Raw genomic sequence first — 111,778 nt, forward strand, 5'->3', positions numbered from 1 at the left:
GCCCAACCCTTTTCCATAAGACTTTCTTTCTTACATAGCAAACTCTTACTGCTAGAATCTAGACCTTTCAGCTGATAGCATTTGTTTAATGTGGGGTGGGGATGACTGCATACTGATAAAAGGCCTGGTGCCGTTAAAATATGTAGAATATGAATAGTTGGTGTGTTTTCCTGCCCAAAATTTGACCCAGAGATTTTTATAGAACTAAATAGACGAAAGAGGCTGAAGACAGCTCCTCTGCCTCAGAGGTGATCCAAATAACTGGAGGACAACAGGCGGTGGGAGAGGGAAGCTGACCGTCAAGCTCCCATAGCCTTAATTAAGCAAAGTCATCCAATTGAAAACAACTTTACATCAGTAGCTCTTACATCAGTTGTGATGAAATGCCTTAAGAAATGTGTGGTTTCTGTGTTGAAAGTAAACGGTTTCAGTTTTGAAACAGACACGTTAGAACTGCCATCATGCACTTCGTTTTAAAACATCTTAAGGATATAAGAGCTTGCTCTTTAACCATATCTTTTAACTCAGAAACTTTAAGAACTGGATGTCAACTGTTCACTCATCAAGTGGTATCACTTATTTTTAACAAACAAAACTCAGCAGGTTAAAGTCAACAACAGTCTGTCTCGGCTCAAACTATCAGTACTGGAGCTCCACATGGCTGTATTAGCTCTCTATGTTTTCAAATACTCAAGTCTTTAGAGGCATGATAACACTACATATATACTTACATATATACTCTTATATTAATTTATTGATATAATAACGTCATGCTTAATTGATCTTCTTGCTGGTTGCACTAAAGTTATATACTGATTGTGATCCATGTACTAATTGTCATGTTTTACAACTTCTGTTATAGGCTACATTCATATTTCTCAGTATTGCTCTTCATTACTCATTACATTCATTACTTATTTTATGTTTTATATTTTTTCCATTTTATTCTCTGCATTGTCATGTTATACTTTGAATAGTACATTTTCTTCAACTCTTGCAGAGGGAAGTGTATTTTGTTCAGCGACTCCTGCTGCAAGAGGATGTTTTAAAAGAAGATATTGTTCACCAGTCACCTTGTTATCATGGGGATTTGTGCAGACTATACTTACTGGGTGAAAATTCATCATGCTTGTATTTGTTTTATCTGTCATTGCTTAGAAATATTTGAAGTTAGCTCAGTCTTCGTTTGTTTTTTTTCTGAGACTGATTTAAACTATGCTTATTGTATACAGGCCACAGTCGACATACTCTTTCCTGCAGGCCCCCAGCACCAGCAACACTGGGGTTAGTTGGTTACCTTATGTGTGCATGAGTTCATTTATTCCCCACTTTCATCATCCAATAAAAACATTCACTCTTTGTTCTTTTCATTTCTGTGCACATTCAAATGCTTCTCCCTGGTTTCAGAATCAAACTGATTCAGAAGAAATGTTATTTTCCAACATGCTCTCATGGGATTGGGTAAAAAATAGCATGTTGCTTTTAAAGACATTTCACGTGTCATGTCGACGCGTTTGAAATTTTTCACGTAACGTTTAACATCATTTATTCCCCATAGACTCCCGCTGTGAAGAGTTGGTGTACGACCAAAATTTTACCGACAACACAGCCGGTTGAAATGAATCATTAAGGTGCAGGTTTGCTGAGTATGATGATGACTGGGTTAGGGCTTGGGTAGTGATAGGGGATTAAATGGCATGAAATGACAAATGAAAAGCAAAAAATGTGCAGTGATAAAATGTGCAGTTATTCATGGTATGGCGGTGGACTTTAGGAGACCTCAGGTCAGCAGGATACACGCCGTTAAAACCCAGTAAGTACTGTGATGAAATGAAGACAGAGGCTCTACTTCCTCCAACAGCTACACAGAAATTTAAGCTCTCGCCCTGTATCAACGCCTAGTACGTCCCCAACAATGGACTGTTGAAACTGCTGAGGTCAATACCTCAATACAGTACATATCAAATTATTTGATTTATTAGTCTTTTAGCCATTTTCTTGTTCAGGTCCAGTATTGTATACCAATTTCTTTGTGTAAATTTTTTTTGTGGCAAAGTTGGAAATGCTCATCAAAGCCCTACTGGTATAAATAGTTGGGTGAGCTTGGACCCTTTTATTCTTGCATGCGAGTCTAATTACACTTATTGGGGCATTTTAAATCAAATAAATGAATAATACAAAGTAATTAAATGTATGCTTAAACATAGCCCTGCTACATTGTCTGCAGACCACATACACACACACACACACTCTCTCTCACCCACACACACACTCTCTCACACACACACAAACACACACACACACAACACACACACACACACACACACACACAAAAATAGAGGTATATTTCACATAGCAGTGACAACAAAACAGCATTGGTTTCATAATTTTTTTCTTTTTTCATTTTTAATGTGAGAGCAGAAACAAATTGTATTGTAATTTATTTATTATCCGATATTGGCAGCTTTCCAAGATTGCACTAATTTTAAGACTGTCCAGTGAGTTTAGGTTTAATCTCTTTAGAAATAGTACAAGAAAGTGTTTGTTTCTTCTCTTCATCAGGTAGAAAACATGTCATTGAAACAGGATTACAGTAAATTGGAGAAAATGAGAGAGGGGTAACCCCGGTCTGTGACATTAGGTAGAAAATGTCAGGGAAGTTAGCCTGTGCTAGCCTCTTAGCTCATATTCATTGTGAACCTCAGAGGTGAGAGCTGTTCATCAACAGAGATGCAAATGCTCTGCTTCTTTGAAAATCTCCTTCCCTAACTGACAGTAAAAGTTTCTCATAGGGTCATTATGTTTGTCCCTTACAGGAAACCATACAGGAAGCAAACAAACACAGTGTGTTCGCCGCGAGATGTTAGAAAAAAACTGCTACTACTTTTGGGTTTTGCCATTACTGGCTAAATTATAGTGAAGTGAAAAATGGTGGTGAACATTTATTCATCGTCGTCATCATCATCATCGTCGTCATCGTCATCATCATCGTCGTCGTCATCATCATCATCATCATCGTCATCATCATCGTCATCATCATCATCATCGTCGTCGTCGTCGTCGTCATCGTCATCATCATCGTCATCATCATCGTTATCCTCATCATCATCATCATCATCTGGGTCAATCTTTCCAGACAGAACGTCGTCAATCCACTGCTCCAGCTCATCAGATGTGGGCATGTCATCCTGGTCATCCATTTCCATCCAGACGCTGTCGGCCTGCCAACGTCAGACACAGAAATATACCAGAAATACATTAGCATTCATTTGATGTCATGTTTGTCACCCAATGAAAGCAAGTTCAAAATTCGCTCTTTTTTAGCTCTGTTTTTGGTCTCTACCAACTCCTGAGGGAAATATCCAGCTCATTAGCTGCTAGATGCTCCACTATGTTTACCGGCTAAAAAAAACAGCTGCCAGTAAGTAAACCAAAACAGTGACTTCACAGACACAGACAGACAGCTGACCATTGAGTTGGAACTCATTGTAAATCTTTCCAAAGCTGAGGGGAGCTGCAGATTTAAGTGATAGTTCTCTATTCGCAACCCCTTTCTTACACATTCGTATATACATTGTCATCATTAAATATTATAGCCACTTTAGCTTCAGAGTGTTTTGCAGTGGCACAGTCGTGGAAAGCCCATAGTAGTGAGGGAACACCTGAAGTATCCAGATAACATCACTTGATTCAAGGAAACTTTAACAACTTAACCTAAAACTGAATATTTTTTTCCCCTTGTTCTAATGGCAACATGTTAAACACTCCAAACAACTTGAATCAAGTTTTCATTTGAGGTTTTTTGGAGAGGATGAGAAAGGTTGCTTACATCCTCAACATCAACCACACCGATCTGAGGAGAAGAGAGGTCGATGCGGAAGGTCTTCTCCCAGTATGGAACCAGCTGACAGAGAGATAGAGACAGAGGGAAGGACATGGTTTAAGGTTTATATATTCTGATATAATCATGAGTCGAACTTACATGTTCATATTGATAATTTTGGACATTGTAAATAGATTGTGAATAAAATGATCGTTAAGGAGCAGTCACAAGAAACACAAAACAACAATAATTTTGCTGGTATGTGATAAACAGTTTATGTGGGTTTATATTTATATAATTATACCAAGGGGAAGTCGTCAGGGTCGATCCAGATGATGCTGAGGTTGGGGTTATCAGTGTTCTCGCGTGCCACCTCCTTCAGGATTTCCAGGAATTCAAAACCATCTGGGGAAAAGCTCAAAGTATTAGCTTGAAAGTTGACTTTCCAGCTGATTAACACTATAATATCAGTGCTGTAACTGTAAACAAACATTCACCTGGGTCATCTTCCTCAGCAAAGGCAACAATGTGCTCTCCATCAATGTCATCCTCCTGTAAACACAAAAAGAGGGATAAAGGGAGCATGCGAGTGTATTTCTAGTCTGACTCATAAGAAATGCAACTTTTATCAGGGAAAATATGAATACTGTTTAATTGATTACTTTTTTTTAAGTACTGAGAAATCTCTTACCCAGATCTCATACATGCTGTGAGGCTCAAGCTTCCTCAGAGTGGGCCTGAAACATTAAAACATCCCAAATCAATCAGCCATATTCCAATAACTTATAGAAAAACTAATGTTATTTCAGTATCACACGGGGTCTCACCTGTCGTGCTGTTCGATGTATTCAACCAGCTCAGACTCAATGTAGGGCTTTCCTGGAATGGTGACAGATTCCTCCATGAATGGCTCGTAGAAATCAACCTCATTCATCTTCAGCTTCAGCTTCTTGGCAATCTAAAATAATCAGACAAAAAGTACAGATATTTTTTATACTGAAAATGTTTTTAGGTACAGTTACGTTTATATTTCAGGAACTGATTGTATTTTGGCAAACACGGAGTAAATGCAGGCTATAAAGTTTATATTCAGTTTACTTGCCAAGCTAACTAATATAATCTTTTTTTTTTCTATTAATGCCCATGTTGGTACTTTGCTCTACTCTGTTATTCAGCTTTTCTAAACTCAACTCAAACAATTCAAACCTTGGGGTCAAATGTGGCAAAGAATTTGACGAATGGGTGGAACTCCTCAGCAGCATCATCGTACTCAATGAAGTCTGGACAGAAAAAATAAGGGAAAACTTATGATTAAAGAGACAAAACGTTGATGTTCAGAGTGACTGCATACGGTCTGTTTGAAGCTAAGACTTCAGATCAAAATCATCAACCTACGAGGAGATCTCTCGCTCTTGAAATAGCCGACCAGCTTGATGACCTCATCGTTGTTGTGGAAGCCCTTCAGCTCACGCTCGTTGTCGATGATCTCCACTGGTTCTTCGATCACCTGTGTAAATACAATAAATTTATTTGTGTATGCAACAGGTGTGTTCAATATAATTCATATCTCATGTACAGTTAGAAAGTCTGAATTCAACTTGACAACACTGACCACAAAGTACTTACATCATAGAGGAACTCAACCAGGGTATCGGCGGCCAGCTCTCCATCATACTCAATTATCTCATTTTCAGCAAAGATGTAGATGCTCTCGACCTCATCAAGACCTGGCGAGAGAAGAATGTTTTATTGGGGAAGTCCTTAATGTTTACATCGTTTTCTTTTTTAACAGCCACACAGTCTCCCCTATAGCTCCACCCAGGAGCTGATTACTTCATGAGATGCACTTGGCCTGGGAAGGAAGCTTTTAAAAACGCTAGTCCCAGCATCTGAAGAGCAGAGGCTTTCGGCATGCTTTCTGCTGCCTCTCAGCCTTGGATGTTAATTTAGTGTCGTGATCCTTTTGCGCATTTATGTTCATTAACCATTTCAACCACATCATTTTAGAGGTGTCTTATGAGTTTATTGGGTCACTAGTAGAGTGTTGCGCGCCCCTTAGGGCTACTTAAGTGTGGGGCGTAATATCATTATATATACATATGTATATTGTATATATGGTATTATTATGTCAGTGCAGAACATTATGTCCTGTGCATTTTACACCTAACATAGAATTTGTATTGCCAGGAAGTGCTGACATGCTTGTGCACATCTGAACACTGTCTCGTAGCCCACTCTCCCTGTAACACTCGATACAAAGAAGCTGTGGTATCTTTGGTGAACACTTGAGGGCAGAGTAGTTTCAGATATTGTTCATACTAGGCCTCACACACCAACCTTATGTCTGTTTCAATCCCATATTTGGAATGATATTTCACTTTTACATATGTTATTAACTAATATATCTTATAGTAATTGTTGAATTTTTAGTCTGCCCATCTTTTCTTTTCTCAAATATACATTCATCCATTCATTAGTGACCACAGAGTAACATTGAGCATATTGTATCATAACATCCCCATGAATCTTGTTCTCCATGCTGACTATGTGACTGGGGAGAGTTTTTTTTTTATGTTCATAACTGGAAGAAAGCAGCATTTGTAAAATTTGTAAAAGATAATTAACAAGTTGTGAGATGTGTATAATTTAATCAGCATCATTCAGTGAAAAACCCAGGAGAAATTTGATGGAAATAGAGGATTTACACTGAGCCAAAGATTTTTTTTTTCTGCTTCTATCATTGACAAATAGGCTGTGTTTTCACCAGCAAGGTCAGTGGCTGGCAGGCTTACCCAACTTCTTGGCAACAGCAGTGTCCTTCTTTTCATCCACCAGGCCGAATCCAATGTCCTCGTCATCAAGATCGTCCAGGACTTGGGCTGCAAGCTGGACAGAGAAGCATGAAGAGAGAGGGGTAGGGGGAGTTGGGACGAGAGGGGGAGTGAAGGAGATAAAGAGTAAGTTGTATTTAGTATCACATGAGTGCTGATTCTGTGTGACTGATCTTAGCAACTCACTCATCTGTCCATGATAGACATTTCCTAATCTCAGAACTCCATTAAAAACATACTTTCAGTTTCATTTACACAAGTAAACCCTTGGCATTTCATCTCGATTTCAAGGCCTTAAAAGCAAAAGCTTTGAATTGCTGCCTTGCACTTTCTAAATCGGAGTGAAACCGAAGCCAACAATTGACAGCCCCTGTAGCCGGCATGAGAGGAGCATGGACAGCAGGGTCTCCAGAAGAACAAGAGGGGCAGAACTTGAACCAACTATGTTTGGGGGAAGAGACGCTGCAACAGGTGCGGTGGAAAAGAGAGGAGCTCACACTTTGTGAACGTAAAGCCGCTGCATACATGCGCATATATAATTCCACATACTGTAAATATACAGACTTCAGCATACATCGGTGTTATTACCTCCCTTTCTCTCTACACACATTGATAAATTGTATTTCTCAGAGATTCTATACTGCCATTTTCCAGTTTGTGTTCTAACCTCTTCTCCATTTCATTACTTTGTCACTCACTCGCAGAGTATGAAAGGGTGATTCAAATGAATCAAAAGCCTTATGAAGCATCTTGCAAAGCAGCATTGCAAAGTGGACAACATTCATAAGCGGCCAAATGCCCCAAAGCGGCAGCACAAATAGCTTGTATAGTATGTGTAGTATGGTATACTATGTGCTATGTTGCTCTTCACAGGCAGTCTTTAATGCCATCCATTCTTTTGGTCCAGGCTACAGAGTCCATACACATTACCTCATCATCAGACCCAGGGCCAATTTTTCTCTAATCTGGTTAGGAACATTGGCCTGTTTGCATTGAAACGCTACAGGTAGATAATCACCATGTACTAGCTAATGGGAAAGGTTCCATTCAGAGTAACGCTCTTTTATTTTAAAGGGTAAGTTCTCCCAGATCGGAAAAAAATTCTTTAACTTTTTGCTGCAAGGTTTTGTCGAGCCGTGCAGATAGTTTCAGTTTTACCTACTGAGGTTTTAGTTAGCTGAGAGGATCAATGTCATTCTCCAGTTCATATGTTGAATATGATGTTATGCTGTAGCTGGTTAGCTTAGCTCCTGAAGTCCTGCTGTCAGCTTGAAGTTAGCAAGGGGTCATTTTACAATTTGGTCATCTATGGATTAAACAAACGAGATGTAATGTGTTAATTAGTGAGCGTTTTACTAGTCTCATTGCAGTCTTTACGCTAACCGTAGCTAACTGTAAAGTGAACTGGTTGCTGCCTGTAGCTTCACAATGAAAGAGCAAATACAAAAGTAGTATCAATCTTCTCATCCATTTCTTTGCAGGCGGTGCATTTCCCAAAATGTCAAACTCTTCCTACGAAATAATAGTTTCTGTTCCACACCAAATATGGGTAATAATGGAGGTGAATTTCATTTGTGCTGCTGGAAGCATTCTTTTTTTTTCTCATTGGGAGAATATTTATTCATTGGGACTATTTATCAAGTGGAACTTAATTCCAATAAAATTGTAAAGAGTTGGTTTTGAGTTTTTCAGGTGTAATCTTCCAATGCCTTTCAAACTGTGTCACCAAACCAAGAACCACTAGTAATTAAGAACATATGATTTTCTACAATTTGGGTGAAGTGACCTTTTATGATTATTGATGGTTGTATAAATGAATGGATGAATGGGTGGGAGGATGGATGGATGGGCATGTTAAAGTTTGTTTAATAGATTAGATGGAAGCTTTTCACCCTTACTTTTCTTTTTCACAAATATGAAGTCAAACTTCAGCCCAAGCTGCTGCTGCTGCTGCTGGACTTTGAAAGCAGTTCAGTCTTCACTGGTCCGTGATATCTGGTTGTTGGTTCATGTAATTTTGTCTTGTTTTAAACTAAACTGCAGTCCAGGAGTGGAAGGGAACAATCAGCAGCGTCAGATGAATCTGTGGTTCGCAGCCCAGCTTTACAGACACAAAAGGCAGACCTTAACATACCTGAAAGGTATTTGCTGCTGGACTTGTCATCAACTGCAAGAAGAGGTAACGCTTTAGGGTAAAGCACAATAGTCACAGCCTCCAGGTTTACAGCATATCGGAGTGGCCTTCATAGGAGACAAAATAGGTCCGAACTACTCACACAGGACTATTATTACCTGAGGACCTTGTGTCTATAATACAATAAATAAAAATCCCATCAAAAATAAATCCATATTTTAACAAGCACAAATGTCATCAGACAAAACTTAAGATGACCTCACACCTTAACAATTTGGGTCTTTTTCATTACTTTTCTACATCAATTTCCATCCTCCCAGCTCCATCACATCCAAAGATGTGTAGTCAATTTCAATTAAACAGACTTTTGTTTTTGCCTTAGTATCAGAGGTCAGTTCATACATCACATGAGGTCCTGAGGTAATGCTAGCTTAGTGTGAATAGGGCTTAACACAAGAAATCAAACAATTGTTGAGTAATCTGAGTGTAGTGTGATTGAAGATTACAGGACCTTATTGTCCCACATAGTGGGATATCTGCACACCGATGGAGCGGTGGTTGAAAAATTTGAAGCAGAAGAGTGCCAGGTTATAGACAAACAACCATTTTAAAACCATATTCTTTAAATATGCAACCAGCGAACTGAGCCATGAAGTTTGCTGAAGCGCAGAGCTTGTTAACACTCCAACTAAATCTGGACATAACTTTGCACTATTTGTGTATGTTCTTCTGTGGTTAATTAAATGAACCACATTTAAAGTCAATGTTTTTCTTACAAATATATAAAAATCCCGCTGGACAACTGCAGAAGTGGTTGAAGTGCATCAGCAAGAGTCAACAACACACAACACCAATAATATTGTGACAGAATTGACTTGCCAGATTTAATTTTCAAGTGTTGAACTCAAAAGCTATTTCCCAAAACTCTATACTATACTAACCCTCCCCCCATAGCACAGGGTATGGCCATATTAGTAACAGTGGGGTATTTATAAGAGAGGTGAAGTTGTAAGTGCTTGCAGTCAGGTGGAAGGCAAAGCAGGGAGTCCTGCAGCTATATAAGGACGTGTAAGAAAGTATGTTGAGGAGCAGAAAAGAAGGCTGAGATCCGTTACATATAGAAATGGGTGTGGAAAGAGGAGTGGACAGACAGGGCTGATGAATGGGAGACACCTGACACGCAAGTTCACACTTACTGACATCCATCATTTCCTTCAATCGCCCTCATCAGTTTTCGTCCTCACTCAAACACACTCGCCTCCTTCCTCTCCATTTCTCTCTATCTATCCGGATTATTTTGTCATAACTTCAGCCTCCCGACACACCGTTCACCCTTCCTCATCTGTCCCCTCTGCTTTCACCCGACCCCGCTCCAGAAGTCTGACAGCGCGGAGCCAAGTGAGAGGTCAGCAGGGCAATCGCTTGGCTCCGTCTCGCAATGCCCAGTCACTGTCAGCTTGTCAGGTGACACAAGATGAGGGCAGAGTGCCATGGTGAGTTGTCAAAAACGTGCTCTGGGTCCCCGCTGCACTTGGCTGTGGCACCAAATGATGAGCTAGGAGAGGCTGGTGGGGTTCGCAGTGCAGCAGAGAGGTCAAATTTCTTGTAATGTTAGCCGCCCAAATGCTCAGTCTACACTGCTCTGTGCAGGCTAGCCCATGTATCGGTTGCTTTGATTTAACGGAACTTGACTGACAGGTTATGTTGCTACTGAGTGGGACACTTTTGTTTAAAATGTTTTAAAACCACCAGTCTTGTCTCTGATCTGATTTGTTCTCACCTTCCTCATCTATTTCTGGAGTATCAAACACTCAACCCCTGTTGGCTTGAGCGGTAATTCATGCTCCTGGACATTAACTGTAGTCAGCTTGAATTGTCACAAAAAAATACTTAACATTTACATTCATTCGTTTGCCAGATGCTTTAGTCTTAATTGTCGTACAAATGAGGTACAATCCAAGCCAGAGTTTATCAAGGAGAAGCCTTTGGAAAGTGACGAATTCCATCTGACACAAGTGCAAAATGTTTCAAAGGACTCCATCCGTGACTCATTTTCATGACAACAAACGTTTGCATAAACTTTTGTTTCACTGCTGAAATATAATCCACCTCTCCTCTGTCCATTTTTAACCTCAGAATCCCACAATTTTGCAAAAATTATAGTATAGCTACATGATATTGCACAAGATGACAGTATTGTATTTGATTGAGTTGTTGAACAATGATTCCCTCCACCAGGGGCCATGATTTCAGTACTTTAGAAGTCACTCTCATGACCTGTCACATGGAATTATTTCAAGACATTTCCATTCTCCTCACATATAATTGCCTCTTTCTGCCGCGCAGTTCAGATATGAAAAAACCTCTTCAAGCAAAGACACAAATGATAAAGCCGGACTGTAATCACAGTCATTTGCATGCCAGCCATCCATTACATGCATCGCCGCTACCCAGCCGGCTACAATCCATCCTCTATATGTCATTATACCTGCTCATTTCTCTTCATTATCAGCTACAGACGAAGCTTAGTGTGCTTGGAAAACAGAGTACACTACATATTGAGCATTGAGACTACCTCTTCATTTCATGACTTGACGTTGGATTTCTACACTCATTAGTAAGCTCACGGTAAACTCTACACACACACACACACACACACACACACACACACAACTAATGAGAGGAAATAGCTTCCATCACTGCTGTTCGGCCGATTGCTGACAGAGATGGATGCAAATCCAAGTTATTGTTTCTCCTTTAAACAAAGACCAACCATGGATTTAAGTCTGATTCGGACCAAATAGGCTGAGCTGATTTCGGAAGAGCAAACACAGCTTGAGAAGATTTCTTGGCAATCGAGGAAAACATGCTCAGAAACCTACATTAAATACATTTACACCTTGGTATACACAGAAAACTAGTGCAAATCTGATAGAATTTGGGGTTTTCCTCTAAACCATATTCCACATGGGATACACCCGATCTTTATTTATTTCTCTATCCACCCAACACTGTCCAGAGCCACTCTGAGGGATCTGAACTGGGCTGAATACACCGTTAATCTAAAAGAACCTGCCATGCTGTTCCCTTCTCTGTCATTGTGTGATTGTGTAGGCCTTGTGTATTTCTCTAGTAAAAGGCTGAGCCACTGATGAGTCACACATTTGTACATGTCCACCACCTTATGATGTGAGTCACTCAGTGAGAACACGTAGGACACAAACACACACTGTGGTAGCTCATGTGCCACACCAGCTGCAGAGAAGCAGCTTGTTGAACAGTCTGCTTTGTTTTCATTACTTACTTTTGTATGCACAGTGCGCATATGTGTCCACTAGCTGTGGCAACAGTTGAGAGCTTTTACTTAATGTATGTCTTAAATGCAGGTAAACCGATTACCATGCATTTTGTAAGTGTTAACCCACTGGTTGCATGTAATGTACTGTACTTGTTCATCATATTCATCATAATCATATTGCTTGACCCGCCAGGCCCCAAAATGGTTGCATGTGAAAGACATTGTCCAATAGTAATCCAAAAATCTAAAATGTGACAATGCAACAAAATTAAATTGTTTTTGTAAAAACAAACAAACAAGCAATCAGCTTTCACATAAGAAAAGCAGAAAAAGTCAAAACCCTGCAGTATGCAGCAACAGTAAAGGTGTGTGTGATTTGTAGCAAATGGGCTGCAAAATGCAATACACATACTAGTGAGTAATACCCAACAAAAAACGCTGCAAAAATCACACTCTCTTCTTTCTCAGCTTTTTTCCTAACATTTGAAAAATTGCTGAATGTGTAAAATGAGGGAACATTAAAAGGTTTTCAAAGCATTTTCCATCTTCCTGTGTAAGCGAGAGTCCTGGGATCTGTGCAAAATTAGATGTTCAGCCAGCTTTTCCCCTTTAGCCAGATAGTAAATTAGTAATGGCTGCTGTAACACATCAGGACTCTCTACACCAGGCTGTTACATAACACTGCGCCGGGGTGGTCATGAAAGATTCATAATCAACAGCATCTAAAACAGACTCTGACTTGCCACCAGCTAGTGTAACTACTGTTCTGAAGGAGATGATCCAGGATTTCGCACAGAAGACTTTCTAAGCTAATTCAAATGCCCCTTTTAGAAATTAAAAATCTAAGAGATCTCATCCTCTGTTTCTTTTAACTTGAGAGTTTACAAGAGTTTACTATTTTCTTTTTCTTAGCAAAAACATGGTCTCATGGGAGATGTGATGAAATTCATGGCAAGCTTTTAGAAATCTCACAGGCACACAAGCTGATTCACTACAACAACTTGTGAGGGCAGAAGTGTCTGGGACCATCTGTGAATGACTCACTGTGACAGCAATAAGCCATATTAGAAACATGTCACATAACACTCTCAGCTAATAAACTCAGAGTCCCTCCTGCATTTGTCGAGCTTGTTTTGGTGAGTTTTATTAAAGCCTGCAGGTCCTCAAAGCAACAAACGTTTTAAAGGACAAGCAGATGATGTTATGTAGATTTGATGGGAGCTTTACAAGCATCTGATCTCACAGAATAATTTGTATTTTCAGTGTGATTCTGCAGGTATTAATCAAAAAATTATACTTACGTCTTTAAGATTAACAGTATTTCCTTCCATTTACATGTAAAGTATGATTACTAACATTAACAACGACATTTAAGCGTCCCAATAAACCCCATCAGTTAGCAAGCATGCACAATCGCACTGAAACACATACATTTCACAAGCAACATTTTCGACATGTCTCGCTGAGAAAAGCATATTTGTAAATGATAAATTCAACAATGACGAAACAATTTACAGCTGTTTGAGTTTCGGGGTCCTCGTATTGTAGGCGACATGCTTGCTCACTGTCTCACTATCATGACTTATGGGGACACTTGATTAGAACAAAGCTTCTTGGTAACACTGGCGCTTTTCCCACTATGACGAATGTGCTGTGTGAAAAAAGAGCTATAGAAAGGAGCAATCATTAATTAATCATCAAGTATACTTGTGCTTATGTAAGACATTATAATGCAATACGTGTGTGGAAATGGACTGTCATTGTCAATATTTCCTGAAGTGATTTTACATGTATAAAAAATTCAGCTAGCTGTACTGTTTCTTACTCCTTGTTTTAGCCATGCTAGCAGCAAAGCTCTAGGGCTGCTAGGACTCCAGATGTTGATTAGACTTGGTTATGAGAGGATTAAAGTACAGTTCACCAACAGCACATCTACATATTTACAAGTTGAAAACCGATAAATTCAAAAAATTACTATGGCTCTGAGATGAAATGAACACGGTATTCTTGCACTTGCATGGCGACTACCGTGCATTACTATAAATAACAATGTGAATGGGGAAATAAAAAGTAGCAGATACAGTATGTTCAGTTACACACAGTGATGTAAAGCACTTATGCCCTGTACTCTCAGTGCTATCTTTATTCAGGTCCATCACTTTGTGGAATGGAGATGTAAGTCAGGGTTTCAACGTCACAAAATCGTTTAAATTTTTCATGGTGTACCTTGGTCCCCTGCATTTCCTTGACATTTTTCTCTCATGAATAAGTCATATAAAGACATTCCCTGATACAGATAACGAATGGGGGGAGGGGGGGGGGGGGCAGTATGTTATGTTGAGGGAGAAAGTGTACAAAGCAGGGTCACTTATAAATTATTATATGAAAGCACAGAATACACAAGCTAAAAACACTCCGTATCACCTAATGCGAACCTGCTGATTGAATATCTTATTCACAATAACTTCCAGTAATAATCCCCCCCCCCCACACACACACACACATTTACAGCCATCTAATAAAATTTTTACACTTGCTAAATTTACATCAGAAAGTCGAGATCAGTGCGTTCTCAAACCATTTCCAGCACAGCTGTTTCATTCACTCAGAAGGGAAGTACATTCATTTAAGCACAGTAAAAAATAAAAACTCAATTCTAGACTAAAGTACTGAGGACAGGATGGATTGATGAGACATGAACATAGTTTTCACAGTTTTTCAGACATATTCAACTAAAACTTTCATTTGCTCTTTTAACAAAAATACACCAACTCCTAACTCCTATTGCTGAAGACGGTCATTCAGCATTGGGGTGGGAAATGTGGAGGTAAGGGGAAGGGGTGGTGGGGCTGTTGGGGGTAAATTTAGCATGACAGAAACAGCATGCAGTCTCTCCGCCATGCACCACGGGAGCTATTTTGGCTGGTTGTTGGGAGATGCTGACAGGACCCTCACTGAGCTGCAAAGTCTATGGACATACAAGACCCCGCCCTCAGCTGATATTGAGGAAATGTGGCCAATCTGTAATAGCAGAGACTCTCTTTGCGGAAATTTTAATTTAAGTTACATATTGCGTTTACTGTTATGTTATCATTTATTTTCCTATGTCATGTGAGTACACATTCTTTATTCACGTACTTAAAGGGGCACGCAAAATTAAAAGTGTTATGATGTCATCTGGGTCATGTCATCTTCAACAACAGAAAACCTGCTTTATAAACTGGATGTGCAGTTTAGAATACATACGCATTTACTTAATTGTAGTGTCCAGTAGCTTGTAGCTTGTAGCATTGTGTCTAAGCCCTTATTGCTTCAACTTTGAAGCACTCTTTTGAGTCCTCCAACTAAATTGAAGTGCAATACCAAATCACTAAAATGACACTTTAATACTATGTATTATTTTATTTTTACTCGACTTTTCTTTCCCTCTTACTTTCATGTTAAATTTAGTTCGTAATTTGGTTTGGTTGTTTTGATTTCAATTAATTTAGTCTAATTTAGGTTCTATTTTTCATGGCTATATTGTTTTGTACTTAACACTTTTATCTTATATTATGTGTCAGCCCTGTGATGGACTGGTGACCTGTCCAAGGTTTACCCCGCCTGGGACTGGCTCCAACCCACCACAATCCTAACAGATAAGAATACTTAATGGATGGATAGATATATGCTTTACGTATATTACTATATCTCTTTTCTGGGGTTTTACCTGGTTTCATCTAGGTTTTTATATGAATTTGCTTTTGAGTTGATTTTCAGACTTAGGATTGCATTTTGGCAGTAACAGCATTAGGTTACATTTAAACCACAGATGTACATAGACCACTGTAGAGCAGAATTTCATTCTGGAAAACAGAGTTAGTTGATTTGAGCCACTCCCCTCTATTGCAGCCACATTTCAGATCTAATGCCGTCAACAGCTGCTTGATGGAGCACTAGCAATGATGAAGCCATTAGTTGTTTTGCCAAACTAGATTGCAGTTGTGTAAATGCACTCTGTGGAGGCTGATTATGAAAATTCAAAACCCTATTCATCTGCAGAGAGGGACTTGCTTCCTTTGTGATTATACTATTTTACTATAATAAAATACATTTTTACAAAATCAAACAAAATATCTCAATTCATGTGCTCCAGAAAGTATGAGATTATTCCATCGCTGGCAGAGTTTTGGTACAATAAATCTACCTGAGAGCAGCAGTTCATCATAGTCACTCTGTACAAAACACCTCTCCTGAATTGGCAAAAACACACAATATCCAAGTATCATATTATACTGTATATCCTCAGGTCATATACATTACTCAACACACAAATGCACAGTCATACCTGTGATTAATGAGATAGATTTCTTGCTTTGAAAGGCAGAGAAAGGATGTAGAAAATTTAGTTTGGGATAATTTAGCACTATCAAATTAAGCATTTAACACCGGTGATCCATATTGTGACAGCGCATCAGGCAGCAAAATATATGGTTTCAACAACAGCTGAGACCCTTGAAACCAATAGGCAAAAGCTTCTATTATTAATCTTCTACAAACAACAGGTGAGGAAATCTGTCCGGCAAACAAACATCGTTACCCATCAACACCAATGAAATGTCATCACAGAATGACACCAAGGACACTTGATCTAAACATAACTCGTGTCACATTTAATGACATCATGTCTGACAAATGACGTCTTAATTTAGTGCCACTCTCACAACATTAATTGGGAGATCGAGGAAGAAAGGTAAGAGGAGATCTATCAAGCCATCATGTGGCTCCCACACAACTTGACAGCAGTGTCACTCAATGGAGGGAAATGTTAATTATCGACAGCTGTGCTATTTAATTGAGGAAAAGTGAAACTGGTCTTCTGAAAAATAATTAAAATTTCTCTTTTTTTCATATAATTTCTTTGTAAATTTGTGCGCAAAGATTTGCCCTCATTTAGCTTGCTAAAAATGCTATTTAAGACCATTATCATTAGATTAACTATCTAACATGATGCTCAGGAGGAAGAGGAGCTCTTCACAGTACTAGACAAACTCACAGTATATCCCATAAGGAAACGAAGTGGCTGGAAGCTGAAGTACCTAATCCGCAGTTGATGAGGTAAAGGGGCCGTGGGGACTCGGCCTTTTGGCCCTGCCTGATCCAAGATAACTTGAGGTAATGAGATCTGATCCTACTTATACATTCTGGATGAGGGGTGTCAATGTCTGTTGCTTAAAATCAGAGTCAGTTATAGTTCTCTGGCTGCCCGTCAGATTCACAGGTCATTGTATAGGATGGACAAAATGCTGTCAGCAGCTGACGTTTCAGTGTTTCCAGCTGACTCATTTATAAATGGTCATCTTATAAAAAACAGTCTTAAGTAGGCCTACACACTTTATGGCTGTGTGTGTGCGTGCATGTGTGTGTGTGCGTGTGTGTGTGTGTGTGTGTGTGTGTGTGTGTGTATATATAAATATATATATATATAATATATATATATATATATATATATATATATATATATATATATACTGTATATCCCATATTTACATTTATGAATGTGATTGCTTTTGTGAAGAAAAATATGATAGGACTACAGGATTTTGCAAATCACAATATATGCTGTAGAGACAGTTTAGAAGAAAGTTTAATTATAAAAAAATTTTAAACAAAATCCAACAAAATCAAAATTTGTGAGCATAAGTTGCTATGATGCATAAATAGGCTGTAAGACTTTTTATTTATCTATACCTAAAGTTTAAAAAAAAAAAGTTTATATACATTTATATCTATAAATTCAATGTTTTGGTTTTATTTTTAGCAGAGGAAGATCAAGACAAAGCAGTGAGAAATTGAGTTGCTTCAGCAGCCTTGGCTATTTTAGGCTATAACCCGAAATAGCTCGTATAATATTACCTCCGTCTTTCTCTCCCTCTTCATCAATACCATTCACAGCCATTAAAAATGTAAGCATGAAAATTTATTGCGCCGGTGACAGGAGGAGGTCTCCAACAGTCCGTTTGGATAATGGTTACCACGGCGACAATCTGACCTTTCCCCAGATCTCTCAGTAGATGGATGGAGATTAGACATGACAACAAGAAGCTTCACTGCACATCGTGAGACGGTTTGTTGACTCGCCTTGTCTGCACCAATGTCACCTTTCTCACTTATTAACATCATTTTATGTGACCTGTGACTGTTCCAGTCACTGTGCTCTTCTGTAAGTCTCTGCTAAATATATATATTAAAAGAATGAGTTGCATTTTAATAAGACCAAGTGTTAACAGCCACACTAGCACCTCTGTGAGGCCATGCAAATGCACAGCACCGCTTTGGGCTAAATGCTAATGCCAGCATGCAGACATTCTCACACCAATGACGCTAACATGCTGATGTGGAGCAGAACATTTTTGCCATGGTAGTTATCCCTGTAACCTTCTGTAACACTTGCTGATTAGCAGTAAACGCAAAGTAAAGCTGAGGCCAACGCAAATCGTCATTAGTTTAACCAAAGTATTTGTCCAATTATGATATGAAGGTAAAATTTGGATTTGTTGGGGGCTTTAGAAGTTAATTTACCAAGGTGATTACTATTCATCCTGCATGAGGGATACGTGATAACTAAGATATGTCAAGATATTTCAGTGAAAAACAATAATGTCACCCTCATGGTCGCTGTAGAGGAAAAGTCAGGAGGACCTCTGGTGACCATGACTGTCTATACAAAGTCTCAACTCAAAAACTCAAAACTTTATTGATCCGTTAGAAACTTCATTTGTGTGAAAGCATCAGTGCATACACCCTGCAGTGTTGATAAATGGGTTTTGCTATTTAAAGCCTGTCAGAAGTAATCTTGAAAATTACAGCATGTGATGATTATGCCTTTGCCATGTTATGTCACCTGTGGTGCTTTAGATTTTTTCTTGCTGCATTTCTTGCATGTATATCATGCCTATCTTTGCTTTTTATTTTATTTTTATCTTACTTTTCTTTAACTTTATAATCAATGTGTTTGGGGACTACATTTTAAGACAAACCATTTGGTACATTTACATCACAATAACACCATAAGAAATAAGGTAAAATAACAGTAAGAGCTGTAACTCTTTCCTCTCTGGGCGTCGCAGATAGATATTAAAGAAGGGGCGAATAACGTGTGATTACTGCTATCTGTTTATCCGGTTTACTTGATGGTAAACAGGGCGCCATAGCAACAATGTGTGTGTGTGTGTGTGTGTGTGTGTGTGTGTGTGTGTGTGCATAAGGGGGGCAGAAAGGCAGTGTGTTGATAAAGAGTGCGGTGAGTATAAGAACACTGCAATCTGAGCTGTGCAGTGATTGATGAGTGGGTCTAAGAGCATTTACAGTATGCCAAAGGTCAGAGTTCAAACAGTAAGAGAGAAAAGGGGGGGTGGGGTGCAGACAAGCAAGAAACAGGTTAATCAGCACCATCAGTCTCAAAATTTTCATATTTCAAATGTAATAATTGTAATGTGTTTATCCATTCATTTAGGTACAGCCTTGGGGACATGGGTGTTCATTTTGCATCTTGCCTGTTTGTCTTTTATCATGTCTTTGGAGGACTTCTGCTCCATCATGCTTCGTCTGAGTCATAACGATGACAGATATTTCTGGCTAAACTGCTGCAGGTGAGTTAGGCTGCATTTATTTAATCTTATGAACAACTCATCAGGACTGTCAAATCTATCTCCGGTGCTCCCCCCCCCCTGGATTTGCTTCCAGTTCATTAAACAGATTGCTGTTGTCACACTGCACGGACTGAACATTAGACACCTGTGATTACACTCTCAGATATTAAATGGAACAGAATAATTGTTGCACGGTGAGGGCAATGTTGAAGACTGTTGCTAAGCCAAGCGTGGAAACCTTCATGAAATTATCCCTTTGTCCCCTTCACAAAAACGTCATGCTTTCTATTCTGCAACCTCGAACAAGCTGGCCTCTTGTAACCAGCGTACAGACTAGTGTCATGGTCCCTACCCTGGTCCGGTCAACGCTGCCCAGTCTGCCCCTCTATCTTTGCAAACTACAGTATCACTCTCTCAGGCCCCTGCATTTATATGGAAGTCTTCTCAACTGGTATTCCTCAGCTGTCCACCAGATGTCCTCAGGCTTTCGCTCCTGTCCCAGTCACCTGACCTTCCCCGCCCCCTCACACACCTGGTCCCAGCTTCCCACTAATTCACCTGCTTCCTGTCTGATCATATTATGCCATGTTGTCCTTCATGGTACATGTCCCTGTTCCTGCCTGCCTGCCTGCATTTGGATCTGTTGTGACAGGTTAGAGTTTTATATATGTGAAACTTTCTTGACAGAGTTACTCTGTATGTACGAATTATCCAGTTGAATTAAAATAAACTTAATTTGATGAAGCAAATGAAAAAACAAAACAGGTTTAGCTGTGATGACACTATGTGACTTTGCTAAGTTGTTAATAAAGAAAACAATAATTATGGCAACAACCTCTCTTTTATATGAATTAGTCGGCCTTTTTTCACATGCAATTCAGTCAATTGAAGCATCGTCTTAATTCAGGCAGAGCTCGTTAGCTGATCAGCATCAGCTGTTTCATTCATGCTTCACGATCACTGGCTCATTCATCAGCTGACAAGTAACGTCCACTCATATTCCTTCAGGTGTAAAGAGCAGCCATTATAACCTGACACTTTCTTTACAACCCTGTTTGCAGCTCCCTCAATCACCCTGACCTCCTGCGAACGTGCTACGTGTTCGCTCGTGTAGATTTAATTAAGATTTAAAATTCATGCATATGTTTATTAATGGAGGATTCGTTCTGCCAGCAGAACCTTTGCTGCTGCTTGGAGCCTTTTCTTACAAATGTTACTGTATATACATCTGCTGTTTACGATCATTTCCGTCACATAAATGTCTGTCACTGTTTTCATCTTATACTTGTTAAACCGCACCTATACAAAATCTATACTATTGCAGGTCTACATTTAAACCGACTCTACTGTATTTTAGCCTACATGCAAAGCAGTGCCACGCCTCATTTACATTAAAAACTAGAGGGTTTTGTAACAGTATCTTCTTTCACTGAGTTTTACAAAATAAACCAGCTTATCAACATATAGCTCAAATATACAGCAACACCAGGGGAGTCAACTTGTCACTGACAAGAGGATACACTGGATTATTTTTCACAGACTAAGATGGATCCAGCTGGGGTCAAAGGTGACATGTCGCACTTATTTTAGGAGTGACAGGGCAACTCTTTTCACTGCGCTCTCTTTTTCTCTTCGACTGGAAAATGCTGAGTTTACATGGGACGTGTGTCATAGTGTGGATAATGTGCACATGTTTGTATATCTAACCGGGGTTTGTTTTCAGGGAATGTACACCAGGCGTCTGAGGCCTTTACGCCAAAGCAAGCTCAACGTGCACGGGATATCTTTTCGTCATGCGGCCTCACTGCGCCTAACATTGGCCGTCGTGGACAACTTGTATGACGAAGCTGGTTATCGACTGGATCAGGGTGAAAGAGGCGCAGTTGTTAATTGCAAGCAACATGGTCAGAACATGCTTCATCCCTCCACCGAGTTAAGTTTAAATCGGTTCAGTACTTTTTGCCAAATCCTGCTGACAAATGAACAGACATGGGTGAAATCATTTAACAGGTATTAAGCATTTATATGAGCTTTGCGACGGCTACATGCAGCGCACACTGAAGGCACTGCCAGAATTCACACAGTGCTGGCATTAACCAACATGTTAGTGCAGTAATCTTCATGGTTTCAACATCTCAGGAACTTGACAGCAACTCAATTTTGAATGTGTGTAATGGTCTTAAGGAGTTTCATCAGCATTTGCTAAATATAACTCACTCTTTTTCTCTTCATATGCCTGGTGTCAAAGAGGAAGCTGTGGTTTGAAAAATGAGGAAAGATCGTTTATTTCCTTGTGTGTGTGTCAATAATACAGGAGACGGAGAATATTGTGAATCTGTCAGCTGTAGCATGTCATATAAGATATATATATATATACTCAAACTGAAAGAAAGCATTAATTCTGCTCAAATGAATGAATGTTTTCATGAATAACATAAACAGAAAGTGTGTTGTCGCAAAGTAGAGGCATGTAAATGACACATCCTATCCTGTATCTGTCGCCTAAGCTTCCAACAAAGGTAGTTAAGATTTGATTCCCTGAGCTCTGCACTTAATAATTTATACATCCTCATAGGTGGTAATGACCAGCTATTTTGAGCATCCGCTCTGAGCACCTTGAGAGCTCTCCGCTGAACCAGTGGCTGCACGGTCACGAGTCGGTAACAAAGTACCAGTCCAGCAGGGAGCTGCTCCAGTAAGCATCTCTTTCTCAAGCCAAGAACCGCAACTTGGCAGCACTGATAGGAAATTGATCAGATCCAATGACTTGTGTGTGTAAATGATGGTTTAGGACTTCAGCCTGCAGCCATAGGGGGATGTAGTAATACAAAACAGAACAGTGTGTGTTGCCTGAGAGAGCTGAGGGGGCAGTAGTTGAGGTGAGATATGGCCCTAAACTCTCTGTCTGACCCAGGAGGGCTTTGAGCCTCTTGCTAAGCATGCAGTACTGTCCTGGGCTATTTACAGAGGTGACTTATGCAGGCTAGTGTAAGGTACACTCTGCCTCTGAAAGAAGACACTGCTGCTCTGACAGGGGGAGGATTGGTGTGGTGAATACACAGGCTGACAGTGGGGCCCAGGTGCAACGACTGTGGGCAGAGTCCTTTAGACTTTTCTTATCCAATAAGAGTTTCCAGAAGATGCGTAGTGTATTTTCTACTGTTGACGGATAAAGCAGCACCACTGATCAAAGAGTAAGTGCCTGGCTCAAAGGCGTCTCAGCAATAGCTGTTGACAGAGGAAAGATTCATTCACTTGTCCCCAGTGTACTTCGCAGACCCAGTGGCCTCTTCTTTATTTACTAGAGCCTCTGGTTAACTGCCAATTAAACTGAGCTGTAAAAATGATGCATCGCATGTGCTGACAAAATCAACACTGCAGCACTTGTGTGTCATGATAGTACATTAACAAACCATTTAAAATGCTCTGTTAAGTCTGTATCGTCAACTACAGCTACAGTATGTTTTATGTGCCATGTTGTTATTTTGCTCATTTTAGTGTTGTAAAAAGATATGATGCATAACGTGTGACAACTGTAGGGTTATAGCTACAGTATGGGCCGTTGTGTTTATTGAGTATGTGTGTGACATAAGCCTTGATTCAATTATATCAATAACGTCATCTCTGTGAAGCTGCATATAAATATGAAATCATATAACTAATGTAAATTAAGTAGGTAACAGAAATGCTGGTTAGCAACAATCACCAAATGTATTGTGTAAAATGTATTATTGTTTTGATTTGACTGCTGTGGGGTGAGGGACTTATATATTAGAAACACTTAAGTAATATAGTCCTAAACGAGTTAGCATGTTCGGTGTAGCTGTATGCAGACACATCATCATTTGACTTGGGTTTGACTTTTTGATCCAGTAATTTCCTGGGAAACCACAAAGATGGCCAATAGTGGACATTAATGATGTGGGAGGCTCTTAACACTACAGTAGCTATATGAACTGGGCTAACTGAAGTAGCTTGGTGGGGTGAAAGGCCTGGGAATACTTGCCATCCTAAAGATGGGCGGGAGGTGATTTCGTACAGACTCTCCTCACAACCCTGTCTCCTAAAAGAAATGTAATTACTGCCTCGATTATCGCCCAGAGAATCAAATGCTATATTTATCTACTGCACTGGAATCACTTAGAGGTGTTTAGGTTTGAACGGTGGTCGTACAAAACATACGATTTTGACACCAAAGCCCAGAGTAATTTCTAGGAGTCGGGGTTGCTCCTCAGAGGCGTGCATAGTGATGCGTGTGTTTGCACACACGGATCTTGTGGAAGTAGTTGTGTGATTGTGGGATTGTCTGTTCCAGAAACAGCTAGACACTTAAACACCCTAATAATTTAACCAACCGTGGTCCAGTTGTTATTAACAATGCTACATTTTTCATTTCTTTTTCCGGATGCTCAACAGGTTTTGTTGTTTGGGTTCAAAGGGTCAAGACGAAATGGCCCAATCACATCTCTTAACTGACAATCAGACAGCAGGTGTTCACCCATCATTTTGACATATACTTCCCTCCATCTTGTTCTTCCTGATTCGCCATTCTCCAACCTCCCTCCTTCAGGTCCGCATCTATCCATTCACACTCGGCAGGATGCCGTACCTGAAGGGTCCACAGATGCCTGAACTTGACCTCGCCGAACACACCGCACCTGTTCACCTGTTTGCCTCCCTCCTCCTCATCTGTCAACAGCTGTAATCCTTCTCATCTGAAAACCTAAGCGCAAAAGCCACAACTGCATCCGGGAATCCCCAACCGGAGCCAAATTCTCCATGTGAAACCCTTCCCTTCCTTCCCCTCTTCCCACCGTGACCCTTCCCCCACATGGGCAACAGATCCATCCAGTGTCATGCTTTGGCAGAGACCCACCTCCAAAGCCAGCTCCTCTATCTGAAACTGCTTCATGGCACTGCGGTTCCCGTCCACATTTTTGTGGTAGTAGATCACCATCACATCATACTTCTTCATGATGGACTTGTAGTTCTTGGCGCTGAGGGCATGGACGCGGTCTCTTCCGTCATACTCGGGGATCTCCAAGCCCTTCTCCCCCCAGGACAGGGTCCCCAAAGAGAGGAAGACCGCCAAAAACACCCAGCCCCACTTCATGGCTATCGTCACCTGGTGGCTGCAAGAACGCCTCTTCTCAGAGCCTAAACTGTTGACGTGGGTCGGAAGGGGAAAAAAAAATACACTTCAGAGGTTTAACGTTGTCCCTAACGCAAGTTGGTGTCAAACAGGGAGAGTTAGGAACAAAGTCTGCTTCCTGTCCCCACCGGCTAGAGAAGAGCAAGTCCCACAGTGACACCCTCCCTTTAAAAAAGACCTACACGTGGTTTTTGCTGACGCCACTGCCCGCAGAAAGGGGCGGGGACCTTTTCGGGGACACCAATTGGTATGTGAGTAGGCAAGACACTGATCCCACTCGTCCAGAGCAGCGCAAGAGGGGCTGCCAAAAAAGCAGGACAGACACTGAGAGTGATGGGGGTTGGGGGGGGGGGGGGGGGCTCCAGAGCGGTGGTCAGAAAAATAGCAGATGGGTGGTAACATGGGAGGAGCCACGCTGAGGTCATACGGCCACCTGTTTGAAGCCGTGGCTATGAAAAGGGACAGTGGTTGTGCTGGGTTGTTTTGGAGAGCTGCAGATGGCAGCTCAGTGTCTTGGAGGAGCGAAGGTATGGATGGATGTACGATGAGAGCTTGAGGAAAGGAGAGCTCCAAGATGCCATTCCCATATTAAGTTTTGCAGAGGAGCCGGACTCTCGCTAAAAATAAGGCCCCTCAGCGAGACAACGCTGTGGACAAGATGGCGTCCACGGAGTCCACGCCGAGGGTCAGAGGGTAGATGTGCTCCGTAAGCGCAGATGGACGGAGAGAGAAATGGAGACACAAAGTCAAGCTCGCATCTGTCTGTCTTTATGACTCGCACCCAGAATAAATCCCAGCATGACGTGAAATAAAAACGACTTTTTCCACTTGTTGGCTGGGTTTCCATACCACAACAGAAATCTATACAAAGTTCAAATTCGAAATCAATCACAATGGAATCACATTTATTTTTTCTTTGTACAGGATTCCTTCACAACTGAAACATATTGCATTTTATTGAAGGCTAGCTGGACTATTATTGTGTATCTAGCCACAATTAATAGTCTTGTGTATTGTGTTTTTGATTGAACTGCACCTTGAGGAATGATAATGACAATTGTTTGTGTTATTATATACAGTGCATTCACATTGCATTTATTCTTTTAAAGTGGTAACCTTATGCTATATCAGTAAGTCTAAATAAGATTTCCAAAACAGTAAAACCACTGTTGAGCTTGAAGGTGTATTATTTGGTAAAATGATGGTTTGACAAAAAAGATAAAAAAAAAAAAAATAATGATAACAATAACTCAAGATACACTTACTGTATTCTGCCAGATGTTCCTGCCACATCTAATGACTTTCATCTCTGGATAAAGTTTGCTCAGTTGTCATGGAGATGGTTCGCTTGTCATCACATGGTCCAAGTATGGAAAATAAATAAAACAAATAAAACTAAAAACATAAAACTTGTTTTGGAGTAAAAGTCCCATGCCTCTTCTCAAATGCGCATCTTTTGTTGTACACTTTTCAATTTTTTATTTATTTTTTTTACTTTATTTGTTTCACACTTTAGAAATAAATCCATTAAATTACAAAAAGGAGATCATCCCAAATTGTGCTACTCGAACATGAAAAAAAGCTACAGATCAAAAGGAAATATTTGAAGATAATTTTTAAGATAACATAATAGAAGCACAGATTTACACTAGCACTTTTAGGAATATTGACTTGTCATGTATGTTGTATTTTAGCACCCCCGTCAGGCATGCATGCATGTGGAGTATATTTTGGAAGACCTGATGTGAGTGGAGAAAAGAGATGGGGACATGTTTTGAGAGAGAGAGAGAGAGAGAGAGAGAGAGAGAGAGAGAGAGATGCAAGCAGAGGAGTTGCACAGAGAGACTGAGGAGACAGTGTGAGATCATGTCAGCTATTAGTTTACAATGGGAAAGGGGGGAGCGTGGCTATTAATAACAGTGTGTAACATGATCGGCCTTCTCCCCCCTGCCAGCACGGTGGGTCAAACAGTGTGTGCATGTTTAGATGCCAGTGAGGGGTGTGTGGGCGCTGGGCACTGCTGAGGGTCTCTGCTGCACAGGACGGCCGTCGTGTTAGCGTGAGCTTTCAGATGGAAACATATTTGCGTCCTGGTATGTGGTGTGTAAAATATTAGACTGACTGTAGGAAGTTGATGAATTGAGCACCGGCGTGTTGGTATTTATGAACCTTAGCTGAGATGAGTTGCTGAGAAGCAGCGTAATAATGTGACTGTATTTGTTCTGCAAAACAATTCAAGTCATAGTTAATGGTATTAAAGGGGCATTCCAGCAATTTATTATTGCACTCCCATAAAAACCATAAAGCCGGCGGATTAAAAAATGAACTGTTCTGTGACTTTAAGCATATTTTTGGAAGACTCTCACTAATGCTGAATATGCATTTATGTCAAACTCCATACCCCAGTTTTTAAAAAAAGGATTTGACATTCTTCTACTACTTCTACATATCTTCTACTAAACCTGAACAAAGGATCTCCAGACTAGAGTCACAAAATACGGCTCTGACAGGCAGACCTATGTATGGAATGAGTGGAATATTCTTTTACACAAAGGAATTGAGTACACATATTCACATTGTAACAGGATATAGATATATATAGATATAGATATTGCTTTATGCTTGTGTAGTGTTATTTTTAATTGTTTTTGAAGTTAATTTTAATGTTATTCTTCATTCCAACCATAAACAATTACAGCTAGGATTAAACATAACTTGTGATCCCAGGCGAAAAAAAAAGAACAATACAAGCATGAACACATCAAGACAACAGCAAAATATAAAATGGATTATTACAGATCTGAGTTTGAATCCAAGTAATGTGCACGTGTCAGATTAAAAAGATAAAAGCGGTACTTATACTACTTATAAGTACTTATACTATAACGACTGTTTACAAAAGACTCATGGTAACAATCACTGTCAAACCTCCTGTTGCACCTATGTGGTAAACAGCTCCCTCCTCTGGCAGTTGCACTAATAAACCTCGTTGCTGTTGCATTATTATAAGTCCGTCCTCTCCCTCTCATCCCTCCTTCACCCTCTTCTCAAATCGACTCAAGCAAGATGAGTAACAACAAGCATCTGTGCCAGTGTTTTTTTTTTTTGTGCTGAGTTTGTTGCTACGGAAACTGCAAGGTTAACTCAAACAGCTCGCTTTGTCAGATGAGAAAGCACAACACACACACACACACACACACACACATACACACACGACGGAAAATATGTCTCATGTAGAGGATGTCACGAGGTGAAACTGAAGCAAATTAAAGTCCATCCATCAGTCCCAGTTCATGCACGTTACATGTTTGTGGTGATGTGTCTTTGTTTAGTGAAAAGGTTTTTTGAAATTTGTCATGCAGACATGAAATATTTTAATTTTATCTCAAGGTACATGCCTGTTTCTACTCTTTCAGACTAGTCTTTATTATAAATAAAATGCTTTACACACCTCGGTTCAGACGGCAGAGTCTTTAATGATTCGTCCCTTCATAGTGAGGATTGCATTGGTTCTGGTTGGAGATGGGCAACCTGCAGCACATCTCCGCAGGGCGATGAAAGCCCTCCATGTTGTACGTCACCTCCTCCGCCGTGGCAGAGGGTGAGAATGTGACACGTCTGAGTTAGGGTGCTAATGAGGAAGAGAAAGAGGCTCTATCACGGGGGGAAGGGGTTGGGGAGAGGAGGAAAGGGGGGGGGGGCTGCAAGGTGTTATGTGAAAAGAGAAAATTAGAGCCAAAGAAATGAAGGAACAACGACACGTGAGGAAGATGGAGAGAGAAGTTAAATAAGGGAGGTGAAAACAGGAAAATGTGTGACCAATAACTAGGCAGTAGTTGATGTGTATAATCAGAGCAGGGTGATTACACCTGGTGGAGAGGAGGCGGGCAAGCGCTAACACTCACCAGAATAATGTAAAATGAGCACACATGCATCGGACACACGTGAAATTCTTTGCAAATGTTTAAAAACAAAGGGCATATGTGTGATTTAAAAATATGTGTGATTTAAAAAATAAAAGTGTTTAGTCGTGGCACATAATATTTCATGGGAAATGGCGAGATAAAAAGCCCCTTAACTCTGCAGGTGATTCGAGATGCACAAGCGTGAGCGCTGCAGCTGAACGTGCAGCTGATGTCGATCAAACAAACAGAAAAACGTATGAACCATGTGGAGAGAGCTCGACAAAACTTGTGGATTAAAAGCAAGGACCAAGTTGGTGGTGTATAGAGTAAACATGTATTGGGAATTGACGTATTATTTTTGGCCATTGTTTTTATGGGCATTATGAGACTATGAAGATCATGTAAACCCAGGTATATGCATCAGAGGCACTTTGCTCTGTTGCAGTTTTTCAAATAACCTCTCACTTGAACTTCTTAAATCCCTTTGACCTGCAGTGTCAGTCATTACAAACTCACTGTGTGCAGCCGAACCCTTTATTAAAGTAAAGATCTTTATTATAAATTCAAGAACGGATCCCAAAGTTTACAAAAATACCATTTACGAGTCTCTTCGATATTCAGCCAAGTGGTCGCTGTTTGGTTCAGAAGTATCCCACAAGCAGAAACTCATGCCATCAACCTGTTGCACCAACATATAGCAGCAGAGCAGATTTAAGATTTGTCAGACTAGCACTGTGTCAGATCTGAGTAATCTGCTAAATCAGAACCAAGTCACAACCCCACACACACACACACACACACACACACACACACACACAGCCACCTCCCACCAAGACCAGCCTGGCCCTGGTGCACGCTCCCTCCCTGTCCCCCACCCACGGTCCGTATGCACTCTCTCCCGCACAGACATCGATGTGGCTGAGAGAAAAAAAACAAAAAAAAACAATCACAGAATAGAAACAGACTGTACTAATGGTTCAGTAAACAAATGAATGGACGACATAAATATTCAGATGCACAGATAAATGTTATATCATTCAAACACACACAAACACACACACACACACACACACACACACACACACACACACACACACACACACACACACACACACACACACACACACACACACACACACACACACACACACACACACACACACACACGCATGCATATCGCTCTCGATAAAGCAGTGGGTTGGTACTCTGTGTGAAACACAGGCCAGCCTCTCAGTACTGGTGTCCAAGCAACCAGAAAGGGCAGCAAGGAGTGTTTTCTCTCTCTCACACACAAACGGCAGACAGGTATACAATATCCTTGACGCCCAATTTTGTATTATTAAGGGCTTAACATTTCCACAAGAATGTGCAGCGGCTGGGATCGGTCTTCCAGGTAAGACACTTTGAATGGCTGTCAGACTTCACCTGTCTTCCAGGATGGCACTCAGCTGTGAATAAAAGGCCAGTGCTGTTTTACTTTACTTTACTGTGGTGTGGAATAAAGCTCAAGGCTTGAATTTGCCTCAGTATAAAACAGTTCACAGGGATGATAAATCACTTTATATCTCTTCATTTTTTACAAATCATTTTAAATTTAAATTTTATTTTGAAATGGATATTATTATTTTGTTTTTGCAATTTATTTATCTGTTTTTTTTTTATTTCTATTTATTTATTTACTTATTTATTTTGAACTTATCTTACCTACATCTTTTAATTAAGACAATTAAGTTCTTATATTACTACCTCAAGTTTTGGATAATAATAAGCCAGGCAAAACATGACCCGAACTATCAGTTACAACTCTTACTGTGGGCCACATCTCTCTCTCTCTCTCTCTCTCTCTCTCTCTCTCTCTTATAATCAAACTACTACTTTAGCCACTTCCTGGTCTCTAGCTAGCGACTTTATTGCATTGCTGCTAGCGACTTTATTGCATAGCTAGCTTGCCTTAGCTTCCCAGCTAACACACTTGTTGATAAACCGTCACTAATATGAAGCAGCTAGCTTAGTCGCTTAGTGGCAAAAAACATTACAAACTTCAATCTGTGCTTATGTGGAATTCAGTTAATTATTTACACTTAACTAGGTCCTGGCAAATAATTTTGCATTACTTTTTTTTCCATTTTGTATTGTTTTGCTTGATTAATGGTTCATTATATGTGTATATATATAAAAAAAACTAAAATTAAATCAAAACAAAGAATAGAAATAAGAAAAGAAAGTAAATGACTTTTTTGCTGAGCTATGGGTTTGCATCATGTTTACTGTGTTTTTTGTCGACGCAGTGATTTAAGTGCAGTGCTGGCTGTGTGCTGCCAATGTTTCCAACTGCTTCAGGCTGCGCACTTGGTTTTCTACCACTTTATTTTTCCCACCCACGTTGGCCCACAGGGGACGACATTTGTATTCACCATGAATATTTGGCGAGTCAGAAAGTAGAAATGTGAACAAAGTGCAATTTGAAGACGTGCACACCTGATCAGGGACGCTTTACTGCTCATTTCATGATCATTTTAAGGGCATCTGTGCCTGGAGTAGAAGTCAGTTTCTGACTCTAGTGTGTATGCTCATGCCAGCACTGGGAGACCATTTAGTCTCTGTCAAGAAATGTCAATATGAAGAGAGTCTTTGACAGTTGGCTGATGACTGGAGGATGAGATGTTGCTTAGCAACTGAAAAACCTGACAGACTGACTGATCAAGCTTCAGACCGAACAGTTGGTGTGTGTAGGATGGGTATACGTGCTATAGTAAGTGTGTGTGTGTGTGTGTTGTGTCTGTGTATGTGTGTAAGCCGTGAAGCAAGGATGTGGAAAGAGACAGTGAGGGAAAATGTATGTGTTTGAGGCAGGGTTAAAGGGCTTAACCCGTTTACAGTCAGGATGCCTGTAATCAGCAGACTGAAGCAGATGGTCATTGAATCACAAGGCCGAAGTTCATCTTTCACCTCCTTTTAGACTGGATGTGTTTGAGTCAACGGTGACATCAAAACATGAGACGACGCAAGTGATGGCATGAGAATAACAGGGAAAAATCCTGTAGCCATGAGTTGATGCAAAAGTAGAAAACTGACTGCAACACAGGATGATCAACATTCAGTCTGAAATGTCTGGGGAAAAAAAGTTATTTTACTGTTTACCTCATGATTCTTGTTTATTAATATAAAACTACAGCTTTCTTGAGTCCTGTCTGAGAATCCTCATATGCACCCATACGCAAATGTAATCTGTCTGGGCCTCAGTATTATACTATATATATCTATATCTATATATATATATAGATATATATATTACATTTCTGTATGGGTAGTATTATGTTTAATATACTGTATGTGGTAAAGTATTCCAGTATATGTGTGTACTGTGTAAAATAACTGAGGAAATTAACTTTTACTTTACCACTTTCTTGTGTTTATGGGCTTCACTGTCCTCAAGACCCTGATCAGGAATCAGTATCTGGACACGTTTAAGGATGTTTCTACAGAGCACATGTACTTTGAATATGAGTGTATTTACTTACAGTACTTTGGTAAGATTGTAAGTTTTGCAAGATTGTTTAGTTTCACTCAGTTTTCCTGGATCATTTTTTGATTATTGGTTCCCTAGCAGAACCTGGATTTGCTTAGAGCTCGATAGATTTACAATAATATTTCTCACGATCTCTCAAATGACACTTTTCCTTCTCTCAATCCCCTGAAACACCTGCGCAGACCAGCCAACCCCCCTGAAACAGTCACGTGATTCATCTTAAGAGCATCATCTTTCCAACTGTAAAATTTTAACCCTTGTCTAACACAGCAGCCATTTTAGTGTTGTGCTTAATGAGCTGTAATCAATACCTCTGCAGGTTTCTGAGCAACACCTAATGTGACAACCCTTTTAGGCCGTAATTGGAAATTGTAATTGTGCCCCGGCTAACAGGCCTTGTGGGGACGGTATAATTAAGAAACTGCTGGTAATGGAGACCAGTTATCATTGTATGGATGTCTAACCCAGACCTCGCCTAATGCAGCTGTGTCTGACAGCAGGGTCAACGGTGGAGGCAGAGACATAAAAATATATATATATATGAAAAACAAAAATGTCTCGGGGAGAAGAAAAAGTGTCGGGACAAGTGATGTCAATCTGCACAGCGGGAGAATTCATCAACTCCGACTTCCATTGTCTCTCTCTGTCTAAAACCGTTTGCCTTTGTATATTTTTTTGGGATGAATTTGACTTAATATCAAACAGCTGGATGCATCTCGAAAATAAAAGAACACAAAGACTGTAAGATGTAAGAGAAACCCCAAAACGATCCTTAATTTCATGTTAATAATATGTGTCATGCAGCGTAATGTCACGCATGATGAGCACATTTTGTGACACGGTGCAATAATAAACAAAAAAATCACATCATTACTCATCACAGCAGCAGACAATGTCACCGGGAGGCAATTAGGGAACTCCACAGAGGAGTCGCTGTCTGAAACACACACACACACACACACACACACACACACACACACACACACACACACACACACACACTCTTGTTGTTTCATGTTCCCAACCTTTTCCCACTCACGGCCAAGTAATACCTTCTCAGAGCAGTATTTATCGTAATGATAATGATTGATTGAAGCTCAGTTTGTGGAGGAGAGATCACGTCGATTCGCCATCTGTCTCTTGACTCTCTTTCCTTTCATCTCTTCCTGTTGCTAACCAGCTTTCCATTTTGACGCTCCTGTTTGTGCCATGGACGTGATCTTTGTCCAGCCGACGACGACATCAAAGTTCCTATTGGCTTATCACAGTGATAGGCCGTAAAATGAAACAATGAAAGTTGTTTTTAAACATTTTTTCATTTTTATTTTCATTGATTTTTTTTGTAGTTACATATTTTCACCACAATTGTGCTGTTTTTGCAACCTGACCCACAGGTTGGGAACCACTGATGTACGGTATTCTTCTACTACAGTATCTGTAATAGTGTAAATTAAATCAATTTATGTGTTTGTTTACTATATCCACCTTGAACGCTTTTCATTTAATTAAATGTCAAAAGTTATTGGTTTATGTAGGACTGTCTGATTGCTCGTGTTTCTGGTGCCATCAGTTCTTGTTTTTAGCGACGTCGCTGTGTTCCCAGATCGCAGTCGTTTATTTGGTGAGTACAGTGAGTACAGTTTTATTGCCAGGACTGAAAACTTAAAAATAAAAAAGATGACAACAACAACAACAACAACAACAAAAAGAGCCAAGGTGCATTAAACACGATTATGTGGAGCACAACTCAATTTACATGTAAAACCCTGAGCTGAAAACAACATCAAATCCACACCTGTTGCCTGGTGGCAATTGCAACAATTTAAAAAGGGCATAATGATTAGTATTATTTTTTATAGTGTCCGTAGTAATAATAGTAGTGCTTTTAGTAGTTTCATTTAATCACAGAAGGCAACGTAGCAGAGAGCGTTAAATGGTGTCATGGTTTAACAAGGGAGGGCACGGTTGTCTGTCTGTTATCCTCTGGCTGCTTTGTGCGGTTTGTCATTACCACTCTGAGCCGACTCTGCCTGTGTTTATAATGGGGTCTGATGCCCTGAGCCGCTGGCCTGCACTTAGTGCTGTTGGTGATTAGAGCTCAGCCTTTAATTTCTGCTGCAGAGCCAGTGTCATTATGTGGAAGGACGAGGAGAGAGGAAGTGAACCGAGCTGGCGAGGGGGGGGGGACGACAGGAAAGATGGTGAACAGAGATTACAATGAAAACACAGGTGACCGTCCAAATTTGTAAAGTGTCAAGTGTATAAAGGAAGGTTTAATAAATTAAATAAATAAGAGAGAGGCAGTGAGTGATGACTGCAGGCAGGAGAGATGGCAGAATGATGTATGACTACAGACGCCAGCTGGAAGAAGACGAAGTTAAAAAGAAGTGAGCTTACTTGACCTCTGTAGCCCACGTGTCATCTCTGCTCCAGGCTAGAAGCTCAAGGCTATCTATCTATCTATCTATCTATCTATCTATCTATCTATCTATCTATCTATCTATCTATCTATCTATCTATATTAATGCATTACTCTTTTAAGCGTAGCGTTTGGTTTTGTGTGTTATGTAAAGCAGTTGAAAGCTCCAGTATGACAATGGTTGCATCGAATATACTTATAATACAGAGTTAATGAGTTGTGAGTTCAGCTTTTATAGATGAGGTCTATTTTTATCTTCCGTTTTTAGTGAAATAACCATTTTATTATGTAACAAAAAGGGGGTGCGCCCTGGTAGCCTAATTGTTGAAGCATATACCTCCTAACTGCAACTTCAGTGGCTCAGCTAATGGCCGGGGGACCCTCACTGCTTGTCACATCCCCCATAATATCCCCATGTGAGGACCAGCAATGGGTTTAATATCAGTTTCCAAACTCGTTCTGGAACATATATGTTGTCAAATCATATGGAGCATATGATTTGAAATGCTGGAGCTCTGGGTGAAATCCTGGCAAAACAGTGTCCACGACTACTTTCCACCAAAATAAAAAAGTTTCACATGGTTACATGTTACTAAGAAGCTTAACATCAGCGCTCTCAGTTCCTAGGGGACGTGACCCCATTGTCTTCAATAATAGATACAGCCATAGTTTGCATCATCATCATCATCATCATCATCATCATCATTTAGACATTCACATACAGGATGCATGTATATTCCTTAAGGTAGGTCATTTTTCATTCATTATATCCACCTAAGCCAGGACAGAAATAAGGAAAAATAGGACTCTGTGCACAACTTTTATTTTTATATTAATTGACATCAGGACCCGGTAAAAATGCGACGACGAAAATCCAAATTGGGAAACATTCAGCTGCCCAGTGAATGAAGCCATTAACCAACAGAACAGAACAGGACAGGGGTAGAGAAAGTAAGTGCAGCAGAACAAGGGATTTGTATGAAAGGGGTGCAGTGACTCTGCATTTTCATTGTTTCTCTTTCCACTGACTCATCCCTCTCAATAAGCACATTCACACAGAGTGAGACAACAGTCCCTCTCTTGCTTTTTTCCGTTGATCTCCTTTCTGTCATCCCTTCATCCTTCCAGTTTTCTATTTCTCCCTCGCTCTGTCTCCATTTGTGGTTTCTTCTTTTCATCTTTCTCTCTCTTTCTCTCCCCTCTCTCTCTCTTTCTCTTCCGTCCCTCCTTCCTTCCTCTCTCTCTCTCTCTCTCTCTCTGCAGCTGAATCCTCAGGGTTGTTTTGTTTAGGAGAACTTCCTCTCTTCTCCCCTCCGATGAACGAGCCGGTCTTGTGATGGGAAACAAGAACTTCCCTATTTCAGACTGCTCTGGGGAAAACACACATACACACACACACACGCACACACACACACACACACACACACACACACACACACCACACACACACACACACACACACACACACACACACACACACACACACACACACACAGAGTCTCTACAGACATAAACACACATCTTGAGTACATGTGCTCTTGTAATTAAGCATGTTTTAACCTAACATCACATTTACAGATTTGTGTGTGTGTGTGTGTGTGTGTGAGACACAGAGAGAGAGAGAGAGAGAGAGAGCTTAGCTTTGTATTTGTTCTGGATCCTGTTTTTCATTTAACAAAGACACTTCCACATCCCCAGGATGCAAAAACAACCTCAGACACACGAACACACACACTTGTCCGGGTGGATAAATTTTAATGTTTTCAGAATATCTGAGATATATTTCACTTTACATGCACTGTATCAGAGTTCCCAAGTTTCCCTTCAGTATGGAGGCCCAAAAGAGACAAAAAGCAGTAAAAAGTCATCAGACAATTAAAATAAATAAAGACCAATGACATCTATAAATAATACTGTTTATTCATTTATGTAAATCAGTATAAAAGAATATAATCCATAAAAAAGATTTACACTTCTCCTCTAACCTCCTGCAAAAAAACTGACTGACTGATTGGTGAAAACAAAAACATTTGTATTTGATTGTTAAAGAACAAGGATAAAGCTTTATATGTGTTTATATTTATTCATGTGTTCAGCTACTGTATATTGCGACTTGTCTCATAAGTTATTGTCAGCATTTTGTCAGTTTTAGGCCCCAATATATGGCAAGCATATACTCAGTGAAATATCAAAACTCAAGACGTCATGATTTAATGTCTGTCTTTAATGTCAATCAAATGACAATATTCATTGTATACACGTTTCCCTAAAATCCAACATGGGAAAATGTGTTATCTTTGGAAATTTGTGGATTTTGAAGTTTGAGTTTAAAAGAATTCTCCATGGGTTTGAAGAAAGACGAACAGCACAGCATGAGTTTTTGCTGACTAACCCACCATCACTGCAGGTTTAAGGGGTTTCAGCGCACAAATGGGCAGTAAGAGATTTTTATCCGGTCCTTTGGGAACGGAGCCGGTCCTGAAATTCTCATAGACTGGGTAATGGATTAATGCTCCGTGCCGTGGCAGTGTTTTCTCTTCCGCAGTGGCACTTTAAGGGGCCCTTTTCCCACTTTGTGAAAGCTTTTAGTATAGCAAGCCTGAACAAATGCACTGATGTTAGCAGTGATATATACCTGTACATACATTACAATAACTCACTAACTCTGCAACCTGTTGCAGAATCAGAACGACGGAAAATATTTTCATAACTTTCAGAGACATTCATAATTTAACACACTAACTGTGTTCATGTATTGTTCTCAGTGACCAAGACCAAGTTGGTGGCGCTGTCGTCTGTCTGTCATGTTGAGAGCATTTCCATAAATCCCAGCACGTTAATCAACTTTTGGCAAAGATCATCAACTGACTCATGCATCTCCCACTGAGGGCTATTTGAATATCCGTCATGTGAAGTGTGAGTAAAACAGCTTGTTGTTTACCTCCTTTTGTTTCTTTTGGCAGCTACTGATGTGTTTGGTTTTAGTTTATTCCAACTCTCGGCACAAACACATTTATTTCTTATCAATCGATTGCTGACCCTAAACACTCTGAGGTGGAAGACATCGATCACACTAAAGCCGTGAAGAAGGAAAAAGAATGTTTTGCATCCAGTTTTGTAAGCAAATGTGGACGGTTGTGTATCTGTGTCACTGTAAATCCACAGAGCATTTTCTGTTGCTCCAATGCAAATGACTGCGCTTATTTGCATACATATACAACAATATGCCAATTGTTTTAGTGAAACCATCTGGTGAGAGGACTCCATTTCATTCAGCTGCTCACAGGTAGAGGGAATTCAGACCGTATGGAGACCTTGTTTTAACGGCTGCAGTGAACTTTGTATCCACTGTGTTCAGCAACAATCGCAATAATGGCTGCCGTTGCTAAAATTCTAGCTTCTATTCAATATCTGAATGTGTGTTACAAAAACCTCAAAAAACTTAAGCACAGACTCTAACATTGGTTTTAAAGTGCAGTTATTTAAGTTAAAATTTTACATGGACCTGCTCAGACATACCGATAAAACCCTACAACACTTAGTTGGTCATTGTCCTGAAAAATTACAAATGATTTTAATCTATTAATTATGTCGTTAAAGTACAAAATGTGTGTTTAAACTGTGGTTAGAGTAAACATGAGATGTTATATCACTTATATAACAAAATATCATATAAAAGATTTACTGCTTTCACTCCGTCCATTGGACTGGTCGGGATCTGAATGTATAGATAGATATATTGCTCTGCTTTATTCTAGCTGCTCTTATTAGATTTTCTAATGATACAATCATCTTAAAATGCATCCTATTGATTATGTACACAGAATATGCAACTCAGGGGGCTTTGAACATACATCTTTACCTACTGCCCCTCGTTTATTCATCAATAATTTTGTTAAAACTATACAAAATATAAATGCAATGTGTTTAAAAGCATCACTTTATTCACTGATATATAAGTAAAATAAAAAAATCTAAGACTAATTATTGTCATTTCTGCTATTAGATGGTTTCTCATGTTCAAAATCTCAATCCATTGGATTGGACAGAAAAAATAATAAAGTATTTCAATCAATTTTTTGATTGCTAATGATTTATAAGTGGATTTAGATTACAAATCCGCAATTACAAATTTTTTTGGAACATAATTCGGCCCTGAACAGGTTAAGAAAAACAGTTGGAGACTTTCTTAAGAGAGTGTGTACAGGCCTACAGTAGGGGGTGTGTGCCCTTGTGCACACATGTGTTCCTGCCTGTGTATTTGTGTTGAAAAGAGGACCTCATCTTCGCCTCAGGGTCAAAGACCTTACAACAAAAGTCCAATTCAAGTCCAGAGATGTGAAGATCCGCCTCATCATGAGTTATAGGAAAGTCACAACTGTGTTTCTGATGAGGGAAGAAGCGTGGTTATAAAGACGGAAGGTCATGAGATGCGCAGGCAAGAATTTGGGACATTTACAGACCACAAAACAGGGCTGAGAGTGAGTCATTTTAAAAACATGCAGTACTGCAAAATGAAAAAGGGAAGTTATCAGGGTTAAACTTCCACTGAGTCATCTTCTACTAAAAGATTACATTCATTTATCTGTTCAGATCTTCTAGCCTTAGTGACAGAGTTGTTCAGTCTAGGGGAAAACACACACATCTACACACACACACACACCTGAGGTATGTGAAACCATTAGAAGTCATCAGCCTATGGTGCAAGCAGAACTGTTTCTTTCACCGGCTTCCTGTGTGGTTGTGGCGCCTTCAACCCTCAACACCTGAGAATGTCCATGAAAGGTTTAAGTTACACTTCACAAGAGCTACAGCAGCTGTGCAGCTCGCACCCACACGTGAGCGTTTCTCAAGAATTCTGCATCAAAAGTGAAAGAAGAAATAGGTCTTTCAAAGCGAAGAGAATGTACCCGAAACGTCTTACACGGCCTACTGTTCTTGGTGATGTTCGTGATTTGGTGCGATGTCATTTCCGGCAAACGAAAACAGTATCACAGTCCTCAGTTGTGTCCTTGTAGGTCATATGTCTCAGTCTTTATGTCTGACCTAGCTTGAAACAGATCTCCACGCTCAACTCAAACATAAATGTTGCATTACAGGTAGAACTCCACCACATACTGGACTGACAGTATAGCCTCAGTTAACCAGAATGCAATGCAGCCGCAAGACTTGTTGAGTTGTCATCAATCTCGCAACCGTCACGTTTCTTTTTCTGCTGCTACTGCTATAACTCTCTGAACACCTTAAGGAATCTTCTCTGGACATTGTGAGGAGGCATTCTGGGAGTTGTAGTAGGAAATCCTTACTCAAAAAATTATCCACATTCATTCATCACATTTAATTATTGTGGTTTACTGGTGCGGTGGTCAGGAGGCAGATGGGTGTGCACTTTGCAACATAATCATAACTGAAAGTAAAAATATTTCTCAAATGAGGTTTCCTAGACAAAATCTCATGAAGTTGGAATCAATATTTTGGGTGTTTTTGGGTGTTTTGGTCATATAACGTGCACACTGCTCTTATTCTCACATTTTGATCATCTTTGAGGCAATTTTTTGACTGCAGGCTGCATGTGTTCTACTGTACCGCTTAGAAATCACCAACAGTCGTACGAAAGGTCTCGAACTGTGGTTGTGAATGAGTATTTTCTCCCACTTGCATCCATTTTAAAATGTACTACAGGGCAACTTTTCTTCCAGGAGGCCAGAGCAGAGAAAGTGATGGATGATTTAACTTCATTTGAGGGATCAACACCCAGCGGCCCAGCTCCTGTTGGCTCACTGTCACTTTTAAAAGAATGGAGTTGGGGTTGGAGGGTGGAGGGGGTGTAGGGGGTGGGGGTGTTTTGGATCGTGTTGTGATGGAGAAAAAGAAACAGGAGGAGGGATTTGCAGACCGGATAGCATGGTGACATCAGCTTTGAAAAATGTGTATGTGCAAGTGTGTGAGAGTGTGTGCTCCAGTGTCTGAGAACCAGCAGAATCAGAGGTGGAGAACAGACGGAGGTCTCACTCTGCTCTTTTTTTTTTTTCTGACAACCAAATTTCAATCAACATAGAACAAACCAAAGGAAAAGAAAAATGTCAGCAACCCTAGAAACAATGTGTTAGGTCAACATTTCTGACATTTCTCCAAACACATGCATCTCATGTGGACTGTGCATGAATGCAAATGGGTTTCCCCCACTGAGATGCACTGGGAACCTGTTCTTCCAATGCATGCTGGGATAGGTTCTAACATACTCAGCCCTGACTGTAGTGTATAAAAGCAAAGACAAAGCAAAGAAATTAGGAAAGATAAAACATAGGTTTACGTCAGTTAAACTCTTTTTATAGCTGCTAAAAGCATCATGGGTAAAAACATTTTGTTGTTGCCAAATGACAGATAAAAATGTTCATTAATTTAAAAGTTTCGCTCCATGCAGAATATATAGAGCTTATGGCACTGTGCACCTCTGCCTACAAGAGTCAAAATTTCATACTGTCTTTCAGCAGGTTTTGAATATGCGTTGCGGTCACACTGGAACGTTACTAAATGAAGATACTTGAGAAAGTTGTGCATATTATAAATTGCTTGATTTTTTTAGTGTAATGTTGATTAAAAGCTGAAATAATTTCAATAAAAAACAGTTAGCTGTTGGTGATGTTTGACTGTCTGTGGCACACCAACCTTGCACATGCAGTTTATATGTAGTGTGGAACTGGGGCGCAGTGGATAGTGTCTTTTTTGATGCTATATTCTATTGTGTTCATTTTCCTGTGTGAATTAAAGATCCAGTAAATGAAAAAAAGGCATTTTTTTTCCCCCCTTGACATTCATTCTCCTGTTCATTCATTTGTGGAATGTTTTATTGAGAGAGTGAGCCGTTGTTTTCAATAGAAGATCTCTGGACGAATCAGACAGCGTGCTTAACCGTGACCGAGAGAGAGAGAGAGAGAGAGAGAGAGAGAGAGAGAGAGAGAGAGAGAGAGAGAGAGAGAGCGAGAGAGGGAGGGAGGAAAAGGCGTTTCCACGTTTCAGCAGCCGGTTACAGAGCAGCAGCAGCAGCAGCAGCAGCAGCAGCGGCGGCGGCAGCAGAGGACAGCGAGGCAGACACACACACACACACACACAGAGAGAGAGAGAGAGGAATCACGACATTTCTGTTTCATTATCCCCCAGCACTCACTGACACTTCATCCTCTCACCTGTGTTCCCTTCACGGTCCCTGCGCGTCTCATGAAACAGACTCAGATCCACCAGTAAACGACTTGAAACCGCAAAAGTGAACCGAACCTCACCGAGACTGACGCGGAGTGGACTTTTCTTTCTTTTTTTTTTTTTCTTCCTGCAGCGCGTCTGTCCTCTCTCAGGCCGAAATAAAACTCCAACACAAGAGCTGCTTTTTTTGTTTCCCCCCCACTGCGAGATCCAGAGGAGATTATCGTCCCGCAGACTCCCGCATCTCTCTTCCCTGTCTGTAGCTGACTCATTTTGCTGCGCCCGGGGTGAGTAACCTACATCTCCTAACTATCTTTTCTCACATGCTGCTGGGGGGGGTGGGGGGGCATTTCTTTAACACAGCCCCCCCTCCCCCGGGGTGTAGCTCATTAACTGGTCCGTGTATCCATTCATGGATATGGATCATTTCAGCCCTCGCATACCGTCACCGTCACGGCTGTGTGAGACTTTCGCCTACTTCACAGCGCGCCTGTAAAATTTAGTTTTCCGGCTTGTTTTGGCATCAAATAGGTCAATTTCACACAGAGGGAAAAAGTTGAAGAAATGGGGTGTTCAATTTCCTTACGGGGGACACAATTTCACACAGCTTTTAAGAGCGTAAAACATATTATCTGGATGAAATTAATCTTTTTCACATTTGGGACATGCGGAGAAAAATGTCTTCCTCCATATAGCTTCAAATTTCAATCAATCTAGCCACCTTCCGTTGTTATTTTTGTTTCTGTAAAACGTGCTGTCAAGTAACAAGCCATGTGAAATGTGCAGTGCTTCCTTGACTTGACACAACTCAGTCGTGAACTTGAGAGTGAAGTGGCAAGTTGGTGAATTTCCCATTCTCAAGAGGGCATTTAACACACCATTGATTATACTAATTGGATTGGGTTTAGTGTTGCCCTGGGCATTCTTGTATCCAATGTCCTTCTCATTACTTCCCAGCCAATGATTCCCATAATACTGCTGTAGAGACTTGATTTAGTGGTTGCGTTGTATGCACTCCTACTGTGTTGTATGATATAAGCCTGCAGGAGATTGTTTCCTGGGTTTTATGATATTTTTTATTAGGTCATGGTTGTATTCTTAAAGATCACTGAGGTTCTTTTGGACCAGATTACCTGGAACGTTCTGCCTTTAAACTCTCACAAAATTCAGTCAGGGGATAAAGGCAGTAATAAAGCACTGGTGACCACCTGTGACTGCCCCGGATGGCTCGTCCGGCCGTCCCGGATGGCTGTGTGTGTGTGTGTGTGTGTGTGTGTGTGTGTGTGTGTGTGTGTGTGAGAGCGCGAGTGTGTGTATGAGTGTGCATGAACGGATGGGGAAAGGGTGGGTCTTTTATGAATGGATGTGTCTGGCTGGCCAGCACTTTGTCTGTGTATGAGGGGTGGTGGTGAGAGAGGAACTCCTCTCTTACACTGACGTCCCACTTTTATCTAATTTTAGATCCTTTGAAAGTGTCACAAAATTATTCCTTTTTATATTGTTATTGTCTATCTTTTAGGCCTACAATGTTTTTGCTCAAACTCCATTGTAGAATTTGTTCAAGGTAAGGCAAGGTATGTTTTTTATATAGCACAATAGCACAGCTCATAATGCTGCACATAAAACACAAAGTATAAAAGACACAATGACCCAAGAAAGTCTGTTTGTAAAGGGAAGACCTTCTGTTTAATAGCTTTAAAAAAGTAAGTGTAAATCCTTAGGAATCCATATCCTCACAATGAATTAAATAAACAGCAGTGGTAAATATAATGTGTGAAAGCCATTGAGAGTGGGATTATTTTTACATGCTTTATATAGCAGTGCAGAACTTTGTTAAATCTGTCTCTTAGTCTTACTTTAAATTGGACTGTGATTTTCATTACCAGTTGATTTGCTGGTCAGAAAATATTAAAATATATATATATATTTCCAGTGTTACATGATCCTACTTATTTTCCTCACAAGACAAAAGAAGCAGCGAGAATGTTTCAGGATTTCTGCTTAGAAAATGAACAATTGAACATTTATCATGGAAGATGCTGATTAATCCTCTGTTGATCCATTTCCAGCTCTAACTGGAGGCTTTTAGTCAGTGTCGTTCTCTTGCATCGTGACCCTGTGTTACACAAATTTATCCACATACTGGACACACACGCTTGAGTGTGTGCAGCATGACGGCTGTCAGTCCACTTCCTTTGAGGTTGCATTCCAGTCATGTCTTCCCTCTGCACTGTGCAGTTTTCCTTTTTTTTTTTTTTTTACAAGCTGTTAAACAATCCCAGCATAGCAGAGCAGGGAAGAGCTTTATCTTATTGAATCAGTAATGGAAGACCTTGTACAATTCTGGTCAAGTTTAGAGTCTTTGATAAAGTGCTATCAAGAGTAAAGCGTCTCCGTAAACCATGCACTGAACCCGTGTGTGTTCATGTGCGTGTACTTTGGGAGGACATTTTTGGAAAGTGAGGAACGTTTTGACATTAAAATATCTGTTTCAGGGTCAAGATTTGAGGATAAGGATAAATCAGGGCAAAAGAGTCATATAGGTGTGAATGTTGAGGGATAGGGTCCTCACAAGTTTAGAAGTGCAAACGTTAGTGTGTGTGTGTGTGTGTGTGTGTGTGTGTGTGCGTGTGTGAGAGTATGTGTGTGTGTGCCTTGACTCAGCTTTTTGGGAGCCGGTCTCCTCTCCTCTGTGATACATATTGATCTGTCTTCTTGGACAGAGAGAAAACACAACAGGGCTACGCAGCAGAAATGTGCTTCCTCTGTCGGGTTCACTTCCTCCTGTGTGTATCGATGGTGTCGGTTGTCTCCCCCCCCCCCACATACATATACACACACACACACACGCACACACACCACCCGTCGTCGCCAGGGGAATGTTTGTGGTTGACTGTTTGCAGGCGCTGAGTCAAACACAGCTTCCGGGAGGATCAGTGTTAAACTGGTGGTACTTGAAATCATCAAAACAGAAGAGAAATGCCAGTTTATTTTAATGGACTTGACACTTCAGAGTCAACTTTCACGACTCCCTCCTCAGCAGGCTGCTTCCTGCCACACATGCCAGACAACAGACAATAGAAGAGAATAGAATATAACAGACTTAATCATCTCACCATAACCATAACAAGCTAATTGTAGCTACAGCCTTCTGCCTAACAACCAAAATGTTATTTTTAGTGCCATCTCTTTACCGCAAACTGAGGCTTATAAATTCATTCCAGTTTACCCGAAATGAAAATCCGGTGCATGGTAACTTGGTAACTTCTTCAACCGCAGGAAATGAGGAACTGAAACCTTGTTCAGACGAAAGTAGACTCACTCAACATCTGATCCATTTCCCTTTTGGTGTCACTTGGTTTGAAACAGCACAGATTTGGATTGACGAATAACAGAATGTAGTGCTTAGCTGTCCGACTTCATCTTGCTAAAAGTAAGTGGCCAGTAAACGGCTACAAGCTTAGGGATGATTCACGATTTTAAATGTTTATCCCATAATGAGGCAAGAGTGGAACGTAATGAACCTCTGACTTCCATGGCAGTTGTCAAGGTATTTCATTGAAAGCAAACAATGTTGACCTCCTGTTGGTGCTTGACGAAGAATCAGGGGTTTACCAAAGTTGGTGGGATTCGGACTCTTGGGACCATCAATGTCTCTATGAAGTTTCATAACAACGCAGCCAAGAGTTGTTGAGATATTTCCGTCTGGACTAAAGTGGTGAACCAACTGAAGAATCGACAGTGCCATCACTAGAGCGTTATCTAAAAACGTACAAATTATTTTGCGACGGCTACATTTGAATTAATCCACATTAATATAATAAGTTGCTCAGCCCTATATAAATTAACATTTGGCTGTTTTTTGAGGCTGACAGTGTATGTCATTTTCTTTTAAAGCACTTCATGCTCAGCCTTTATGAACTTTTGAGTTAAATGCCAATATTATGTTAAAAAAAACAAAGAAATCTAAAGCATGGAAAACAATTTTGAGTTTTTACCATTAGCTTGTTGAAAAAATTGTGTATATGTCAAAACCACTCTGAATGCCTAAATGCATTTGGCATTGGCCTTCGAAATTATGAAGCTTCAAACAACTGTCAGTGAGGTGGACTGAAAGCTTTTCAAACCTTTTGTATCTTTTGTGTGAATGGAGCCTTGGATTTTAATTACCCAGTCCAGTTGGAACCAAATAACCAGATGTAGCTCTCCCTATGCAGTTTTTGTTTTTGAAGTGCTAAAATGTTCTGTCAGTCCAGAAAAGTGGAAAAGCCTTTTATATGATCACTAAAACCCAGGCTAACCTTCAGTTGTGGACTACACAGGTCAACACTGACTGGTCGACACCGGGTAATTTTGATCATGTCACGCTGAAAACCAACACAAACATGTGTGGTCTTCACGTATGGACTCGGATATCATGAAAAACAAACCAAAGTAATTCAGCAGAGCAGCCTCGCCATCACTTCCTGCAGCGGTGGATCCTCTGACCTGCCTCCTGGTGCACAGAGGAAGCAGATATGTCACTGTCAGACGATCCCTGCCTTTTGTTTCCCCATCTCTTCCCCCACGCTGCGCATTTGTTTACTTTCACCATGTGTGCGCCGGGCTCTCCAGAAGCTATGAGTTACAGAGGGGTCAGTGTCGTTACGCCGTGTTACATCACCGCCTGTAATCTGTTGTACGGCTGCTTGCGCACATTGTCCGCCGCTGCCGCCCACTTTTCTGAGGTCTGTTCAAGGTATCCATTTACAGATTAAAGTGCTGGGGCAGATGCCAGATTCTAACTCAACAAGGAAGTGTTTCTTACAGTAAATAAACACAAGTTCCAGACATGCAGCGAGCCAAAGAACGTGAGGTTATGTTGAGCCTAGGAAGGGTAAAATCCACTATGGTGTAATAATAAAGAGAAATTATCTTTAAGAAAGCACATATTGCGTCATTGCAGGTAATTAAAATGTTGCAGTTGTATCAAGAAATTCCTTCTTCATAGCATCTTTCAGGCCATTGTTTTTGCTTTTCTGGCTCGCAGCTTTACTGTTTTAGTCAAATCTCACAACTTTCATCTGTTTCCAGACATAGCAGGGAGCTGCTTTTTTTTTCCAGCAAAAAAAGCTCTAAAAACCCACGAAACCACTTCTTTCCCAGCATAAAACGGCAGACAGCCAAAGTCAGGGACTAGCTGATGAACATAGTGGAGCGTTCAGCAGCTGAAGAGCCTGATATTTCCCTCAAGAGTTGGTGAAGCCTGAAACAGAGCTGAAAAGAGAACAATTATTGGACTCCATGTTCATCATGTGGCCAGAAACGGGACTCTAAATGCTAATGTTGCTACATGCATGCTGGATGTGTTAATAATTTGCTAATGAGTTTAAAATATTAACTTTGGAAGGGGATAATGCTAGTGTTGTACAGCTTTTTCTACGAGCTCCAAGTGTCCAAAAATGAGTTGGTGTAGGTTTAAAGAAGGGGAAAAGGGAAGACATCTGAAGGTGTGCAGATATCTAGTCAGATAAATGCAGCTAGAGGGTAAAATTACATGCTTTCTGTCATAATACTTAGTTGTAGTTGTGAATACTTCTGGTCAAGGTGTGTTTTTCAGGCGTTGATCTTTGCCCTTTTATTCCACTGGAGGGAAATCTTAACGCTACGATGATATTTTTGGGTTATTTGCTGTGTCATTGTGCACAAAGCAATGCAGCATAAGAGGATGGTAGCCTTTACAAACTGGGTGTTAGTGTCAAAATGACCAAACTCCTGTGTGACGCAGTGCAGAGGGCTTGGAAAACTTCTCTGATTCAGGTTCAGTCCTAACACTCACAACAGTGTATCAGGTGGAACGGCACAGGAAACCTTAGTTTCTATCTCAGTCACCGGGGTCACAGGAAGCGGCTGGGCCTGAGTAGGCCTGGGCCTTAGAGAGAAACCAGCACCCAGAGCCAAGTTTTCCACCTCCACTGTGTTTAAAAATGTCCATAACAAAACACTGGATGTTCTGCTCTTGGGCAAAATGGAGTTGTGACACCTTAAAGGGGAAGTCCTCATTTCCAGTTACATCACTGCTTATAATCAGATTTCCTCCACCCAGATTTCTTATCTTCTAGATACATAACAGATTATTCTGTTAGGTGTGTTTTGTTCTGCATATCCACCCACTATCCTGCAGTATACGAATATGTGCTATTTCATTTGCAGGTTAATGTATTTGGCAATGTGATTATGTTGATGTTTACTTGGAAAATCAGCATAAAAAACATGTATAGGGTGGTTGCAAGAGGAAATGAGGAGCTAGTCACAGTTTATCAGGCTTTTGACCTGAAGGAGAGATTTACCTTGATACAGTGTTTGTATATCTGAGGCATGTGCATTGATTTTATTCTAAATTCCCCAATGCCACAGAGGTTAAGCCTTTCCCTCTCAGGCTGCAGCCACATGGACACACACACACACACATACACACACACACACACACACACACACACACACACACACACACACACACAAAAAAAAAAAGCAAATTTAAAAATTTAATCCCTGCAGCAACTGCTTGGTTGCGTGGCTGTTCGGTTGCTGTGCTACAAGTGACGCCTACACCAGCAAAAAGCTACTTTTTAATGCCTTGACACCGCTTGTCTGTATCATCTGCACTGCTTTTTGTGGTGTAATTGCATCCATGCAAATACAGCACGCTGCAGAGTTTTCAAATTTTCTCTTTCTGGGGTGGAGCAGCGAACGTATCGGCGAGGATGTGAAAAACCTGGAGTGATTTTTTTTTTTTTTTTGTGGATTTTTTTATGGGTAGAGGGAGAAGCACAGGGTGTTGCCTGCCTTAACACAGCTGTGGAAGTGTTTCATAAGCCCAGTCTGTCTGTGTTTCACAGTGGCCAGAATAATGGATGAAATGATTTACACACACACACACACACACACACACACACAAACACGCGTGCAGCCCACCTAAGCCTACACAGACGGGCAGAGCCACACAAACGGCAACAGTGCAGATGGGCTGAAGCACACACATACACAGACACATGTATGTGCGTACAGTTTGACACGCACATACACACACGTATACACACTTTGATTCAAGCCATTCCCCTTTGTCCATGTGCATAATCTACTCTGCTGCTCAACTCCAAATGAAACGCCTCAGTTGGTCTGATTAGATTTGATAAGAGTTGATTCGATTTGAAGCAGGAGGGGAGAGAGGTGAATACAGTCCTGTAGTGTGTGTGTGTGTGTGTGTGTGTCTTTCAGGTGTTACAGGATATTCTGTCAAAGGTCACCTCAAAGTGTTGACTCTCATTCTATCTGCCTGTCTCTCTCTCTCTCTCTCTCTCTCTCTCACACATCAGTTTTAATCATCAAATTGACTGTGAAAAAAGTCCCAGCATCCAGCTGTTTTTCACCCGCGTCTGTCAGTGTGTACATTAGTGGAAATTTGTGTTTGTGTGAATTCAGTTTCTCTGGCTGTGAAAATTGCTGTTTAGCAACCAACACTGATGCATCAGATTTAGCATTTTTCTACAAGCACTTAAAGGCATAGCTCGCTTTCTCACTGAGAGTCAGCTGATAACATCGATACTACTCTCAAATCTGTCTGTTTTAAATATGACGCTATAAAGGCAGAAGACAGTTAGCTTAGCTTAGCATAAAAAGTGGTGGCAGATGTAAATAGTTAGCCTGGCTCTGAGTTGTTTTGTAAAGCATCAAATACTGATCTTTAGATGTGTCGATAGCTACATGAAAGGATTGATACCGCTCATGTCTGTCGGTAAATGTGAAGCTACAGCCAGAAGTCTGTTAGCTTAGCTTAAATAGTCTGGCACATAAACCCACCCATTAACACCACAACTTGTCATTTTTACACTTCAATTTTTCAGTTCAATTCAATTTATTAATATTTATTGATATTTTGTACAGATTTAACAATAACATTTTGCTTAATTAGCTTTCAAGCTGAATTTTAGTCATTTTGGACAAAGGAATGCAAGCTTTTTTTGGCTAAGCTAGGCTAACCACGTCCTGGCTGTAGCTTCATATTTACAGTACAGACATGTGGGTGTAATCAATATTCTCAAGTCGCTCTTGGCAAGGAATTGAATAAAAGTATTTCCCAAAAATGTCAGTATTAAAAACACTATTATTAAAAAAAAACTATTATAAAAATTCAGAGCTGTCCTTGTCCTTCACAGCCTCACAAGCTGCTTACCAGATTTCCTGAACTGTTGTCATTTCATCATTAGAGATACCACAACATCAAGATCTCCAAACTCAAAACAATAAAATAAAATAATTGCAAAAATCCTAAGTGTGTGTGTGTGTGTGTGTGTGTGTGTGTGTGTGTGTGTGTGTGTGTGTGTGTGTGTGTGTGTAACTTTTTGGCCACTTTTTGTTCTTGTCATGCGACAGACGAGGAGTCAGCCTGTGGCGCAGTGGAGAAGCTGGCAGTGCCCGTTGGGGGGTCTGGTGTGTTTGCGTTTCTTGGATGATGATGGATCTTTGTGTGTGTGTGTGTGTGTGTGTGATGAAGAAGCTTGTGGCGTGGGTGGAAAGTACGGGTCTATAACAGTTGCTCTGATGAGCCATGAGTGCCTTGATGAGCCACTCTGTTGTTGAGGTGATTCGGACACTTTTCTTTTTTTTTTAAGCCAAATGTCAGTAAGACCAAATTGTGTCTTTATGTATTTCATGAAAAATCATTTGAACAAGAATCACAAGCTGCTGAAATACCTTTTGCAGCCGTGAATTTACTTTTAAACCCTGTTTTTCTGGCACTTCCTTGTTTTTGCTTGTTCGTTTTTCCTCCATACAGATGTCTCTTAACCATCCATCCATGACATCTGTCTCCAAAAGGAAGCTTCCTTCCTGAACCCATCAGTTAAAGCCCAGGATGTGTCTTTGCCTGCCTCCATGTTGTTACCTCCGTCCTCTTCTCCAGTGTTTGTGTGTGTTCAGGATCGTGTGCATGTTCATGTTCTGCATGTGTGGTTGAAAAAGCCTCGGGAATCAGGTTAACCTCTTTGCCACCGAGATGAAAAAAATCACAAAATACACACACACACACACACACACACACACACACACAGACACACATGTACCTCTACTCCGACTCAAACTGATAAAATGCGATGCTGGCGTCAAACTTGCTCTGTGTATGTTGTTTATGTAACCCTCTGGGGACCTGTGTACCCACCTAGTGCTCGAGGTATTGCAGCTTGCACTAATGCATTGTACCATCACACAAAGGCTCAGATAGAAGCTTTTATGTAATATCTTTTCACAGAGTTTTTGTAGAAGGTGGGCAACGCGCAGCCCATAAGCCGCATCTGCCCTTGTTGTTTGATTTCAGTCTGGTCCCACATATGTTTCTTTCTTTGCAGTTAAATTACATTTTGCACAATCAATGTTGAACTTGTCTTAAAATCTGCTTTAGCCTGCCTGCCTCTTTCTTTTGGAGTTGGCTGCCATGCACTGCGCGAGAGTCCATGCTGCTTTGTTTGCAAACAAAGAGATGGTCGAAAGTTCTGCACACAACGAAGAGGGGGAGGTTTTGGTAAATAAAAACAGTGCGACTTCCATTTTAAGGACATGGTTTGGGTTTAAAAAGTCAGACAATGAGCATCAAACAATCTGCAAATTGAATTAGGCCATTATATAAATTTTGGTGTCAGCACCTGGACAAATTAGATGTATGTACTATTTTCATTAGTTCACCTAAACCTTAAGGGATGACACTTGTCTCGTGCCGTCTTGAAAGTCGACTGGAAATGTTTTAATGTGTAGGTTTCTATTGCAATAGGCTTATCAAGACCAGAAGAGGAAAAATATCAGTAAAGGATTATTATTAATAGTAACAGTTAGTTGTTTATTTTATCAGTAAAAGTCTGATTATATATAAATTATATTGATTTTAACATCACGGGTACTACCTTTGTCTTACCCAATAGATAAAGAAAAATGTCTTTGCAACTTTAGCATCCGTCAGAACATTTTGATGTCGCATATTTGTAGAGAAATCTGCGTCTTGCTTGATTGTAGCACTAGGGGGTGGTAAAGTCTGGAACTTAAATCTATCAAGAAAGTTAACTTGAAGTGACTACACATCAACAAGCTAGCAGATTCCATGATGACATTTTGTCTGGCTGAAATAACACGTAAGCTTTTTAGCTGACTCACTTAGGTGATATTAGCTTGCTAAGTCGGCTTTACGTAAAATAGATTTTAAAATGTCAGAAAGTCTTTGTCCAGACAGAAACGGCTCTGAAATTGACATTGCCTCTGTGTTGTTCACAGCTGTAGTGACCTTACAGTCGACCTCCAGCGCTGCCTCCGGACGATGTGTTGCTGTGTGTTGTGAAAGGCTCCTGCAGTCTGCATCATGCAGTTCAATATTTGAGTAGACCGACTGACTCATACTCCACTGTATGTGCACTCCGTTCTTTCAAAAACCCTCTTAGTCATCACAGCGCTGCACTGTTGTTCTCTTGGCGCCGCTTTAGGCAGAGTTGGGAACTATGGAGCAGGAAAGTCAATTTTACTTAAGCATTAAGAGGAAAGGCAAAGCACAGACAGAAAGTTGTTGTGGGGACGATGTGAATGAAAGCATCAGCAAAATGAGAAAACTAGAGGGAAACAATAAATTACCCTGCCATCTTCTTTTTTAAAAACCTCACACAGCGTATAGTCTCACATTAGGAGCACAACAAGGATGTGTAATAGAGCAAATGGGTCTTTAATGGTTGTATTACATAAGCAGTAATTGAATCCAAGAAATTCTAGTGATGAAAGTGACATTTCAGCCATAGTGATAATTACCATAAGAAGACAGAGCTGTAAGCTTTATTGGTTGCTAAGGCAAGTGGTTCGGTAACCAAGGAGCTAATTGGCGATCTTTCATGATTATATACCACTGCTACTACCTTTCATAATCAGTTCACATGTCTTGGTAATGATATGGTGAAAAAGCAATATCCCTGAGTTTGTTCCTGGAGCCTTGTAATTGGTCCTTGTGTAACATTACTAAACACCACATATGTGAAAAAGGAAATGTTCTCAAGAATTGAAGAAATAATAATCTGAATATGTTTTATTTCACAAGAAGAATCAAAGAAATTAACTAAGTTATGTGGTATTTAGCCATGTTAGGATCAATGCAGTATCTCAGTGAACGCTGTATAGAACGCTGCCATTACAGTCAACAAACACATTCGTGGTCCTCAGAGGATGAATGTCGTGACTTTCGAGAGTCCCTGGCTTTTCATCTAGCGCCACCAGCACGCCAGAGTTTCTCCTATCCAGTGTAATATCTCAACATCAACTAGATTGGTTTGCATAAAACTTTGCATAGATAGTCATGGTTTCCTGAGGATGAATCCTCATGACATCTGTGATCACATGACTTTTCCTTTAGTGCCTCTTGTTGCTCACCATATTGCGCCGTCATCTAACCCAAATGCAAACTTTTCCAGTTCTTTGGTTTATGACTGAGCAAAACTAATGATCAGCCTAAAACTGTTCTGAGATGGTGGAAATGGTAAACATTATACCTGCAAAACATTAGTATGTTAGCATGGTGATGTTAGCATTTAGCTCATTGTTGTCCCTTTGTAGACCTCTTAGTCTTGTTGAGCAACAGGAGGTGCAATCTTAGGCATTGCATTCTCGTCAGTCAACAGGTTGCAAACGTAACATGTCCATAAATATCCCCAAAGTCCTGCTTTGCCAGCGGGAGCTCTCATTTAACCGTGAGTTATTACCTCAATAATGTGGAGGCAAAATAATGGGAGTTGCACATGGAGTCCTGCAGTGAATTCATCCACTGTTGTGGTAATTTAGAAATCCATAATGGAGCCATAATGTGAAGAGGTGATGAAGGCTCGCAGGTACAGCACGCCAGTTAGATGTCTCATGTCGCCCAGATGCAGGGTGATGGACTGAGTTTCATTTTCTCTGAATTGCACCCATCTTCCTCCTTGGTACCGACGTGCTTAATCCACTAATGGAACAATATAGAAGGCTGAGCAATGAGAGAGAGATGGAGAGAGTAACAGGAAGGAGAGAGAGAGAGAGAGAGAGAGAGGCAGGGACGAGGCAAAGTAATCTGAAATTTTGAGTCATGCCTGGAGTCTGAAACAGAGACTGAACAACTTGTTTAATCCGTAATGGACTGTTTGAGGACTAAGGCCCATTTATGTGTGTGTGTGTGTGTGTGTGTGTGTGTGTACATCTCTTTCTATGGTTGTGTGGACACGAGGTCATTTCAGCAGGTCGACACAACATCAAACATCAAAGTGCTGTTTGATGGTTAAACACTTGGTTTCTTTTAAGGTTCAGGTATCTTAAGATTGAGGTAAGTGGGTAGGGAATGCATTGTGTGTGTGTGTGTGTGTGTGTGTGTGTGTGTGTGTTTCAGAGGGGTCAATGGCTCCAATATAGATGGCCATTCCCCACAGTCCCTGACCATTTGACTCCATGTCCCCGTTAGTGAAAGAGAAAGGGGAAGCTGCCATTAAAGATTGCCTCTCCTCTTTGTGTGTGTGTGTGTGTGTGTGTGTGTGTGTGTGTGTGTGTGTGTGTGTGTGTGTGTGTGTGTGTGTGTGTCTTGTCTCATCTCCCCCTCTGGCTCAGATGATGGCTGTAACTGATGATGACTCAGACTCTATACCCCACCCCTCCTTCCCCTCATCCTTCTGTCCTTACTCCTCTCCCTCCTCCCCTCTCTCTCCTCTCCTTCCTCTTTTTTTCCCCAACCTTTCCTCCCTCTCTCTCTCTCTCTCTCTCTCTCTCTCTCTCTCTCTCTCCTCTCTCTCTCTCTCTCTCTCTCTCTCTCTCTCTCTCTCTCTCTCTCTCTCTCTTTCTCTCTCTCCCCCCTTTTCCTTTCCCTCAGACTCAGGGCGGCAGCAGCTCCTGTGTTTCTACTGGCAGCTACTGTAGATTAAGGATCAGGGTATAGATGTACTCTCCACTCACTCCCTTTTTATATTTTCTAAAATGATGACAGTTCAAGATCTTGAGTAATCTTTAATTCCTTAAAAACATTTTTAGGCTTAACTCCTTTTCATATCGGTCATCCAGCAAATTATATGTGACCAACACTTTCACCTCCAAATTGCAAAGATTACAGAATATTGTGATTACAGATATATCAGGAAAATGAAAGGCATTGGTCCCCGATCAGAGGCCTGTGAAACCTGCACTGAGGTTTTGATTTATGCTCTTAATTGTGCTGCCGGGCTTTTGAAATCAAACCAGAGGCGCTATAACGGTGAACTTTAAGGTATTTCATAATTCTATGTCTTTGTGTGCCTCCAAAAGCTTTTTTTCCATAAACGTTTCCAGCTCAACAAAAACACAGTTCACATGAATCATTCAATCAGCTCGCTTCATTTCAGACCTGTAGGAGGATAAACCACAAAGAAGGCAAGACAGACATGATAAAATATTCCATGTAAAACACAAAAGATTCAAGTTATTTACATTTTAAGATTCAGAACATCAGCACATACTGTTTGATATTGGTATTTGATACCGGTAAGACCTTTACTCCTACAGTGTGTTGTCTGCAGTAGTGTAATATCCTGTTAGATAAGAAGGTTGTTGCAGTAGATTACAGCAGATAAAAGAGAGAATGCAGGTAACATCAGCCTGTAATTCTGGACTCCTGCAGAAAATGAGACAAACAAAGAGGCACAGAATTGTTACCGCGAAACCCAAGATCTCTCGTGTCTGCGTGTGCAGCAGCGCCTTTTCACTGAAGACGCTCAAATACAAAAACAAGAAAAGTTAATCACAGCAACGGATTACACATTTTTTAAATTTCTTTAATTGAAACATTTCCCAGCAGCCTTTTGAGGAACGGTTCCTGTGAAAATGTTGATTTGATTTTTATTGTTTAATTGATTTCGAGACAAAACGTTAAAATCAGTTCATCTCAAAATCACAATTCATTAGTTCATATTCATTTTCTGCTGCGGTTTATTGGCACTTTTACCTCTTCCTTTTTCCCAGATGTTTACTGGCTAAAATCAACCGTGTGTGTGTGTGTGTGTGTGTGTGTGTGTGTTGCATATTTTGTCCCATTACTCTCTTGAGGAGAAAGAAACCCAGTAAACTAAACCCAGACAACGTTGCCAAACTGTAGACAGGAAATGGATGTGACACAGACTTGGACCCACACATATTTTACCATGCAACTACTGTGTGATCGCAATACGATCTGTCTCATCATAAAAATCAGACGACTGGGTCTTGATTTTTGATCCAAAGCATTTCTAAGTATCAAGATAAGATCTAACTGGGCTATCTACTTTTCATACTTTTACTTGGCCAACTTATAAGCAAAAAACCCCCCAAAAAGCTGAATAATTAATCCTAATTAAATGTACAAACAAGCCGGAAAGTAATGAATCATTCTCTGGTTTCTAAGATTTTTAACAAGATGACAACCACGTGCTGCGTCTGGCCTCAGGGAGGATTGCAGGGCGACTGTTTTCCCTAACTCTGCTGAATATTCATCCAGATGCTGCGCACATGCAGAGCTATTTGTCCAGGTCACCCAGGACAGCAACGGTTTGTTGTCCAACAACAGTGCTCCTCATGTGTGTCCTCTCTTTTTTTTTTTTTTTTTCAAGATGCATCGGAAACTCGTCGCAGTTTTTAAACAAAGTAAACTGATCTCAAGAATCAGAGCTGTGGCTGCAACCGCATTTTAGCCTGCAATGAGAAGAAGCTCCTTTTGAAAATACTCTTGCGGTGAAACAGCTGGATGAAGAAAAAATGACTAATTGCAGATTTAAAAAAACATAATGTGTGTGTGTGTGTGTGTGTTGGTGGGACCTACTGTGTTTCTGAGGGAGTGAAGAAGCTCTGGTACAGAACTGTACAATGAGGCTTCCTCATCTAAAGAGGTCAGAGCGGGGTGGAATAACATTATTACTTTTCAGCGACAAATCCTCTCACACATCTCGGTTCCTCTGCGTCTCTTGTCGCACACAGACTGAAAATGCAACAAAAGGTGGCTTCTCCTCCTCCCACTCCTCTGCCGCTTCCAACACCGCCGCCACCTTTACTTTCTGCTCTTGTCAGACAGCGGAGCGGCGTGATTACAGCCGACACTCTTTACGAAGTGTGCTTTTTGTAAGGGTGTGTGTGTAAAAGTGTGTTGTCGGTGTGTGCTCAGGCCAGTTTTGTTGTGTTTTCATGGTGAATGTGGCGGCCGCCGTGCATGAAGACTGTACGCACATGTTTGCAAGTGTGTTTCTGAGCATGCTCACGTCTGTTTCAATGTAAACGTGTACAGTAGATACTGTATGTCATGCGTGTCTGCTTTTCTGGAGATGGAAGCATTCATGTGGGTTGATGCAGTCGTGGGTGCTCTGGCCTGTGTGTGTGTGAGTGTGAGTGTGTGTGTGTGTGTGTGTGTGTCTGTCTGCAGCTGTGGCTCTTGTCCACTGTGTGTGGCGAGGTTATGGCATCCTGTTCCTTTTCCTCGCTGCCTCTCCATGTGGAGCAGAGCCAGCCTCAGTGAACTGTGCATTACAGTGGGATACAGACCCATTATCACTGTGGAGAATGCCGGCATCCGGACCAGGGCCTGCTGTGTAACTGTGTGTGTGCGCGTGTGTGTGTGTATCGTCGTGTTTGTGCACGACTTTGTAGCTATTTTAAATGACTTTTGAACTGAACTTGACATTTTCCGACTTAAAGAAATTCTGTTTTATTAAAAGAACCAAAACAGTGATGTATGTGCATGTTTATGTATATTAATGTGAACACGTGTGTGGATTTGTGTTTATGTTCTTGTATCTCTATATATGTGAGGACTGAATAAGAATCCTCCAAAGTGAGGACGTTTTTGGTTTTTGGTGGCAGAATTAGGATTGAGTGTTACAGTGATGCTCCGCCCAGAATGTACATTTTAAATATCAAACACTAAGTAGTCTGCAGATGTTTTTTATTTTGGTCATTAACATAAGAGAGGCTCGAGAGGAGCCAAGGAGGAAGTTCACAAAGGAAGGAGGTTGCGGTGGATGGATGGGTCAACAAATCATCGCAAACAATGTTCCTTTCCTCTTTTACTTCCTAAAGTCAGCATGGGCTTGACCGTACCCAAGTTTTTATTAATGTAACAGTGTTGATGAAGGTCCTCTAACTTTAACTAAGTAGCTATTTTTATTAAATTCAAGAGACTTTATTTGTGACCAGGGGCTAATTGAAAGGGCACGTTAAAGTAGACAATCAACAACGGTGCAAAATAAAACCTGTAATATTATGAGAATGACCATAACATGAAAGAATGGCATTACTAGTAAAAAATACATAAGTAAACACATGAATAATTGACACATTTTGATTAAAAAAGTAGCTGTATGATAATCTTAGAGCAATAAAAAAATACCATGTTACCTATAGTATAGGTGCATAGTTGGCATATCCAAATGTTGTGCCTTCACCTAACCAAACAGTCATTTGCAATGTTTTTGGAAAGCACCGAAAAACAACGTCGCCATGTTGATAGCGGTGTCAGATGATGAGAGAACACTTATTTGAGCGCATGGGCAAATGACGTACTTTAGATTTTGGAGGACTTGTTCAAAGCCTACTCACACCTCTTTCTGCAGAGTTAGACAATCGCCCTTCATAGAAGCATTATATTAATACTTGTTTTGGTGAAATGATGACTGTTTGCAACACTCCAAACATGTTGATGCACAGTAAAGAGGAGGTTGGAATATTTTATAATGGACTGAGCGGCTGAAGCTCCTCTCCACTTATGAGGAAACTACACATTTTACACCCACATTTCAAGCCTACAGATGGTAGTGTGATTGACGCATTAGCTTAAACTGATACTCCCCCAGAATCTATTGTTTAAGGTGCTGGGCTCCTTTTAAGTATAGTAAACATGTGCATGTGTTTGGGTCCGTACCTTCATCCCCTCTGTGCAGCTTTTTTTCCAACCTGACAGGCGTGACAGGCGAAACAACAGCTGCCACAAAGGCAGTGATAGGCAGGTTGAACAAACCCGGAGTCACAGGCTAACACTCGTGCATATGCCTCGCACTCGTAAATACCGCTGGCCAACAATGCTGTGAGTGCCGTCAAAGTCACAATGTTCACACGCTGATAACAGCCTGGAAAAGGTGCGAATGTGGGTTTTGTGCAGGTGTCTGTCAAATACAGACACAGCTTTGAAAACATACAAATACACCTACACAGCTTGACAATATGCAGGGGATGAAGTGACGGATGGTAGCTGGAGAAAACTGAGTTGCAGAGAAAATTTTCAGCAATGCATCAGCTGATTGACACAATATATAAACATATGAGCTCGACTCTCTCTCTCTTCCTCTCTCTCTTTCTCTCTCTCTCTCTCTCTCTTTCCAGCCTTGCCCAAATGCTCCAGCAGCATTTTTCCATTTTAGCCATTGATCCATCTGGGATCAGGCAGGAGCCAAACACGAACTGATTTTTTTTTTTTTCTTTTCTTTTCTTTTTCAGTCAGCTACTTGAAGTTTTTTTATTTATGCAAAGGTGCTGTGTGCAAAGTGAGTGGGAAACGAACCCTGCACCATCAAAGCCGGAGCGGGCCTTTTATCGGCATTGCTTTGCATGTCTGCGTAAGTGTGTCTCTGTGCTCGTCTCACTGCCTTTTGTTTGCATATCGCTGAGAGACGGACAACGAGGAGGAGAGAGAGGCGAGTGCATGCTGGACGTGCGGTGGAGGCGTCGGTGTTGTTTTCAAGGTAGAAAAGCCACGTCATGGCCCAGGCAGCACTCCTCTTCATGTGCTACAGTCAAAATGTCCACTGCTGATTTCTTTTTTTTATTATTATTATTATTATTATTATTTTCTCAGCAAATTTAACTTTAAACTTTAAAATTACCTGCCACATCATTTACAAAGTGAAGAGTTTAAAGGCGACGTTACTGCTCCTGGCTAACAAACAGTTCACTTTACCTCCTGTTTAACGACATTTCATTTTTATACTTTGGTTTTGTACATACCAAGCACAAAATGTTATTCTTTTTTACCTTTGGACCGATCCAGAAGATCTGCTTCTGCTGTTTTTCACTCTTTCTGCTATAATATAAACTGCCACTGCCTGCCTGATATCTACTGCACAGCCATGAGTGGTATTGATCTTCTATTCAAACTCTCAGCAAGACAGTGAAAAAGCATATTTCCAAATGTTGAAGTGTTCCTTTACAATTTAAGAAAATTCACACTTTTGTGCCATTTAAATGTTTTTTTAACCTGAAGCATAAGACACAAAAGCTTTGACTCTGACAGTGGGAAACGTCTCAGTTTCATTCACATTTAGACAAAAATAACAGTAGCACTCTTACACACAGGGTTTGTAATGGCTTCATTTATATTATTTTGATTCTCAGGATCTAACGTCGTCCGTCAGATGGATTCAAGTATCGGTATCAACACACTAGAACATGTTGAAAATGTTGGAAGAGTCTCAGTAAGAGAAACGGGGAGAAAAAGGAAAAAAAAGGATGTGTGAGATTACGTGAGCAGTGCGATGGGAAGAAGAGAAATGTGACGAAGGGAGTGAATGAGAGGGGAGGATGGAGGTGGTGGAGATGTTCTGGGGGGGGTGAATGGAGGAGGTGAAGGAACAAGATGAGGAGGGGGAGGGAGGGGGGAGTTGCTTAGAGAAGAAAAGGTGTTGGAGGACGTGAGAAGAGAAAATGAGAGGTGTGTTTGTGTGATTTTCAGGGTTTTTTTTGTTGGTTTTTTTCTGTCTGGACTGACGTCACCTGAAGTGTTACATGTGGTTTTCTCCTCAGATTGAAGTTAATAGATGATTGGAAGAATATCACGGCAGAAAAACACATTTTAATTGTATTATATCCGTTTATTTGAGGAAAAGTTCCACAATTTGGAAACTTATTTGCTTTATTTATTATATTGTTACTGCATAAATGTGATAACAGAGAATCCATCAGCAAACTGAGGCGACAACTTTGTGATGGGATGTGAACAAACCGTCTCCATGTAGTTTCACATCTCCTCTCTCAGATCTAGCAACAACAGGTCCATGACTGTTTTTCTGAGTGACCCAATAAAAATATAGCAGATTTCAGTCAGAAAAACCAAATCCTGCGAGGCTGGACGGTGGGTCCAGGTGGGCTGAGGTTGGGGCATGGCTGAGAGTGGTGACTGTCTTGTTGTGACATCACAAAGTTACAGGAAGTCCTGACGGCTGGTTTTAAGGCTCAGTTCCTGAATACAGGCTGTGTGCATTTCTCTGTAGACAGAGCGCTTTGATACTTTCACAGTATTAATATAGAACCTAGAGCTGATCTATAATCAAAGAACACATGGAAATCTCACTGTATGGGAACTTTAATATGTGATGTTTGATGTATTTAAATCATAGACTTGGTGGTGGAGTACCTGCTGTAGTTTCCTTCACCTTGTCTGCTCCTGCTTCTTTGTCTGCTGTGGTTAAATTTAGGCTTTAAGGAGGTTTTAAAAACCTCATCATCAGTTTTTTGAGGTGAAAATTAATGTTCCTGCTCTGCTTCCTGTCCACATATTAGCTCTTCTTCACCTCTGTCTTCTTCAAATGATGAATTCATTCTGTGCACTTTAAACCCTCCAGGAAATGAGGTGCCATTAGAGTGACTGCTTTGCCATCTGGCTCTCATCTTCTCATCAGGAGACGCGTCTTAAACACAAGTCGGCGCTCACCGGAGGCTGCGTGACTTTAACATCTCGACACCGCCTCATCCGTCTTTTCACCCCGTCCTCTTCCTCCTCCGCCTCAGGCTTTTTTTTCCTCTGCTTGTCTTTTTTAATTCTGTGCTCATGCCCGTGTACACACACACACACACACACACACACACACAAACACACGCACAGCCAGACACGTCATCAGCTGATCACAAGAAGGCAGCCAGATTTTCTTGATTATTGGACAACCAATCAGAACCTCTGACAGCGTGTCCCTGCAGGCTGACCGTGTCTGAATGTTTTTGGCTCATTTTCCCGCCTGACTACCTGGCCACCTGTCTGTCTGGCTTTCTCACTTAGTTTAGAAGCAGAGCTGCACATTTAAGAGCAAAATTCATGTTCCAGATTATGTAGCTGAATAGTTGGATCAGGATTTGAAGAGATTTAGTCCCTTAGACCGGAGGTTCTTGGGGGGCCTGCATCGAAAAAGGGGAATAATTTAAGTTCCACAATGAAAGACTTTTTTGGTCATGGGTTTCAAACACAAACTCTGGTGCAGCTTTTAGCTCTTTAGCTACAAGTAAGTTGAGCCACACAATTTCAAATCACCAGTGTCCATTGAAAACGATGTTTGTTTGTTTTTAATTTGGTGATTTTAAATTTTGAGACAAACTAAAATGTCAAGTTTTCCTTTACAGGATAATGCCTCTACTATTTAAACTAAATAAAGGATTCAAAAATGTAAATGCATTATCTGAAAATAAAAAATACAGTGATTTGGTGAGACAGGTTTTATAAGATGGTAGCACAGTATTTAACATGATTGCTGACCATTCTTCAAACCTCTTCTTCTTTTAGTTTTTGTATTGATTTCCTTCCAAGCAGGCAGCTGTTGATTCCCAGTGTGCTATGAAGCTTTCTGCTGTTATAAAGAATCATCCTCATAGTGTTTCTTCTGGGGTTGATATCCAATAACAGTCTGTGCATACATTGCTTCTCTGCAGCATTTGTGTTGGTGGCATGGTGCTCGTCGTGTGATTGGTTATTGGAACGGCTCGATCCAGTTGAACTAAGTGTGACTTTGTGCTTCTCTTTACGTTTTGCCTTTTTATTTATTATGAACTCGTCACATAATTAAGTTGAGGTAACACACGCTTTAATGGAATAAAACTTCAAGCCCAAAACAAGTAATAATCACCAAATGGCGTGATTATCATTCATAGATCGATGCATGTACAGACATATACTGTACGTCTTTTGTTTTTCTCCCTGAGCTGTGTCTCCTGTCCCTCCTGTCTGTCTGTGTGTTCGATGAATCAGCTGTTTAAACCTGTTACTGTACTGTAACTTTCCCACATGGCAAAACAAATAGATCTGTAATTGTTGCAACTGTCAGCAGGTCAGAAATGTGTGTCAGTCATTCAGTATGTAAAATGTTCTTCAGTGATGTTTCAGCTACAAAAGTTGCTTCAGTTGCTTTTTCTGTTGTTGTTGCGGTCACCAGCAAGAGTTGACTGGTTTTCATGCCTTGCTGCATACATGCTTACAAAAGCCCGCAGTGTGGTTTTGATGAAGGAGCAGCGAGGTAGAGCGTCGGAGTGAAGGAGGCAGAGATGAGAAGGAGAGATATTTTTGACTTGACTTCACAGCAGGATGTCTGGAGAGGCTGACGTCAGCTCATGATTTGCACCTTTTGTCACTTTTTTTTTTTTTTCTTTTGTTGCCTGGAAGTTTTACTCAAAACCCGACGAAGCCCTCGCAGTCTCGCTCGTGCACAAACGGACCAGAAACACACACACAGCAAAAAAAAAAAAAAAAAATTCTCTTGCATCCTCATTTCATCTCCACACACATTCATGCACACACACACCCAGCCCCTCCCCTCCTCATCCGCTCTCCTCCCAGAGGCGCAAAGATATTTTTATCTTCCATAAAGCCCAAACGCTAATGAAGCATTGACGACACAAATACATTTCCATGATTTTTCATATCTGGCTCCTACCACCACTGCTGTGACACACTACAGCATTTCTGTCTGCTGTTGGGAACATAAACTGTCACAGTGCATGAAAGTCAAGAATACTCAGCGTCGTGTCTAATGCATTTCAGTGATAATTGTACATTTAAAAAAAAAAAATAGCCGTTTAATCATGTATTCGGTCTTAAAATCTCATTAGGTGAAGGGAGGCAGTGAGGTGAGATGATTCCACTTATTTCCAGTCCATTTACTTGTTTCAAAACACTTTCATGAAACGGTTGACGGTGTCATAAAATAATAACCCGCGGCTCTTCCAACACAACGGAACACTTTTGTTCAAGACAGATCTTTAAAGGAATTTATTTGTGTTGGAAATGAGAGAAAGTAGCCAAAACAAATGCCACATTTTCTCCTGTTTTAGGGAAAACTGGATATAAAATCACATGATTTGGAGGAAATGGCTGCAAACTCGAGCTTTGGAGTCAATGCACAGCACAAGGAGTTGCACTCATTTCATGTATCTGATAGTATTTTGTACGTTATTATGAGTGTGACATAAAGGTTTTATACAGGGAAAACAAAGAGATTCAAAATCAGTGTTTTCAGAAAATCGCACAGACTCAAACGTCTGTATCATGTTGTTGCTATCGAGGGATGCGCGCTCGGTCTGCATGATGCAACAGACTGACATCCAGCCTGACGTTTGGAGGCAGTTGAACTCATCGGCCAGTGGCCCGAACAACGTGGCGGCCATGCAAGGCTGCAGACCACATGATATGATTCACTGCAACACATGTGATATACCTGTTCTTTGATTATTTATCATTGGGATTTATAATCCTCTACAAACACACAGGTTGAGGCCCAAGGTTGAGTATTTAATTTGCTTGTTTCAATATCAAACAAATATATTCAGTTTACTGTCATATGATGAAGAAAAGCAGCAAATCTTGCAGCAAACAGGAGAAATTTATTGTTAATAAAAATTGTTCATATGATCAATGATCAACTAATGGATTCATTGACCAATAAATGAATGATTTTAGCTTCATCGTGGCGTCATTAGTCATGGCTGGACCACAGACTCGTAATTCAACACATTATGAGTGATGTGACTTCTGCAACACTTCACTGGCACAAAATATTGAAAACCATCTAATACCCTCTGTCATTCAATGTCTGTTCAGATTAATAATCCTGTTTACTTTGTTTGTTTGTTTTTGTACTTTATTTAGGCAAAGTTCTTATAAGGCTGCTTGTGACAAGATTTATCATTTCATGTTTTAAAGGTTTCTTTTGTTAAATAATAAAAAGAAACTTTTGTATCTCAAAAAAAGTACAATTTTGATGTCAGTGCAGAAACTTGGGCATCCAGTATTGAATAAAAAAACAAATGATATTCAGCCCTAATTAGCACAGTTATGGTATCAAACATGGAAAATATGAAAGCTAATTATGCAACACTATTGTAACATCATTAAAGGAGCCATTTCTCACACACTGAATCCTTTACATCAATAAATTTAGTTCTTCTCTACCTTTTAGTAAAACTGCTGGACTTACTTTTAAAGAAACCTCATTCCATTGTTTAATTAATACTTTAATCACAGCAAAAACTTCATCATCAAAATGCCTATTCATCATCCTCACAGAACCGACCACAAACAGTATAAGAACCATTAACGATTTTCAAATTAAAAGGTCTGTCGAGTCCACCGGTCAATGAAAGTTTGTATAAAATAACCAAATGATGTGGTTTGTTATTGCTGGTGATCAATATCACTGATTCACTGACTCGTTTTCTGGCCACCAGCTGCAACAAAATGGACCGAAATGATGGTTTATTTGTATTGTGGTGAATAAGATCATTATTCATTTCTGTACTCTTATTAAATGAAGTTTTATTAAAATCCAAAAGCCAACAGCTACTACCTACCTACTACCTTAGCTTGGAAGGACTGGCATATGGATGGAGCCCGCTCAGCTGTTATGGAGAGAGAAAACTCCATGAAATCCCCATTAAAAGTGAGAAAAATCCATCTGCTGCGGAAGATGACGTGTTGATGTGGTTGAAAGCTCCAGAAAAAGCTGCTCTATGGAGTTTTTGTAATTGTAGACCTGTTTGTTCTCTGGTCGCTGATTGATGCTGGAAAGCTTTTTGTAGTTTGTGAGCTCATGAGTTAGAAATTGATATTTTAGTGTTGTTTAGAAAAGGTTTGCCCACAGAACTGGCTTCTCGTCGGGAGCACAGGACCCACGCTGGGAAAAAATGTCTCTAAAAGCTCCAGTGAGCAACGCCTGCATCATCAAAACAAAAGGAAATGACATTACTAATAGCGACACCAGCAGCTTAAAACTACTTTGAAGCATAAACAGCTTGTAATGACTGTGCTGACTTACCAGGTGCTGGAGGTTACTGACTTGCTTACTGTAGCTTAGCAGCACGGAGGCAGGATTTTAATGGATTAGTTAGAATAAGACCTGACGGCGGTTCAGCGTCGTGGCGCTGCTGTCGTCTCGTTTGGTCGTGACCGCCATCACTGTGGGGTCACCCAGTTCTGAGGTTTTGTCCTGGAATAAACAGGGCTTGGGTTTGTATAGAGGAAGTGCAAGTGTGTGTGTGTGTGTGTGTGTGTGTGTGTGTGTGTGTGTGTGTGTGTGTTTGTGTTTGCGTGTGTTTATACATGCAGGGGCTCAATAACTCACTGCTGGTATTTCTGCACATGCTCTAACCCATTTACCTTCATCTCCGCCTTGTCAATCTTCTTTATTTCTCTTCCCTTCATGCAGGACACTCTCTTCCTGCATCTCTACACACCACATCTGGTCTTTCTCCCTCTCTCTCTCTCTCTCTCTCTCTCTTTCTCTCTCTCTCTCTATCTCTATCTCTATCTCTCACTCTCACTCTCTGGTTTTAGTCATGACCATCTGGTCTTTTCCTGTAGCCACGATGAACCGTTTGCCATTTAGAATTTAGATTAAGCAGAAGGCAGCTCCAGTGACAGGGGATGGAGTAACTCTCTCTCTCTCTCTTTCCTCCCTCCTTTCTGTGTCTCTCGCTCACACCAGAGCACTCATCCTCGTGTGTGGCACATGCAGCTGTTCATATTCATACAGCTATTCATGCATAGAGTTAAAGACATTATCAGCCCTTGTGCAGACGTGCAGACCGTGAGGTATTCACAGTATCAGCTGCAATACAGAAGGGTATAAATTCCACTGTAGCCCACATATGTGTTTGCGATTATGTTTGAAGCAAGAAGTCCCACAACCTGAAGCCTACTAGACGCTTATGAACGTTTTCTAACCGATGTCATTCAGGTTAGGTTCCTGCAACGAAAAGGATGACACCTTTTCAACACCTGCAAGGTTGGACGGTGGGTCCAGGTGGGCTGGGCTGGGGGTGTGGCTGAGTGCGGCGACTGCTTTGTTGTGACATCACAAAGTTACAGGAAGTCCTGACGGCTCGTTTTAAGGCTCAGCTTCTATGCATTTCTCCGTGGACTGAGCACTTTTATACTTTCACAGCATTAATAAAGAACCTTGAGCTGCTTTGTAATTAAACAACACATGCACATCTCATATTATACAATATGGGACCTTTAAATTCAAAACTACAAATCCAAGTGTATGCTAATGCCGCTCTGCATTTGCTTAATGTCATGTGTAAATACGCAATTGTGAAAGTGATAACATGTCAGTATTTATTCAGTGAGACCTGAAATATAAGACTATAACACAAGCTGTGTCATCAAAACGCCCTGTCCCGTTCAGTCAGACTAATAATGCTAATATGTTGTCAACAAAGGCGCTATTCAAAGTCTAAACGTATTCCTGTCCATGAGTTTGAGGTGTTTTCCGTGTACGTGTTTTTGACAAATGAGAGCCGCCGTCTGCAAAATGTCTCTCCATGAAGCCGAGCCCTGAGGGGGAGAGTTAGAGAGAGAGAAGAGGAAGAGGGTAGTGTTGAACAAAGCAGAAGGGATTAGCTCCAGTTTTAATTCCGATGGCGAGTCCAGCTGCTGCTTCCCCCCCCCCCCCCTTCTTTTCCTCCCCTTATCCCTTCTGCTCTCGCTTTCTCACCCATCCCTGTCTCTGCTCTCTCCCTCTCTCTCCTTTTCTTTCTGTCTCTCTCCCTTGGCGGCTGCTGTTTTTTCCGCTGCCCTATACCCGGGGCCAGGAAGTGTGTCCATGGTGACAGCAGGAAGTAAAGCCTCCGCTGGTCAGTCACAGCCAGGTCTCCACGGCACGCAACGCGCTGCCTGCAGCTCCTTGAAATATCTTGTTTTCCTCATCCATCTAAGCCCTTGGCAGAACTCAGTGTTTCATTTCGTACAGATCTAATGTGTTGTCGTATTCATTTTGGATCAAAGGCAGCAATTTAATCTTATTTGATTAGATTTTTTTTTTTCACCTGTTTTGTTATGAATCACAGAGGAAAGGCAGGTGAAGTTGAACTTTCAAGCTATCTTGCAGACGTGCAGGTGTGACAGCATCTGGCTTCACTAATGAATCGGTCCCCGTCTGTACAGAGCAGCACGTTTTGCTCAGTCTGCTCCGCTATGACCGAGCAACAGATCCAGGACTCTTTTTTATTCTTGAACACACACTCGATTTAGTCGATAAAAGTCTCCCGTTGTGTCTTTCTCCCTCGCTCTCCTTCGGTGACCTTACCTCTGGCTTTTATGCAAGCTTGTGCCAAAAAAAAAAAACAAAATCAGGGGCATCTGTATGCAGGACACATCCACACAGTGCCCACAGTGTGTGTGTGAGGATGTTGTGTGTTTCTGTGTTTGTGTGTCACTGGGGAGGATTGATTGTTGCCTCTGCCTACACAGACTCCTCACTGATGCTGTTCTTCTATATGTTGGAGAAAACTGACGAGGAGGAAAATGCCAACGTACAGATTAAATACACACAGTTGGTTGTAATGACATATTTGAATATATAAGGTATTAAGATTGGTAGGCACATGAATAAAAACAATACAAGTTCAGGTGTAGATACATAAGGATTATGTGAACTTCATATTAAAATTCGATGGTCTCTTAATTTGATAGTCACTTTACCACAACTCCAACCCAGATTAAAAAGTAAATCCTCGCTACTGTAAGAGAATCTAAATCCAAGAGGCTCCTCATTGAAACGGTGTAAAATAAGTCTTGTTGCATTTTTTTTTTAATTTTTCAAACAGGTTAAAAAACAAACCAGCAGGTTTCACCATTAGCCCTCTTCAAGATCACACAAGGCTTTAATCAGCTCTGCTTTCAGCGTCTGATCATGTTTCATTCATGGGAGTGTTTGAAGGTTTGATTGACCAAGTCGATTGAATGAAGTAATTTATTCTGTGAAGAATGTTTAGAATTACACTTATTTCCCTTTTTGTCTATAATATGCATGTTAGCTTGATTGATCATAGACTGCATATAAAGATGGAGGTGTCCTCTGTGATGTCATCCATAGGTTTCTTTAGAAAGCAGGCGCTCACCCACCAGCGCGCTCTCAATTATGTAGAATTATGTTTCTGCTGTAAAGTTGGACGTTTTAACATGGGAGTCTATGGGGATTCACCAGCTTCTAGTGGCCATTTAAGGAACTGCAGTTTTTTTTTTGGCACTTTCCAATTTTGGCTTCATTTTTCAGCCCCGCTTGTGATTGACTTGAGAGTAGAGGCCAGTCAGTAACAATAACTCCTGACGTTTGGCATTATTCTATATTTACACCACATTGTCCGCTCAGTAGTTGTTTGGAGCTTCCATTCGTATCACAGGATCTTTAAGGGGTCTTGTCCAAATTGCATGGAAAGACCAAAATCTACAACGTGTTTGTCCATCAGTTAAGAGCCCATTCACTGCTACTGAAGATTTAAACAGCTGGGTTTTCAGCAAATGTTACTGAAGCAGGAGCAAGTTGTGCATTTGTTGGGGACTATGTTTTTTTTTCTTTATGTGATTTTTGACAACAATAAAGCCAGAGATGAAAAAGCTTTATTACACTTTGGCTATGAATAAAAGACTTGAGAGCAGCATTAGTTGATTCATGTTTTCATGGGAACTTTTGACAATAAATAAACTGTAGAATATCAATAGCTGCATGGATGTAGGGATCTGTTGATTGGGCCACTTTGGTCCAGACTGACACTTGCTGTGATATTCTACAGGTATTTTTTTTTTTTTTTACTTTGATAGTTTGCCTCCTTTTTCTGAACTGATTTGGTTTTTGAGGTTGAGCAACCATTCCCGCTTTTTCTGGACATAAGAAGATGAATGAAATCAGAGAGAAAAGAGTGTTTAACAACAATTAAACACAAACTGATGGGTTGTTAAAAGAAGAAAAAAAGGATGAAGATATTTGAATCAACTGTACTATTTTTACACACAGCAAATCTTCTTTTCTCCTCAATGAAAAATGGGCCAGTGGCCTATATTCTCCGGCGCTTCACTGCTTCTCCCCAGATTAGCGCTTCCTCCTCTCCTCCGTTTCTCTCCCTCCCTCTCTCTCTCTCCCTCTCTCTCTCGCTCTGGGCTTTTGAACTGATAAGTGTTGGCAGCACTCACTGGCTCATTGGATACAAGGCCGTCTGTAAGGAAACGGACCGAGCCTCCTCCTCTCTCTCAGTCCCTTTCCTCTCCTGTCACCTACCCCCCGCCCCCCCTTCTCATCCCTCTTTTTCCCCCTCCTCTCATCCCATAATCCTGTGCACAATATCACTCCCTCTTTTCTTCCTCTTCACTTCAACATCCCTCTTTTCACTGTCCAGGCCTGTGGTGTGATGGAACTTGCCTGACCGGACGAGGGTTAATCCTGTGGTAATGGGACGGGAATCTCTTCCAAGGCGTGCAAAAACAAAACAGGACATCTGAGACAGAAACAGCAGGACTTGCAGAAAGAGGTTGAGGAAGAGAGAACAAACGAGCAAAGCATCTGAAGGAGGGAAAGGACAGGAGAGATGGGTGTTACACAAGGTGTTTTATTTGGCGAGTGTACAGAGGCGATGTTCTCTGGAAGAGAGAGAGAGAGAGAGACATCAAAGTAAGATTAATGGTCACAAATCAATTCTAATGTTTCCCGGCAGCGAGATGCTCCTGTGATGATGACGACTCCAAAGCCTGAGGACTTATGAAGAATGAAGGTGAAACAGTGACGGTAGCGCGGTGATGAAGGAGCGGGAAACCGAGACAAAGGGGCAGAGAGAAGCAGCGCTAGTTGAGAATGATGTGGATGCAGAGACGGGGGCGGATGGCACAACCTTGGAGCATTGTGTTTGACCTTTCAATGCCAACATCGTCTTATCATTTGAGTTGTGTGTGTGTGTGTGCGCGTCAGAATGCACACACCAGATGGCGTTACGCATAGCTGTGAAAAACGACATGCTGTACAAGCAACATAAATCATCAGTCAGCTCACATTTTGTATGAATGAAACATCTGTTTGGAGCAAAAAGTCTTACTGAGTGCTTCGCCATTAGCTGACTAATTTAACTGTTAGCTCATCACCGGTATGAATAAATCATAATATGGCCATTACTGAATCCATTTCATATTTTGAGGTGTGCTGATTAGAAATCGTGTCAGCTAAATTATAGTATTTGCTGGCCTTTGTAAGGTGCATTAACAGAGCTGCAGACTAAGTATATTAACTCAAGTTACTCAAGCTATTGTTACTTTATTTTACGGATTAAGATAGAAAACCAAAATATACACTATGAAATATAACGCCATATGAAACAGTTAGAAGTAGCTCCATCTCAAACAACTTCAAAGCTCGAAAAAGATTCAAGTTTCCTAAAGCATCTCAGCTACCTGCTGCTTTTTGATTAATCAGACCTGCAGCTGTATAAAAAATGCCTTTGCCCCAGACTTTCCAGAACATAATAAGCAGCGCGCTGCACGGCCAAATGGAGCACAGCCACTAAGACCTGAGTTTCCTCTAAGGGAGCACCAAGGTCAAGCATACATCAGGCAGTCTGATTTAAGTCAGCAGGTTGTGGGTGAAAGCTGACTCTCTCTGCACTGTGGCCTCACAAGCAAATCATTCTGTGCAGCTGTGATTGTCAAGAAATTATTTAGACAGCAGATGCAATTTTCAGGAATCCAGCGCCCAATCCATCTTAATGCTATTAAAGTTTCAACTAAATTTCACCCCTATGTCCGTGTAGTCGAGATTTGTGCTTTTACTTGCAGCGCTTGCTACGTTTCTCCAGCACTGGTGGGACGATCCAGAGACAGAGGTTTTGCAACAGCTGCCAGAGACCGAGCGGGAACCAAAATAAGCGCAGACAGAGAATAAAAACTCCAACTGCCCCCAACCACCTCAGTAAAAGTGAATAGAGAGGCACAGCTGCACGCCAGCAGCGTGGTGTCATTCAGTTGCCCAGCGGGACGCGGCGGTGCAGCAGCGGTGGATAAAGCGGCTTCATATCGATGTGCAGGGAGGGCTAGTTGATGCCTGCGGTGACTGGACAGTATTTCCTCCTGCTCGGTCGCCGTCTGCAGGGGGCGTGTGTTTGTTGTTTGCTGGCGGACAAGAAACCTGCAGGGAGGCAGGTTAGATTGATTTAGCGGCCCGCGGCATTGAGCTCTGATCAACGTCTACTGTTGGGTTTGAGAGCCACTCAGGTTCCGCAGTGGTTTACACACACACACTGTCGGCATACAGCGTGCGATTTGTTTGATGCTACATTCTGTGTGTTCACTGCCTAAATCAAGAGTGTAAGCAGGGAGAGGTTCAGGGACTCCCTTCATGGTTGTCGCAGGAACTGCACCTTGACTTTTGGATGAGAAGCTCTTCAGCAGAAAGGTCATCAAGTTTATATTCATTTATCAGCGCTAGGAGTTAATAGTCACAGTGAAGACAGAGCAGTCCCTCCTGCTAAATCACACTTTTTCAATGTGACAACTAATGAAACTCATCACCTTTAAAAGTAGCTTCCCCACAAGAGGGATGATTGCTACGAACAAACAGCATAGTGTAAATTCAGGCATGTTTACACATCTGCATATTCCCATTGGGATTAATAAAGTTTTATCTATCTACCACATATCATTTCATAATGACGGAAAAGCAGCTCCTCATTTCAGAAACCGATCTAACTGTTGCACCAACCTCAACCAAAGTAGTTTGGAGGGTTCAGGTTGTGACACTGGCTGCAGTAACAGGGCAAATCAAGTATTATGATGACAGAAATGTTTCATCAATTTGCTTTAATTGTAGCTGACAGCCACATCCGGTCCAACACTGCTGTTCAAACAGAATAGCTTCTGTACAAAGTGATTTAAGTGTTAGACGTTGTAGAAATAAGCTCATGGTTTATAGAATCACTGCACCCATGGACCTGATCAAATCAATGGCAAAGATACCAGCACTCAGGTATAATAGCATTAATGTGTAATGAATGCTGCACATGCATTTAAATGCATGGGAGATACCAGCACTCACAGTCTTGATAGATGTAACAAATGCATTAGAAGTGGCTGTAAACTGTAACGTATTATCTGTAAATCTGTGTTATCTCCTTATATTATAATATATGTGTTAGCCATTACTTATTGTCACTAATGCATGTAGTCACCTCAGTAAATAAAATTATGCTGCATTAGGCAGCAAGCCAACATCAACCGAAGGAAGAGGAACAAATACGTATATAAATTTAAACAAAACTTAACACCAGAAGCAGCCACTGAGTCTTTTTAAAGATTATTTCGGAATCATTTTAGCCACACACACACACACACACACACCTCGTAGTTATGTTTTTACAGCAGGTCTCACGATGAGCGAGCACGAATATGTGAGAAAAAAACAAACGAAAATAAAAGCAGCGAATGTGGGTTGGAGTGAAATGCTCGAAAAGAAAAAGGCAATTAGTTTCACGCTCAGAGATGCAAAATTATATCTGCGCTTGGGTAGGAGAGACTTCTGACCTGAGAGGTAGATTTAGGGAGGCGGACATTTGCTACGGCCTGCGACTTTTGAGCTCTTCTGCCTCCCACTCTCCGAGCCCACACCTACTGCAGCTCCTGCAAGACTGAAGATATATTCTGAGAGAGAGAGATAGAGAAGGTTTACCGCTCTGAGAATGACAGTACAGGAAAAAGGATAGAATATGAGAGAAAGAGATTGTCCATGACTCAAACTGTGGTAAAATAACATTGCTTGAATTGGATAAAGATTACATCAGGTTATTATATAATTTTAAATTCAACTTTTTTTTTCATTTTTTGGAATGGAGAGAAACGTTGTTCTTGCCATACATGGTGATCCAAACAGATTTTTATTTATTTTTTGGTGAAGTCGAGGTGAGTTTCATGGGAGATTTAAAGATGGGAGAGTGGGCGGGACTCCTACTCTCTGCCTCTCAGTCCATCTGAGTGAAATAGAAAAATATACCGAGAGAGGGGGAGAAAGAGAGGAGGGTAGGTTTTGAAAGGTCAGGGTACATTTAATGAGAGATTTAATGAAGGAGACAGAGACTAACTGCTTGTGCGCTCTGGCTCCCAGAATAAAATATGAAGGAACAGGACAGAGGAGAACAAGAGGAGAATGAGAGGAAAGAATTAGGGGTAAAAGGAGACTGCAGTCTTTATCACATTTATTTTGACACTTTAGTGCATTACAGCCTATGCTGGCCTCCATACATTTACAGTTTGGTGCCACTTTGTCAGGTTTATAACAGATGGTTTTAAAGAATGAGACACAAAGGAGGACCTTTTCTTTTAAGACTTTCATTTTCTCCTCATCAACTTCAGCCACAAACCTGAACAAGGCACCTTAAACATTTGATGAATAAATCATGGTGTGCTTGAAAAGAGTTGTGCAACAATTTCACACATTTTTCCACTTAAATTTCAAGTATTTACACTGATTCTTTTAATAGAGCCTGAGAAAGACATATGAAGACCAGCAGCAATAAAGACAAAAGAAAAATATGTGAGGGGAAAGAGGGATGAAGAAGAGCAAGTGAAAGAGGATGAAAAGGAAACAGAGGGCTTGCGAAGGAAAATCAGACACACAAAGTCTGGATACGTTGTATAGAAAACAGTGCAACAGAGTCTATTCCTCTTTCCAGATCTCTGTCAGAGAGATTTTTTTGAGCTGCTACCCCTGTGGTTTTGTTGCCATGGTAAAATCTAAAGGCTTTTCTCCATGCTGAAGTCCAGCACAGTTGGCCAGCGTTGTGTTTCTTTATTTCTGTGTGTTTAAAGGAGAGAGAGAGAGAGGGAGAGTGTGTGTTTCTGTTTGTGTGTCGTTGATAAAAAGAGAGATGGAGGAGGAGTTGCGGAGTGCGCGAGCACGTCTATTGATCATATGACTGTCACAATGTTGCAGTGAAGAGATCAGTAACTTCACATTGTCTCTGTGCGCACAAGTGTCTGTGTTTGTGTGTGTGTGTGTGTGTGTGTGTGTACATGTGTAATTTTTGTAATCTTTGTGTGTCGTATCACCATGTTGTTTTTCAGTGTTGCTCTAAATACACTAAAAATCCTAGATAATCAAGTGTAGCAAACAAAATCTCAACATATGACTTCACTCAAAACATTTCAGTGGGTTTGTGTTTTTGTGTGTGTCAATCATCCTAGTGGGGGATTTTACTCTGAAAGGGGTGGGGAGGGTTGCGGGGTGAGGTGAGGAGGGGAGGGAAAGGAAAAGGGGGGGTGGTTTCTGCCCTGTCGCTAGGTAACCGTCTCCCGGCCTAAAGGCAAAGCCAGGCCTGGTTTCCATGGCAATGTCATTGGTGTGGAGGGTGAATGGAGTTTTGGTGGTTGTTGTATACGTTTATGTATGTATATGCGCGTGCGTGTGTGTGTTTGTGTGTGTGAGAGAGAGAGTGATCTGAACAAAGAGAAGCACTCAGTAGGTTGAGTATCTCTGCAATTCAAAATTGAAAGAGAATAGTGAGACGTGATGCATATAACTGAAGATATAATAATAATAATAATAAGAGTTGATCTTTGTGCACAAGGCCTCAGCAGACATCGTCACAGCTTGCAGACCAAGATCCTCCACGTGAACCTGACATTTTGTTTACTGGTACACACTCTGCCTCAGGGCTGCATTCAGGTGCTTGATAGAAAATATGGATTGACTGCTGCTGTGTCGACTCTTACTTTCAAATCATGCGGATGTATGGTTTTGCCTTCATTCTTTGCTTGCTTGTTATTGTACATGCAATCAGATATGGAGACAAATAGAAAAAGAGGAAAAATGAAAAAATTGAAAGGACAAAAAGGAGAGAGAAGGGAGAACAGGGGGTCTTGTCTGGATGGATAATGGCCTGATTGCACAATGTAAAGCAGACTGTGGTGGAGGTGGTGGTGGTGGGGGGGGGTTAACAGTTTAGTCACGGAGTGGAAAAGGAGCTCTTCACACCGCTTGGCTTCCATTTACAACATGAAATCTACGGAAGTTCATTAAAGACAAAGCTACTGAGAGTGCAAGAATAACTGAAACTCATGGACATAAGAGATACAGTATTTAGAGGTAACAAATGGTGCCTGCAGACGTTCATACATTAAAACATTTTTCTTCCACAGTGTTGTGACTATAGCTAACACCACCCATGCTGAACAAAAAACTGAGTACAATTCTTTGCCATTTAAGTTAAATCATGTGATCTGTATCAGGTCACATCTAAATAATGACATACCTCTGTATTTACACCGACTCACGTTGTTTTGTTTCAACCAGCATTATAATTGCAAGTTAATCTACTAATTCCTTAGTCAGAGCCGGTTGACTTGCCAACAAACATGGTACATCCCAGGTTAAGCACACTAATGCCATGGATCAGTGTCATTCTTTGGTTTTGTGTGGCAAGACTTAGCTACTGCTATCAGTTGTCGCTTTTGCTGCATAGCTTAAAAATGCTATATTTAAGTTCTTGCTATTGCCACATAGCCAACATTAGCATCAGCTGTTTAATTATGTAGAAGAGTCTAGAATAAACAATCAATTTAATGTCAATTAAAGCTCTTGCTTTTCTTCTTTTTCTTTCACATCTTTTCTTCTACTGAAGTTAGCGTGCTAACCAGCTAGCCGCGGCCGGTCTCGTAATACTGCTTTGCGATAGTGAGTCACTGTAGCGTCCAGGTTGCCCTCAGTCCAACGTGAGCGGGTGAAAATGTAGTGCTCATGTGTGTATTCTAACCTCGTCTTGTAAACGCTCCGCCAACACCACCATTCGCTCCCAGCAAGAAACCAGGTTGGGCAGCAGAGAAAATGTACATATAGCACCTATAACCTCCTATGACCCGAACTCTTGCATGGCGTGCATTTCTAATTTCTCTTTGCTATTTAGGCTGATTGGGACCTGAGAAAAATGATGTCCAAATATGAGGACATTAGTTTTAAATTTCGATTACTGAGTGGCAGTATAATATCCTCATATGTGGTCACCAGGCCCTTGTTGAGAAAAAGTTAGTATTGTGGTCTAGAGAACCCAAAATGTGAGGTCCACATATGTGGACGCCAGGTCCTAGGAGGTTAAGCTAGCAGGAAGAGGTGGGGTTCAGTGACCCTTCGACTTGTGGGATAAATTTTTGTCGTAAGAATGGTCACAGCCAGACTGGCTGTTTGCACTTTGTTTACAGTCTTTATACTAAGCTAAGCTAAGCTAGCCAGCTGCTGGCTGTAGCTTCATATTAAACAGACTTGGACTGTGAAAGTTCATTATAGTGCTGCTGAAGCCTGTGTGCAAAATGTTGTGACTAAGCTCCGCCAAGTGCTTTAAAACCAGCCAGAACTGCAAGAGAAAACTGTGAGAGAAGAGATTTCAAACTGAGCGTGAGCACCTGCTTTTGCAAGTGCAAATCTTTCCCTTGCAGACTGATCACAATGACGTGATTAATTTACTGCTTATCAAAATGTTTTGGCGCTAATTAACTACCATATTTACCCCAGCACATATACAGCGTTAATGGATATACCATTAATGCTTTTTATGGAGTCAACAGTCTTTATTTATACAAATAACATTTGGATAATTGCAAACAACGCCCATGCAGAATCCTGTGTGTGTGTGTGTGTGTGTGTGTGTGTGTGTGTGTGTGTGTGTGTGTGTGTGTGTGTGTGTGTGTGTGTGTGTGTGTGTGTGTGTGCGTGTGCGCGCACGTGTTTTTGTTTTTCCTTGTTCATTTTTGCTTTCCTCTTGTCCCAGAAACCTGTTTTTTTTTTCTTTGTTCTAAGCTTTTATTGTTCAGATGTCAATTTAATATATAGCTGAATAATACTTTGTAATTAGAATTTCTGTGACAACTCTTTCTCTCTGTCTGTCTCACATTTTAAGACAACCACACACACACACACACACACACACACACACACAGGCAGCAGAGACAGAGGAACGGGCAGACAAAAGCATGTTTGTGTTCATGAGAATGTGAAGCACAGTGGGTCTCTATGTATGGAAGCAGTGTCAGGCTCGTCCCTGAGAGACCAGGGAGGGAGGGGGTGGGGGGGGCAGCAGTTAGAGGGGATTTCACAGACTCTTTTACTTAGAGCATGACTACAGTATTGCAGATAAACCAAAATATGCACACGTCTCTCAGTTTTCACCTTGAACTTCTTATGAAACACAGATGCATGGGAGTCGGCCTTCATGGATCCGGTTGGGTATTTGTTAGAGGAAGCAAACTGACTTTCTGTGTCTGCTGAATCTCTTTGATCACTGAAGCATTTTGTCATTATAGCTGATAGCTTATAGCTGCAATCCATGTGGTTTTATTATTGTCATATTTTTCTCTCTGTTGTCAGGCAACAGCATAAGCACAGATATGTTCATTTGACTGAGGGTTTAATACAACTCCTGCTAGATTCGGTTAAGATGCAGCATTTATGATGCATAGACACTTCTTTTACTGCTCACTTAAGTTGTCTGCTTTAAGCAGAGCAACATTGTCATCGAGGTCACCTGTATTATGTGAATATATATATGATGAACAAAAAAGTGGTAATCAAAGCAATATTTCACCATTTCCATTTACTTCTTTACATTCAGCAGAAGGAAGTGAGAGTATGAACACCTGTAATGAATGTGGAAGGCCATTTCTGAAAAAAAATAAATCATAAAACATAAATCAAAGTTTTTTGTAATTATATTACAGTATCTTAAAAAAAAATGTCAGTAATAAGAATAAGTTTAAATAAGTGTCAGGAATTAGTGTCCGTAGAACAATGAAACAGAACAATTTTAGAATAGAACAAATAAGAAGAAAAATAAAAGGATAAGATTATAACAAAATTTAAAAGTACAAAACTGATTAAATGGTAATAATGAAATAGCATTTATTTTTTCAGAATGGTCCATGTTGCATATTTTGATAGAAACGTCGTTCATGGTTGAGAAAGAGTTAAAGGCAGCGGTGTGAGGGAAGTGGTGGGAGAGAAACACTAAATGTAGCCACTCTGTCCATTGTTGTTTTTTTTCCCCCTTCTCCTCTAAAAGTACACAAAAGCAGCGCCAGTCCATTGTGGTGCAAAACAGAGAGCAGGCAGGGCGACCTGGGTCGAGAGAGGAGGCTCAGGGACCAACACACACGCACACACACACACACGCACGCACACACACACACACGCACATTCATTCTTTCAATCAGCTTCCCCCCGTCGCAGAAACAATTCACGAGCTCATGAGTCGAAGCGTACAAACACACATTCACACAAATACGTGCACACACACACACACACACACAATTCCCAATCTTGCAGTTGGAGACACACACAAAAACAAACACACATACTTACACATGCGCACACACACAGTATTCAGACCCTTGTCGTATTCACTGGAGTTAAGGTGCATATCCCTGCTCTCTCCCACGCAGCGCTTTGTGTTGATTGAGCAAGTTGCTCTGGTTTGAGAGGAGATGAATGTGACATTTAAGACTGAACTAACACACACACACATACACACACTCTCTCACTCTCTCTCTGTCTCTCTCTCTCTCTCACACACACACACATATACACAGTAAAAAGCGCTCTGTCATCATTGTGCTCTTGCCCTGAGGCTGAGATCGTGGATCAGACAAACCAAACCAAATGCCACCATTAGCCATTAGAGAAGAGGCAAACAAATCTGACCTTAAATCAGCCTCTGGGACAATTACATTAGCAATCATATCTGCCCTGGTACTCTGCATTGTCCCATCCATAACGTGCTGATTTGAAGACTTTGTCTCTGTTTGTCAGTCTCGCATAAAGATCCATTCATCTAGTCACCAAATCATCGGCTTTTCCATTCCTGGTATTTTTTATTTTTTTTAAACTCATTTAACTGTGCTTTTGAATGAATGAATGGTCACAAAATTGTTTTTTTCCATCACTGTTGTCTTTCATCTTTTCAGGGAGATAATATGACAAGCTCAAGGTCTGCTGCTCAGTTACAGAGCATCATCTCCTATCCATATGTCCCTGAGAGCAAGCTAAAGACGATTAAGTAAAGATAATATTGCAGCACAGTGAGGCGGATGCTCATGCTTTAATAAGCAAAGCTGCCGTTTCAGTATCTAATGGTCCGCAGTGAATGGGGGCCCTCTGGTGGTCACTGCAGGTAACAGCGCCTCTGTTATATAGGTCACACCACTCGTCATGGAGCTCTTCTGGGCTTTCTGTATGGCGTGTTTATCTGTGCTGAGACTGTTGGGATCAGAGGCAGACAGAGCTTCGTGCCAGTGCCCATGATGCACTGCACTGAGCGGCAGCGCTCTCGCCAGCTGCATGGATGCCAGGGACTTGGGGAAGGGGGGGTGGGGTTGTGTCTGCTGTGTGTGACACAGAAAAAAAAGATAAAAAAGAACAGTATCTGTTTAGATTCACGTTCATGTTGTAGGAAGCTCGTGTTTCATGGTAGAAGGGAGGCAGTCCTGCTGGAACTTGTATCACTCCTCGAAGTTGCTGAAGCCTCCCTGAGCAAGACCCTGGATCCTACTCAGCTCAAAGGCAGCTGTTTTTGAGTAACCTTAATCACGTCCACATTGCTGAACTGCTGCCCCATTAAACTCACTAAGGGCTGGGGAAAATCACACCAAAAAAAGTCGGGATAAACAGGTCTTTGGAAATCCTGAGGCGGCCGTTTAATTGGCTGTGGGGTTGAAAATGTTGGAAACGGCACCTCTAGTTGGTTTTGTTCTGTGGCATAATGTCATTGGCAGCCCACCGTGTCTCAGCGACATCTCTAGGCAACTTTTATCCCTAAATTCCTTGAGACCTCCGTCTTCAGACTTAACAAGGCCAAGAGAAATGTATGTATCACATCATTTCGTATAATCCAGGATAGCAAAAAACAACTTCTGGCCCAACATATGCCTGGTTCCTCGGCCCAAGTCTGGCCCATATACTTCCACATCTGGGCAGATCATGGCTGTTCTCCTTCGGTATCATCTGACAGTCACATGATTTTCTTCGTGTGTGCCGGAATTAGTCCAGATGTGGGAAGTAGCGTCTGACTATAATGCTGTATAAGGGCCACATTCGGCCCGAGGAACTGGGCATATATTGGGCCACAAGAAAACTAGCTGGATTTATTTTGCTACCTAAATATCTAAATATTTAATATAAAATAGGCTGATATTAGGAACCAGATGGAAATGTAGAGAAAGTAGAGAAATCCAGACATGACTGCTTAAAACTGACTTTGCCAATTAATCAGTTAACATAATTCTTGCCAATTAATATTCTGTCCATCCATATAATACATTTTTTGATGAATCGGATATTCCAAAAATATTCCAGTAGCTTCCATCCACGGTGATGTTCGCATGGACATTAACAATCATCTGGAGAAGGAGCTGCATGTGAATAGCTCGACCCAAATATGTTAATAACCGAGACGTGAGCAGCAATCTGAAACACTGTGTCCCCGGACTGTAAAAGCCTGCCTTTGCCTCTTGATGTACTTTCTTTGCTTCTTCCAAAGTGACGCAGCTGAACAGAGCAGACGGCCTCACAACATGTCTGAATCACTCTGTCTGTTTCTCTCTCTCTCTCTCTCTCTCTCTCGCTCTCTCGCTCTCTCTCTCGCTCTTTCACTGTGGTTTTTTTGTCTTTTTCTCGCCGGCTGCCTGCTTCTGAACAACAACTCGCATGCCAGCACACACACTCCTACACACTCTCTCACACACACACACACACACACTTGACAAACAGCCCATCTTTCTGAGGATAACCTAAACCCGGCTTTCTTAACAACACTCATTCCTTAACACTAGCCTGGGCCGCAACCGCTGCATGCCTATAGACTGAATCCTTCAACCGCTGGTCCCAAAACCTGAAAACCAAACCCTGAGCTACCTCCTTTCAGAAGTTCAAATCAGTATCCTTGGATATAAACAGAATAACAGGCAACAGAATTAACTGCAAACTGAATATACGTGTATGTATAATATATGAATGTATATTAATAATGATAATGAATAATTAACACTGTATATACAGATGGTTATCTTTAAGGTGAAAAAGAAGAAGTGAACTCGCACGATGTTTCACTCTTTAATATCTTAGCACAGAGAGCTGTTTTGATTTCTGTCCAGGTATAAGAGGGGGTGAACCAATCGAACGTTTTTCTCCTGATAATAGAGTCCAATATTTCAACTCAGTATATTTGCAGTTACAGAATATCAATCCAATATGAGTGCTGCCTTTTTCCCGAATTTAAAAGCTGTATACTTCCACGCTTGAAATCATTTTTTATGCAAGGTAGTGCCGACAGAATAGATGTAACTGTAATTGATCATGCCTCGGCTAATACCCGCCCCCCTTAATAAGCACTTCCATTGTCAGTACCGATCTGGTCAGATTGGTCGATCTCGTCTCATGACACCTCATTTAGTCTACTTTTCAAGTGTGAGTGGATTTGTGGACTTGCCTCTCCTCTTACACCGATACAGTAAGCCAAGTCTGACAAGGACCAGCAAAGAAATGTTCTTCTTCAATCCGTCCACTAGAGGGAGACGGAGAGCTGCAGAAGCTTCCACTAGAGCTTGAGTTGAGTTGATGCTGTAGGTAAAAGCCCAAAAGGCCACAGAGTGTAAAAGATAAGGCTGATTTTCTTTCCTTTTTTTTTTTTTATCTTATTTTCCTAAATCCCATGAAAAGAGAAAAGCCAATAATGCCGGAGTCCTTTAAGGACTTTCTTAATTCCCTACTCTGTCTGAGCCTCTCAAACCCAAGCCCACTGGTTTCTACTGCAGATGTCAAAACAGCTCACACATATCTAGTCTAATTTAAAAAAAAAAAAAAAAAAAAAAGCTTAATAATTTCCCAAAACGTTTAGTCATTGTATTTTTTTTACCAAATGTTACTCAAACAGAAGTAAACTGTGCATTTGTTGGGGACTATTTTCAGCTGTGGATTAATACAGATATGGTCGTGTAGTGAGTATTTATAGCAGTAGGATGGTGTTTATGTTAATTGTAATGAAGAAAACATGTCCCCCAGAGCAATGGTGTTATTTGTGTAGTTTTGTTTGTTTGTTTGTCTGATTCTTTAAGTGAATCTCAATCCTCTCCTTCGGTTGTCCACTAAACACAAAGTCTGCCAGCAATCGTCATACAAACAGAGAGAAGTGACCTGTCTGAACTATTCTGTTCTCAGTGTTTTTGTGCTTTTTCATCCCACTCTGACGGTGTGCTATTGTCGTTAGCTAAGATTTCCTTACTGTTTTCCATTGTAGAGTCTGGGAAGTAGGTGGGCTGTTTTACTCGCCAAAGAAACAACATTAGGAAATTTTCAACCGCAGTTTTTTTTTTTGTTTCTTTCTCCTCTTTAGTTTCTGTTGCCTCCTTTTCATTTTATTCTATATATCTAACGGTTTCTCCTTCTCTCCTCTCTCTGCCTCTGACCAGACCATGGCGGAGTACAGCTCTCTGCTCAGCGACCTGTCTGAAAACATCACCAACGAGGACTTGGAGCAGCTCAAGTCGGCCTGCAAGGAGGACATCCCCGAGGACCAGAGCAACAACATCACCTCCTCCAAAGAGTGGTTCAGCTACCTGGAGAAGAATGACAAGTTGGCCCAGGGTGAGACACAAATTAAATCAAATAGCTCATATTTTATATTTTCTAGCTGCGTGTTCCCTCTTATTTCCACATCCGCTACGATGTGTCTGAAGCATCGTTGCATCAGGTGTGATATTAGCTTGAGGCCTTTTCAGTGACCAGACCCTCTAACAACACCTCCCATGCAGATAACCTGTCATACATCGAGCACATCTTTGAGATTTCACGGCGACCGGACCTGTTGACGAGGGTGATCGAGTACCGCACCACCGTGCTCAAGATCTCTGAGGATGACGAAATCGACACCAAGCTCACACGCATCCCCTCGGCCAAGAAATACAAAGGTAACACACCCTCTGTGCTTAATCTCTAGACCGTGCAGATGTGGGGTTAGATCAGATCTTAAAATAACAACCTCATACACATATGGCATTAAGAATAATCTACAGGATAACTGTGTAAATATTTAGAAAACATATAAACATACATATATTGTCTAGATTAATGTTGTAAAAATTGGTTGAATAAGGATTTAAATGGGGTAATAAAAGCTGAAAAGTCCAGGCTTTAACTGCCAATATGAAAACCGATCAGTGCCAGATTCTGGGGCCAATACCAATGTTGACATTCGAGATAAAAAAATAAGATAAAAAAGAAAATAAAGACTCTTATAATGATATACTTGCTCATTTTATCCCTCTTTATTTCCCTTTTTCCTCCTTTCGCCGTTTCCCTCTTTGATAAATATTGATTTTTAAAGCATCAATCTTGCCTTTACTTTATCTTGCATGTATTCTGGTATTAATAATCAATTTGAGGAAATTATTCAGATCATCGTGTCCTTTTGAGTTTAAATAAAGAATGAAAAGATCGAGATTTAATGCTGCACCCAGTGAAAGTGGTTTTCCACAGGAGGAGTTGCATGGGGTTTGATATAATGACACCCTGAATGACTGATTTTTAAGGAGACAGAGAGCTACAGATGCTAAACTGGGTTTAATGGCTACAACTCTCTATGTTTAAAGTACAGGTTTCTAATGATTTCTGTTTTTCTCTTTCTCCCTCTACCCTCTTTTTCAACCCCCATCCCCAAAAAAAAAGACATCATCCGCCAGCCCTCTGAAGATGAGATCATCAAGTTGGCCCCGCCCCCTAAAAAAGTGTGAGGTCGCGACCCTCAGCCCTGATCTTTGCACCTTGATTTCTTCACTCCTGGCACTCTAATCAACCGACCAACCATTTCTGACCAACCCCATCCCTCCCCCGCTTCACCAACCCCTCTCACACCCCGCACACACAGACATACTTACATGCATACATACACACACACACATACAGATAACACATACACACACACACCCAGCCCTGCCCCCTCCTCCCTGCACTAACACTTGCCACGGCACTGAACCACGCAGGCAGCCACCTACAAAGTCAACCAATCAGATCGTAGCGATGCAGCCTCTTCCCAAGCTGAGGAGAGACGGGAAGCTGCGGGGGAAAAAAAAAAAAGACAATAGACGAAGAAATCTGGAGACCGACAGTGTATGTGTGTGGGCGAGAGAGAGAGAGAGAGAGAGAGAGAGAGAGATAGAGCCAAAGTCTACCCTCGATTCAAACGCTGAGTGGGTCAGTTCACAATGAGTGTAATCTGTAAACACTGTTCAATCTGTGATGCTGTGTTAATGTAACATTCTGTGAGTGTGTGTGAGTTCACATCAGTCAAGGCTGTTATAGTTAAAAGATATCCAACCATTTTGAATTTAAAACCACAAACCCTGCTTAAAAATCTTAACAACAAAATGAGACTGTTAAAGTTTTATTCTTTCAGAAATTCTGAAAAGTTCAGAAAGATGACAGGTGAACTGACAGGTACATATTTCATGTACAGTGATACATTATTATGACTAACAGAATTCAGCAGTGCTTTTATTGTTTTATTTTTTTTTTTACTTCACCTTGAATGTTCAAAATGAAACTGACAGACTGAAAACTACTATCTGGAGACAAAATTAAACTAAAACATGTTAATACATAGTTTACATGATCAAAAGCAATTTTAAAAACTGAAGTTAATACTTAGCAAAAAACTAAGTAAGTAAAACTAATCTTACTATGACAGTGTTTCAGTGTATAGCTGCATATTTGTTCCGGTGTGTTTGGGAAATTTGCTTATTTGCTTTCTTGCTTGTGACTTAGATGGGAATATTTGAAACCGCGCTAATGTCTTTCTGTTTATACAGCTAAGTATAAGCTACAGTTAGCAGAGGGTTAGCATAAATATAGTAAACGGTGAAGCTAGTCTGGCTACTCTCGTTGTTACATTTTGATTTTTGTACGGTTTAAATAAATGAGATGTGTTGTGTTAACTGGCTTGTAGATGGACGTCGTTAGCTTTTGACAGAGCCAAGCTAGCTGTTTCCACCTGTTTGCAGTCTTTATGATAAAGGAAGCTAACCCGCCGCTGGATGTAGCTTCATGTATTCATCACACAGCGGCATCTTCTCAACAAATTCTCAGGAAGGAAGCCAATAAGCATATGTGTCCCCAAATGTCTAACTCTTCCTGTAAAGCCCGTATAGTCAATAAATCATTATACCATGAGGTCGCTGTAATTGAAACAAAACTTAATGTCAAACTTAAAGGATCAGGCAGTCACTTTTCCTCAGTGTGAGGCTCTGTATGCATTCCCTTTACTCTTACGCAGATAATTGTATCATGTTTTAAGGGCAAAAAAATTATAAATATTGTAGAGGAAGATATTTAAAGTTGATTTTCATATGAAAAAACAATATTTGACTTAAGCTTATAATCATAGTAAGAGTTATTTAAATAAAATATTAAGATGGGAAAGTTATAGCAGTTATTTCTATACCATGGACGCTCCCTGTCCGTAGGTTTTCTTTACATCAAAAGGACCAGTTAGCGTGAAAGTCTTGCTGTATGAGCTGGTTAGAGATGTAAATATACAAATAATATATTACGAGAAAAAATATAGCAGAAATAATATATTGACCTGCAGTGTGTATCCCATAGAAGAGCGAACTTTCCACTGTATGTTCAGTTTCACCATGTCTAAAGACTTTCAACCTAACCTTAATCTAATCTGAAACTTCAGTCTCTCTGTGAACAAATTAATTGGAGAAAACACACATAGCGAGCACTAAAGTACATCTATTTCAGAATATTAAAGTATATTTTGAGAGAGTATATCGGATATTATATTTACAGCGTGAACATGTTGTGTTTCGTGACACATAAAAAGACAAATACTAAACTTTCTTTCACCCGTTTGTTGCCATTTCATTTGTTTCACAGAAAATAACTGACCTGAATGTGAGTTCTTCTCTTCTAGTTTGAATGAAAGACAAACTAAAGCCTCTGGAGATAAAAAAATAAAATAAAATAAAAAATAAGTGCAGATCAAAGTTGGAAAAAATAAAAGGATGAAATGTCAAAAAGAAAACCACGGCATGCGATAATAATAAACCATGTCCTTTAATAAACTGTACATAAAATAGATTGTGACAAGGATCTATAATGCACAGGACGGCTCATAACCCGCTGACTATGCCATTCCCGCCATGCACCAACACAATAGCTAGCAAGACTGTTGAAACTAAACTATAATAACTGCTCTTTTGAACACTGTGTCTCTTTTATCCCCGCGAAGACGCCTTAGCAGACTTTGTGTTTACCCCGAAATTTTTTTCACGACTGTGAGAGATTGTGTGTGAAGCGGAGACAGACGCCGACGCACACGTCAAGTTAATCAAAGCGGCTCTCACTTTTAAAGAGAGCGTTGCTACTTTTATTCTGAAATTTGCTAAGGACTTCAGTGTTGGTGTGTACAGAATGTCTGTGTGGATCTATTTCTAGACCCCCACCCCCGTCTTTGTTGTCCTCGAAGCTGTAGGATCAAAAAAACAACATAAAAATCTATCAGTGTATGACTAATCATTTATCCCAGGCCCGCTACCCCCCCCCACCAACCCCAGTGCCAATGACCAAGACTTTTGTTTCGATCACAGTTTCTGTGATCCGTCTTCTTTTTCTTTTGTATTGCTCGCCGTATATTGTAGTGTTGGACTGATTTGTATCCTATGCATTTATGTCTGTAGGAAAACTGCACTGTAACATACCCTCCCAAACCAATCACTTAAATCTTAAGAACTGAGCTCTTTAATGGTGACGAGTCAGGGTGTTTGACACGATCCTGATATTCTTGAGTTTGAGTTTGTATGACGGATGTGCTCGGTGAGGTGGCACTTGAGAAGAGGAATTCAAAGTATGTTGTTTCAGAGAAGGAAATAAATGCTTGTCGAGCAATGTTTATTGTTTCAAACTGGAGGGATTAAAAAAAGAAAACTCGTTAGACCAACTATACTGTATGACTCACATTTTACTCTTTTGCAAGCCAAGTCTTACATAACTAAAACATTCAATAGTCCTTTAATGCCTGAACATGTATGGCAAGGTTTGATAGTTTACAAACAGTGGACGTGTTTGTCTTTGCATAAAACATCCAGTTAATGTTGGCCAGATCAAGCTTTTTATGGTATTGTTAAAGGAATAGTCTACCCTTAAATACTTTAACACTGTCATACTTTGAATTAAGCCGAGCCTGTTTTGCATTTCCTCCACAGAGTGGTAGATGTTATTGTGAATGGCACACACTGTTTTCAATTGATCAACCATTTTGGTCTGGACTGAAATATTTTAACAACTGTTGGATTGATTGGCATGAAATTTGGTGCACACATTCATGGTCCCCTGAGGATAAGTTAGGGTTCAACTCGCTGCACCACTGTGTCTAAGTGCAGCCTTACAGAGTCATTAGCTGTCCAACTCTTGTTCCTGTTTATCTGTGAAGCCACATCTGAGTTTAGTCAAACTTTTGTTTTATTCTTCCACAAAATCAACCATTAAGTTTTTGTCCTCAGAGAGAGGGGGCTTATTTCAAATTCAGTCATATAAAAAATAATCCAACACTTCATCATAAAATATCTCCAGGTACATACATCAAATTGATGATACATGACAGTGTCGAAGTATTTCCTGGGTGGATTTTCCCTTCAGCGCCCAGACTATCCCTCGCTAGGCCGGACCCTAAGTGAAGCGGTAGCTGCCTTCCTGTAACCTTGAGCCTATTGAACGCGAACTGGGATCACAACATCGATCACAGGGCTGAACTGAAAGCATCTTGTCAGGCAAAAGGGAGGCAGTTGTACTCACTGCTATGACCTGTGGGCAATGGTCTTTCCCAGTGTTAAAATGGATGTGATTACTGACCATAAATGTTGGATTGTCATTCACCAATTCCAGCTTTGGTAATTCTACAAACCAAAATAAAGATTTTTTTTTTTTCCTCCCAAGATTTCAGCATGTTTCCATTTTCGCACAAAATATCAGCAAGGGAGGATTTGGGCCATTGTATTTTGTTTCTCTTTCTTTTTATTTTAAATGCTTTTTAAATAGCAACTTGTGAATTTAGATGTATGTGACCAAGTGACTTTTAATTTTTTAATTTTTTCTTTCTTCTTCTCTCAGAATTTCAGTAGGCAATGGACTCATGTTAGCAATTGTGTGGTAGTTTGTCAGTAGTTTGACAGTAGGATTGTCGATTCAATATCTGTAAACATCAACAACAAAAAAAAAAAAAGAAAGAAAAAAAAAGCCAACTGCAGGATGCTCTAAGACACTCCTGATCGGAGCTTAAGTGGAGATGTTTCATTCAGGTTATTCACTGGAGTGTTTAAAATTTCTGTCGGCATCAAATTATGGCTGTGCTGCAACCCCCTTATTTTATTTTATTTAATTTTATTTACATCGACTTCCTGCTTCATCCTCCTCTAAAGTCAACGCCCGTCAATGTCACCATGTGGCACAGCCCCACAACTTCGTCACCAAGCAGATTCTATGTTTTGGCATTGTTTAGTGTTTTCCTCTGTAGCCATCGGCACATAATATATCGACATATCAGTCAAAAATGATGTCAGAATTTGGATTTCCATGTACCAAGTACATATCAACTTAGTAAATGCTGCAAAGTATAGACCTACTAAAATATAGATGTATTTACGGTGAATACCTGATTATAACCAATATATGGGTATAGATGAAATGAAGAGGCAGATATTGTGTGAAGGTATTCAGCAAGTGATGCTAACAGTCAATTAAATTTCATTCAAACAAGAGTATCATTCTCCCCTTAAGGATAAAACTGTTTCTTTTTTGTTTTTCCATTTTATTAGGTTGTAAATATGTATTTTGAATATATATCACTGTGTTTGTTTTGAAATTGATTAATTTATTTAATGCCTATATATTGTTGTTTTCACATGCCCTGATTTTGTTTTACTAACAGGAAACAAATCAAGGGGATGAAAACATCGTGCTTATCTAATGTTAAGCAGGCCACGCATCAACACTTTTATAATTCATGTTATTCTCTTCATTTATGTTTTGCTGTTTCGGCTTTTGGTGATTATTTTACAACAACAACAAAAAAAAAAAGATATTCATTTCATTGTATTTACTGATATGTAACATATTATGTTTTACTGTGTTGTATTTGATCAGATGTGTCGTGGTCACTGCTTGTAAAATGATTTTTATTCAGAGAGTTTCCAAATCATGACAAAAGATAAACATGGTCACAGAATCATAATCTGCCATTTTGTTCATATAAGACATGATGTCACATGCACATTGCACCAAGAGCAGGAATTTTAAAGAGGATAGAGTCTTAAAATGTTTGGCTAGGTGCACGTAGAAAGTTCAAGAAATGTTCATCACTGATTTTTAGTCTTTTGAGAGCAATTGAAACAAATAGTTTTCATCTCAGTACTTTTATTTCCACATCTTTAGCAGTGTTTTCATGAAAAGTATGTTCTCAATCTACAAGAGATTGTAGACAACAAATTGGGTCTAAAAATCAGGCAACTGACAACCTTCATGTGAACAATAAGCAGTCTAGATTTGTATGGAGCCCCAAAGTGTTCTATATTAAATACTAATAAATAGTGACATGAATAAGTAGTTGTTATAATTGTTAATAATTGTGTATAATGATCAATTGAGCAATTAATGTATTGTGATAATGAACCTTTTATTTAGCATTACAAGGCCTGGCTACCTTCCAAGGTAGCTAACCAGCTAGTAAAGCTCTAGCCGACTAAAGTTAGTTAATACTCCTGAACAACTTAGCCTAGTTATGTAGCTGCAAAAAAAGAAGAGGTTAAAGAAAAGGTTACTGTGTTTATTTGCAGCAGCAGCTTCTACTTAGTTTAATCAGAATAACTTGAGCGTTGTTTTTGCCCTAGCTGACACGAGCTAACTAGCTAAATTTGGAAAAGCAGTTGCTGAGCTTGCTAGCATAAGAGAGGCTAGGGAGCTGTGATTGGCTTATTTATTTTTACACTGTTTATCTATTTAATATTGAACACTCAATGCTCTGCTGTTTTATTAGCTATTTTTATTTTTGAAGTCTGAATGTTAAACGGGGTATGGATGAAGTGATAGTGAAGACGTTGATAGTATCAGTGCTGGGTAGAGTAGTGTGAAGAATCGTTTTGGGGTTGTAGCTGCTGTTGTAGAGCGAAATATGTAGGTTCATAGTTTGGGAAACATCTCTGGTATGTGTGGTATCAGCAGCTAGTTTAGGATCATTTTGAATGTGGCAGTTCTTGCACAAGAATGCTGTACAATGGTGAGATGTAATCAAAAGATAAAAAGTGTCAGTGGTAGGAATGCTGAATGTGTGGTGATCCTGTCAGGTGATGTTGTGCAGCTTTTATTTGCAATTTTTAACCATCACAGGAGGAGTCTTCTATAGAGTTTGGTGTTCCTAAATATTGTGAACAAGCTTTTTAACTACACCTACTTACATTTATCTGGAGCTGCACAGCAAAAAAAGAAAAAAAACAATTAAAAAAAGTATTTTTCTCTTTCATTTCATTTTGGCAGATAAAGTTTACATTTCATGCACACAAAAAGCTTCCACATTGTAGGTAAATTTGTAGGTAAAAGTGCCAACTTCATTTAGTTGCAAACTGCTGGGGTGTATTGACTTGAAATCATGACATGCTTGACTTTTAGCAATTTCTCATGATGTTTGTAGTGAACAATCTTTACTTCAGATGGTCACATTAATGTTTGTGGCTAGATCAGATGTTTTCTGAAGTGTGCGTGTTTTGCAGTAGTGGACAATAGAGGCTATTTTGAAGTGTTGTGTTTTCAACGCTAATTTGATCTTTCTAACTGGAGTGGTGTGATCCGTCACTGTGGTTGAAGGTTTAACGTGAAGCTGAAAGACATTCCCGTGGTGGCTTTGAGGTTGTATAGGCATCTAACAATTTGACTTAGCATGAAAGGAGGTTTTTGCACAGATGTCAGGACAGGACTTGAAAAGTCTAATTTTGTGTTATATTATACAGATTATCTCACTACCATTGAGGGTGGATGCATCTGTGATTTTGAAAGTAGCAGAGATTTTCCCAAGATGCATTTACCTGTTCATAAAAGGAAATTCTTCATTTTCAGATGTTAACTGGACTAAGCTGGAGGGACGTCATCAAATGTGAAGATATTCAACATTTTAATTCAAGTAACGTTGCTGAGTTTAATTCATAGGCGCTGATCGTGTGTCGCGGCCTTGAGAGTCAGTCAGTGGGATGTTTGCTCTCATATTCTGCCTTTTAATGTGCTTAGTTCTCAAAGGGTGTAGCAAGTGACAGGTGTGGTTGTTTCTCGCAGTCAGTCCAGACCCTCATGTTGGTCTTACTTACTGCTCTTAAACGATGGGACGCCCGTTGGATACAGTTGAGTTTGGTGTCAAGACAGTGAGGTGATCCGGTTCTGTCCCAGTGACAAAGAGACTGACTTGATTTTTGAGGCTGTGACACTGTGCTTAACAATGCAATGAGGAGTGTCATCCCATCCATCACTACATTTTCACATACACTTCACAACATAACCCTGTTGGATGCCATGGGCTCAATGCTGTTAGAAACTTTTGCTAAGGTTTCCCTCTCATGGGGCAAGAAGTACTTCAGGATTTATTTTGCAACGACTGCAACAAAATATGATATGAGGTATTATTAAAACAAATATAAAGATGTGGCTTTTTGTCATGATTTAAATGAGACTGAACTGAAATTATGCCATTTTGTCATTGTGCTAAAATGAATATAAATATTATATATTAAAATATATTTGCTAACCTATACTGTTTTGCCTGAATTTGCTTTCTTTCAAAGACGGATGAAAGACTACAAAATTCAAATATAACATAGTACATTTGAGTTTTTTTTTTCATGACACTTTACTTATAGTCCACTTAATTTCACAGGAAAATGTACTTTTATCAATTTTTATTGCATTTATATGGAAGACGTTTTTTACCAACTGGACTTGACAATAAGTGCATTGAAGGAGGAGTATAACTATTTTACATAAACAACTAAAAGCATGTTTTGGTGTTATTGTACAAGTGTTTAAAGATGGGGTTTTTGTTGGTTCAATCAATTTTTCAGTTGACCAAAAATTAATTGGCAGCTATTTTGATGTTTAAGTCAAATATTCTTGAACAAAAAAAAAAAAAGCCAAATGTTTCATGGTTCCAGCATCTCCAAGTATTTGCTGCTTTTTGCATTGTAATAATTTAATATTTTATATTTATATATATATGGTTTATATTTTGATAATTAGAATTACAAAACTATTAGAGTGAGGGACATTTCTCACTACTTGTTATAAAGCAAATATAATAAAATTTAAATAAAATAACCAGGAGATTCATCTTGAAAATAATCAGTGTAATATTTGTAGGACTCCCTCCAGTGCTGTTTAATTGCAAACTGACAGTTGCACAGCAGCCATAAAGGTCCAGTACGACTGTTGTCCCAATACCTCATTATCTATATATCTCGCTTGACTTGTGAACTATTTATGTAATCATCATCTATGCAAAGCCCTGTGACAGAGATTTGATAACATCCAATCCAACATGCCCCTCAGGGTTTCACAAAAGTTTAATGCAACTCTGCTGAAACATGAAAAACAGGTTTTGATGCGTAACCGATAGTGAATGAATGGATTGTTAGGTTTCCTTATGAAGATTAAATCGTTTGCATGATGACCTGTCAACAACATTTCATATATCTAATTAACTCACCCCACCTTTTACTGGAAATCCTTGTAAGCATTTCCAGTGAAACACAAGTATACTGCTACAACAAAATAATACAGCAATGACAAAACACATGTCATATCCCCAATTTCATCCCCCATTTTCTATTATCTATAAGGTTTTACACTTCATTTTTCATTGCCAGGATCTGCCTGATTATGTAAATGAAATGTTTAAATGTTTATAAAATGTTTTTAGAATAAGACATTTCTTGCATGCTTTGATATTTTCATGGATTATCTCTTTATTTGTCTATCTTAGTTCTATATGCATTTGTATAAACATATGCACATGTGTATAACATATGCATCTGATATACATTACAAAACAAACACAATGTCCAATATGGCCTTGATTGACTCATATGAACAGTTTGATCGTAACACACTAATTACTTTTCACAGTTTTACAGTTATGTGTCGGATTTCACCTACCTACCTTGGGTGTGGCATGTGGCTATATTAACTCCAACCCCCTTGCTAGGTTCAGTACATAGCTACCAGACATGAATACTGAACTGAGGACATGTTAACAAAACTTCAGAGATCTGTGCATCATATGAAAAAAGGTAAGAAATTATTTAAATTTCTGTATGGATCTGCAAACAACATATACAGCAGTTACTGTAAAACAATTCATGTTATTGCAATGAACTTAAACTAGGACAGGGCAGTGACTCTAGAGTCTGACAATGAATAAATGAGTCAATCAAATAAATTAATAAGATTTGGAATTGAAAAAACAAAAACTTGCACCGAAAAAAGCTGTAGGCCAATGCCACTGAAAAAAAGTCTGGGCATTGAAAAAAGTTGAAGTGAAAATAGACTAAAGAACAATCCAAGCTTTCAATAAAGAAAAATTGTAACACATCTATTCACTTTTGAACAGATGTGTTACAATTTATTCACTTTACTTTTGTACATGTGCTATTTTGATGTTTGGATATTTTTTTCAATTCTGACCTCTGGCTGCCGGGCTATGACTGCACACTTATATCAGCAGCTTTCTTGAGTTCACCTGAAACTCTCAAACCACAGTCTGTTTTTCTCTACTAGTTTTTTACAAATGCTACTGGGCTGGCATATGTTAAGCCTATTTCATGTTATGTTCTCTCTCTTCAGTATTCTGTATCGCCCCTCGCTTCAAACCTTTCCACTCCGATACAGTGACAGAGAACTGAAACTGAAAACCATTAATGCTGTAACTGTCAGCATGTACAAACACTGTCACTGAAAAAAGACTGACGTGAAGAAAAAGATCCAAAGATTGACATTGAAAACAGGAGGACGAGTACTCAGTAGTCAACATTATTACATGAGTACCATAGACTGTATGAGAACTTAATTAAGAAATTAATGAAGTACTCTGTACTCATGGGTCAGAACACACCCATCTTCGAACTCAGCCTTCATTTTGCAACTACACACTGTAAAGTTTTGTGACTGTATCTTGAATGATTGTGATGCTGGAGTGGTGACAAAAACTGTCCACAGCTTTACCTTATGTCTGGAGTGGACGGGAATGATTGAAATTGGCATGCAGAGATCTGTGAGTTAATATGAGACGCATTTAAAATTATATTGCTGTGGTTCTCACTGAGAAGATATTTATGCTTTTTTCAGTTGTTGTTGGTGGTTACACAACTAATCCTAGTTCAAGGTTAAGTGTTACTGTAAGGGTTAGGGTTATGTCATAGTTCTCACTGGTAGTCCTTTTCCTAGCGGTCCCTTTCAGTATTATATTATTGCTATCACTGACTCATTAACACGAAAGAAACCTTTCATTGTCATAGCTGGGACAGTGAGGCTAATTCTAGGCTACCTATTACATTTTACATTTACTCATTCAGCAGATGCTTTTATCCAAAGTAACCTGCAGGTGAGCAACAACTCTGAAGCTTCAGTGCAGTAGGAGACCTTGGTGTAAAACCAAGTCCTTGATCTAATCAATAAATGCAAGGAGATCAAGTGAAGAAGTTCAAGTGCATAGTAGCTGCTAGGTGTTAAGGTGTTAGGACAGGAAGTGCTCTGGGAAGCGATGAGTCTTCAAAAGAGTCTTGTAGATAGGGACGCCCCTGCTCTGATGGCAGAGGTGTCCCTCTCTATCTTACTGTGTGTAGTTTAATTTGTGCATCATGTTTTATTAACTGCTTTGTTTTAAAGGAACTATTTCTAAGGTTTGCTATTGCTACATAGCCAGTGTTGGCATTAACAGCTGTTTACTTATCATTCTTGCCAAGAATTTCAGCCATTGTTACCGGAAAGTGATGAGACAGGCCAATCGTGCCGAAGGTAGCTTAAGTAGAAGAAAAGAAGTGATACAAATAGAAACAACCAAAGAGGGTTGCTTTCCACCACTGAAGACAGTTCTTGCTGAAGAAAGTAATAATATTAGATGCTGAACTCACAACATTTTTTCTAGACTGGTAAGTAAACAACTGTTAATGTTGGCTATGTAGGAATAGCAAAACTTACAAATATCTCTTTTAAATCATAATCTACAAAGATACTAATGTTGATTTTATTTTATTTTTTAATTCATTAACTTACAGGAAACTGAAATACCAAGATGGCAAATGGACCAGCCTTATCCACTGCTAAGGGTGGGGAAATTTACCTAGGGAGTGAAATCGTTAATTCCTTCTCACTTTTGGATGTTCTTTATGCAAATCAGTTTGAAGGAGTGTCTTTGGATCCAAAACTTTCCGAGCAGACGGAGGAAAACTTTTACAGAGGGGCCCCACCTGATTGGTTGAACTTTCACATTAGTGAACAGGCAGAGTACCGTGGCATTGGAACTCCTTTTATTAAACGAGATGGATACGATACACTTGAACAACAAATTCGTCAAAGAAGAAAACGCCCTGGAATATCGACGGTTAAACTGTTCCACCAGTCAGGATGTGGGGGAACCACTCTGGCCATGCAGGTGTTGTGGGACTTGCAGAAAACATTCAGGTGTGCTGTTTTAACAGGCTCAACCTTAGACATCCCAAAGGTTGCAAAGGAGGTGGTTCACCTTTTCACAGCAGGCAGTCGAGGCCACCAGAACACGGTGCTGCTGTTACTGAATGATGAGCATATTCTGGAAAAACTGCGAGATAGCATTATGAAGACGATTGCTGAACAGAAGGTAGTTGTCTATATGCCTGTGGCAATTTTACTCAGCTGTGTGAGAAAAGATGAAGTGGTACAGAGTGACCATGTTGCCCTACAAAGAGCACTCTCTGACACAGAGAGACAAAAATTCAATGAGAAAAAGAAAGAACTCAGCAGACAATACAGTGATAAATGCACACAGTTCTATGGCTTTAACATAATGCAAACAAATTTCTCTCCAGCCTACATCCAACAAGTATGTACAGTATTCTCCAAAGTAAAAAAAAAAAACAGACCAAAGAAGACTCAGCTTGCTGCCTTCCTGTCCCTGCTGAATGCCTATGTACCAGGTTCATATCTCCTGGAGTCTCAGTGCCTGGACTTCTTCAAACATGATGACCATGGAGACCTTTCACTGGAGGAGAGAATGCAGCCCTTTAGTCATCTCATCGTCACCTTCCAACAAGACGAAACATCTGAAAGAAGAGTCCGCATGGCTCACTCAATGATAGCAAAGCAATGTACTGAACTGATGGCTGAGGCAGGTGTGAACAGAAGTGACACAGCAAGAAACCTTTTGACGTGTTTGTGCAGAGACGAGGTTCCCCAATGTTTGCTTGGCTTTGTCAAAGACATGTTAACCAAAAGGGAAATGAAAAAAGAAGAGAACCCAAACAGTAGTACAGAGATTAAAGACGAGCAAGAAAGATTTTCTAGACTGATTCTAGATATTCAGAAAAAGGAGGGCGATGTCGAGAGTGCATCAGTTTTAAAAGTGGCGTCAAAAGAAATGGATACAAATCCATTTTTTCCACAAGCACTTGCTCGTGTTTATTACATAGAACTAAAAGACTACAACGAGGCAGAAATGTGGGCAAAAGAGGCAAAAAAACGAGATCCCCAAAGTTCATTTGTTGCTGATACACTGGGTCAAGTCCATAAGAACCATCTGAACTATCTGAAGAGGAAAGAGTTTGATGCCAAACCAAGAGATATCTTGCAACTGGCCACAAAGGCCATTGAAGCTTTCAAACATGAAGAACAACTTGCTGAAAATGAACGTGAGTCAGACATGAAAGGGGATGGCGCGACTAAAGTCTCACATGTTTTTAACAGCAGAGGGCAGTTTGGTTACGTTCAGGTTTGCAACGTTCTGTTTGACCTTCTTGTTCGTCAGAACGAAACCTGGAGAAAAGTTCTCACAAAGAACGTGTCCATGAGCTCTGTCCTGGAATCACTTGGAGACAACAAACTCGACAGGTTTAATGATCTGATAAACAGCCTCAGAGACGAGGTGGAAAGAAAATGTGATTTTTTTGATAAATACCTGACTTACTCAAAGCCTGACATGAAGAAAGATGATGCCCCATACATTTCTAAAGACACCTCAGACTGCTACACCAAATATGTCAGAGACTCCCCACCCAGACATGTGAAAGAAGAATGTGCTCCTTACATCCAGAAACTTAAACAAAGCCTGGCTGAGACCTCTGCTGGAATACTCTCCTACCTTGACAGAGAATACACTGAAGCAGAGCTTAAAGAAATAACTACATGGTGGGAAAAAATCTACTCAAGCAAAGATTCCTTAACAGCTCTGGTCAACTACATTCTTGCTCATATAATGTTAATAAATACAGGATTGGATTCCCCCCCTAAACACAGTTGTTTAACTGCATTTAGACATAAAATACCCCTGAACCCAAAAGAAGCACCTGAGCTCCACATGTTAGCCCTCCTCTTATACTGGCCTACAGACAGTGAAGACAAATGTGTCTTCAACCTCACTCAATTGGTCCAGCACATGCATTGCTCTTATGAACACGCCTATAAGAAATACTTTCGTTCAAGGTACCTTCGCCCTCTGTTTTTCATTGGAAAAGGTCAAAGTCTGAAGAGAATTGTTCACAGAAAAGTCCTTGAGGGATGGGCAGATACAGAAGCAATAAAAGAGAGCAACTGGAGCAATGAGAAGATTTTTCAAGATCCCAAGATTCAAGAACATCTTCTCAGAGTTGAAGGGGTGGTACGAAACTACAGCCTGTATGCAACTGTTGGAGGCACACAGATTGAAGTGGATGCAAACCTGCAAAACAGCCTCTGGAAGCAACGTCAAGTTTCCTTTTACCTTGGATTCACCATCAGAGGACCTGTAGCCTTTAGCATCCAGACCAAAACTACAGAAAAGGGTAAGATAAAGGACATCATAAACTAACAGGATTTTTTTCTTTTTTTTTTTTTCTTGGCGTGTCAAGTTGCTGTTGAATTTTTTTTATGTTATTGTGCAACTGTGTACACCACTAATCAATTAACATTCCATTGTATTTTGTGGCAGTAGAAATGTCAGAGATGGATGTTTCAAAACCTGGAGAAGTAAAACCCAACCTGTCTGCCTGCCCAGATACCACTAAAGGTAAGTACAGTAAGAAAAAAATGTGTTGTCATTTGGGTGTACTAGTCCTTTCATCTTTACTGTTGTGCTTTAAAAGGGTCCTCTGGGATGTTGACGCCTTCTGGAAATGATGGCAGTGCAATGGTAAGCTTTTTGTTTTTGTGGTTTGTTGTTTTGTGGTTTATTCATTTTGAAAAATGGAAAATCCAACAATCACAGCTGCTGACTGAAAAAATATTGTCTTCAGAAACAGGACTCCACTTAGACCGGAAGTCAATGAAGTGGATGAGGATCATACCTATAGGTAAAGATTTTATCTTAGGTAATTCATTTCAATGCACATCACATGTGAACGGAGAAGCTAGATGTCTAATTTCAGCGTAATCACTGCACTGTTTTATATGACTAATGATGCTGTTTGCACCAAATAAAAAGAGACAAAGACATTTTGTCTTAGTCCAAATTTGCTCTTGTATGTTCCTTCATACAGTCATTTGTTTTCTCTTTCACAAAATTAGCTTACAGTCCAAGGCAGGTCATGCAGTTGTCATGCATTGCTTTTATGTTGATTGCTTCAGGTCAGCATTTTGTGGATCGCCATCGCACAGTTCTAATTAATGGAGTACATGATACAAGAGCCATCCTGGACAAGCTCATGGATGAGGGATTGATCTCAAATGAGACTTACGATGCTGTACGAGCTTTGACAACCCCACAAGACCAGATGAGGGAGATTCTCAGGTTTGTGAGCTCAGCCGGCAAAAGAAGCAAAGATGCTTTCTATCAAATCATTAACGAAAAGTGTGACTTCATGACTTTAGGGAAATTAAGTTCCTAAAACTTCAGTTATTTGCATAGTATTCATTTTACTATTTTCTTTATGGATTTATGGAATATATGAAAATATTTTTAAAAATCTCTTAAGCAACATACAAAGAAATGTGTTCTCAGTGAAAAATAGTTAAATTTTTAGATGCATTTTGTATCTTCCATTGTATTTGTTTCATTGCTTATTTTCATGTAGATATTGAATGTTTTTTATTAAGCAACATGGGTTAAGCAAACCTACTGAAATTATAAAGGGCATACTTTGGTGCATTTTTAAAGACACAGATTCTGTTGTTTAAATGTTGTTGTAATTCTTTCAAGATTAGATTTATTCTCCTCATCTTTCCAGAACCTGGGCAAAGCTGCTAGGGGTTCAAAATGTGCCTAAGATGTTGTAAATGGTAGATATATAATATGAAATAGGGAGATTGAAGGTTTGTTGATTTTTTTTTCTTTTATTTGCACAGCTAAATGGTTAGACAGGAATATGACGGATGATGGATTTATATGAGCAAACTGAGAGTTTAAATATAAAAGGTTTGGGGTGAATTATTTTAATTGTGTGTCATTGTTTTTTTTCTCTACATTTTCCTCTGTAGTTTTAGAGACAGAATTAGACAAAGAATGGCAAAAAATATGACTGTCTATGCTTTGAGTATTTTCAGTTTGTCATGAAAAAAACAATAAAAACAGACATTTCTGAGTAATGTCATGGAGTTCTTGTATTTTTTTGTTTGTTTGTTTGTTTGTTTATTAGCCAACTGGTAATAGTTTAAAATACGTTTGATTTCTGCAACAATAAATCTATTAATAGGCTGTTTTTGTACCAGTTGTATTGCGCATTCAAATGCATTAAATGAGTAAGGTGAAATTTGTTCAATAGTATATAAATTCATATACTTCTGTAAACTCAATAATATTTGATATTTTTCTGTCATTTTATAAAACCCATTTTTGGTGTAAAAGATAATTGTAATCTTATTTTCAAATTTGAGACTGCTTTTATTGGGTATTTAGTGGAGTCAAAACAATTGACAGAAGAGTAGTTGTCAACTATTCTAAGAGTTGATAAATCTTTTCAGTCAATAATTAAGAAAAAATTACAAAGAATGCTACTTTCCTTTGTTATATATCAATGTAAACTGAATATATTTGGGTTTTGGTACTTCTAGACATTGGAACACGTCCCCTTGAACTCTGGGAGGTTGTGAGGTTATTCACTATTTTTTGACATTTCATATACTACGTGATTAATCGATTCATTGAAAGTAAGAATAAATAAAATTAGTGGCATGGAGTGACTTTTACAGATAGGCAAACAGAAGTTACGTTTTCATAGCAGTAACAGCAGCAAGTTTCTCTTAAATTCAGGCCCTGTCCTGTCTCATGATTTTGTGCTGCCTGACTTTCCTGTGCTTGTCTCTCCCCTGCATGTTGGTTCTCTATGTCTAAAAATCTAAAAATCGACTTTATTTTTTATTTTATATTTTAATACCGTACTATATGAAGACATTTTAATATACTGTGACATATTTTGATGTTTGTGGGCCTTACCATACTATGAGGTTTTTTGATGTTTTTGTGCCTTACTATAGTATGTGGTATTTTTCAACATTTTATGCCTTACTATACTAGGACATTTTTATGACATCTTATACCTTACTATACTAAGACAATTCATGCCTTACTATACTAGGAAGTTTTCATGATATCTTATACCTTACTATACTAAGACAATTCATGCCTTACTATACTAGGACATTTTCTGATGTTTGTAGGCCTTACTATTCTATGACATTTTTGTGACATTTTATGCCTTACTGTACTATGACATTTTTATTCCTTACTATACTATGATGTTTTTATGATACTTTATGCTATAATATACTATGTCGTTTAATGCCTTACCATAATATGACGATTTTATGACCTTTTATGCATTAATATACTATAATTTTTTTTTTAATTATTATGTATACTATGATGTTTTTTTGTCTTCCAATACTACAAGATCATGATGTGGCAGCATCATGATACAATGGTTAAGACTGGTACCTCACTCTGAGAAGGATGTGGATTCGAAACCAGGTCAGGGACTTTTTACGCCATGCTTTTTATGCCATGCTATACCATGAGGTTTTTTTTTTATTTTTATGCCATACTATACCATGGCCTTTTTGGTATTTTTATGACTTATTATACTATGTCGTTTTATGACTTACCATACTTGATACTGATGTTTTTATGACCTGTTATGCCTAAATATACTATGATGTCTTTTGACGTTTTAAACCATACTAAACCGTTTTTTAACATTTTTATGCCATACCATATTATGTTTTTGGCATTTCTAAGACTTATTATAATATGTCCTTGTGTGTCTTACCATACTATGGTATTTTTATGAAATTTTATGCCTTAATATACTATGACGTTTTTATGACCTTTTATGACCTTTTATTCCTTCATTTACTTTGATGTTTTTTGACGTTTTATGCCATATACTACGATGGTTTTTGGCATTTTTCTGCCTTATTTTACTCTGTCATTGTATGCCTTACCATACTATGACTTTTTGTGACCTTTTACGCCTTAATATAATATGATTTTTTTTTTATATTATATGCCATACTATACCATGACATTTTATGGTATTTTTATGCCTGACTATACTATTTTGTATTATTCCTTACCATACTATGACGTTTTTATGAACTTTTACACCTTAATATACTGTACATTTTGAATGTGGCAGTTCTTGCACAAGAATGCTGTACAATGGTGAGATGTAATCAAAAGATAAAAAGTGTCAGTGGTAGGAATGCTGAATGTGGTGATCCTGTCAGATGATGTTGTGCAGCTTTTATTTGCAATTTTTAACCATTACAGGAGGAGTCTTCTATAGAGTTTGGTGTTCCTAAATATTGTGAACAAGCTTTTTAAACTACACCTACTTACATTTATCTGGAGCTGCATAGAAAAAAAAAAAAAACAATAAAAAAAAAAAGGATTTTTCTCTTTCCTTTCATCTTGGCAGATAAAGTTTACATTTCATGCACAAAAAGCTTCCACATTGTAGGTAAATTTGTAGGTAAAAGTGCCAACTTCATTTAGTTGCAAACTGCTGGGGTGTATTGACTTGAAATCATGACATGCTTGACTTTTAGCAATTTCTCATGATGTTTGTAGTGAACAATCTTTACTTCAGATGGTCACATTAATGTTTGTGGCTTGATCAGATGTTTTCTGAAGTGTGCGTGTTTTGCAGTAGTGGACAATAGAGGCTATTTTGAAGTGTTGTGTTTTCAACGCTAATTTGATCTTTCTAACTGGAGTGGTGTGATCTGTCACTGTGGTTGAAGGTTTAACATTCCCGTGGTGGCTTTGAGGTTGTATAGGCATCTAACAATTTGACTTAGCATGAAAGGAGGTTTTTGCACAGGTGTCAGGACAGGGCTTGAAAAGTCTAATTTTGTGTTATATTATACAGATTATCTCACTACCATTGAGGGTGGATGCATCTGTGATTTTGAAAGTAGCAGAGATTTCCCCAAGATGCATTTACCTGTTCATAAAATGAAATTCTTCATTTTCAGATGTTAACTGGACTAAGCTGGAGGGACGTCATCAAATGTGAAGATATTCAACATTTTAATTCAAGTAACGTTGCTGAGTTTAATTCATAGGCGCTGATCGTGTGTCGCGGCCTTGAGAGTCAGTCAGTGGGATGTGTGCTCTCATATTCTGCCTTTTAATGTGCTTAGTTCTCAAAGGGTGTAGCAAGTGACAGGTGTGGTTGTTTCTCGCAGTCAGTCCAGACCCTCATGTTGGTCTTACTTACTGCTCTTAAACGATGGGACGCCCGTTGGATACAGTTGAGTTTGGTGTCAAGACAGTGAGGTGATCCGGTTCTGTCCCAGTGACAAAGAGACTGACTTGATTTTTGAGGCTGTGACACTGTGCTTAACAATGCAATGAGGAGTGTCATCCCATCCATCACTACATTTTCACATACACTTCACAACATAACCCTGTTGGATGCCATGGGCTCAATGCTGTTAGAAACTTTTGCTAAGGTTTCCCTCTCATGGGGCAAGAAGTACTTCAGGATTTATTTTGCAACGACTGCAACAAAATATGATATGAGGTATTATTAAAACAAATATAAAGATGTGGCTTTTTGTCATGATTTAAATGAGACTGAACTGAAATTATGCCATTTTGTCATTGTGCTAAAATGAATATAAATATTATATATTAAAATATATTTGCTAACCTATACTGTTTTGAATGAATTTGCTTTCTTTCAAAGATGGATGAAAGACTACAAAATTCAAATATAACATACTACATTTGAGTTTTTTTTTTATGACACTTTACTTTTTATTGCATATATATGGAAGACGTTTTTGTCCAACTGGACTTGACAATAAGTGCATTGAAGGAGGAGTATAACTATTTTAGATAAACAACTAAAAGCATGTTTAGTGTTATTGTACAAGTGTTTAGAGATGGGGTTTTTGTTGGTTCAATCAATTTTTCAGTTGACCAAAAATTAATGGGCAGCTATTTTGATGTTTAAGTCAAATATTCTTGAACAACAAAAAAAGCCAAATGTTTCATGGTTCCAGCATCTCCCAAGTATTTGCTGCTTTTTGCATTGTAATTATTTTAATATTTATAACTATTTTAATAATTAGAATGACAAAACTATTAGAGTGAGGGACATTTCTCACTACTTGTTATAAAGCAAATATAATAAATATAAATAAAATAACCAGGAGATTCATCTTGAAAATAATCAGTGTAATATTAGTAGGACTCCCGTCCAGCACTGTTTAATTGCAAACTGACAGTTGCACAGCAGCCATAAAAGTCCAGTACGACTGTTGTCCCAATACCTCATTATCTATATATCTCGCTTGACTTGTGAACTATTTATGTAATCATCATCTATGCAAAGCCCTGTGACAGAGATTTGATAACATCCAATCCAACACGCCCCTCAGGGTTTCACAAAAGTTTAATGCAACTCTGTAGCAACATGAAAAACAGGTTTTGATGCGTAACCGATAGTGAATGAATGGATTGTTAGGTTTCCTTATGAAGATTAAATCGTTTGCATGATGACCTGTCAACAACATTTCATATATCAGATTAACTCACCCCACCTTTTACTGGAAATCCTTGTAAGCATTTCCAGTGAAACACAAGTATACTGCTACAACAAAATAATACAGCAATAACAAAACACATGTGATATCCCCAATTTCTATTATCTAAGGTTTTACAATTCATTTTTCATTGCCAGGATCTGCCTGATTATGTAAATGAAATGTTTAAAAGTTTATAAAATGTTTTTAGAATAAGATTTAAAAGATAAACATTTCTTGCATGCTTTGATATTTTCATGGATTATCTCTTTATTTGTCTATCTTAGTTCTATATGCATTTGTATAAACATATGCACATGTGTATAACATATGCATCTGATATACATTACAAAACAAACACAATGTCCAATATGGCCTTGATTGACTCATATGAACAGTTTGATCGTAACACACTAATTACTTTTCACAGTTTTACAGTTATGTGTCGGATTTCACCTACCTACCTTGGGTGTGGCATGTGGCTATATTAACTCCAACCCCCTTGCTAGGTTCAGTACATAGCTACCAGACATGAATACTGAGGACATGTTAACAAAACTTCAGAGATCTGTGCATCATATGAAAAAAGGTAAGAAATTATTTAAATTTCTGTATGGATCTGCAAACAACATATACAGCAGTTACTGTAAAACAATTCATGTTATTGCAATGAACTTAAACTAGGACAGGGCAGTGACTCTAGAGTCTGACAATGAATAAATGAGTCAATCAAATAAATTAATAAGATTTGGAATTGAAAAAACAAAAACTTGCACCGAAAAAAGCTGTAAGCCAATGCCACTGAAAAAAAGTCCGGGCATTGAAAAAAATTGAAGTGAAAATGGACTAAAAAACAATTCAAGCTTTCAATAAAGAAAAATTGTAACACATCTATTCACTTTTGAACAGATGTGTTACAATTTATTCACTTTACTTTTGTACATGTGCTATTTTGATATTTGGATATTTTTTTCAATTCTGATGTGCTGTGGAGAGATCGTCCCCCTTCCTGACCTGGCATCCACGCCAAAGCCTCTGGCTGCCGGGCTATGACTGCACACTTATATCAGCAGCTTCCTTGAGTTCACCTGAAACTCTCAAACCACAGTCTGTTTTTCTCTACTAGTTTTTTACAAATGGTACTGGGCTGGCATATGTTAAGCCTATTTCATGTTATGTTCTCTCTCTTCAGTATTCTGTATCGCCCCTCGCTTCAAACCTTTCCACTCCGATACAGTGACAGAGAACTGAAACTGAAAACCATTGATGCTGAAACTGTCAGCATGTACAAACACTGTCACTGAAAAAAGACTGACGTGAAGAAAAAGATCTAAAGATTGACATTGAAAACAGGAGGACGAGTACTCAGTAGTCAACATTATTACATGAGTACCATAGACTGTATGAGAACTTAATTAAGAAATTAATGAAGTACTCTGTACTCATGGGTCAGAACACACCCATCTTCGAACTCAGCCTTCATTTTGCAACTACACACTGTAAAGTTTTGTGACTGTATCTTGAATGATTGTGATGCTGGAGTGGTGACAAAAACTGTCCACAGCTTTACCTTATGTCTGGAGTGGACGGGAATGATTGAAATTGGCATGCAGAGATCTGTGAGTTAATATGAGACGCATTTAAAATTATATTGCTGTGGTTCTCACTGAGAAGATATTTATGCTTTTTTCAGTTGTTGTTGGTGGTTACACAACTAATCCTAGTTCAAGGTTAAGTGTTACTGTAAGGGTTAGGGTTATGTCATAGTTCTCACTGGTAGTCCTTTTCCTAGCGGTCCCTTTCAGTATTATATTATTGCTATCACTGACTCATTAACACGAAAGAAACCTTTCATTGTCATAGCTGGGACAGTGAGGCTAATTCTAGGCTACCTATTACATTTTACATTTACTCATTCAGCAGATGCTTTTATCCAAAGTAACCTGCAGGTGAGCAACAACTCTGAAGCTTCAGTGCAGTAGGAGACCTTGGTGTAAAACCAAGTCCTTGATCTAATCAATAAATGCAAGGAGATCAAGTGAAGAAGTTCAAGTGCATAGTAGCTGCTAGGTGTTAAGGTGTTGGGACAGGAAGTGCTCTGGGAAGCGATGAGTCTTCAAAAGAGTCTTGTAGATAGGGACGCCCCTGCTCTGATGGCAGAGGTGTCCCTCTCTATCTTACTGTGTGTAGTTTAATTTGTGCATCATGTTTTATTAACTGCTTTGTTTTAAAGGAACTATTTCTAAGGTTTGCTATTGCTACATAGCCAGTGTTGGCATTAACAGCTGTTTACTTATCATTCTTGCCAAGAATTTCAGCCATTGTTACCGGAAAGTGATGAGACAGGCCAATTGTGCCGAAGGTAGCTTAAGTAGAAGAAAAGAAGTGATAGAAATAGAAACGACCAAAGAGGGTTGCTTTCCACCACTGAAGACAGTTCTTGCTGAAGAAAGTAATAATATTAGATGCTGAACTCACAACATTTTTTCTAGACTGGTAAGTAAACAACTGTTAATGTTGGCTATGTAGGAATAGCAAAACTTACAAATATCTCTTTTAAATCATAATCTACAAAGATACTAATGTTGATTTTATTTTATTTTTTAATTCATTAACTTACAGGAAACTGAAATACCAAGATGGCAAATGGACCAGCCTTATCCACTGCTAAGGGTGGGGAAATTTACCTAGGGAGTGAAATCGTTAATTCCTTCTCACTTTTGGATGTTCTTTATGCAAATCAGTTTGAAGGAGTGTCTTTGGATCCAAAACTTTCCGAGCAGACGGAGGAAAACTTTTACAGAGGGGCCCCACCTGATTGGTTGAACTTTCACATTAGTGAACAGGCAGAGTACCGTGGCATTGGAACTCCTTTTATTAAACGAGATGGATACGATACACTTGAACAACAAATTCGTCAAAGAAGAAACCGCCCTGGAATATCGACGGTTAAACTGTTCCACCAGTCAGGATGTGGGGGAACCACTCTGGCCATGCAGGTGTTGTGGGACTTGCAGAAAACATTCAGGTGTGCTGTTTTAACAGGCTCAACCTTAGACATCCCAAAGGTTGCAAAGGAGGTGGTTCACCTTTTCACAGCAGGCAGTCGAGGCCACCAGAACACGGTGCTGCTGTTACTGAATGATGAGCATATTCTGGAAAAACTGCGAGATAGCATTATGAAGACGATTGCTGAACAGAAGGTAGTTGTCTATATGCCTGTGGCAATTTTACTCAGCTGTGTGAGAAAAGATGAAGTGGTACAGAGTGACCATGTTGCCCTACAAAGAGCACTCTCTGACACAGAGAGACAAAAATTCAATGAGAAAAAGAAAGAACTCAGCAGACAATACAGTGATAAATGCACACAGTTCTATGGCTTTAACATAATGCAAACAAATTTCTCTCCAGCCTACATCCAACAAGTATGTACAGTATTCTCCAAAGTAAAAAAAAAAAACAGACCAAAGAAGACTCAGCTTGCTGCCTTCCTGTCCCTGCTGAATGCCTATGTACCAGGTTCATATCTCCTGGAGTCTCAGTGCCTGGACTTCTTCAAACATGATGACCATGGAGACCTTTCACTGGAGGAGAGAATGCAGCCCTTTAGTCATCTCATCGTCACCTTCCAACAAGACGAAACATCTGAAAGAAGAGTCTGCATGGCTCACTCAATGATAGCAAAGCAATGTACTGAACTGATGGCTGAGGCAGGTGTGAACAGAAGTGACACAGCAAGAAACCTTTTGACATGTTTGTGCAGCGATAAGGTTCCCCAATGTTTGCTTGGCTTTGTCAAAGACATGTTAACCAAAAGGGAAATGAAAAAAGAAAAGAACCCAAACAGTAGTACAGAGATTAAAGACGAGCAAGAAAGATTTTCTAGACTGATTCTAGATATTCAGAAAAGGGAGGGCGATGTCGAGAGTGCATCAGTTTTAAAAGTGGCGTCAAAAGAAATGGATACAAATCCATTTTTTCCACAAGCACTTGCTCGTGTTTATTACATAGAACTAAAAGACTACAACAAGGCAGAAAAGTGGGCAAAAGAGGCAAAAAAACGAGATCCCCAAAGTTCATTTGTTGCTGATACACTGGGTCAAGTCCATAAGAACCATCTGAACTATCTGAAGAGGAAAGAGTTTGATGCCAAACCAAGAGAGATCTTGCAACTGGCCACAAAGGCCATTGAAGCTTTCAAACATGAAGAACAACTTGCTGAAAATGAACGTGAGTCAGACATGAAAGGGGATGGCACGACTAAAGTCTCACATGTTTTTAACAGCAGAGGACAGTTTGGTTACGTTCAGGTGTGCAACGTTCTGTGTGACCTTCTTGTTCGTCAGAACGAAACCTGGAGAAAAGTTCTCACAAAGAACGTGTCCATGTGCTCTGTCCTGGAATCACTTGGGGACAACAAACTCGACAGGTTTAATGATCTGATAAACAGCCTCAGAGACGAGGTGGAAAGAAAATGTGACTTTTTTGGTAAATACCTGACTTACTCAAAGCCTGACATGAAGAAAGATGATGCCCCATACATTGCTAGAGACACCTCAGAATGCTACACAAAATATGTCGGAGACTCCCCACCCAGACATGTGAAAGAAGAATGTGCTCCTTACATCCAGAAACTTAAACAAAGCCTGGCTGAGACCTCTGCTGGAATACTCTCCAACCTTGACAAAGAATACACTGAAGCAAAGCTTAAAGAAATAACTACACTGTGGGAAGACATCTACTCAAGCAAAGATTCCTTAACAGCTCTGGTCAACTACATTCTTGCTCATATAATGTTAATAAATACAGGAGTAGAGCTTCCCCCTAAACACAGTTGTTTGACTGCATTTAGACATAAAATACCCCTGAAGCCAAAAGAAGCACCTGAGCTCCACATGTTAGCCCTCCTCTTATACTGGCCTACAGACAGTGAAGACAAATGTGTCTTCAACCTCACTGAATTGGTCCAGCACATGCATTGCTCTTATGAACATTCCTATAAGAAATACTTTCGCTCAAGGTACCGTCGCCCTCTGTTTTTCATTGGAAAAGGTCAAGGTCTGAACAGAATTGTTCACAGAAAAGTCCTTGAGGGATGGGCAGATACAGAAGCAATAAAAGACAAGAGCATCTGGAGCGATGAGAAGATTTTTCAAGATCCCAAGATTCAAAAACATCTTCTCAGAGTTGAAGGGGTGGTACGAAACTACAGCCTGTATGCAACTGTTGGAGGCACACAGATTGAAGTGGATGCAAACCTGCAAAACAGCCTCTGGAAGCCACGTCAAGTTTCCTTTTACCTTGGATTCACCATCAGAGGACCTGTAGCCTTTAGCATCCAGACCAAAACTACAGAAAAGGGTAAGATGGACATCATAAATTAACAGGATTTTTTTTTTTTTTTTCTTGGCATGTCAAGTTGCTGTTGAATTTTTTTTATGTTATTGTGCAACTGTGTACACCACTAATCAATTAACATTCCATTGTATTTTGTGGCAGTAGAAATGTCAGAGATGGATGTCTCAAAACCTGGAGAAGTAAAACCCAACCTGTCTGCCTGCCCAGATACCACTAAAGGTAAGTACAGTAAGAAAAAAATGTGTTCTCATTTGGGTGTACTAGTCCTTTCATCTTTACTGTTGTGCTTTAAAAGGGTCCTCTGGGATGTTGACGCCTTCTGGAAATGATGGCAGTGCAATGGTAAGCTTTTTGTTTTTGTGGTTTGTTGTTTTGTGGTATATTCATTTTGAAAAATGGAAAATCCAACAATCACAGCTGCTGATTGAAAAAATATTGTCTTCAGAAACAGGACACCACTTAGACCGGAAGTCAATGAAGTGGATGAGGATCATACCTATAGGTAAAGATTTTATCTTAGGTAATTCATTTCAATGCACATCACATGTGAACGGAGAAGCTAGATGTCTAATTTCAGCGTAATCACTGCACTGTTTTATATGACTAATGATGCTGTTTGCACCAAATAAAAAGAGACAAAGACATTTTGTCTTAGTCCAAATTTGCTCTTGTATGTTCCTTCATACAGTCATTTGTTTTCTCTTTCACAAAATTAGCTTACAGTCCAAGGCAGGTCATGCAGTTGTCATGCATTGCTTTTATGTTGATTGCCTCAGGTCAGCATTTTGTGGATCGCCATCGCACAGTTCTAATTAATGGAGTACGTGATACAAGAGCCATCCTGGACAAGCTCATGGATGAGGGATTGATCTCAAATGAGACCTACAATGCTGTGCGAGCTTTGACAACCCCACAAGACCAGATGAGGGAGATTCTCAGGTTTGTGAGCTCAGCCGGCAGAAGAAGCAAAGATGCTTTCTATCAAATCATTAATGAAAAGTGGGACTTCATGACCTTAGGGAAATTAAGCTCCTAAAACTTCAGTTATTTGCATAGTATTCATTTTACTATTTTCTTTATGGATTTATGGAATATATGAAAATATTTTTAAAAATCTCTTAAGCAACATACAAAGAAATGTGTTCTCAGTGAAAAATAGTTAAATTTTTAGA

The 111,778-nt window shown here is 39.9% G+C and overlaps 4 protein-coding genes across 7 annotated transcripts; 3 read left to right on the forward strand and 1 right to left on the reverse strand.

Annotated features, from left to right (window-relative positions):
- Nucleotides 1-2,375: 2,375 nt before the first annotated feature.
- Nucleotides 2,376-25,169, reverse strand: casq1b (calsequestrin 1b). 2 transcript variants are annotated; one of them, XM_056368397.1, is made up of 12 exons: nucleotides 24,594-25,169; nucleotides 8,789-8,821; nucleotides 6,616-6,709; nucleotides 5,450-5,550; nucleotides 5,219-5,330; nucleotides 5,030-5,103; nucleotides 4,651-4,781; nucleotides 4,515-4,560; nucleotides 4,321-4,375; nucleotides 4,128-4,228; nucleotides 3,830-3,904; nucleotides 2,376-3,221 (listed from the first exon to the last, which is right to left on the reverse strand). In XM_056368397.1, the coding sequence occupies exons 1-12, from the start codon at nucleotides 24,828-24,830 to the stop codon at nucleotides 2,943-2,945; spliced, it is 1,338 nt and encodes a 445-aa protein (XP_056224372.1). In that variant the 5' UTR covers nucleotides 24,831-25,169; the 3' UTR covers nucleotides 2,376-2,942. The 2 variants fall into 2 exon arrangements, with proteins under 2 accessions (XP_056224372.1, XP_056224373.1); XM_056368398.1 differs by lacking the exon at nucleotides 8,789-8,821 and having other exon boundaries at nucleotides 24,594-25,164.
- Nucleotides 25,170-41,747: 16,578 nt separating this feature from the next.
- Nucleotides 41,748-92,814, forward strand: LOC130164103 (astrocytic phosphoprotein PEA-15). The gene is made up of 4 exons (XM_056368542.1): nucleotides 41,748-42,209; nucleotides 83,435-83,609; nucleotides 83,777-83,932; nucleotides 84,690-92,814. The coding sequence occupies exons 2-4, from the start codon at nucleotides 83,438-83,440 to the stop codon at nucleotides 84,752-84,754; spliced, it is 393 nt and encodes a 130-aa protein (XP_056224517.1). The 5' UTR covers nucleotides 41,748-42,209; nucleotides 83,435-83,437; the 3' UTR covers nucleotides 84,755-92,814.
- A 1,465-nt stretch (nucleotides 92,815-94,279) lies between these two features.
- LOC130164090 (sterile alpha motif domain-containing protein 9-like) lies at nucleotides 94,280-99,980 on the forward strand. 3 transcript variants are annotated; one of them, XM_056368516.1, is made up of 6 exons: nucleotides 94,280-94,345; nucleotides 96,329-99,064; nucleotides 99,211-99,288; nucleotides 99,365-99,411; nucleotides 99,515-99,571; nucleotides 99,846-99,980. In XM_056368516.1, exons 2-5 carry the CDS (start codon nucleotides 96,346-96,348, stop codon nucleotides 99,530-99,532), a joined length of 2,862 nt encoding a protein of 953 aa, XP_056224491.1. In that variant the 5' UTR covers nucleotides 94,280-94,345; nucleotides 96,329-96,345; the 3' UTR covers nucleotides 99,533-99,571; nucleotides 99,846-99,980. The 3 variants fall into 3 exon arrangements, with proteins under 3 accessions (XP_056224491.1, XP_056224493.1, XP_056224492.1); XM_056368518.1 differs by having other exon boundaries at nucleotides 99,214-99,288; XM_056368517.1 differs by lacking the exon at nucleotides 94,280-94,345 and adding an exon at nucleotides 96,118-96,202.
- Nucleotides 99,981-105,778: 5,798 nt separating this feature from the next.
- LOC130164890 (sterile alpha motif domain-containing protein 9-like) lies at nucleotides 105,779-111,397 on the forward strand. The gene is made up of 5 exons (XM_056369884.1): nucleotides 105,779-105,837; nucleotides 107,871-110,609; nucleotides 110,751-110,948; nucleotides 111,052-111,108; nucleotides 111,383-111,397. The coding sequence occupies exons 2-3, from the start codon at nucleotides 107,888-107,890 to the stop codon at nucleotides 110,933-110,935; spliced, it is 2,907 nt and encodes a 968-aa protein (XP_056225859.1). The 5' UTR covers nucleotides 105,779-105,837; nucleotides 107,871-107,887; the 3' UTR covers nucleotides 110,936-110,948; nucleotides 111,052-111,108; nucleotides 111,383-111,397.
- The last annotated feature ends 381 nt before the right edge of the window (nucleotides 111,398-111,778 follow it).

The sequence above is a fragment of the Seriola aureovittata genome, chromosome 23, assembly GCF_021018895.1.
Source record: "Seriola aureovittata isolate HTS-2021-v1 ecotype China chromosome 23, ASM2101889v1, whole genome shotgun sequence".
In the NCBI taxonomy this organism is placed as follows: Eukaryota; Metazoa; Chordata; class Actinopteri; order Carangiformes; family Carangidae; genus Seriola; species Seriola aureovittata.

What these genes read in the sequence shown, in the direction of transcription:
- casq1b (XM_056368397.1), bottom strand. Translation starts at nt 24,830, where the DNA reads ATGAAGTGGGGCTGGGTGTTTTTGGCGGTCTTCCTCTCTTTGGGGACC. An exon ending in TGCTGTTGCCAAGAAGTTGG is followed by an intron (nt 5,551 to 6,615) that starts GTAAGCCTGCCA and finishes TTCTCTCGCCAG; the next exon opens with GTCTTGATGAGGTCGAGAGC. An exon ending in CAAGAGCGAGAGATCTCCTC is followed by an intron (nt 5,104 to 5,218) that starts GTAGGTTGATGA and finishes TTTTCTGTCCAG; the next exon opens with ACTTCATTGAGTACGATGAT.
- LOC130164090 (XM_056368516.1), top strand. Translation starts at nt 96,346, where the DNA reads ATGGCAAATGGACCAGCCTTATCCACTGCTAAGGGTGGGGAAATTTAC. An exon ending in GACCAAAACTACAGAAAAGG is followed by an intron (nt 99,065 to 99,210) that starts GTAAGATAAAGG and finishes ATTTTGTGGCAG; the next exon opens with TAGAAATGTCAGAGATGGAT. An exon ending in CTGCCCAGATACCACTAAAG is followed by an intron (nt 99,289 to 99,364) that starts GTAAGTACAGTA and finishes GTGCTTTAAAAG; the next exon opens with GGTCCTCTGGGATGTTGACG.
- LOC130164103 (XM_056368542.1), top strand. Translation starts at nt 83,438, where the DNA reads ATGGCGGAGTACAGCTCTCTGCTCAGCGACCTGTCTGAAAACATCACC. An exon ending in GAATGACAAGTTGGCCCAGG is followed by an intron (nt 83,610 to 83,776) that starts GTGAGACACAAA and finishes CCTCCCATGCAG; the next exon opens with ATAACCTGTCATACATCGAG. An exon ending in CTCGGCCAAGAAATACAAAG is followed by an intron (nt 83,933 to 84,689) that starts GTAACACACCCT and finishes CCAAAAAAAAAG; the next exon opens with ACATCATCCGCCAGCCCTCT.
- LOC130164890 (XM_056369884.1), top strand. Translation starts at nt 107,888, where the DNA reads ATGGCAAATGGACCAGCCTTATCCACTGCTAAGGGTGGGGAAATTTAC. An exon ending in GACCAAAACTACAGAAAAGG is followed by an intron (nt 110,610 to 110,750) that starts GTAAGATGGACA and finishes TTGTGGCAGTAG; the next exon opens with AAATGTCAGAGATGGATGTC.